The sequence below is a fragment of the Oncorhynchus mykiss genome, chromosome 10 (assembly GCF_013265735.2).
Source record: "Oncorhynchus mykiss isolate Arlee chromosome 10, USDA_OmykA_1.1, whole genome shotgun sequence".
NCBI lineage: Eukaryota > Metazoa > Chordata > Actinopteri > Salmoniformes > Salmonidae > Oncorhynchus > Oncorhynchus mykiss.
In genome coordinates this window covers 43,881,401-43,994,327 of record NC_048574.1, presented here as the reverse complement: position 1 = coordinate 43,994,327, position 112,927 = coordinate 43,881,401, and the positions used below count along the sequence as shown (strand labels likewise).

Genomic DNA, 112,927 nt, shown 5'->3' with positions numbered 1-112,927 from the left:
TGCACAATTCTTATCATTCTCCTTCGACCTCTCATCAACAAGCTGTTTTCGCCCACAGAATTGCCGTTGACTGGATGTTTAAAAAAAAAAAAAAAAATTATAAACCATTCTTGGTAAACCCTAGACACTGTTGTGCGTGAAAAGCTCAGGAGGCCAGGCCCTTTCTGAGATACCTGGCACCAACGATCAATCATACCGCGCTCAAAGTTGCTTAGGTCACCCATTTTGCCCTTTTTAATGCTCAATCGAACAGCAACTGAATATCTGTCTGCCTCCTTTATACAGCAAGCCACGGCCACGTGACTCACTGTCAGTAGGAGCTAACTATTTCTGTGAACGGGATGGTGTACCTAATAAACTGGCCACTGTGTGTAAATCACAACAGACCTTGATTTGAGTTGACCTTTGCCTTGTACCCATAACTGCAGAAAGCAATGCTATTATGTTTTCCGTTTCAATACAAAGCACAGTGCAATAAACACACATAGAAACAACGTGAAAATCAACACAAAAACAAGTGTCTCTGCTAAAATGAAAGGAGACCGGACAGTGAATTAGAACACGGAAGAATGACGCATTCCTGGACTGCAGATCTTGGTGTTGTGTTCTTTAAACCAGGGGATCCTCACAAGACCCAGTAGTGGGGGCAAAACATATTCTGGCCTATATTATAGTATATCTGACCGAATATTTATCACTACACAATTTCACTTTGTTTAATAGGGGTAGCCTGGATGCAAAAAAAAGGGATGAGCCTGTAAACAGACCAGCATGAATGAAATATTCCATGCACTCAATGTGGACTGGAAAATGTTCTGTGGTAGATTTAGGCTACTTCTTGGGCCTTGAGTCCATTTGTCTCTCACTTCTTCTGGACCCAACAGTTTGCCACATAGTTGGCATATTTTTTTCAGACCCTGTCCTCAGGTCTGGAAGGTGGTGTAATCCGAATGGAGCGCAGGAATGACTTGGCATTAGGCACTGAATCAAAGATGTGGGTCTCGCTCTCATGGGTGATGTGTAGCTTTGCAGGGAACAGCAGAGAATATGTGATGTTTTTGGCTGCCAATTCTCTCTTGATCCCGTCTTAATATTTTATTTTCCGCAACAGCTCTGCAGTATAGTAATTAAAGACAGATATGCGCTTGTCCTTAGAATAGTTATCCCTTGGTTCTCAACAGCTGCATCATCTCCTGTTTCCGTTTTAGTTTTGAAGCAGTCTTCACCTGACAAAGTTGTGTTAGTGTATGTCAGTTATCCCGTGAGCACTTTTGTGCCGAACGTTGGGCTTTGGGCCAGTAACCAAAAGGTTGCTAGATCGAATCCCCGAGCTGACAAGGTAAAGATCTGTCGTTCTGCCCCTGAACAAGACAGTTAACCCACTGTTCCTAGGCCGTCATTGAAAATAATAATTTGTTCTTAACTGACTTGCCTAGTTAAATGAAGGTAAAAAAAAAAATGGAAACTGCACCGCAGAAATTGAATGTAATTCATAGAAAAACATACAAATGCATTCGGAAAATATTCAGATCCTTTGACTTTTTCCACATTTTGTTATGTTACAGCCTTATTCTAAAATTGATTAAATCGTTTTTTCCCCACATCAATCTACACACAATACCCCATAATGACAAAGCAAAAACAGGCTTTTAGAAATTTTAGCAAACCCTTTACTCAGTACTTTGTTGAAGCACCTTTGGCAGCGACGACAGCCTAGTGTCTTCTTAGGTATGAAGATACAAGCTTGGCACACCTGTATTTGGGAAGTTTCTCCCATTCTCTGCAGATCCTCTCAAGCTCTGTCAGGTTGGATGTGGAGTATCGCTGCACAGCTATTTTCAAGTCTCTCCAGAGATGTTTGATCGGGTTCAAGTCCGGGCACATGCTGGGCCCTCAAGGACATTCAGAGACTTGTCCCGAAGCCACTCCTGCGTTGTCTTGACTGTGTGCTTAGGGTCGTTGTCCTGTTGGAAGGGGAACCTTCACCCTAGACTGAGGTCCTGATCGCTCTGGAGCAGGTTTTCATCTCTGTACTTTGCTCCGTTCATCTTTCCTTTGATCCGGACCTTATAAGGACAGATGTGTGCCTTTCGAAATCATGTCCAATCAATAGAATTTTTCCACAGGTGGACTTCAAGTTGTAGAAACATCTCAAGGATGATCGACGGAAACAAGAGGCACCTGAGCTCAATTTTGAGTCTCATAGCAAAGGGTCTGAATACTTATGTAAATAATTGTATTTATTTTTTATACATTTGAAAAAAAATCAAAAAACCTGTTTTTGCTATGTCATTATGGGGAGTTGTGTGTAGATTGAGGGAAAATGTATTAAGGCTGTAACGTAACAAAATGTGGAAAAAGTCTAGGGGTCTGAATACTTTCAATATGGCACAGTAGATGTTGTGGTAGCAGCTGCAGAGAAGTACTTGTTGGTATAAGGTTTTACTGCAAAAGACTTACAAGGTGTGTTTAACAAAAGAGTCCCCTCCTCCCAGGCCGTTAGCCTGGTGTAGGATTAGTTCGGCTCAAAGTAGTGGAATGTGGTGTAAAAAGATTAAATAGTGATATATAAGTATAGGGTTAGTTGGTGGTGAAATTATTTTTTGGGGTATCACAAAATGTAACTTGATTGACCACACACTCCCATTACAGTAGGTGGCGGCATGCACAAACAAAATGTGCAAATGCCATGATACCAAAGAAGAAGAATACCACTCATAGGTTTCTGTGTCAAGGAGGACGGAGGAGATAGTGTTGGCCTTGCAGTGGGTGTAGGAAGCCAAACAGAGTAGATATTTGCTCTAATTCATGTGCAGTGTTTATGAGTCTCCAGTCCTTAAGCTCACATAACAGACAAGACCTGCTTTATGAGGTGCTACAAACCCATGGCAGGATTAGACAAATGTGTATACAGAAAGGATTTATTTTGGTCCCCGCCCATGTGAGGGTGGAGGGGAATGAGGCAGTTGATGTACTGGCTAAACAAGCACTTAGTAGTGGGGGTGTTGATGTTGTAGTTTCAATGAGCAAGGAAAAGGAAAAGGGCCTGATATGAACAGTGGTGCAGAGATGGCAGGAGCAGTGGAATAGAGATACTAAGGGCAGGCATTTATTTCAAGTACAGAGGAAAGTCGGGGAGGATGGCAAAATATGTTTTATTTAACTAGGCAAGTCAGTTAAAGAACAAATTCTTATTTACAATGAATGCCTACACCGGCCAAACCCGGATGACGCTGGTCCAACTGCGCCTCCCTATGGGACTCCCAATCACGGCCGGTTGTGATACAGCCTGGAAGGGACAGAAGAGGGGAGGCTATTTTTACAAGATTAAGGGTGGAACACAGCCAGTTGAATAAATGTGATAGGAAAGCATTATTGCTACAGTGTGGGCAGTAACCTGGGGAAAGAGAAAGGATGAGATGTAGTATGAGGGAGAAGGGATACAGGAAATAGTAGATATAGTCTCAAATATGTTATATTTTTAAAGAGCAACAGGGCTGGCAGGTAGGATTTACGTTCTCCATGTCTATGGCCCACACTCCAGTGCAGTAGCTAGCGGTAAGGCACCATAACGTTGGATGCCAACCGCCGATAAACCCCACCAAAGAAGAAAGACGAGGAGAATCTCCTACGGGAAGGAAGCCACTATAGACTGTATTGACACAGATAGAATATACACTGCTCAAAAAAATAAAGGGAACACTAAAATAACACATCCTAGATCTGAACGAATGAAATATTCTTAGTAAATACTTTTTTCTTTACATAGTTGAATGTGCTGACAACAAAATCACACAAAAATGATCAATGGAAATCAAATTTATCAACACATGGAGGTCTGGATTTGGAGTCACACTCAAAATTAAAGTGGAAAACCACACTACAGGCTGACCCAACTTTGATGTAATGTCCTTAATAAAACAAGTCAAAATGAGGCTCAGTAGTGTGTGTGGCCTCCACGTGCCTGTATGACCTCCCTACAATGCCTGGGCATGCTCCTGACGAGGTGGCGGATGGTCTCCTGAGGGATCTCCTCCCAGACCTGGACTAAAGCATCCGCCAACTCCTGGACAGTCTGTGGTGCAACATGGCGTTGGTGGATGGAGCGAGACATGATGTTCCAGATGTGCTCAATTGGATTCAGGTCTGGGGAACGGGCGGGCCAGTCCATAGCATCAATGCCTTCCTCTTGCAGGAACTGCTGACACACTCCAGCCACATGAGGTCTAGCATTGTCTTGCATTAGGAGGAACCCAGGGCCAACCGCACCAGCATATGGTCTCACAAGGGGTCTGAGGATCTCATCTCGGTACCTAATGGCAGTCAGGCTACCTCTGGCGAGCACATGGAGGGCTGTGCGGCCCCCCCAAAGAAATGCCACCCCACACCATGACTGACCCACCCCCAAACTGGTCATGCTGGAGGATGTTGCAGGCAGCAGAACGTTCTCCACGGCGTCCCCAGACTCTGTCACATGTGCTCAGTGTGAACCTGCTTTCATCTGTGAAGAGCACAGGGCGCCAGTGGCGTATTTGCCAATCTTGGTGTTCTCTGGCAAATGCCAAACGTCCTGCACGGTGTTGGGCTGTAAGCACAACCCCCACCTGTGGACGTCGGGCCCTCATACCACCCTCATGGAGTCTGTTTCAGACCGTTTGAGCAGACACATACACATTTGTGGCCTGCTGGAGGTCATTTTGCAGGGCTCTGGCAGTGCTCCTCCTGCTCCTCCTTGCACAAAGGCGGAGGTAGCGGTCCTGCTGCTGGGTTGTTGCCCTCCTACGTCCTCCTCCACGTCTCCTGATGTATTGGCCTGTCTCCTGGTAGCGTCTCCATGCTCTGGACACTACGCTGACAGACACAGCAAACCTTCTTGCCACAGCTCGCATTGATGTGCCATCCTGGATGAGCTGCACTACCTGAGCCACTTGTGTGGGTTGTAGACTCCGTCTCATGCTACCACTAGAGTGAAAGCACCGCCAGCATTCAAAAGTGACCAAAACATCAGCCAGGAAGCATAGGAACTGAGAAGTGGTCTGTGGTCACCACCTGCAGAACCACTCCTTTATTGAGGGTGTCTTGCTAATTGCCTATAATTTCCACCTGTTGTCTATTCCATTTGCACAACATCATGTGAAATTGTTTGTCAATCAGTGTTGCTTCCTAAGTGGACAGTTTGATTTCACAGAAGTGTGATTGACTTGGAGTTACATTGTGATATTTAAGTGTTCCTTTTATTTTTTTTGAGCAGTTTACTTGGTGTTGGTACGCAGCTGCACGACAAAGTCCTCTTCCTTCTTCAGTTAGCCAGCTGGCTTGCTGCCTGGCTCACGCCATTTGCTGTCAGTGAGAAGGTGTAGTCACTAGTTACCACAGCCACAAAGACATAAACCCCGCCTATTTCTACAATTGATTTTATTAAAATCTTATTGGAAACCTAACCCTTACCCCACTGTTAACCTTATGCATAACCTTAAATTAAATTCACAAAATCATGTTTGTAGTTTCAAAAACGTTTTCGATATAGACAATTGGGACTTTGTGGCTGCGTTATCTAGTGGAAACCGATGTGGGGCTGGTGAGAAGCCATCAAAGTACAAGGAAGGTAACGTTACATAGCTAGCTACGTAACCTAACTGGCAAGGTGAGATTAAAGTTAATTTGTACAGAAATAGACTAAACAACCTCAAAAGGTAGCTAGGAAACTTTAGCTTGATGTAGTTAGTTACTAACGGTTAAACATATCTAACATTACTATAACGTTGTTAGCTTGCTAGCTAGCCTACTGCTGGCAGCTTTTCAGTTGGCTAGTTAGCTCGCTCGCTAACCTTACATACACTAGCAAAACTATTTTTCTAGCTACAGTAATCTACATCTACTAAGGTAATTGGTAAGTCCTTTTGTAACTCGCTATCAGTCAGCTAGCTAATGTACTAGCAAATATACTAGTCAGCTCCGACCCTAGCCTGGCTGCAACAAGCTAGCAAATGTTAGCCCCTAAGAGCCAAGAGTGTGCCAGAGAAAACCCCCAGGACTCCAATTTACTATAACGTTTCTAATGAGATCTTAATCGCTATCTAACTCCTCTTAATTTTGGTTTTAGAGACTGAAGAAGCTGCTCTGTCACCGTGTGAGTGCTGAAGAAGAGTCCTCCAGGAATCCTCATTTACACTTGATACACACCTTTCTCTGAAACAGCTAAGTCAAGACTGTGTCTTGTTAGCTACCATACTAAAATGGTGAAGATATTTGTTGGAAACGTGAATTCCTCAACCACAGAACCAGAACTGCGTACTCTTTTTGAGAAATATGGTCAGGTGTCAGACTGTGACATTCTGAAAAACTATGGCTTCGTGCACATGAATGAGGAGGAGGAAGCCCAGAAGGCAGTGGCAGAACTCCATAAGCATGAGCTGAATGGGGCACCCATCACTGTGGAGTTTGCCACTACGAAGGTCCGCAATGCCACCAAGATCTACGTTGGGAATGTCCCTGAGGGGACCACAGCTGCTAAGATAAGAGAGCTTTTCCAACCGTTTGGTAAGGTGGTAGAGTGTGACATTGTTAAGAACTTTGCCTTTGTGCACATGCAGAGAGAAAATGAAGCCTATGAGGCCATTTCCAAGTTAAACCACTCTAAAATGGAGGGCCAAAAGATCTTTGTATCCATCTCCCGCAACAATCAAGCCAGAAATGGCAGAGGGGATGACTACCCTCACCACTATCCACCTCACCCACACGACGCTCCTCACTACCTCCCCCCTCGAGCTCTACACGGTGACTACTACCCACCTCGTGGTCGCTATCCCCCTCCTCCTCCCCTTCCCCCACCCCCTCCTAGGGCCTACTACGAGTGTGACCTCTATGAGAGGCGTGTCCTCCATGACCCATACTCTTCCTCCTCACGTTACTATGAGCAGGATCCTTATGAGCGACGGCTTCCCCCACTCCCTCAGCGGCCACTTTCTCCCCCCCTTACTTCCTGTTATTACCGGGAGCGCAGCCCACTGGCTAGCTGGTCTCCACCCCCACCTTCCTCTGCCAGCTATGCCCGAAGGGGTGCCGGGCGAGATTTTGTTGGTGGCAGCTCTGTGCCCCCTCCTTCCTCTATGTGCTATGCTCTGGGCTCAGGCTTTGATAAGGATGATTACTTTGAGGAGAAGTACTCCAATGGTTTTGGTAGGGGCTACTAAGGGCACTTTTTGGAAAAAAAAATCGGTGGAAGATGTTGTGTATGAGTATGTTGGCAATGAGTGCGCAGTTTTTTAGAAAAACGGGTAATAGGAACAATACCGTTCATTCATAAAGCTTACTTGTCAAGTCAAGCAGCACACTTAATTGATTTTGACCAGTTTTTGTTGATCATGAATAATCACCAGCCATATCAGCAGTCTTTGAATGCGTTTTATATTAGTTTTTCATTGTTGCCAGATTTTTAGACTTGAGGTGGTAAGCTTGTGTCTTTGAATGTTTGTTAATATTAATGTCATATTTTGAATTTTTGAAGGAGTTTAGGATTTTTTAAAATGTAGAATAGGAATGATGTTTTGTGTAGTCGGCCCTACATCAGGGGTCCCCAATTACATTAAGCCGTGGACAGATTTTTCTTTCAGCGGAGGGTTGGAATGCCGGAACATAGTTATAAATAATTTGTACACTGAAAATTGACCTCAAGTATCCAAAACAGATCATATTTGACAAAAACAGAATCATTTCAAACCTTAATTACATAGGAATATGATCACATATACTTGTGAACATATTTCCTAAATCGGCAAATAAAATCATTACGGGCCACCTATTGGGGAATCCCGCCCTACATTGAGTGGATGACATTGACTAAAACTATTTCTGCTTTTTTGGAGACAGTTTGAAGGGAAATTGATATGTAATTATCAGTGGTAAGTTATTTATATCATACTTGTCTATCACATTTATTTTGTTGTCAAGTCCTGATACACTTTTCTCAAATACGTTTTTATTTTCTTCCTGAGGATTTTAGTCCCCTAAAATCCTTCTCACTCAGGTTTTTGTCATTCACCACAATTCAAAGGTTGGGGTGTTTGTTGTGTGCAAACTAGCTGACTGACTAACCAAGCACACTGCATCAGCTGACCAAGCTCATCTCATCTGAAGGCCTGGCCACATTCGGTGCAGCATCGTAGGATAAAGCATTGTCTCCGAAACGAAACCCGATACGACCGATTCATCGACTTGACGACTAAATAAAAAGATAACCACCGAAAAATTGTTGCACCTCCGGAGTCACAGCCTGTATATCTATTTGACATTATGCATATGAATCACTCGCTGTCCGTAGAGTAACAAGTCCTTTTTGTTTTTGTATAAAATGGATGTAATCCAAGATAAAAATAATTGAGAAATCTACGCCTATAAGGACAAATCTGACTTGTTTTTATTAGAAGAAATACATGAACAAATGTCTTGATCAACCGCTGTTGTCATTTGGCCGCTTAAATAAATGTTCGACCTCTGATCCCGTCGATTTTTCATTTCATTTATTTTTTAGTTGACTATATCTTTACGAATTGATAGTGGAATAATTCTTGCTCAAATACATGATTGACAGTTACAAATTGTTTAATTGAAATGGTTTTTGTCCTTTTACAACCAGATATGAATTGGAAGGGGGGGAAAACATCCTCACCGGTGGTCAATCGAGTAGCTTAGAACAATGTCAATGGTGTTGAGGTGTTTGGAGGTCAAACATCTGCAGAAGGTAAGATGTCGGGTGTATACAGGAACTTTCATATAACCTACCCCCACAAACAACCCCCCACAGGGGGCTAAACTGTGACTAAACTCACTTTTGTGTAAGACCTTACACATGGCTTTCCCTTTTATTTAGTCACTTCCTTTCTCCAAATAGAGGAGTAGGACCGGTATATGTAACCCTTACCTGTTGCTATTTAATTGATCTTGTACATAAGCTATTCTATGGAAGCTTTCATTCATCTGAAAAAGGTAAGTGACAAGTTGTGTCATGAGCTTGACAGGAAAACTGAAAGTACTGAAATTGAATGTAAGGATGCACAGGGCCTCCTGCATGGTCTCTGATAAATGTTTTAGTATTTATTTATTTTGATGGTGTGCAACATTGCAACCTCTCCATGGTGTACTTCCCCAGTCTAATCCATGGTCCCACAATGGTGCACATTTTCAGTTATGTCCAAAAAATCTAATCTGAAATGTCTTAATTCTCTGTCCTTGCTGGTCTGGTCTTGAAGGACTTGATTGACACGTGAGAATGAGGACAAAGAACTCTGGAAAGTAATTAGGATTTGGCCCATGATCCCTTTTCAAGCACATGGATTAGAATCGGATACTGTCCTCTTTCGACCCTCTTTCCTCTTCCATTCTGTCTAAAGCACGTCACTGTGTACGGTTCCTTATGGTATATTTAAGGATTTGTAAGTATTTAAGCATAACGATTAGTCATTCATTTATCATTAAGTGAATTTTTTAACAGCCGCCATTTTGAAGACTTATTTTACTATCTGCTGTGCAATAAATTATATTGATTTCCAATGCTGGGCATGACTTGTGTTCTTCATCGCGTGTGTCTGTGTGTTAAGAGGGAACACCTAATTCTCTTATGTAAAATAGCATACCAGTATGCTGCATTACCTGAATATTTAATAGACAGTTTTGAACTTCTGATATCTGATGGAAGGATCTGGGTAGTAAGAGTAAAAGCCAGGAGAGATGAGATCCAGGAGATGAGCAAAGGAGACAATTTAATCATAAAATATGGCCACTCGATCATCTGCAGTAAAGTGAAATAACTAATGAATTAATTTGATCTTAGCCTGTGTTTGTTATTTTTATACCAGTCTAGATTTTTAGATCAGAAGTAGTTGAAGGAAGCCACTGTTGACTATTGAAATGTGTGTCCCCAGTGCATGTGATGAAGTGCGTGAAGCAAATGACTGGAAAATGTGAAATATTTTTGGAATGTAGCCAACATTCAGATACTACAACATGTTTGTGTACCCTGTGTTAAACATATACAGTTGAAGTCTGAAGTTTACATACACCTTAGCCAAATATATTTAAACTAAGTTTTTCACGATTTCTAACATTTAATTCTAGTACAAATTCCCTGTCCGTTAGGATCACCACTTTATTTTAAGAATGTGAAATGTCAGAATAATAGTAGAGAGAATTGTTTATTTCAGCTTTTATTTCTTTCATCACATTCCCAGTTGGTCAGAAGTTTACATACACTCAATTAGTATTTGATAGCATTGCTTTTAAATTGTTTAACTTGGGTCAAACGTTTCGGGTATCCTTCCACAAGCTTCCCACAATAAGTTGGGTGAATTTTGGCCTATTCCTCCTGACAGAGCTGGTGTAACTGAGTCAGGTTTGTAGGCCTCCTTGCTCGCACACGCATTTTCAGTTCTGACCACAAATGCTCTATACCATTTGCCATATTCTAATAATTCTCATGTGAGTATTTATTGCCAGGGTCTAATGTAAAGCAATTCAGTCATTCTTGAAAGACAAGACAATCCTTGTCATGGAAAGAAACATTATTTTTATAGTTAAATACATGGATTTTGTAAGCTGTTAGAATTAAATTGGGAATGGAACTTTATAGTTAGGCTTCGTGATAATATCACACCCAGCGTACCTTCAAAATTAGTCTGTTCGGCAACCATAAGTTATTCGAAAGGCAAAGTTTTCATAATTTGTTGCAAAAAATAAACTTTGAAAAAAGAACCCACATGGGCCTCCCAAAAGTGGCACAGTGGTGTAAGGCGCTGCATCGCAGTGCTAGAGGCGTCACTACAGACCCGGACTGTATCACAACCGGCCGTGATCGGGACTCCCATAGGGCGGCGCACAATTGGCCCAGCGTCGTCCAGGTTAGTGGAAGGTTTGGCCGGGGGGTCTTTACTTGGCTCATCGCGCTCTAGCAACTCCTTGTGGGGGGATGGGCGCCTGCAGGCTGACCCCGGTCATCAGTTGAACGGTGTTTCCTCCGACACATTGATGCGGTTGGCTTCCAGGTTAAGCGGGCAGGTGTTAAGAAGCGCGGTTTGGCGGGTCATGTTTCAGGGGGGACGCATGACATAGCTTCAACTTCCCTCCCGAGTCCGTTGGGAAGTTGCAGCGATGAGACAAGATCGAAATTGGGGAGAAAAAGGGAGTAAAATACAAAACAAAAAAATCTAAATCCACCAGTTTTTGTTGTTGCAACATTGCTTTTGTCGAACGAACCTGGGTCAATAGAAACCTACCTATTGGCTGATTGCTCCCAACTCATAGGAATCCCCACCCAGTTGACAACTTTAAAATGGTGGAAGCACTCAATGGCAATGTCCATGTAAAAACAGCTTATATCAATGATGAGTCCTCTATCTTTCTTTATGTCAACAGGGCAAGTTAGGCAGGTAGCTTAGTGGTTAGAGCTTTGGACTAGTAACCGAAAATCGAATCCCCGAGCTGACAAGGTAAAAATCGGCCCCTGAACAAGACAGTTATCCCACTGTTCGTAGGCCGTCATTGAAAATAAGAATTTGTTCTTAACTGACTTGCCTAGTTAAATAAAGGTTAAAAAAAGTTGTTTTGGGGTAAATTGCCGAAATGCCACGTGTCCATTTACATCAGTGCATTTGTAACAACCTAAGCATTACAAAACGTTTATTAGATCAAATAAGCCTCACGTAGCAATTTAGCAATTACATTTTTTGTTGACCAAATTTGACACTCATTGACCTCCATACAAAAATTCCTCACTTCGTTGGCTTATTTTCGTGGACAAATTTTGGCCTGAATAAAGAGAATCTCTCTCTTCGCCTTTTCATCTCTAGTATGGCTTATATCCACAATGTCCCCCCCCCCCCAAAAAAAAATCTTAAAGCACAGTCCTCCCCAGCCCCTTCATCTGGCAGTGATGTCTTCTTCACTGCCCTCTTTTAGACTGAACACGGGCTCAGATGCCCCCCCTGGGCCTAGTAACATACAAGCTGCAGGGTAAGCAAATGCACCTGAGTGTTGAAGCTGCTGTCGGGGCTGGAAATCGTGCCTTTTAAAACTCCTACAGTGTAAGGCAATGAAGCAGACTTGGGCTGTGCCTAATTGGACCTGATGCCCAAGCACAAACTGACATCTTCCTCATCATTAAGCTGTACCCAGCGGACATGGGCCCAATGGTCAGAGAGGGCTGTGCTTGTAGACTGGAGAAGCTGGGGATAGGGGGGACCTGTACCTGATCCATGGGCCTGAGACTGAGGGTCTGGAATCAGAGGACGAGAGGAATAAACAGCATTGAGCCCACAGTTGGACTGTCATGGAGGAGCTCCATGCCAATGAGATGCTCGGAGCAATTGGGGTCTCAAACTACTCTCCAAGACACCTGACAGAGCTGCTGGAGACCTGCAGGGTACATTGATACCCTCAAGATTTGTTGGATACAACAAGGGCACAGTTTTTAAGTTATGTCACAGCTGTTCATTGACTAAAGTTCAGCCTTCAACACCATAGTGCCCTCCAAGCACATTACTAAGTTCAGGGCCCTGGGTCTGAACCCCTCCCTGTGCAACTGGGTCCTGGACTTCCTGACAGGCCGACTCCAAGTGAAGGAAGGCAGCAACACCTACGCCACACTGATCCTCAACACGGGTGCCCCACAGCCCCATCCTATACTCCCTGTTCACCCAGGACTGTGCGGCCATGCACGTCTACAACTCAATCATCACGTTTGCTGGCACAACAGTGATAGGCCTGATTACCAACAGTGATGAGACAGCCTACAGGGAGATGAGAGCCCTAACTGAGTAGTGCCAGGAAAATAACCTCTCCCTCAACATCAACAAATAAAAGGAGCTGATCGTGGACATCAGCAGACAGCAGAGGGAGCACGCCCCCATCCACATCGACTGGGCCGCAATGAGGCCATCACTGACAATGTGGTGAAGAATGCACAACAGCGCCTTTTCAACCTAAGGATGCTGAAGAAATGTGGCTTTGCCATCAAGACCCTCACAAACTTCTACAGATGCACCATTGAAAGCATCCTGCCGGGCTGTATTAATGCTTGGTACAGGAATTGCACAGTATACAACTGCAGGACTCTCCAGAGGGTGGTGCGGTCAGCCCAACACATCACCGGGTGCACACTGCCTCCCCTCCAGGACAACTACAGCAACCGGTGTCACAGGAAGGCCAAGAAGATCATCAAGGACCTCAGCCACCCGAGCCACAGCCTGTTCACCCCACTACCATCTAAAAGGTGGAGACAGTAATGGTGCTTTAAACACCACTAGCCTGAGTCACTGTTCTAGCCGGCTACCACACTCTACTCTGCCCTGCACCTTACAGACTGCTGCCCTATGTACATAGTCATTGAACAATGGTCACTTCTATTCATATATTGTCCATACTGTCTTTACACACCATTATTTATATATACAGTACCAGTAACACATATGGAATAATGTAGTAACCAAAAAAGTGTTAAAAAAATCAGAATATATTTTATATTTGAGATACTTCAAAGTAGCCACCCTTTGCCTTGATGACAGCTTTGCACACTTGGCATTCTCTCAACCAGCTTCATGAGGTAGTCACCTGGAATGCATTTCAATTAACAGGTGTGCCTTGTTAAACGTTTATTTGTGGAATTTCTTTCCTTCTTAATGCATTAATTTAACTGGCCTGGGATTTGAACTCTGATTGCCTTCTATTTCTTTGTTGCCATTCTGCAGGTGGAGTTCCATCCCAGACTGGCACAGAGGGAACTGAGGACGATTTACAGGCACTCAGGAGTCTGCTTCCAGGCGTATTCCTCCCTGGGGAAAGGTACCCTGTTGCCGAACCATAAGTTGTGGTTATGGCGGAGGGGCATGGCAGAACTGCCTCCCAGGTGCTCTTGCGGTGGGCCACTCAGTAGGGTGTGGCTATGTTACCCAGGTCTTCACGGCTCGAGAGGGTGAGAGAAAATGGTGTTTGACTTTGACCTGGATGGAGAGACTGTCTGACATGGACAGTGGAACAAGGTTTTGCAATAGAGATCCCACTAGTGTGGTCTAGAGGCGAGAGCCCCACAACAATATATTTGATTGGTCGTAGAACATTATGTGTTAAGTGTAATTCTGAACTACAAACGACCTATAATGAAATGTTTAATTTACCATATTATGTTTAGAACATAGTTCATTGATTCTTGAACAAATGTTTGGCCAATAGGTTAGTTAACATAGTTGTATCCTATTACATGTTAAAATGTTTATTATGAATGAGTTCAACAAAGATTTGCAAATAACAATTGTTATGTTTTAGTTAATCATTGACAGTAAGGCAAATTAATACAAATATAATTATGCCATACCTTTATTTCTTTACTCTTTCTTTTTTTTCTACTGTGTTATTGACTTGTTTATTGTTTGCTCCATGTGTAACTCTGTGTTGATGTCTGTTCACACTGCTATGCTTTATCTTGGCAAGGTCGCAGTTGTAAATGAGAACTTGTTCTCAACTAGCCTACCTGGTTAAATAAAGGTGAAATAAATCAAATAAAATCAATTCTGAAGGCTAACCGCAAAGTCCTCTAGTGTAGCTAATCCTTATTGTGGCTAGCTTCACATAGATGGGTCTGACCACCATTCATCAAATAAGAACCGTCTTATAAATTAGGGTTATTTTAGATGATGACACCTAGCTATGTAGTTAGCTTGCTAACTATAGCTACTGAAACATTGTTTTGCTATGTTTTTGGGGAAGAACATTGTTTGCATCCGTGAGCCAGCTAGCTTTTTTTATGAACAGCACTGTGGGTGCGTGAGACAACTTCACCAGCATCATAGCATACGTATCGATGAATCGTTGCGACATGAAATACTAGTGATAGTGTAATCACAGTGTAATAACTACGTAAAAAAATGTATGAACGCATTATTATGTGACACGTCAAATATTGTTAAATAGTATATTTTTTGACACGCAAAGACCCAAACGGCGTTCCATAGAAATCCTGGTTGAGAATGAAACGGCTGAACAAATGGACAACAAAACAGCACAGCAAGGGACTGTAGTGACACTTCTTGCACTGAGATGCAGTGCCTTAGACCGCTGCATCCTTGGGTGTGTTAACTATTTAACTGTACAAGAATGCTTAGAAGGACTCTAAAAAATGTTATCAGGTTTTTTGGCAAGGAAAATATTGGGATATTGGTTTCAGCCAAAAATGTTATATCGGTGCAGCACTAGTTTTAATAAGACATTTTCAAACATTTCATCTGTTACTTGCTAAAAAGATGTAAAAACAGTTAACAGTTATTAATGAAAAGGAGAAATATCAAACTGTTAAGACACAAAAAGTTTCAAGTAGAATATCAGTTATAACTGAAGGCAGTGACCATAGTTGTTCTACACCAGACTGCCCTATCTATACACTCATATTTCTTCAACCGAAGACTTAACAGGATTCAGAATATTTGCTTATAAGGCAGTTGAGAAGGGTGTATATGGCCTGGATTGTAATTATGTCTTCATTTTTGTTTTAAATATTGGTATGCATAATATACAATTGAAAAAAATATACATATTAAATTAAAGATGATTGCAAATGAAAGAACATTATGAAATGTACAGTCTCTTAAGTTTAAGATAAATACCAAAATAAACTGAGTGTATCAGTCAAAGTATGTATGAGGATAATTGTTGAATGTCAAAACCCTGAATTGAAGAGTTGTAAGAGCATATGTGAAGTCAGAATTTGTTTTTGCAGAATAAAGCATTCAATAGACTAGCATAGCTAACGATTGAAATCGGGACAAAAATATGTATAATAGGAAATTGTGTTCAACATACAACATATCTGTCTAATAATTATTGTCCTCACAGATCAGTTCTTTCACACGTTTCATATTTTAAGAATCTCGAAAGTATATTTACATTTTGTGAACTTCAAACCATTGATTATTAGGTCTTGAAATTCATACCTACAAATGTAAAACATTTTCAATAAAACAATTTATGAAATTTCTCTGGAAATATTTGTTATACGTATTTATACATATGTTAAAAATATGTCAGTAGCACAAGAGATTGTCGCTTAGAAAATGCATCTATTATGCACTGAATAAGTTATTGTTAATTATTGCAACATATTTTCAATTATGCAGTGAATTTTTACATAATGTTTGATTTGATTGTACAAAAAGGTCACATTTGAACTGGTGATATTTTCCATAAAAATACTGTAATTTCCACAAAAGTATGCACACGGGACGTGAATATTTCAGCTGTGGTCCAGTCGTTATGGAAATGAGTATGAGCTCCTTCTTGCCTTGGCTGGGTCTTTGAAAGAGGTGTGAACTTTTTCACTCCCTGCCTTCGGCCTCGTTTGGACTCCAGAGGAAAGAGAACCATCCTCGGGAGACCTCCTGCTTGACCCCTCCTGGGCTAATCCCTCTCTTGGGCTCCTAGGGAGGGAAATGGATAGAAAGGTCAACTCTATACATTTTTATGTAAAGCAGTATGGATGTGCATCTTTCCCTTCAAAATGATTCGGTATTGGGAAAGGGGGAATGTGTCTTCCGCGTTTAACCCAACCCCTCTGAATCAGAGAGCGATTAACCAAAATGTTTTGTTTGTCGTTTTTAAACAACTAATTGACCGACATCGATAATTTGAATTCCATTTCATAATATTTTTTTCTATGAGCTCAATGCACACAAAGGTGACAGGCGGAGCAGTTTGAGTGTGTCAAGAACTTCAAAGCTGCTGGGTTTTTCATAATCAACAGTTTCCCGTGTGTATCAAGAATGGTCCACCAACTAAAGGACATCCAGCCAATTGGACACAACTGTGGGAAGCAATGGAGTCAACATGGGCCAGCATCCCTGTGGAATGCTTTCAACACCTTGCCCCAACGAATTAAGGCTGTTCGGAGGGTAAAAGGGGGGGGGAGGAAACTCAATATTAGGAAGGTGTTCATAATGTTTTGTATACTCAATGAACAAAACAACAGAAATATTTTCATAAAGTGAATAAATGATAGTGATTGCAGTAATGGGAAGCCACTACCATCATGGGACTTTTGTTTTATTCTGTGTTACAGAATTTAACCCGCGTTTCATTTTTTTTTATTTTATCGAAACCGAAAAACCTTGATTATTTTTTAATAATCAAACCGAAACCAAACCGACCTCCAGCACTACTGGATACATGGGCTCCAAAACAATACAGGAACAATACAATTTAGTTTGAAAAGATTTGTGCGATTCAGTTTGATTAGATGCGATAAGATGAAGAAATTTGTTTATACAATGGGGCAAAAAAGTATTTAGTCAGCCACCAATTGTGCAAGTTCTCCTACTTAAAAATATGAGAGAGGCCTGTAATTTTCATCATAGGTACACTTCAACTATGACAAACAAAATGAGATTTTTTTTCCAGAAAATCACATTGTAGGATTTTATATGAATTTATTTGCAAATTATGGTGGAAAATAAACTTTTGTTATTGACCAAATACTTATCTCAATACTTTGTTATATACCCTTTGTTGGCAATGACAGAGGTCAAACGTTTTCTGTAAGTCTTCACAAGGTTTCACACACTGTTGCTGGTATTTTGGCCCATTCCTCCATGCAGATCTCCTCTAGAGCAGTGATGTTTTGGGGCTGTTGCTGGGCAACACGGACTTTCAACTCCCTCCAAAGATTTTCTATGGGGTTGAGATCTGGAGACTGGCTAGGCCACTCAAGGACCTTGAAATGCTTCTTACGAAGCCACTTCTTCGTTGCCCGGGCGGTGTGTTTGGGATCATTGTCATGCTGAAAGACCCAGCCACTTTTCATCTTCAGTAGGTATGGTGTTCTTTGGATGCAACTCAGCATTCTTTGTCCTCCAAACACGACAAGATGAGTTTTTACCAAAACGTTATATTTTGGTTTCATCTGACCATATGACATTCTCCCAATCTTCTTCTGGATCATCCAAATGCTCTCTAGCAAACTTCAGACGGGCCTGGACATGTACTGGCTTAAGCAGGGGGACACGTCTGGCACTGCAGGATTTGAGTCCCTGGCGGCGTAGTGTGTTACTGATGGTAGGCTTTGTTACTTTGGTCCCAGCTCTCTGCAGGTCATTCACTAGGTCCCCCCGTGTGGTTCTGGGATTTTTGCTCACCGCTCTTGTGATCATTTTGACCCCACGGGGTGAGATCTTGCGTGGAGCCCCAGATCGAGGGAGATTATCAGTGGTCTTGTATGTCTTCCATTTCCTAATAATTGCTCCCACAGTTGATTTCTTCAAACCAAGCTGCTTACCTATTGCAGATTCAGTCTTCCCAGCCTGGTGCAGGTCTACAATTTTGTTTCTGGTGTCCTTTGACAGCTCTTTGGTCTTGGCCATAGTGGAGTTTGGAGTGTGACTGTTTGAGGTTGTGGACAGGTGTCTTTTCTACTGATAATAAGTTCAAACAGGTGCCATTAATACAGGTAACGAGTGGAGGACAGAGGAGCCTCTTAAAGAAGGAGTTACAGGTCTGTGAGAGCCAGAAATCTTGCTTGTTTGTAGGTGACCAAATACTTATTTTCCACCATAATTTTCAAATAAATTCATTAAAAATCCTACGATGTGATTTTCTGGATTTTTTTCCTCATTTTGTCTGTCATAGTTGAAGTGTACCTATGATGACAATTACAGGCCTCTCATCTTTTTAAGTGGGAGAACTTGCACAATTGGTGGCTGACTAAATACTTTTTTGCATTACTGTATCTCTGTGAGCATTTCTGCTTTACTAAGACAATCCATCCACCTGACAGGTGTGGCATACCAAGAAGCTGATTAAACAGCATGATCATTACACAGATGCACCTTGTGCTGGGGTCAATAAAAGGCCACTCTAAAATGCACAGTTTTGTCACACAACACAATACCACAGATGTCTCAAGTTGAGGGAGCATGTAATTGGCATGCTGATGGCAGGAATGTCCACCAGAGCTGTTGCCAGAGAATTTAAAGCCGCCTCCGTCATTTTAGAGAATTTGGCAGTACGTCCAACCGGCCTCACTACCGCAGACCTGTGTAACCACGCCAGCCCAGGACTTCCATGTCTGGCTTCTTCACCTGTGGGAGTTTACTGAAGAGCATTTCTGTCTGTAATAAAGACATTTCTGATCGTCTGGGCCTGGCTCCCTGTCATTTTTGCAGATTAAGTGTTTGAGCTAGTAATGTATCAATATTTATCAGTATACACTGATTATTTAAAGCAAAACTACCAAACGCATTGCTAATGGTGAATCTCCTGTAAGGCCCGTTCAGCAGGTATAGCCAGATGACAGTGGTCTCCGATAGCTTACTACCGGTAAAAACACCATTTTAAACAGTGCATAGATAACAATAACCTAGCAAATTACATAGGTTGTCACCAATGTTCCCTCTAATTTCTTTCGGAACTGAGAAAATTTCAGGTCTGCTGAGCACAAACTTGAACGTTTACTGTGAACTGAGGCTCTACCAGCTTTAAATTAGTTTTAACAGTGTTCAATTGGGCTATTGTGGCTATTTGATCATAATGTAGGCCTAACATCAAAAACAATTGAGAAAATACATCCCATAACATTTTAACATGGAAATAGCTGTTCAATCAGCCCACTGTAGCAGCCAATGTGTGGTGTTCAATGTAGGCCTACATTCCATGAGACATTTGGAAAAAACATGCAGGGCTTGACATTAACCTGTTTATCCACTTGTCCTTCAGACAAGGAGGTGACTGAAAATGCTGTTGTTTAATGCAAGAAACCACTTTCCAAAATAAAATACATCACCATACCATTATTACAGAGAATCAAACAAATAATGCTACTCTCTGCCTATTGGCTACTTAGCTTATTCAAGCCTGTCTCAAAATACAAGATTCTTTACCTGACTCGCTTTTCAGATGTCTAGAAATGTTTTGTGCTCTTGTTGGAAGCAACCATTACCCCATTGCGGACTACAAATGAGCTATAACTCACTAACCAGCAACGGATATGAACAAATGTGCACACGTTGCTAGGGTTGTTCGGCATGCAACACGACTTGTGGATCAATGACTGTCAACACAGTTACATACTTAGTTCAACACGGAAGGAGAGGACGCATCAGTTGTCACAATAGAGGTATTTTTGAAAGGTAGAAAGAAAGTAGTATGAGCAAAACATGTTGGTGAATCGGCAATTCTTAATGTTTGACTCAATTTTCTGACCGATGCATGCTACATTTGGATCCTTTGGGGCCTGCGGAACGATCAAGTTCTATTTTAAACATTTGAATCGGGGACAGATGGTGAATCATTACATCCATATTAAGCAGTCTTTACTGCAATCACTGTCAAGTAGTGATACTCTGGTAAAATTAGCTCCCTAAAGTACATAAATGCACTACGCCTAGACTTTTGGAGTCCATTCATGTAGCGAAGGATGATGTCAAATTGATTACACGTTTACTGTATAGTAAACTCTGTCCCCCACGCTTTCAATTGTACACTCCTCTGTCAGACCTCATATCTTACCCCTTTGTCAAGCCAGATGTCAAATTCATCACTCATCCTCCTCAGCTGGCGGCCATATTTCTTTGCAGCCCACAGTGTAGGAGGAGCAGACTGTGATCGGCTTCGGAAAGGAGCCCCATCGCCCCCGCCCTCCTCAGTAGGAGTTATTGCATCCTGAAACTCTGTGTCATCCCTTCTGCCAACCTGGGAGCACACCTGGGACTCGGAGTAGAGCCGAGCTCGCCCACCTGTGTCAGTGAGTGGAAAGGGATGGGGGGGGATTGAGATATGGTTAGATATATTTAAATATAACTTAAGAGGTTCACACATGTATCCAAACTGAGTATTAATGCATTTTCATATTCTTTTACATTTCCAGGCTTGATAAGTTTGAGGGTAAATTCTAGTTTAATTCTGACCTGGTCGTGGTCTGATGCTCGTCGTAGTGGAGACATTATGGAGCTGAAATTCTGGGTAGTGTGTGGTTCCTGAGTGGTCAGACTCATCTTGTTCATTCATGGTTTCTGGATTGTCATCCACACAATCATGTGTGTGGTTCATTGTAAATATCTGAAGAGAAAATGGACATCCACAGTGAATGATAGTGTTGATTATAGCCATGTATCCGATTCCTGAGTATACAAAACATTAAAAACAGCTGCTCTTTCCATTGCATAGACGGACCAGGTGAATCCAGGTGAAAGCTATGATCCCTTATAGGTGCCAGGTTCACCGGTTTGTGTCAAGAACTGCAACTCTGCTGGGGGGGCAACTCAATGTTAGGAAGGTGTTCCTAATGTTTGGTATACTCAGTGTATATCTACTGTAAGGATATACTATCACCACAGGGTGTTGGTAAAATCACTATAAATGTATTTTATTGACAAATATAAATTGAACTTTTTAGAAAATATCTGCAACATATTTTTGTCAAGTAACTTAACCAGTTAGCTAGCTAGAACTTACCCAAGGACCTGTCTCGAGTCCTGATGACTTGCAAAAGGGTTGATTACATTTTGGTTATCCTCTTCTTCTGTCAATGTTAAACTGGAGGTGATATGATATTTCTGTCTTTTCCACGAACCGGTCGGTGATGATTTCCTCGCATTGCATGTGGCACACCCGAATACAAAAATATAGTAACGGGCTAGCTACCTTTAGCTAACGTTAGCTGATTGGTCGTTGAATTGTTTTGTGTGCCACGGGGAGCCGGATCAAATGTTCAAAATGAACTTGTATAACTAGCTACCTGACATGTTATTTTCTTCACGATTGTCTTCGCAAAATTCTATTTCAGTTGGACGACTTTCTCAAATTCTTATCGAAATGTCTTCACGTGATTACCTACTTTCACAGTCTATGCTATCACAGGCGACGCACCCAATGTTTTTGTTGTCTTCCGTCGTCTTGTACGCCACTGTAGTAGTTACCTCTTTACCCAATCGATTGCCACTGGCATTCAGAAAGAGCCAATAAGGGCACGCTGCTAGGGTTTACTGAGTGACTATCTTGTCAAAACGTCACTGTTGCGAAAGGGCAATGGAAAGCCAAACGACTCGTGACTTGTTATCCATTTCGCCCTGCCGTAGTGGATCATAGATGTGTTGTCGTGGAGATTTAGATTAGCTGATGAATAAACACACTTTTACATTAGGTAGACACATTTACCAATGGCCTGTATATTTGTTCTTCGGTAATTTAGAGCAATTTTCACTGTTGAATTTGAGAAGGTGGATTTATCTGAGATATCACCCCTAATTATTTTTCATTTGTTTGAAGCAGAACAGTATTCTGGCCATGATGATGGACCTGTAATGATGGGCATCACGTCAACCTATGTCTGCTTTTGTTCCCCAGATCCCTTCCCTCAAAAGCACCCGTACATAAAACCACCGGTTATGTCTCCAATCCAATGATTGCATTCATCAAGTTAAGGTTGGAAAACTACTGGTAATTTACCGAAGTTACTGGAACATTCAGTCATTTTGGTAATAAACAGGTATTCAATGGAAATCTATAGTAACTTGTGTAATTTGTACTTGAATAACTTTTTAAAAAATATACTCGTATATAGTATTAATTTGTGTATATGAGTTTTTAGTGGATATACCATATGGTTCAAGAGAAAATAGCTGAAAAAAGCATCTAATCAGCAATGGCATTATTTTCAATTAACTCTGTAACTCTTCCAATTATTGTTTTTTTTTTCACAACTGCACTTGCACATCATCATCTGCACATATATCACTCCAGTGTTAATGCTACATTGTAATTTTTTCACCTCTATGGCCTATTTATTGCCTTTACCTCCCTACTCCCTACATTTGCACACACTGTACATACATTTTTCTATTGTGTTATTGACTGTGCGTTTGTTTATGTGTAACTCTGTTGTTGTTTTTGTCACACTGCTTTGCTTTATCTTGGCCAGGTCTCAGTTGTAAATGAGAACTTGTTCTCAACTGGCCTACCTGGTTAAATAAAGGTGAGAAAAAAATAAAACTTCCACCAGTTTGGCACCAAAACATTTACAACAAATATTGACATGGTTAAATAAAAGTGTGTAAAAAAATATAAATTATATTTCATGCTGAAACCCTCATGTTAAACACCAAATGGCATTCACTAAGTTGATGGTTTATATTTAGGATAATGTCATTCTAGTTCTATTTTAAGATCATCTTATTTGATTATTTTATATCTTTTTACACTTGATAAGGCCATACAGATGGCCAGATACAGACCCCTGTAATAATCTGAAGTACCAAAAAAAGAAATTTTAAAATTCCCCCCCAAAAATGTAAAGTCACCAGAATTCTGGTAATTTACTGGTAAACCTAGAAAATGTCCAGTTATAGAACCTCCCTTTGCAACACTATATCAAGTCGTCTGAGATGAGAAGGTGGCCGGAAAGGCAACGAGGAAAGGAAGCCATAAAAAACATTGAGATACAGACTCTATCTTGCCTCTATGTTGTTTTATTTACTATATGGTGTTTTATTTACTATAGTTATCTAGTTGTAGTTTCGTTTTATGGCCACTAGATGGCGGGAAACTCTTATACATCAAAGATGTGCTGTAAATTATTTGACTGTAGCATGCTATAAAATGGGCCAATCAAAATCCATGATTGTAATTTAGTATGTTGAGTCCATATCAACCACTACAAGTGCATTTATATTAATTCATAATAAGGGAGGGTCATTCCTGCTAACATTTCTGGAAAGGGAGGTATTAGGCTTGCTGGAATTATTTGTTGTTTGGACTGTTTTACTTTATCTAGCACTTCATGGGTATAAGTTTAGATCACAGTCTCTACCAGAGACAACTCAACATGTCAAGGCAACATGCAATGATAGGAAAGAAATTAAATATTCTTTACTAGAGTGCCTGTGTGCTCACTGAAAGTCTCACCATCAAAGCTGGGACCGAGAGACTGAAAAACAGCTTCTATCTCAAGGCCATCAGACTGTTAAACAGCCACCACTAACATTGAGTGGCTGCTGCCAACACACTGACACTGACTCAACTCCAGCCACTTTAATAATGGGAATTGATGGGAAATGATGTAAATATATCACTAGCCACTTTAAACAATGCTACCTTATATAATGTTACTTACCCTACATTATTCATCTCATATGCATACGTAAATACTGTACTCTATATCATCGACTGTATCCTTATGTAATACATGTATCACTAGCCACTTTAACTATGCCACTTTGTTTACATACTCATCTCATATGTATATACTGTACTCGATACCATCTACTGTATCCTGCCTATGCTGCTCTGTACCATCACTCATTCATATATCCTTATGTACATATTCTTTATCCCCTTACACTGTGTACAAGACAGTAGTTTTGGAATTGTTAGTTAGATTACTTGTTATTACTGCATTGTCGGAACTAGAAGCACAAGCATTTCGCTACACTCGCATTAACATCTGCTAACCATGAGTATGTGACAAATAACATTTGATTTGATTTGATTTGATTTGATTACCAGTAGTCAAAGGGATGAATACACACACACACACACACACACACACACACTGTTTGGGATATATTTTCTGTTTTCTTAGAAAATGAGCAGTGTCAAGGCTGCCTATAGTTAATATTTCTGATGGTATCAACCTAAATCCTTAAGTGCTTGTTTTCTATTTATAATTTCTTGAGCTTGGATTCTTTATTTAAGTATTTTATTGTACAGTATATCTTACTGCTGCTGTTTCTCATCCGGGATTAGTTTATGAACTCAGACCAGATTACTGGACCCTTTGTGCACATTAGTATGGGGTGATCATTTGTAACTAAATTTAATCGAAGATGTAATCGACGTAATCTGGTCTGAGTGATAAAGTAATAATCTATCATGACAGGGCCACAAACAATAACTAGCAATGCTGCACACTCCAAGAAAGGTTCAAATCTCACCTTTCTGGTAAAAAATAGTTATAAATTGCTGAAGTGTAGTCACTTTTGAGGACACAAGCTCAAGTACACAGTACAAATGTGTTGAAAATATGAAATATTTTACATTATGTATTTCCTATTCAACAAAACTGTAGGAATAAGGCTTAACATTACTTATATTTGTTTATAAATATAGTATAATCAATTGATAAAATGACCTCACCTTCCTTATAACTGTAAAATACATATTTGCATATTTAGTGTGCATATTTTCTAAAGGTGTTCTCTTGATCAAATTATATATTTTTTTACCTTTATTTAACTAGGCGAGAGATTTGTACCTTGTCAGCTCAGGGGTTAGCCTCCTGGACTCGTTAGGAGCTGACTTTTCATCTCATATTAATATTGACTGTCTATGACAAACAGAAAGTGTTTTTAGTTTAAAATCTATTCATTATTTTAGATTACTGGCTATAAATGAGCTCTGAATGTGCTACAGCAACAAAACCACTCTCTCCTGTGGCATTACAATGTAAGGATTTCAGACATGAGTTGTTAGTGACTGTGACATAGAGTTCAGCCAGGCGTTGATGGACAGTCGAAAGAGCTAATTAAATGGTAGGACCGACATCCCAGCTTCAAGTGGTGTCAGATTTCACATCCTGCTTCACACAGACAGAAGATACATACTCCTGTGTCTGTGAGAATCAGGGTTATTGCTCAATGCAAGCCATCTCGATCTATGCTGTCCACATATACATTTTTAAGGGAAAATGTCGGTTGGAACTGGTACCAGAACCACGCAGCTGAGGTCTCAACATACAGTTTGTTCTAAGTTAGAATAGTAGAATATACAAGGTGCAATTTCGAAATTTGGTTGTGCATCAGCAGTTTTTCTCTTGCTATGTCAGTCAATGATAGTCACTCAATTAACCCATGTCAGCAAAACATTTTTAGATTGGTAAGTTAGTCTGCAGCCAGCTATCTAAACTTGATCATCATAGTCAAATTACTGGCTGGGGGGCCCCCATTGATTTTGTTTGTCAGTCTCACTCAGATATCATATTAAAACCAGCAAACGTTTCTTTCCACCCTATGGAAAAATGTGTAGAATCGCATACAATTAGTTATAAATTGCTAAATCTACTCTCCGCCCATGGCAAAATGTGTAGAATTGCAGCAGACTTGCTTTAAAACGGCAACATTTTCTCTACACCCCATTGGCAAAATGTGTAGAAATGCAGCAGACTTGCTTTAAAACGGCAACATTTTCTCTACACCCCATGGCAAAATGTGTAGAATTGCACAAAATGGAGGGGGGGTATGCTCATGTGGGTACACAGACTGCGGTCCCTCATGATGAGTTCAGATTTTTTGTGGCCCCCACCCTATCAAAGTTGCCCATCCCTGGTTTAAACTGAGTCGATGTCCACAGGGGCTTGGGGAATTGGATTACTCACCTGCCCTGGCCCTGAGCAACTAACCTGAATGGCTTTGTTACTGTAGATGCCTTGGTGGCTCAAATCTGTAGCTGTGAGCAAGTAGGCTAATGGTGCATTCCGTGAGAGGCAAAACAAAGAAAACATGATTACTTGATATTACATGAATATATATCCATTGTTTAGTAGCCTAAGGTTGTGCAGGGAGGCCCTGCTGTCAGGGGAAACTCTGTGAAAATTTGTGGAGGCCAGGTCTGCTGTCACTCACTGGGCTGGGGCTCATCCAGAATGATGTGATTATAAGTGGCTTTCGATTATGCAACCATAGACACAATGCCAGTCTGTGGGCAGTCCATTAATCCAAAACCAGCAGAGTGACAACGATTTAATTTGTTTATCAGTTCCCCTGTCCAGGAAGACCATAACCCTCTTCAAAATGTCTGAAACATTGCTCTCATAGGGAGTTACAACCATGGGTTCCATCCAAAGGTTATTTGGTTACATTTAGGTTTTGAAAGCTGTGAAATTATTCCCCAAATTAGTTGCTTTACCATTATACTTTATTTCAACCTAAATAAATCTATTCAATTTCATATTCTACAGTATGCCGTGGAGCCCCATTCTTTATTTACCCAAATGTAACCTCTGGTTATAACAGTAAGATTTATGGAGATTGCAATGTTTCAATAGACTGGATAAATGCTAACAAGTAGTGTTGTTAATTGACATGAAGCAAAGACTCATTATTAATGTAAATAGGAAGAGAAAAGATCAGTAACCACTGGTTTTATAATTTTTTTTGGTGGAGAAAATCCAATAATTTAAATTATTTATGTCGGCGGTTAATGGGCAGGCAATGGGGAGGACGAGACGCGCGTATCGAGCTGTTTCCAAACGCCCCCCCCCCCCCCCCCCCCCCTGCTCTGCAGTCCACGCTTCTATAAACTGCTGTACCCTCTCGCGCACTCTCGCGCACTGTTTCTGCATGGTGCCTAACCCTGTCCACTGATAGACGAAATTAGAGAGGGCTGCATTTGCAGATATCCCCGTGTCTGCCTATCCATCCTGTTCTCCCCCATTTCCATCACCTTTGCTTCTATGCTAAACTGATGCTGATGTGAGCGTTGGGTTTAAGTCCGTTTCCATCACTCATTCGCGCCTACACCCATGTGCATCTCTCTATCGTAGGCTATTCTTCGAATGGACTCTGAGAAACAGCATTTTCCAATTCATTTTTGGTTAATTGTGAAACATTATGCTAAACCTGTTAATTATTTGTTTAATTTAGTGCAGACAAACAGTAGTTTGGTATTCTGGTTGCTGTGGAGAATAAATGGCCGATCCAAAAAGGAGCGAGGTTCTTTAAACGATCCAGCACGGTGTCAATCATTTAACTCAATAATTCAGCATCAACAACCGCTCATTGCCTGGCTAACAGAGACGAGTGCCAAATTAGATTTTAAATAAAATAAAACATAAACAAAAGATTCTGAATACCAGACATTATTTATTAAGAATAAAATGACCGAGAATAGCATATCAATTCAATCCATGTTCGCAAGGAAACCTGCCTGAGAAGCCTAGAAGAAGCGCCTAGGCAAGCTGAACGACGTCTCCAAGATCCAGCGCATCAACGCGAGGAGCACCATTGATAGGCTAGTGTTCTTTGGAGGCAACATACAGTGAGTTTTGCTGTGCCACATTGTATACGGAGAAGGAGTCGAAGGACAGGAGGCAGCTGATATTGGGCAGCAGCAAGTGAGTATTATTGCTATACAATGCATTGACCAGCACCGAACCAAATGGATGAATCATTACTTTACCTTGCACATATGAATTCCGCAAATAAGCTACCACTTTAATGGTAAACAAGGTTGTTTAACAATAAGCTAACCAACACGTTGTCTCATTGGGAGGAGGTGCGTTGGGATTGGATACAGGCAGCTTCATGTAGGATATTGTGTGCACCTTTAAAAAAACATATGGATTCTGAACGCTAGTGTAATTTTGTGTCTCTTATCTACCAAGTTTTAAGAATTGATGTCATTGTCCTGTCTTGCAACAGTACCACATAGGAAGAAAGCCTGCTTGTCCCCTGCCATTCGGAAGAGGTAAGGGTGATGATCTGTTAAGACAAGTTTTTTTAGTTCCTGTTGGCAGAGCGCTGTTCAGGTGAGTGATAATACTGTTCTTTCTACAGCGAGTTTGACCTATTCAAGAGACTATGGAATACTGTGTGTTTTTTATTAAAACTATGGAAGTAATAATGTTGGCAAATAACTCATTTGTCATAACCTCAGTCAATCGCTTTGTTTGTACCCTAGAAGTTTACTTGTTAACGTTTGTAGTACCTTAGCTACAGTATTGTGTCCAATTGTTGATGCTGTCGTTAGCACACCTGTTTATTGTCAACCTGTGTGTTAGTGTAATGTTCTAAATCCTCTTCCTGATTGTGTCATGGTAATGCTACAAAGTCTACAGGAGTTGCATACTTGTCTTATTAAGATGTGTCAATATGGTTTACATAACACATTGAGATTAGGTTATACCTGAGTCCAGAGTGTTATTGTACCGCAGCAACACTGTAACTACAAATTGCACATCCAAAGTAGTGTTTTTCCACCAAACAAATGACATTAAATGACAATGTGAATTGCTGGTATGACATGTTGTTTCCTGGATGAAACACATGCATTGGTGTGAGAAGAGAACCTCTGTGTATGTGTTTTTTTCATTAGTGCAATGCATCAGCGTGCGTGTTGTGCTGCATCGGTGATGTAGATTCCCTTAATGATACTTATGAAGGATGAAAAAAAGAGGATGGAGGCCTGAGATGTTTAGACCATATATTACATAATCCTGTGGATGCCTTCGCTCTTCACCTGAATAATCTAATGTTGAGTTAGTGGTTCTATTTTTATTTACCACATGTTAAGGGAATCCAGTTCCTGTTTTATCTGCTCTCGTAGGGCTTGGCTCTGGACAAACGTTGAATGCTGAGAGATAGGGGGTTTTGAGCTTTCTTTGATGCACAGCCGCTTGTATTTTTGCATTTTGAATATCTCTGATCTCATTTTCTGCGTTGGAGGATGGTAAATGCGATTAGTGGTGTTTTAGTGCGATACATTAACTACCCATCCTAGAGGTTTCAGTTGTTATTATTATTATTATTATTAAGGAGCTGGTGTGAAAAAGAACAATGGCAGACAGCAACTCATTGAACAAATCCATAGTCATTTAACCTCTGTGCTCCTATGAGTTCAGTAGCTACTGTGGGACTTGGCCAAAAAGGCCTGTAAGAACAAGTACGTTCAGTGTTATATAGTGTTAGAAATGCCATTTTTAGGATGCAACAGTTCAATTATGTTCAGAAACATGACACAAACATGAATCCATCAAAATGACATAATGACTTAATCTTTGTCATTTTAGTGCCTATTTAGTTTATTTATTAAACGCATTAGTCCTATTTTATTATCCTTTATGTTATATCAGATTTAAAATAGTTTCCTCTCTTAAGATACAAGTATCAACATGTCGGTTTTTACATGTACAGTAGGGTTATTTTGTCAAGTTGAGACATTCTGTCCATCGCCAACATCCTCATTGAGCTGGATTGGCTCTAGTACCATTCTTTGCTGTTTTTTGAGGTTTGGTTAGAGACATGAACTTTGACTGCTGGCGCATTCCACCAATATTTGTTCTGCTTCTGCAATCCTGCAATCTGATTGGTTGTGAGTAGTGGATTCACTGTCTTTCTCAGTTCATAAGTCACAACCACAGAGATAACTGTCCGGTTCGGCTCACCAGGATGTGGGTGGGTAATAGTACTGCCAGGGTTCAGGGATGTCTCGCAGAGAAAAATGTGCATTGAAAAGAAAGATCACATGTTGGGTCAAAAATAGATTAGTTTGTCACACTTAAAAAAAAAAACATCAATATCACAACAATGATCCGGCATGTGGATTTATTGAAAACAGTGGACATATCTCCTCTGAAATCTGAAAATGTACCATCTGCTGGTGTGTTAGGTCATGTCGGCTGCGTTTCCAAGGCAGCCCAATTCAGATTTTTTTTGACGAATCACACCAGATATTTTCACATCAGCTCTTTTTTCAGAGCTGATCTGATTGGTCAAAATACTAATTAGTGAAAAAAAGATTAGAACTGGGCTGCCTGTGTAAATCCAGGGGTCTTGTATTCTCATGTACTTAGGTCAGGTCTGTTGTCAGCATTGTGTTGTCGAACCCTGTGTACTTTTTCAAGCAAGGGGTCTTGGTGACAGAAGTTGCATGTCTATCCCCTGCTACTGCTGATGAACTCACTAAAAGTTTGAGTTCATCTTAATGCAGGTTGTGGATAGATACAATTCATGTGATCCATGCTCCAGATATTGGGAAGCCAAAAGAAAGCACATACACATTCTTACCATGATTATGGATTTCCCAGCTCCACCCAGAACCTGGGGTTCTAGAGAGGGTTAAACACATGTGCTATGTGGAAGAAGCTTTTTGTGTGCTTCAGTGAGGCATTTTGTTAAATGTCTCCCAAATGTCATTCCAGTCTTACAAATTGCAAAAATGAATAGGTCAATGTGTTCTGTTTTGTGTGCACAGAGACTGTGTTGTGTGTTTTGTGTTCATCAAATCCCAAAGTTATTGAGCTTTCCAGGACCCCAATCAGGCGATTGAATAGAAGAACATGTGCCCCAGTCCCTAGACCATTACAATTTAACATTGCAAACTTACCCCGTCTGCACAGTGAATCCTGGGATGCTTTACTGAATGCACAAACATGGTTGTGGATCCTTTCTTCTTTAGTCCTGAAGGAATGTTAATTTCAGATTTAATGTCTGTTTCCTGTTTAGTGTTTGGCTTTGTGACGCACTAAAGGAAGTTGCAGAGGCGTTGTAATCTCTCAACAGAAACTGATGAACGGTCCTCAGGGTCTTGGTTAATTATTCACATTTTGTTGACTGGTGTGTGTGTGTGTGTGTCACAATGACTGAGAAAATCAAATGTCTTTTGCAATGTTTATGCAATCGTTTTTTATGTTGACACAGCCCCTTACCACTAAACATCTTGAAGTGACTAATTGGAACCAAGCTACCAACCTGTTATATTGTTATGATATAATGGCACATTAGGGTCTCATACCCTCTTAAAATATAAGGGTGCTTGACAAATTAAATCTGGCAAACATTGACTGTCCACTCAAACATGAAATTCTGTACTGCAAAACACTTTCACAGTACTGCTATAAATCATTGTCGAGCAGCATAACTGTTATGGTGTTTCCAGATGCTGTCCATGGTTCTGATTCTGCGTGTTAGAAACAGCTACACCAGTTTGATGAAATCTTGCTGATTAACACAAACCACTGAAGACAGGAGGAGTAGGAGAGCTAGGAAGTGCTATCGATTATTTTCCTGAAATTAAAAGCACACTATGTTGTATGTCCCTCAGCTCCACCCCGGTGAAGAGAATCCATATGGAGAATGTTAAATTCCCTACTCTCTCTGCCCCTCTTTCTCTCACTCTCTCTCCCCCTCTTTCTCTCACTCTCTCTCCCCCTCTTTCTCCCACTCTCTCTCCCCCTCTTTCTCCCACTCTCTCTCCCCCTCTTTCTCTCACTCTCTCTCCCTCTCTTTCTCTCACTCTCTCTCCCTCCCTCGTAAAAATTAACTTTTTTAAAAACGTTCTGAGAATGGAAGAGAACATTTTGCCTGCATTTTTAGGTTGCAGGGAGGTTCTGAGAACGTTTTACTATGGTTTCCTGAACGTTTTCCTGGGAGGTTTTATTAATGTTCTGAGAACGGAAATGATTGGTTATTTGAAGGTAAATAAATAATGTTTTGAGAACATGTTGCAATAAGATTTTTAATAACACTGCTAGCTTAATTTGATTAAACTGTTTTAAACTCCAAGCACTGATAGGACACAAGGAAATGAATTTGCTTAAGCATTAATCATGCAAACACGTTTATTTTTTACTGTGGCACGGCGTCAGTGAGATTTGAAACCTATGATCTTCTGTTCTCTATCCATGGAATTAGCCCGCTGCGCCACCAGGATTGAGCTACTGTAGCATGCCATGTTTCTTTTTTTACTCATACAAAGCTGTTCATTTTAGTGTATTCAAACAGACCCCATTTCAAAAGAAACAAGCACTTATTAAGATCAGGCGTGGCCAATTAGCTGGCGCGGCCAACACACCTGAACACACTTAACAAGATAGTGTATAGAACCATGAGGAAACTTGCAGAAAACATTCTGCTGAAGTACTGAAATTATTCCCACCTGGGAAGCATATGGTTCTCAGAACATTATGTGTTAGCTGGGTATCCTGCACCATTCTCAGAATGTTGTGGGAAGGTTATATTCAAAATAACCATAGGAAAACCACGCTCTCACCAAGCGCAAAGAAACATATTGTTCTTAGAACGTTATGTGCCAGCCGGTACTCTACCTCCCGCTCTCTGGAGATGTGTTAAAGGTTAGGATGGAAAACTCAACTTTTTTCTCTCCTCCCTGCATGGAAATGAATGTTTTGTATGTAGAGTCAATTCTATTTTGAATTGGACATGACATTTTAATGATGAAATGCTCATGATGCAAACATACAGTCAGGTCCATAATTATTGGCACTCTTTATAAAGACGAGCAAAAAAGTAGAAATCCGCCACTGGTGTACATGGCCAAAGAGCTCTATTTTCATGTCATCCAACAAATGTAAACGCCTGGAGTTTTCTAAACGGCACTGGCACATGGGTTGGAACTGGTGCTTTGGTCAGATGACATGAAAATAGAGCTGTTTGGCCAGGTACACCAGCAGTGGATTTGGTGTTGAAAAACAGAAGCAAATGCAGAAAATAACCAAATAACTAGGGTCAAATATTATGGTGGTGTATATTTCATGTCATGAGGCTATTTTGCTTCCACTGGTTCTGGGGCCCTTTGTTAAGGTCAACGGCATCATGAACTTTACAGAGTACTAGGACATTTGAGCCAAAAACCTGGTTGCCTCTGCCAGGAGGCGGAAGTGAATCTTCCAGCAAGACAATAATCCCAAGCACTAATCAAAATCCACAAAGAAATGGTTAATTGACCACAAAATCAACATTTTGCAATGGCCATCTGTCTCTGCAGTTTGAATTGAAGAGGGCAGTCCATAAGCGCAGTCAAAGGAAAGATTCTGTATGGAGGAATGGTCTGAAATTGCTCCCAACGTGTTCTCCAATCTCATAAAATATTTGTGTGTCGTTATCTTTGCAAGGGGAGGGTGCTAGAGTATTGAAGACAGTGGTGAAAAAAACAATACAATTCCCCAATTATTTGGGGCATACAATATACAGGTAACTGCCAAAAATAAAGGAAACACTTGAGTAAATGAGGGATACAAAGTATATTGAAAGGATGTGCTTCCACAATCCACACAGGTGTGGTTCATAAATTAATGAAGCAATTAACATCCCATCATGTTATTTTGGCTATCATGAAGCTCTTCCAGTGGCTCGTTGTGGTCCAACGCCCTATTAAGACACTTTATGTTGCCGTTTCCTTTCTTTTGGCAATTACCTGTAGCTCATAATTTGTATTATTTATTTTGTAGTCTTTTTTTTATCATCTTTATCAAAGGTGCCAATCATTTGGAACCGGATTGCACTCCATTCCAGCCATTATTATGAGCCGTTCTCCCCTCAGCAGCCTCCACTGCTGTCTATATCACTTTCTCTCTCTCCTCTTTCCCTCCCTCTCTCTCTCTCTCTCTCTCAACATGAGTGGGCAGTGTGAATGTCTCTGCCCAGCATAATGCCAGGCTACACACTTCTCACCAGATAAAGTAAAAACACAAAGTCACACCTGAAGACACCCAGAGGATATATACCTTTTTCAGCCAGCTGTGCATGACACTGATTATAAGGAAAGTTGTTTCTGCTGCTAGAAATGTCTGGTGTTTTTGCTTAATGATACTTGAAAGGAGAAAATGCTGTAGCCATAGTAAGAAGGCATACTACCAATGTTAATACTTCCCTTCATATAAATGCATTTCTATGGTATCTGGTTTTGTTCAGCTATTTGGGGATGTGCCCACACCGGCTTCATCTCTATGTAATTATGCAATTATATAATTACTGATTCAAGAAATGAAATGGGCCTGGAAAGCTGAGTGAATGTCAATGACTCTTGAATGGAAATTTGACTGCCAACAGAAGGGGGGGAGGAGGAGGAGGAGGGGGTAGCAGTGAAGAGTAAAGAGTAAAGGAGAAGGGCTGTGCAAGACGTGTGGATATAGGTTGGCAAAGTACAGAGAAGTTTTAAGACCAAGAAGAGAACATATGGGGGTTATTTGGCAACACAAGTAGTGGAACAGAAAACTTGAAGCGGAGATGGGGAACGGGTGCAACAAGACTGCCAGCTGCTACTTGAGACATAGAGAGGAGAGGAATGGAGAATCTTGCTGTGTCTGCCCCTGGGCAAATGTCACCAATTGAAAGTTTAAAAAAGAGTAGCGTTATTTTTGGCTGCCAAATGCTGCAGATGCTGTCTTCCAGGCAACTACCTGTGGCCTTTTGCATTGTGGTCTCTCCCAGGCAACTACTTGTGGCCTTTTGCATTGTGGTCTCTCCCAGGCAACTAACTACCTGTGGCCTTTTGCTGGGTGGCCTCACTTGACCTTATATTCATCAGAGGCAGAGGCAGAAGAGCACATGGGGTTATGTGCAAACAGAAGACATGCAGCACTGACAGGTGAACATCAACAGTTGTGAATTTGAACTCATCTTGCTGGTTTGCTTCATTAACAACTGCTATGGTATTTTGGTGGGTGCGTATATATGTACTATAGTGTGTTTTATACACGTGTGAAGTGGAAATGTGTTTTTTGCATATCTCATCTCCCCCTGAGACACCCTCGGAGAGTGCTGTCACCGCCAGTGTGGGGTCGCAAGCATTTCGCTGCACCTGCTTTAACATCTGCTAATCTGTTTACTCAACAAATAAATGTTGATTTGATTGCTGATCTTGTTGAGGTCGGGGTCAAAAATATTATTTTTCTTCGTGCTGCAAAAATATGTGCTTTGGATTCATTATCACGGAAACCTGATAACCGGTTGATTGAACAGGGTTTTAGATAAGAGGATGGAGGTTAGTAGACAAGCATAGTTCCATTGCTTGTTACACATTTACTTACCTGAACATCTCTCTGAGGATAAAGAGGTTGAGTAATTGTTGGATTTTGTTTGTTCAGACTATTGAGTGGAGCAGGCGATGAAATGAAAAGCACATTCACCTCAGAAGAAATTAGTGTGGAACCATTTCATTCTGTTCCTCAAGTCCTGTTTGGGATGATTTAGGATGGTCTGAATGGTAATGTGTCGCATGTGCTGTGAATATGAATCTGTGTGTGGACGAGTGTGCAGCATATTGAAACAGAGGGACTTGACAGCACTGAATATGCAAGGAGCTGGGCTAGCATAGACTTCAGGTTTCACAACTCAAGGGGAATGCCGTTGACCTATTTAAAATGTCATTTTCTATCACGTTTGATGCCTTACAAATGATGTTTGTCTCAACTCAATTAAATATGATTACGGTTAAGACCTTATGCCTATGTGATTGTGTAATGTGACTGTCGTGGCAGTCTTCAAATTGGAACACATTGAATATTGTATCACAGTGTTGAGATCCCACTCCAGTAGTATTTATTTATGAGTTGTCATCTCGGTGTCTGTCTGTCAGTTTGTGTCCTGGTATGCAAAAATATGTTTTTTTCAATTTGCGTGCAACATGTGTGTGTTTAGGCATGTACAGTTGAAGTCAGAAGTTTACATACACTTAGGTTGGAGTCATTAAAACTCGTTTTTCAACCACTCCACAAATTTCTTGTTAACAAACTATAGTTTTGGCAAGTCGGTTAGGACATCTACTTTGTGCATGACACAAGTAATTTTTTCCAACAATTGCTTACAGACAGATTATTTCACTTATAATTCACTGTATCACAATTCCAGTGGGTCAGAAGTTTACATACACTAAGTTAACTGTCTCTTTAAACAGCTTGGAAAATTCCAGACAATGATGTCATGGCTTTAGAAGCTTCTGATAGGCTAATTGACATCATTTGAGTCAATTGGCGGTGTACCTGTGGATGCTTGTCATCATGGGAAAATCAAAAGAAATCAGCCAATTTCCAAACGCCTGAAGGTACCACGTTCATCTGTACAAACAATAGTACGCAAGTATAAACATCATGGGACCATGCAGCAGTCACACCACTCAGGAAGGAGACGGGTTCTGTCTCCTAGAGATGAACGTACTTTGGTGCGAAAAGTGCAAATCAATCCCAGAACAACAGCAAAGGACCTTGTGAAGATGCTGAAGGAAACAGGTACAAAAGTATCTATATCCACAGTAAAATGAGTCCTATATCGACATAACCTGAAAAGGCCGCTGAGCAAGGAAGAAGCCACTGCTCCAAAACTGCCATAAAAAAGCCAGACTACTATTTGCAACTGCACATGGTGACAAAGATCGTGCTTTTTGGAGAAATGTCCTCTGGTCTGATGAAACAAAAATAGAACTGTTTGACCATAATGACCATTGTTATGTTTGGAGGGAAAAGGGGGAGGCTTGCAAGCCGAAGAACACCATCCCAAACGTGCATAGGGGGATGCAGCATCATGTTGTGGGGGTGCTTTGCTGCAGGGACTGATGCACTTCACAAAATAGATGGCATCATCTAAGTAAAATTATGTGGATTTATTGAAGCAACATCTCAAGACATCAGTCAGGAAGTTAAAGTTTGGTTGCAAATGGGTCTTCCAAATGGACAATGACCCCAAGCATACTTCCAAAGTTGTGGCAAAATGGCTTGGAGTATTGGATCACAAAGCCCTGACCTCAATCCTATAGAAAATCTGTGGGCAGAACGGAAAAAGCATGTGCGAGCAAGGAGGCCTACAAACCTGACTCAGTTATACCAGCTCTGTTAGGAGGAATGGGCCAAAATTCACCCAACTTATTGTAAAGGCTACCTGAAACGTTTGACCCAAGTTAAACAATTTAAAAGCAATGCTACCAAATACTAATTGAGTGTATGTAATCTTCTGACCCAGTATGAATGTGATGAAAGAAATAAAAGCTGAAATAAATCATTCTCTCTACTATTATTCTGACATTTCACATTCTTAAAATAAAGTGGTGATCCTAACTGACCTAAGACAAGGACTTTTTACTCGGATTAAATGTCAGGAATTGTGAAAAACTGAGTTTAAATGTATTTGGCTAAGGTGTCTGTAAACTTCCGACTTCAACGGTATGTACACTGAACAAAAATATAAACGCAACATGTAAAATGTTGGTCCCATGTTTCATAAGCTGAAATAAAAGATCACAGAAATGTTTCATTCATTCAAAAAGTTTATTTCTCTCAAATTTTGTGCACAGATTTGTTTACATCCCATCCCTTAATAATTTCTCATTTGCCAAGATAATCCATCCACCTGACAGGTGTGGAATATCAAGAAGCTGATTAAACAGCATGATCATTACACAGGTTCACCTTGTGCTCGGGACAATAAAATGCCACTCTAAAGTGTGCAGTATTGTCACACAACACAATGCTACAGATACCTCAAGTTTTGAGGGATCATGCAATTGGCATGCTGACTGCAACATTGTCCACCAGAGCTGTTGCCAGATAATTGAATGCTAATTTCTCTACCATAAGTCGCCTCCAACGTTGTTTTAGAGAATTTGGCAATATGTCCAACCGGCCTCACGACCACAGACTACGTGTAACCACGCCTGCCCAGGACCTCCACATCCGTGTTCTTCACCAGCAGGATCATCTGAGTCCAGCCACCCGGACAGCTGATTAAACTGTTGGTTTGCACAACCAAAGTATTTCTGCACAAACTGTCAGAAACCTTCTCAGGGAAACTCATCTGCGTGCTCGTCGTCCTCACCAGGTTCTTGACCTGACTGCAGTTCAGCATCGTAAACAACTTCAGTTGGCAAATGCTCACTTTGATGACCACTGGCATGCTGGAGAAGTGTGCTCTTCGCGGATGAATCCTGGTTTCAACTGTACCGGGCGTCGTGTGGGTGAGCGGTTTGCTGATGTCACCATTGTGAACAGAGTGCCCCCGGGTGGTGGTGGGGTTATGATATGGGCAGGCATTAGCTACAGACAACGAACACAATTGCGTTTTTATTGATACCAATTTGAATGCACAGAGATACGGTGACAAGATCCTGAGGCTCATTATCTTTCCATTCATCAGCCGCCATCACCTCATGTTTAAGCAGGATAATGCACGGACCCATGTCGCGAAGATCTGTACACAATTCCTGGAAGCTGAAAATGTCCCAGTTCTTCTGTTTCTTGCCTACTCACCAGGCATGTCACCTCATTGAGCATGTTTTGGATGCTCTGGATCGACATGTTTGACAGCATGTTCCAGTTCCCGCCAATATCCAGCAACTTCTCACAGCTATTGAAGAGGAGTGGGACAACATTCCACAGGCCACAATCAACCGTCTGATCAACTCTATGCGAAGGAGATGTGTCGTGCTGCATGAGGCAAATGGTGGTCATATCAGATATATGACTGGTTTTCTGATATACCTTTTCTTTAAGGTATTTGTGACCAACAGATGCATATTTGTATTCCCAGTCATGTGAAATCCATAGATAAGGGCTTAATGAATGTATTTCAATTGACTGATTTCCTTTTATGAACCCAGTAAAATCTTTGCAATTGTTGCATGTTGCGTTTATATTTTTTGTTCAGTGTAATTCTCCACTTTACTGCTGCCGTGCATGTGATGTCGGTTCCCTGCCCCTCCCCTTCCCCATCCACGACTTCAAAGTCAAGTCTTCAACCCCCCACTTCCCTCAGGAAGGGGTTTAAAAAATATTCTCTCACTCTCTGCCATTTCACTGTTCTCTCTTTCTTCTTTTGTCCCTCCCTCTGTGTTATCCGAATGTGCATGTTGTAGATAATAGGAAACCATTTTAAATGAGCTGAATGAAGAAGGGAAGATTTAAACCTCAGCTCTGTCACTTCCATGAAGCAAAGCCTCATATATTTGAAATAAACTGCCTTGCCTGCCTTGGTTATCTCTGTGTTTTGTATTTACAGAAATTATGCCAAACAGTGAAAGGAAACATGAATCACTGGCTAGTGCTGAGCGATTAACCGAAATGTATTTTATTTTTATTTTTTTAAACAAGTAAATTGACTGATGTCAGTTAAATTATTTGAATTCCATTTCGTTCCGTTTTTTTTCTGTGAGCTCAACGCGCACATCGCACAGTTTCTCTAGAGAGAAATCCGATCCAGCTTGAACTGTGCGATGTAGTAGGGAGTTGTAGTTTTAAAAAGGCCAATATATCTACATAGGTTAGTGCTTAAAACGTGGTAATTAACTACAAATGAACACAATTACGTGTCTACTTGTCCGGTCTGTGTTTCATTAGCCTGCTATGGAAGAGAGTACACTGCGCGATCGTGAGGTGATATAGAGAGCAGATGTTGCTTCGCATCTCCACCTGAAAATACATGATATAACACCTTACCCAAACCTGCTGTGCGCAAATTGATTTTGTCACCCCACACCAAACGCGATCATGACACACAGGTTGAAATATCGAAACAAACTCTGAACCAATTATATTAATTTGTGGACAGGTCGAAAATCATTAAACATTTATGGCAATTTAGCTAGCTTGCAGTTGCTCACTAACCAGGTCGCCAGGTGCACGGTGTTTCCTCCGATACATTGGTGCGGCTGGCTTCCGGGTTGGATGCGCGCTGTGTTAAGGTTGGGTTGTGTTTCGGAGGACGCATGGCTTTTGACCTTTGTCTCTCCCGAGCCCGTACGGGAATTTTAGCGATGAGACAAGATTTGGGGAGAAAAGGGGGTAAAATACAAATGTTTAAAAATGCACTTCTGGCTGAAGAATTATCTTGGAATAATAGTGATTATTTCATATTATATACAATGGGGAGAACAAGTATTTGATACACTGCCGATTTTGCAGGTTTTCCTACTTACAAAGCATGTAGAGGTCTGTCATTTTTATCATAGGTACACTTCAACTGTGAGAGACGGAATCTAAAACAAAAATCCAGAAAATCATATTGTATGATTTTTAAGTAATTAATTTGCATTTAATTTGCATTACATAAGTATTTGATACATCAGAAAAGCAGAACTTAATATTTGGTACAGAAACCTTTGTTTGCAATTACAGAGATCATATGTTTCCTGTAGTTCTTGACCAGGTTTGCACACACTGTAGCAGGGATTTTGGCCCCCTCCTCCATACAGACCTTCTCCAGATCCTTTAGGTTTCGGGGCTGTCGCTGGGCAATATGGACTTTCAGCTCCCTCCAAAGATTTTCTATTGGGTTCAGGTCTGGAGACTGGCTAGGCCACTCCAGGACCTTGAGATGCTTCTTACGGAGCCACTCCTTAGTTGCCCTGGCTGTGTGTTTCGGGTCATTGTCATGCTGGAAGACCCAGCCACGACCGATCTTCAATGTTCTTACTGAGGGAAGGAGGTTGTTGGCCAAGATCTCGTGATACATGGCCCCATCCATCCTCCCCTCAATACGATGCAGTCGTCCTGTCCCCTTTGCAGAAAAGCATCCCCAAAGAATGATGTTTCCACCTCCATGCTACACGGTTGGGATGGTGTTGTTGGGGTTGTACTCATCCTTCTTCCTCCAAACATGGCGAGTAGGGGTTTAGACCAAAAAGCTCTATTTTTGTCTCATCGGACCACATGACCTTCTCCCATTCCTCCTCTGGATCATCCAGATGGTCATTGGCAAACTTCAGACGGGCCTGGACATGGGCTGGCTTGAGCCCATGGGCTGGCTTGCAGGATTTTAATCCATGACGGCGTAGTGTGTTACTAATGGTTTTCTTTGAGACTGTGATCCCAGCTCTCTTCAGGTCATTGACCAGGTCCTGCTGTGTAGTTCTGGGCTGATCCCTCACCTTTCTCATGATCATTGATGCCCCATGAGGTGAGATCTTGCATGGAGCCCCAGACCGTCATCTTGAACTTCTTCCATTTTCTAATAATTGAGCCAACAGTTGAGCCAACAGTTGTTGCCTTCTCACCAAGCTGCTTGCCCATTGTCCTGTAGCCCATCCCAGCCTTGTGCAGGTCTACAATTTTATCCCTGATGTCCTTACACGGCCCTCTGGTCTTGGCCATTGTGGAGAGGTAGGAGTCTGTTTGATTGAGTGTGGGGACAGGTGTCTTTTATACAGGTAACGAGTTCAAACAGGTGCAGTTAATACAGGTAATGAGTGGAGAACAGGAGGGATTCTTAAAGAAAAACTAACAGGTCTGTGAGAGCCGGAATTCTTACTGGTTGGTAGGTGATCAAATACTTATTTCATGTAATAAAATGCTAATTAAATACTTTAAAATCATACAATGTGATTTTCTGGATTTTTGTTTTAGATTCCGTCTCTCACAGTTGAAGTGTACATATGATACAAATTACAGACCTCTACATGTTTTGTAAGTAGGAAAACCTGCAAAATCGGCAGTGTATCAAATACTTGTTCTCCCCACTGTATATAGAGAGAGACTTATTTACAATGACGGCCCTTTATGGTTGTGAGGGCTGGAGTCCGCTCACCAACCAATAATTCACAAAATGGGACAAACACCAAATTTGAGACACACAATAATGTATGCAGAGCAGAAGGCCAATACCCGCTAATTATCAAAATCCAGAAAAGAGCTGTTAAATTCTACAACCACCTAAAAGGAAATGTTTCCCAAACATTCCATAACAAAGCCATCACCTACAGAGAAAAGAACCTGGAGAAGAGCCCCCTAAGCAAGCTGGTCCTGGGGCTCTGTTCACAAACACAAACAGACCCCACAGAGCCCCAGTACAGCAACACAATTAGACTCAACCAAATCACGAGAAAACAAAAGCACAATTACTTGACACATTGGAAATAATTTACAAAAAAACAGAGCAAACTAGAATGCTATTTGGCCCTAAACAGAGAGTACACAGTGGCAGAATATCTGATCACTGTGACTGACCCATATTTAAGGAAATCTTTGACTATGTACAGACTCAGTGAGCATAGCCTTTTTATTGAGAATGGCCGCCAAAGACAGACCTGGCTCTCAAGAGAAGACAGCCTATGTGCACACTGCCCATAAAATGAGGTGGAAACTAAGCTACACTTCCTAACCTCCTACTAAATGTATGACCATATTAGAGACACGTATTTCCCTCAGATTACACAGACCCACAAAGAATTTGAAAACAAATCCAATTTTGATAAACTCCTATGTCTATTGGGTGAAATACCACAGTGTGCAATCATAGCAGCAAGATTTGTGACCTGTTGCCACAAGAAAAGGTAAACCAGCAGAAACACCATTGTAAATACAACCCACATTTATGTTTATTTTCCCTTTTGTACTATTTTTCTGTAAAAAAGACATAACTGTAAAAAGACATAATATGACATTTCAAATGTCTTTATTCTTTTGGAACTTTTTGAGTGTAGTGTTTTTTTTTTTTTTTTGTTTATTTCACTTTTGTTTATTATCTATAGGTGAAGTCGGAAATGTACATACACCTTAGCCAACTACATTTAAACTCAGTTTTTCACAATTCCTGACATTTAATCCTAGTAAAAATTCCCTGTTTTAGGTCAGTTAGGAACACCACTTTATTTCGAGGATGTGAAATGCCAGAATAAAAGTAGCGAGAATGAAATTATTTCAGCTTTTATTTCTTTCATCACATTCCCACTGGGTCAGAAGTTTACATACACTCAATTAGTATTTGGTAGCATTGCCTTTAAATTGTTTAACTTGGGTCAAATGTTTCAGGTAGCCTTCCACAAGCTTCCCACAATAGTTGGGTGAATTTTGGCCTATTCCTCTTGACAGAGCTGGTACAACTGAGTCAGGTTTGTAGGCCTCCTTGCTCGCACACGTTTTTCAGTTCTGCCCACAAATTTTCTATAGGATTGAGGTCAGGGCTTTGTGATGGCCACTCCAGTACCTTTACTTTTTTGTCCTTAAACAATTTCCCACAACTTTGGAAGTATGCTTGTCCATTTGGAAGACCCATTTGCCACCAAGCTTTAACTTCCTGACTGATGTCTTGAGATGTTGCTTCAATATATCCACATAATTGTCCTCCCTCATGATGCCATCTATTTTGTGAAGTGCACCAGTCCTTCCTGCAGCAAAGCACCCCCACAACATGATGCTGTCACCCCCATGCTTCACGGTTGGGATGGTGTTCTTTGGCTTTGCAAGCCTCCCCCTTTTTCCTGCAAACATAACGGTGGCCAAACAGTTTTTTGTTTCATCAGACCATAGGACATTTCTCCAAAAAGTACGATCTTTGTTCCCATGTGCAGTTGCAAACCATAGTTTGTCTTTTTTTATGTCAGTTTTGGAGCAGTGGCTTCTTCCTTGCTAAGTGGCCTTTCAGGTTATGTTGATATAGGACTAATTTTACTGTGGATATAGATACTTTTGTTCTTGTTTCCCCCAGCATCTTTACAAGGTCCTTTTCTGTTGTTCTGGGATTGATTTGCACTTTTTGCACCAAAGTACGTTCATCTCTAGGAGACAGAACGCGTCTCCTTCCTGAGCGGTATGACGGCTGCGTGGTCCCATGGTGTTTATACTTGCGTACTATTGTTTGCACAGATGAACGTGGTACCTTCAGGCATTTGGAAATTTCTCCCAAGGATGAACCAGACTTGTGGAGGTCTACAATATTTTTTCTGAGGTCTTGGCTGATTTCTTTTAATTTTCCCATGATGTAAAGCAAAGAGGCACTGAGTTTGAAGGTAGGCCTTGAAATACATCCACAGGTACACCTCCAATTGACTTAAATTATGTCAATTAGCCTATCAGAAGCTTCTAAAGCCATGATGTCATTTTCTGTAATTTTCCAAGCTGTTTAAAGGCACAGTCAACTTAGTGTATGTAAACTTCTGACCCACTGGAATTGTGATACAGTAAATTATATGTGAAATAATCTGTCTGTAAACAATTGTTGGAAAAATTACTTGTGTCATGCACAAAGTAGATGTTCTAACCGACTTGCCAAAACTATAGTTTGTGGAGTGGTTGAAAAACGAGTTTTAATGACTCCAACCTAAGTGTATGTAAACTTCCAACTTCATCTGTATTTTCACCCACATGTCTATCACTGTGCTTTCAACCATTTTAAAAGCACAGCAAAGTTAAAATGCGAATACAATGTCAGATATTTTGTTTATTTATATATCAGACTAATGTGTTATCACTGTGCGACATGTAATAGCAGAACCAAATGGCCTGGATTGTAGTTGAGATTACATTAAAAGTACATGTTACAAATAATCAATGCCGTTCGATATTCTGCACAGATTATTACAGCAACTGTGAAGATCTCCACAGACCTGTGATGACAAGTATAGTTACAGTACACTAGGAATGTGGCCATGGATGTGTTAGTCATTTGAAGGTTGAATGTTACATTATTTTGTAAGAAAGCTTCAGGCTATTTACTGTATTGCAAAAGTAATATTGAACTGTGTTTGGTTGACAATGCAACCAAATATCAACCTATAAAAGAGATGTACAGTGCCTTGCGAAAGTATTCGGCCCCCTTGAACTTTGCGACCTTTTGCCACATTTCAGGCTTCAAACATAAAGATATAAAACTGTATTTTTTTGTGAAGAATCAACAACAAGTGGGACACAATCATGAAGTGGAACGACATTTAATGAATATTTCAAACTTTTTTAACAAATCAAAAACTGAAAAATTGGGCGTGCAAAATTATTCAGCCCCTTTACTTTCGGTGCAGCAAACTCTCTCCAGAAGTTCAGTGAGGATCTCTGAATGATCCAATGTTGACCTAAATTACTAATGATGATAAATACAATCCACCTGTGTGTAATCAAGTCTCCGTATAAATGCACCTGCACTGTGATAGTCTCAGAGGTCCGTTAAAAGCGCAGAGAGCATAATGAAGAACAAGGAACACACCAGGCAGGTCCGAGATACTGTTGTGAAGAAGTTTAAAGCCGGATTTGGATACAAAAAGATTTTCCCAAGCTTTAAACATCCCAAGGAGCACTGTGCAAGCGATAATATTGAAATGGAAGGAGTATCAATCCAATCGAGAATCTGTGGAAAGAACTGAAAACTGCTGTTCACAAATGCTCTCCATCCAACCTCACTGAGCTCGAGCTGTTTTGCAAGGAGGAATGGGAAAAAAATTCAGTCTCTCGATGTGCAAAACTGATAGAGACATACCCCAAGCGACTTACAGCTGTAATCGCAGCAAAAGGTGGTGCTACAAAGTATTAACTTAAGGGGGCTGAATAATTTTGCACGCCCAATTTTTCAGTTTTTGATTTGTTAAAAAAGTTTGAAATATCCAATAAATGTCGTTCCACTTCATGATTGTGTCCCACTTGTTGTTGATTCTTCACAAAAAAATACAGTTTTATATCTTTATGTTTGAAGCCTGAAATGTGGTTCAATGTTCAATGGGGCCGAATACTTTCGCAAGGCACTGTATCTACTGTTGGGATAGTTTCACCTGTGCCACTGGCGTAATCCCATTCTTTAACTTTTATATTTGGTTAAATTGGAGATTTGAATCCAACATATAATCTGTTAGCTTGTCCATAAATTAATAGAGGCTATGTTTTCTATTTAAAATATTTACTGTATCTTCTGCTTCAATAGTTCCATCTGTGCCACTGACTTTAATTCCAGCTGATGTCAACAAATTAATCATTGATATGTTGGATTCATGTCTCCATCTCAATCAAACGTCAAAGTTAAATCAAATCAAACTTTAAATGTGGATTAAGTTTGATTTGATTTTATCCTATACTTTAACTTTGATGTTTGGTTGAGATGGAGACTTGAATCCAACATATCAATTCATTTGTAGACACTACAAATCTGTGTAACATCAAAGATCCTGGAGAGAATTGTACATGAGCAAATGTATGAATATGTTTACAAACAGGGTCTAATGTATGATTTTCAGTTGGGTTTTAGAAAAACATACTCCACTGATTCATGTCTAATTTACTTGACTGACTTCATCAGGAAAGAGATTGATGAGGGAAATATGTGTGGAATGGTACTGCTTGACCTACAGAAGGCCTTTGATACAGTTAACCACTGTCTCCTAATCTCCAAACTTTAGGCACTGGGGTTAATCAGTATGCCTCTAGGCTGGGTAAAGTCCTATTTATCAGGAAGGGAGCAAGTAGTAGAGGTTAATGGTTCACTGTCTCAGGCACAACTAATGAGTTGTGGCGTTCCACATGGGAGCGTGCTTGGGCCTCGGCTGTTTTTATTGTATATTCATGATATGAAAGATGCTTGTTCTTGCCGTCGTTGTCTTTATGCGGATGACTCTACACTTCTGGTGTCTCACAAAAGTAAAACTATGTTGGAGAGCATACTTAGCACAGAGCTTGCTAACATTAGCAAATGGCTTGGAGATAATAAGCTATCTCTGTGTAACAGTATAAGTTTAGACCGTCCCCTCGCCCATACCCGGGCGCGAACCAGGGACCCTCTGCACACATCAACAACAGTCACCCACGAAGCATCGTTACCCATCGCTCCACAAAAGCCACAGCCCTTGCAGAGCAAGGGGAACCACTACTTCAAGGTCTCAGAGCAAGTGACGTCACCGATTGAAACGCTATTTAGCGCGCACCGCTAACTAAGCTAGCCGTTTCACATCCGTTACATCTGCACTTTGGGAAAACTGTTATTATTATTTTTGGATCCAGACCTAAATTGTGTAGGTTGTCTGAAATCAGAGTGGAGTTAGGGGGTGAGGTGCTGACTACTAAAACCTCTGTTAGCTACTTGGAATGTATCCTTGATGGAATCTTGGGAGGTGTGAGCATGGCCAATAAGGTGCTAGGGAAGGTTAATGCTAGGATTAAGTTTTTGTCTAGAAAGTCTAAGCTGCTTGATAAGGACTCCATGAAAGTGCTAGCTACTGCCCTCATTCAATGACATTTTGACTATGCTAGTATTTCCTGGTTTGGGGGCTTATCTAAACTTATGAAGGGGAATCTCCAGATAGCCCAGAATAAGTTGATCAGGGTAGTATTGAAGGTGAGTCCACATACTCACATAGGCAGGAGCTGCTTTCAGGAACTAAACTGGCTGCCTGTTGAGGCTAGGGTGTCCCAGATTAGACTAGGTTTGGTTTACAGGAGTATTTATGGTCCTGCGCCCAGATATCTAAGTGATTACTTTCCTCGTGTTACGAATGCACACAATCACAGCACCAGATCAGGTGTTGCTGATGTGTGCTTATACAGGTTCAGGAGTAATGCTAGTAAAGGTACTTTCTTGTATACTGGAGCCTCAGAATGGAATGAGTTGCCTCTGCCTATAAAAACAATGTCCTCTCTGGGCAGCTTTAAAAATAAATTAAAAATATTTTGATGTCTTCTGTGCCAATATGAATAACCCCTATGATGTAACTGGAATGATGAGATAGATGTTCTTCTTCTCTGTTGTTGTTTTATTATTTCACTGCCGTACTGTGTTCGATCTTGTAATAGCCATCTTGTCTCAAGAGGAACACAATGGAAATAAGTCCCAGACTTTATTGTGTGTTATCCTCAATGATTTTATTAATGTGCATGTATGGCTTTTAGGTTTTATGTGTGCTTGTTTTTTAAAATGGTCGAATTAATAAACTAAACAAAACTAAACTGTATTTAAAAACACTAAACTGGAATTAAAGCCAGACTAAGTCAGTGGCACAGATGGAACTATCCAAGCAGAAGATTTAATTTCCTTCAAATGTTGATATTTGGTTGTTTTGACAACCAAACACAATTCAATATCACTAAATGTCATTACTTTTTTAATCAGCCAGAGCTTGAAACCCTAGGCTATTGATTCATCTAGTATTAGTTGAATTCTGGGTTGAATTGAAACAATAGCTGTTGATTGTTGAAGGCCTAAATATAATCATGTCATATGAGTGATAAAGTATGGTCACATATAATTTGCTCTGTTAAACCTACCCTTTGGAATGGCTTTTGATAGCAACAGTGAATATATCTAATTTTTAATTGGAGATCTCTCAACAATCATTCTCACGACAGCACATTGGTGATAGTCAGTGGCAAATATTATAGCTAAGCAGGGCTTGGTTAAAACCCTGGATGGGAGACCAAAGGGTAGGTAGTTTGATCAATTCTCCAGTAGGAGGTGCTGCTGTGGTCATTGCTTTTTGTCTGATATAGTGGATTTAATGTTGAAGATCGGACGTTGTTTTAAAGGTACAAATTCACATATTTTAAGGTTTGTCTATGTTAAAATGTTTTTACCATGATGACATAATCCGTGGTTGAAAATTCACCCTTAAAACAAACAGTTTAAATGTATAACTTTTTTTCAAATCCAATGTATTTTCCACGTAGATTCCACGTCACAATACGTTGACTAATTACGTTGAAACAACGTTGATTCAACCAGTTTGTGCTCAGTGGGATTCTCTAGTGTAAGAACCTCAGGGGTGATCTGCAGGTGTTCTGTAACTTCTCTCTAATGCTCCCTTCATTAGTATGCTGCTCCACTCTCATTCCTCCTGCTATCTGCTGGCGGTGAGCAGCCCCACCATCTAACCTGGACAAATAACAATGCTATTATATTACATTTTTAGCTGACGTCAATGAGACCGCTACCATACTTGACCTTAAAGAGATCGTCTTCGTGGTAAGTCTCAGTATTAGAATGTTTGCACTGAATCGATTTTCCGGTCTGGGGGCCATTATGAAAACTGCAAACATAAGAGTATATCAACGATCAGTTACTGTGTTGTATGATTTACATGATCTGTGTAGCATTGCTGGGGATAGCTGTCATGAGGTAAATGAAGACAGAGGGGAGGTGTGCTAAATATTGACTTGGATGGACTGAAGAGGCAGAGAGAGGATACAGTGTCAATACAGTATTGACTGCTTTTGGTGCCCAAACCTAAACCCCCTATCACACATCTGTTAATGTAGGTGGTTTGGTATGGTTTTGCAGTGTTCCATAGACTCATACAAAACAACAATGACAAATAAATATATTGGGTTTGAATTACCTTTGTGCTATTTCTACAGCTCTTTGCATCAATGCTAACTGAAATCTGTGGGTATGCCAGCAAGTCTATGTGACAACAATAAAACTGCTTTTGCACAGTTATCCTAAAAATGTCAGATAGTAATTGAGTTGAAGGAATGAGGTACCCCAGTCTAGACACAGTTTAACATGGAGGGAAATTGAATCAATTTGTACGAGCATATTCTGCTCAAGAAAAATCAGAAATGGCACCACAACATTCATGGTTTGTGTGGTGTGCTCATGTTGTTTCAAACTCTATTTGTTGTTTCTGGCCTGTCACCGTGGCAAATTCTGAGTGGAGGCAGAGAGAGACGATGGCTGGCTGGACTACTGATTAAACTTCTACCAGACACACAGCTGATGTCCAGTTCCGCGCCTGCTCTGAGTCTCTTAACCTAATATTCATGCAGTCGTCTTCTTCTTGGCATCTTCTTGGAATGTTATACAATTCTTTCCTCTTTGCTCTGAATGTCTGAATGTTTTTGAGATGCAACAATTTCATCTTTGGCCCCTCGACAGTGTGCCACATTTGCCAAAGTGTCTGACGATAGGGAATAGTGATCTGAATAACAGTGAGCATCCCTATCCACAGTCACTGGCAGTCAAATGGTCAGGTAGGGACAAGATCTCGGCGTGACATCTTAATCCCCTGTGCCCCTTTCCATTGATTTGCACCCTTAACAAGGAAATCTATCTGCTTGAGGATGCTTTCCTTGTTAAGGGTGCAAAAAAAACCAACCTGACCATTTGACTGCCAGTGACGCTCACTGTTATTCAGATCACTATTCCCTATTGTCCTGTCTCCTTTTTTTTAACCTTTATTTAACTAGGCAAGTCAGTTAAGAACAAATTCTTATTTTCAATGACGGCCTAGGAACAGTGGGTTAACTGCCTGTTCAGGGGCAGAACGACAGACCTTGTCAGCTCAGGGATTTGAACTTGCAACCTTCCTAGCCCAGCGCTCTAACCACTAGGCTACCCTGCCGCCCCGGGAGTCAGTCGTGGCATGTGCCATGTCCACAGAATGTTTTCACCTGTCAATCATTAGTGAACTCTAGCTAGTCTCACTCTACGTGGGCTATGTTGCATGGTAAGTAAAGAATAGAAGGGAAGGAAAAACACTATAATCCAAGTAGTTGGAAGTACCAGGGAGTGCACAGGAAGGCTGATGAAAACATCAGTGCTCTGTGAATACAGGGCTGGATCCTTTCCGTTCACCTGCCTTTGAGTGATCTCCTCTTTAGTGTGTAAACCGCCTTGGCCATATGCCCACTTACCCAGAGAGGCTGTTTCTGTTGTTATTGGTGGTACAATAGCTGTCGGTGGTCTCATTGTTTGGAAACATAGCAGCCCTGTAGTGCTGCTGATAGGGTTAGGGATAGGGTTAAGGTTAGGATTAGGGTGATCATCGAAAGAGGTGGGCGACTGGTTAGGAGGGAGTGCACGTGGAAAGGTGGGGAATGGGGGAGGCTGGCACTAGGAGGTGAAAGGCTGTGGACCACTGTACGGCTTGGAAAGACAGGAGCTGCTAATGTTAGTGTACTGTACTGTTTGTGGAGAGAGAGAGAGAGAGAGAGAGAGAGAGAGAGAGAGAGGCTAAGGAAGCAGAGGCGTCATTGGTCATCCATGCGTGATACAGGCTCTTATATAAAACACGCCTCAGCCAGGACTTTTCAGGGATGAGAAAGAAAAAACACTTTCTCTTCCTGTGAACATTACTCATTACGCTGTTATTGTTACCACTGACTCTGGGCCACGGTTTAACACATTTGTTAAGCACCATAGACCGAGGCATTAAAAGGAACAAGGGTTAGTGTTTTCAAAAAGTGTATTTCAAAGAGAACACCGTGCTCGGTATATTACAGAGTTAACATTGACAATACAGCACAATGGGTAGTCAGTCACAGAGAAGGGGTGAACCAGGAGCTGTTGGATAGGATATTCAGAGAATAAAGTGCTAGTTGACAGCATCAGCTATTGTAACAGCAGCTGCAATGGCTTTTATACCACCAATAACACCATAAACAGGGTTACAGTAAGTGCAAATAGGAGATTACTCAGGTGGGTAAACAATGGTGGTGCTCATCTGTAAAAATCGATAATTCGGCTTCTGGAGAGCTACTTACGTGGTCTGCTGGTTTTAATTGTTGTCCAGGCTTTAATTGATTAACCAGATATGTGGGTTGTAATGAACTCTATCACTGTAACTCCCCCATCACATTCTGATTGACCACTGGAACACCTAGCCTTAGGGAAAGACAAGGACTACTCTGTGGCTCCAGGACCAGGGATGCATTGCAGACCCTTCACTGATCTGCAGCTACTAAATCAAAATCAAATCAAATTGTATTGGTCATATACATGTGGTTAGTAGCTGTTATTGCGAGTGTAGTGAAATACTTATGCTTCTAGATCTGATCGTGCAGCAGTATCTAACAGGTAATATCAACAATTCCACAACATAACCTAATACACACAATATAGTAAAGGAATGGGAAAATAATATATAATATTAATATATAGAAGAGCAGTGACAGAGCGGCTAAGATGCAATAGATAGTATAAGAATAGATAGTGTAGGATACAGTATATACATATGAGATGAGTAATGCGAGCTATGTAAACATTCTTAAAGTGACTAGTGTTCCATTTATTAAGTGGCCAATGATATCAAGTCTGTAAGTAGGCAGTAGCCTCTCTGTGCTAGTGATGGCTATTTAACAGTCTGATGGCCTTGAGAGATAAGTTGTTTTTCAATCTCTCGGTCCCAGCTTTGATGCATCTGTACTGACCTTGCCTTCTGGATGGAAGTGGGGTGAACAGGCAGTGGCTAGGGTGGTTATTGTCCTTGATTATCTTTTTGGCCTTCCTGTGACATCGGGTGGTGTAGGTGTCCTGGCGGGCAGGTAGTTTGCCCCCGGTGATGTGTTGTGCAGACCGTTCCACCCTCTGGAGAGCCCTGCGGTTGTGGGCGGTGCAGTTGCTGTACCAGGCGGTGATACAGCCCGACAGGATGCTCTCAATTGTGCACCTGTAAAAGTTAGTGAGGGTTTTCGATGACAAGCCACATTTTTTCAGCCTCCTGAGGTTGAAGAGGTGCTGCTGCGCCTTCTTCACCACACTATCTGTGTGGGTGGACCATTTCAGTTTTTCAGTAATTTGTACACAGAGGAACTTAAAACATTCCATCTTCTCCACTGCTGTCCCATCGATGTAGATAAGGGGGGGGGGGGGGGGGGGGGGGGGGGGGGGGGGGGGGGGGGGTGGTACACGATCAACTCTTTTGTTTTGCTGACATTGAGTGATAGGTTATTTTCCTGACAGCACACTCTGAGAGCCCTCACCTCCTCCCTGTAGGCCTTCTCGTCAATTGATGGTAATCAAGCCTACCACTGTTGTGTCATCTGCAAACTTGATGATTGAGTTGGAGGCGTGCATGGCCACACAGTCGTGGGTGAACAGGGAGTACAGAAGAGGCGGAAGTACAGGACCAAATTTCACAGGGCGGGGTCGAGACCCAGGGTCTCAAGCTTAATGATGAGTTTGGAGGGTACTATGGTGTTGAATGCTGAGCTGTAGTCAATGAACAGCATTCTTACATTCCTCTTGTCCAGATGGGATAGGGCAGTGTGATGGCGATTGCATCATCTGTGGATCTATTGGGGCAGTAAGCAAATTGGAGTGGGTCTAGGGTGGCAGGTAAGGTAGAGGTGATATGATCCTTGACTAGTCTCTCAAAGCACTTCATGATGACAGAAGTGACTGCTACGGGGCGATAGTCATTTAGTTCAGTTATCTTTGCTTTCTTGGAAATAGGAACAATTGTGGTCATCTTGAAGCATGTGGGGACAGCAGACTGGGATAGGGATTGATTGAATATGTCCGTAAACACACCAGCCAGCTGGTCTGCGCATGTTCTGAGGACACGGCTAGGGATGCCGTCTGGGCTGGCAGCCTTGCGAGGGTTAACACGTTTAAATGTTTTACTCACATTGGCCACAGAGAAGGAGAGCCCACAGTCATTGGTAGCGGGCCGTGTCGGTGGCATTGTATTGTCGGGCAAAGAAGATGTTTAGTTTGTCTGGAATTAAGACGTCGATTTTTGCGACGGGATGTTTTTCTGTTCGTAATCCATGTAATACTAATGATCAATATTGTGTTTGCTCTAGTGTTGTCTGTAAGTCACTACACTTCTTCCCTTGTGTCTTTCAGAGGTGTCTGTTGAGACGTTAGACGTGAAGTGGATTGATCTCTGGAGCCAGCTGACTCGAATGTCCAGACGCCGGCATGTTACACACCCACATTCTGAGCCTTGCCCAACTCTCCTCTACCTCCTCCAGCCTCTCCACCTCCCTCTTCCTCCTCTTCCTCCTGGGGCTTACCCACCTCTCCCAGGCTGGCTCAGACCATGCAGCACTCAGCAGCCCGCCCAGCAACTGCTCTGATGGAGATCCCTGCTCTGAGGGCGTGGTCCTGCCCATGTGGAACCCTCAGAACCCGTCAGTGGGCGACAAGGTGGCACGGGCCATCGTCTACTTCGTGGCCCTCATCTACATGTTCCTGGGCATGTCCATCATTGCTGACCGCTTCATGTCTTCTATTGAGGTCATCACCTCTCAGGAGAAAGAGATCACCATCAAGAAGCCCAACGGAGAGACCACCACAGCCACTGTACGCATCTGGAATGAGACCGTATCCAACCTGACCTTGATGGCCCTAGGCTCGTCTGCCCCAGAGATCCTGCTGTCTGTCATCGAGGTGTGTGGCCACTCGTTTGAGGCAGGCTCCCTGGGCCCCAGCACCATCGTGGGCAGCGCAGCATTCAACATGTTTGTCATCATTGCCCTCTGTGTGCACGTGGTGCCAGAGAACGAGACACGCAGGATCAAGCACCTGAGGGTGTTCTTCGTCACGGCAACCTGGAGCATCTTCGCCTACATCTGGCTCTACCTGATCCTGGCTGTCATCTCCCCGGGGGAGGTGGAGGTGTGGGAGGCCGTACTTACCTTCATGTTCTTCCCCATCTGTGTGGTGCAGGCCTGGGTCGCGGACCGACGCCTGCTCTTCTACAAGTACATCCACAAGCGTTACCGTGTCGACAAGGCCCGCGGCATCATCATCGAGACAGAGGGGGACAGCATGTTCACCAAGATGGATGTGGAGATGGACGGCCAGGGGGGCAACTCCCACCCCCACCCCAAGGATGTGCTGGACCACATGCTGGAGGGGGTGGAGGAGGGTGGAGGGCTGAACTCAGAAGAGGATGAGGCTCGGAGGGACATGGCCCGCACCCTGAAGGAGCTGAAACAGAGGCACCCAGAGAAAGACACAGAGCAGCTGATTGAGATGGCCAACTACCAGGTTCTGGTCCAGCAGCAGAAGAGCAGGGCCTTCTACCGCATCCAGGCCACACGCATGATGATCGGTGCTGGGAACATCCTGAAGAAGCATGCTGCCGACCAGGCCAGGAAGGTGGTGAGCTGCCATGAGGCCAGCGGACAGGAGGAGGACCCCCACACCATCTACCTGCAGTTTGAACCCTCCCACTACCAGTGCTTCGAGAACTGTAGCTCGCTCAAGCTGTCTGTTGGGCGCCATGGGGGCGAAAGCGGCTGCACAGTCAAGGTCAGTGGGGACAAGCTACTCATATTTGTCTTTGTGATTTATTTTACTGTATAATGGAAAGATTATTATGTTGAAAATCACTCAAGCTAAATGTAATAATGGGAAAGGTTTTTAGATGAGATAAGGGTCGAGCCAGGGGGCCATTTTCTCCAGTAATTACTCCTGTCTAGTGAATTAATTTAATCGTCATTGAGTTGGTTTTGTTCCTGGGTCACCTCAGGTGGACTACCGGACAGAGGACGGAACGGCCAATGCCGGCTCAGACTATGAATTTGCTGAGGGCACGCTGGTCTTCAAACCTGGTGAGACACTGAAGGAGCTGACCGTGGGGGTTATTGATGACGACATCTTTGAAGAGGACGAGCACTTCTACGTGCACCTCAGCAACCCTCGCATTGTCCACCGTGCCGAGGTGGCCATCCTGGAGCCCAGCACCATCACCACCACCAGCAGTATGAGGAACCTCTCCCCCCACGTATCCCCCAAGGCCGCCCTGGGCAACGCCCACACTGCCACGGTAACCATCTATGACGACGACCACGCAGGCATCTTCACGTTTGAAGTAGAGTCAATGAGGGTGAGCGAGAGCGTGGGCACCATGCAGGTAAAGGTGCACCGGATGTCCGGGGCCAGGGGTAAAGTGGCCATCCCCTACCACACCCTGGAGGGCACCGCCAAGGCTGGGGAGGACTACGAGGAGGTGGCTGGGAAACTGGAGTTCCAGAACGACGAGACCATGTGAGTAACACCACTTCCTGTCGTGTTCGCTGCTCTGCTGCTGATGGCTCGTGTGTTGCGTTACAGTATGATATTAGATGGCCCATTTGTATGGTATAGAACATGGGGTATTCCACTCTTACCCAAGAGGACCAGAGCCTGCTGGTTTTCTGTTCTACCTGATCATTAATTGCACCCACCTGGTGTACCAGGTCTAAATCAGTCCCTGATTGGAGGGGAACAATGAAAAAATGAGTGAAACTGGCTTCTGGGTCCAGAGTTGAGTTTTGAGGGGTATAGCATTTTTTGGAGAATTGGAGAGGAAGAAGAGAGAGCCGTAGAGAGGGGACAAACAGCAGGAGATCTGTCAGTGGGGCTGCGGTGTGGGGGACAGAGAGAGAGAGGAATGGGTAGTGATGAAAGGGAAGAAAACATGTAGCTATATTAGAACACTGCCGTTTCTATGGGAGTTAATTCATTGTAATGGATAGGCAATGTGTGGCATTTGGGATTTCGCCATTTTCATAGAGAAGGCAATATAGTGAAATGAAAGAGAGGCCATAAAAATAAACTAAATGAATATTGCTGAAAAAGGTGTCGTCAAATATGTAAATGATGTAAAATAAAGAATAGTGGACTGATTGAAGGAAGGGCAGTGGCTTTAGAAAATGAAAAGGGTTTGTGTGATGGTGATGATTTGAGTGATCATTTAGACTAGAGAAAAATTAGATAGATTTCGAGGTAGAGAGGCAGGTAAGAGGGCGGAAGGAGAGTTAGAGAGAGGATGAGAGTGCAAAGCAGTGTGTTTTAGCATTCATCTCTCACTGTAGGCAGGGTTGGCTGACTGATGAGGAAGAGAGCTCAGAGAGTGGTGTGTGGGCGGGTGCTTCATGGAATGTGTGACGAGAAAAGCGATGGTAATCATGGCTGGAAAAAAGTGGAGTGCGTATACGTGTGTTAGATGGGTGGGTGGAAGGACAGGTGCATGTGTTGTCTATTCTTCTGAGGTGTGTGTGTGTGTGTGTGTGTGTGTGTGTGTGTGTGTGTGTGTGTGTGTGTGTGTGTGTGTGTGTGTGTGTGTGTGTGTGTGGGTTGGTTGGTCGAGTAGCTGAGTGGGCAGGAGTATACGTTTCTGCAGATTTTGTGTAGTACAGTAAGTGAGAATTGACATTATTGTGTGTATGTGTTTGTGTGTGCTAGCACAGCTATCTGTCAGTGTTTTCTGCTGACCAGACAGATGAACCCTCTCTTCTAAACAGCGTAACAGACTCTAACTGTCTCTCCCTGGACAGTCACAACTCAAGTGGCCTGGCACCAGCCAGCACGAGTCCAGGGGGCTTTGTGTGTGTGTGTGTGTGTGTGAGTGTGAGTGTGAGTGTGTGTGTGTGTGTGTGTGTGTGTGTGTGTGTGTGTGTGTGTGTGTGTGTGTGTGTGTGTGTGTGTGTGTGTGTGTGTGTGTGTGTGTGTGTGAGGGGTGGGGAGTGAGGGGTGAGGGGAGAGTGAGGGGAGTGAGGGGAGTGAGTGAGTGAGTGAGTGAGTGAGTGAGTGAGTGAGTGAGTGAGTGAGTGAGCGAGAGAGAGAGAGAGAGAGAGAGGGAGAGGGAGAGAGAGGACGCCAACTTTAACAGGCAAACTAAGAGGAGCCAGGATGAATGAGTTTAAAATTGAAGCACGAAGTATAATGTGTGTTTGCCCTGCAGTTCTGAGCTCCAATCGATGCACCAGGATTTATACAGACAAACCTCCGATCCTAGAAAACAAATACAGAGAGATGTCACATTCCCTAGTTTTGTGGATGAGTGTGTCTGCTCTTCTCCTATTGGAGGTTGGAGAGGGAAAACAAGCATAAAACAATCCCATGAAAAAGGAAAGGAAACGGGGAAAGGGGACAGTTATATAAGCAGAGATCTAACGGCTGGGAGAGAGAGAGATTCTACATGGGGGATCAATACAGCCATATTCCTCACTACTCTGGCTCTACGGCTACACTAACTACTGGATCGATAACCACCTGAGCATTCTGATACACGCACGCACGCACACACATACACACGCACACACACTCTCCACAGTGGCAGGGTCAGGGGTTAGTAGTGCTTTGAATGCAAATGAGTCTGTTTGAAATTCACCAGAGTGAACCAGAAGCTCTGAACTTATGGGCACACTGAAGATATTGAAAGAACACACCGGTTTTGTTCTATTTAAGTAATACAGATCTTTAGGAGAGGTGAAAAGCATAGAGTTTTCACAGTAGATGTCAAAGGTTTCTTTCTCTCTTCTCATCTCTCTCTGTTCCTCTGTTCCCTGTCCTTATTTCTTATTCTGTACTGCCTCATATCTCCCCATGCCTCTTGTCTGGCAGTCATTTGGAATAGCAATTACACTCTGTTACCTAGCTACATAAATGAGTTAGGACACTCACAGTATGGGGAAAAACCACAGATACTGCAGCTATAGTGTTTAATACATTCAAATCCTAATCCACATAATCATATTCCCTCATTATAGCTGGTCTTTTTGATGTGTTAACCAAATCCTCTACCCTGGATTCAGCCAAAAGACTGATACTGTATACACTCTCACGCATGAATATACCTATTCAGTACCGCAAGTACACACACTCGTTCGTACACACCGCATTGTGTTAATTGGACGGATGATATTATCTCACCAGAGGGAGGGGACATCTGAAAAGAAACAGGTAATATTCTGCCACCTCCAATAAAGACACTTGTATTACTTTTCTTAATGAAGGGAATTACAGATTGACTGGGGAATTCCCCCCCCCCCCCCCCATGATAGTGACAGCTTTGATTAGTATTTGCAGTCTGTTTGATTTTGTTTTCATCCGTTTGCTCACTCTCACAGCCTAGATCAAACGGCGGCTCAGATCACACGCTGTCTTTTGCCAAAGCACTGAAACCTAATCGCCTCTAATCCCTACGCCATCAGGTGCAGCTGCAGTGATGAGCAACTCGATACCTCTGCCAAAACCAAACGTGTCATTACATTGGCGATGTATTGGATGTCACAAATCAGGAAGAGGTGTCAGACCATTTTGATTGATTCATCTGTTTTATTTTCCTTGTATTTACATTGTGAACGTTTTGGGCTTATGGCGAGATGTTAAAGGGTGTGTCCAATGTCACAGCCTCCTGTGCAAGTGGAGCAGGAAGCAACTGCATAACAATAAATATACAGTATCTGAGTTACCATGGACTAGCTGTCAAAAAACTTGGTCATGTTCACAAGTCTCCGTCTCCCTGCACCCCTGTGTCTCTGTGGTTAATGAGGACTGGACCTGGCTAGACTTAGCAGGCAGTGTTGGGTGACCCGCGCCCCCCACTTCCTCACCCACTACCTCCCCCCCAGCCCTCCAGGGTCCTCTATGACACACAGTAGCAGCTGCTCCATGCCTCACTCAATCACTTCAGCCTTCAGCGCCGTGTGGAGAAATCTGATGTGGGTCTGTAGACTGTATCTCTGCCTGTCTTTGTCCTGCTCTTTTTTTTTTCTCGCGCATTTATTTGAGGAGAAAATGTTGGCATGCTCTGCTCAGTCATTACACAGAGGGTGTGCGTGACGTCTCACTGACTTTTCGGTAAAAGCCTCTTCTCCCCCCCCCCCCCCCCCCCCCCTCTCGCTCGCCAAACCACTGCCTGTGTGTGTCCAAGCTTGTGTTCTTTGTGTGTGGACACAAATAGACAGCCGCCCACATATCGTTAGGGAGATGGAGGAAGAGAGAGAAACAGACTTAATGTGAGAGTACAGGGGAGTGTGGACGGCTGATGCAAACACATGGGCTCCCACTGAGACCTACAATAGAGTACAGCACAGCAGACACACATTTACATATTCAGACCCATTTACTGTGTGTCTGGCTCTGACTGGGTGCTTCCATGCCTTTTGTACGCCAGTGAACGTAATGTGAGACAACACGGCCAGGTATCTGGTATCTGTTACCACACACACCAGTGGAAATATTGCCAGTGCAGCAGTAAGGTGGTGGCAGTGTTCCACACTGCGACTATGTTTTGCTGCATAAAACGGAACTTCCCCCGTCTACAGCACATTTCAAACCCCTGTTATTTCTTTCTGGTTTATTTACGTTCCCCCCTGTGGCCATTAAAACTGCGTACACAAACATGTGGCGTGGATATCAAGCACAACGTTGGATGCTCTGTCGCAGTTCATGGGAGCTTGTAAGTAGGGACTAGGGACTTCATCTCCGTCACAGATTCATGCTGCCAAAGCTACCGTTACCATGCTACTGTGCCATGGTGATTGCTGCTAATGTACCATGGCTATGCTGCTACCACAATACTATCAGCAGTATCTGCTGTCTGCTGTTAGGACTCATGAACACAACTGCATTTACAGAACTATGTACTGTAGGTCTTTCAACTGTGGTCAAAGAGAGGTCTGTGTGTTGTTGCCACTAAATCAGTTTGGCATTGAGCTGCAATGTTACAGGGGAAATCACACAGATAATCTTCACTGAGCTTACTCTAACTCAACATCACTTTCACTGAGCTTACTTTAACTCAACAGATTACATGTCTTTCTACCTGTCTCTCTCTCTATATACTGTATACTTCTGTCTTTATCACCCCCTCAGATTCAGAGTAGAGCATTTATAGTTTAGCATCAGATGTATATGATTAGAGAAGTATTTCACTGTGGGAAGAGAGAAGACAGGCTGATGATATATGGAGAGATAGCGCCCTGCGTGCTGGATTAGCCATTAACACTATCACCTTTTGTTTAGCCTTTCTACCTCTTTCTCTCCCTCGCTCGCTACTCGTCTCTCGCTCAGTCTCCCCCAGCCACTCACCCCCACAGTATAAGTTAAACAATTAGGGACTACAAAGGTGTATGATTCCTATGCCAGGGAAGAGAACTGTGAACATTTGGAAAAATTATATCATAGCTCAGATCTCTCTTTCTTCTCTCTCTCTGTCTCTCTCTCTGTCTCTCTCTCTGTCTCTTTCTCTCTCTCTGTCTCTTTCTCTCTCTCTCTCTCTCGCTCTCTTTCTCTCTGTCTCTCTGTCTCTCTCTCTCTCTCTCTGTCTCTCTCTCTGTCTCTCTCTCTGTCTCTCTCTCTGTCTCTTTCTCTCTCTCTGTCTCTTTCTCTCTCTCTCTCTCTCGCTCTCTTTCTCTCTGTCTCTCTGTCTCTCTCTCTCTCTCTCTCTCTCTCTCTCTCTCTCTCTCTCTCTCTGTCTCTCTCTCTGTCTCTCTCTCTGTCTCTTTCTCTCTCTCTGTCTCTTTCTCTCTCTCTCTCTCTCGCTCTCTTTCTCTCTGTCTCTCTGTCTCTCTCTCTCTCTCTCTGTCTCTCTCTCTGTCTCTTTCTCTCTCTCTCTCTCTCTCTCTCTCTCTCTCTCTCTCTCTCCGTCTCTCTCTCTCTCTCTCTCTCTCTCTCTCTCTCTGTCTCTCTCTCTCTCTCTCTCTCTCTCTCTCTCTCTCTCTCTCAGTAATTATGATGAGGAGGCTCTGCTTCAGAGTTGTTCCCCAAAGCCCTCTTCTCATCTCTTTCGTGAGATGCATTCTCTCTGCCTCAGCAGCTCCTTCTTGCTTGCTTTATCCTTCTGGCTTACTCTATGAAAAATAAAGAAGTATCGATAAAACAGGGCTTATGATGTATGACTTTAACATTTTAGAGTGGTTTAGGTATATATAAATAGTAATTTATTGGAAGAAAAGCAATTGTATTTACTCCATTCGTATCAGACAAACCAGACAGACAATGTGGGAGAGAATATAGAGGAAAGATGTTTCCAGAGAAAGAAGAGACCGCAGAGAGATGTCATTCATCTTGGCTGTCACATGTGCGCCCTCTCCGGCCTCTAGGTCACCAGGCTGCTCGTTATGGCACATGCCTACCACCATCGTTACGTGTGCCTGCTCGTCATCAGACTCACCTGGACTCCATCACCTCCTTGATTACCTGTCCTATGTATGTCACTCCCTTTGGTTTCTTCCTCAGGCGTCATTGTATCTGTTTTAGTTTCCTGTCTGTGCGTTTTTATTGTTTTGTTAATTTGTTTATTAAATGTTTCACTCCCTGAACATCCTTCCTGACTTTCAGCGCACCCGTTACAGAATGACGCCTCACCAAAGGGACACACCAGGGAGTGTTTTTATTTGTATTTTTTTGTGTTGGAGGTGATGTCGGGTCCGGGTGTCCGAACCGGAGCTACTTGGGAGGCCTCTTGCTGAGCTTACTTTAACTAAACATCACTTTCACTGAGCTTACTCTAACTAAACATCACTTTCACTGAGTTTACTTTAACTAAACATCACTTTCACTGAGCTTACTCTAACTAAACATCACTTTCACTGAGTTTACTTTAACTAAACATCACTTTCACTGAGCTTACTTTAACTAAACATCACTTTCACTGAGCTTACTCTAACTAAACATCACTTTCACTGAGCTTACTCTAACTAAACATCACTTTCACTGAGCTTACTCTAACTAAACATCACTTTCACTGAGCTTACTCTAACTAAACATCACTTTCACTGAGCTTACTCTAACTAAACATCACTTTCACTGAGCTTACTCTAACTAAACATCACTTTCACTGAGCTTACTCTAACTAAACATCACTTTCACTGAGCTTACTCTAACTAAACATCACTTTCACTGAGCTTACTCTAACTAAACATCACTTTCACTGAGCTTACTCTAACTAAACATCACTTTCACTGAGCTTACTCTAACTAAACATCACTTTCACTGAGCTTACTCTAACTAAACATCACTTTCACTGAGCTTACTCTAACGAAACATCACTTTCACTGAGCTTACTCTAACTAAACATCACTTTCACTGAGCTTACTCTAACTAAACATCACTTTCACTGAGCTTACTTTAACTAAACATCACTTTCACTGAGCTTACTCTAACTCAACATCACTTTCACTGAGCTTACTCTAACTCAACATCACTTTCACTGAGCTTACTCTAACTCAACATCACTTTCACTGAGCTTACTCTAACTAAACATCACTTTCACTGAGCTTACTCTAACTAAACATCACTTTCACTGAGCTTACTCTAACTAAACATCACTTTCACTGAGCTTACTTTAACTAAACATCACTTTCACTGAGCTTACTCTAACTAAACATCACTTTCACTGAGCTTACTCTAACTAAACATCACTTTCACTGAGCTTACTCTAACTAAACATCACTTTCACTGAGCTTACTTTAACTCAACATCACTTTCACTGAGCTTACTCTAACTAAACATCACTTTCACTGAGCTTACTCTAACTAAACATCACTTTCACTGAGCTTACTCTAACTCAACATCACTTTCACTGAGCTTACTCTAACTAAACATCACTTTCACTGAGCTTACTCTAACTAAACATCACTTTCACTGAGCTTACTCTAACGAAACATCACTTTCACTGAGCTTACTCTAACTAAACATCACTTTCACTGAGCTTACTCTAACGAAACATCACTTTCACTGAGCTTACTCTAACTCAATATCACTTTCACTGAGCTTACTCTAACTAAACATCACTTTCACTGAGCTTACTCTAACTAAACATCACTTTCACTGAGCTTACTCTAACTAAACATCACTTTCACTGAGCTTACTCTAACGAAACATCACTTTCACTGAGCTTACTCTAACTAAACATCACTTTCACTGAGCTTACTTTAACTAAACATCACTTTCACTGAGCTTACTTTAACTAAACATCACTTTCACTGAGCTTACTTTAACTAAACATCACTTTCACTGAGCTTACTCTAACTCAACATCACTTTCACTGAGCTTACTTTAACTCAACATCACTTTCACTGAGCTTACTCTAACTAAACATCACTTTCACTGAGCTTACTCTAACTAAACATCACTTTCACTGAGCTTACTCTAACTCAACATCACTTTCACTGAGCTTACTCTAACTCAACATCACTTTCACTGAGCTTACTTTAACTAAACATCACTTTCACTGAGCTTACTCTAACTAAACATCACTTTCACTGAGCTTACTCTAACTAAACATCACTTTCACTGAGCTTACTCTAACTAAACATCACTTTCACTGAGCTTACTCTAACTCAACATCACTTTCACTGAGCTTACTCTAACTAAACATCACTTTCACTGAGCTTACTCTAACTAAACATCACTTTCACTGAGCTTACTCTAACTCAACATCACTTTCACTGAGCTTACTCTAACTCAACATCACTTTCACTGAGCTTACTTTAACTAAACATCACTTTCACTGAGCTTACTCTAACTAAACATCACTTTCACTGAGCTTACTCTAACTAAACATCACTTTCACTGAGCTTACTCTAACTAAACATCACTTTCACTGAGCTTACTCTAACTCAACATCACTTTCACGCACACCTATCACCATCAATACGCGCACCTTCGCGTCATCAGATTCTCCTGGACTCCATCACCTCCTTGATTACCTGCCCTATATACGGTTGAAGTCGGAAGTTTACATACACTTAGGTTGGAGTCATTAAAACTTGTTTTTCAACCACTCCACAAATTTCTTGTTGACAAACTATAGTTTTGGCAAGTCAGTTAGGACATCTACTTTGTGCATGACCCAAGTCATTTTTCCAACAATTGTTTACAAACAGATTATTTAACTTATAATTCACTGTATCACAATTCCAGTGGGTCAGAAGTTTACATACACTAAGTTGACTGTGCCTTTAAACAGCTTGGAAAATTCCAGAAAATTATGTCATGGCTTTAGAAACTTCTGATAGGCTAATTGACATAATTTGAGTCAATTGGAGTTGTACCCATGGATATATTTCAAGGCCTACCTTCAAACTCAATGCGTCTTTGCTTGACATCATGGGAAAATCAAAAGAAATCAGCCAAGACCTCAGAAAAAATATTGTAGACCTCCACAAGTCGGGTTCATCCTTGGGTGCAATTTCCAAATGCCTGAAGGTACCACGTTCATCTGTACAAACAATAGTGCGCAAGTATAAACACCATGAGACCATGCAGCCAGAACAACAGCAAAGGACCTTGTGAAGATGCTGGAGGAAACCGGTACAAAAGTGTCTATGTCCACAGTAAAACGAGTCCTATATCGACATAACCTGAAAGGCTGCTCAACAAGGAAGAATCCACTGCTCCAAAACCGCCATAAAAAATCCAGACTATGGTTTGCAACTGCACATGGGGACAAAGATCGTACTTTTTGGAGAAATGTCCACTGGTCTGATGAAACAAAAATGAAACTGTTTGGCCGTAATGACCATCGTAATGTTTGGAGGAAAAAGGGGGAGGCTTGCAAGCCTAAGAACACCGTCCCAACCTTGAAGCATGGGGGTGACAGCATCATGTTGTGGGGGTGCTTTGCTGCAGCAGGGACTGGTGCACTTCACAAAATAGATGGCATCATGAGGGAGGACAATTATGTGGATATATTGAAGCAACATCTCAAGACATCAGTTAAAGCTTGGTCGCAAATGGGTCTTCCAAATGGACAATGACCCCAAGCATACTTCCAAAGTTGTGGCGCAATGGCTTAAGGACAACAACAGTCAAGGTATTGTAGTGGCCATCACAAAGCCCTGACCTCAATCCTATAGACAATTTGTGGTCAGAACTGAAACAGCGTGTGCGAGCGAGGAGGCCTACAAACCTGACTCAGTTACAGCAGCTCTGTCAGGAGGAATGGGCCAGAATTCACCCAACTTATTGTGGGAAGCTTGTGGAAGGCTACCCGAAACATTTGACCCAAGGTAAACTATTTAAAGGCAATGCTACTAAATACTAATTGAGTGTATGTAATCTTCTGACCCAGTGGGAATGTGATGAAAGACATAAAAGCTTAAATAAATCATTCTCTCTACCATTATTCTAACATTTCACATTCTTAAAATAAAGTGGTGATCCTAACTGGCCTAAAACAGGGAATTTTTACTAGGATTAAATGTCAGGAATTGTGAAAAACTGACTTTAAATGTCTTTGGTTAAGGTGTATGTAAACTTCTGACTTCTTAAGGTGTATGTAAACTTCTGACTTCAACTGTATGTCACTTCCTTTGGTTCCTTCCCCAGGGGTCATTGTTTCTGTTTCAGTTTCCTGTCTGTGCATTGTTAATTTTTATTGTTTTGTTCATTTGTTTATTAAAATATGCACTCCCTGAACTTGCTTCCCGACTCCCAGCACACACGTTACATTGGCCATTGAGAATGGCTGACACAGACAAAATTGCCGGCCTATTGGGAACAAGCGCCGTTCATACTGGGCTATGCAAGAATACTAAATCAATTTTAGTAATGGAGAAGTACAGAGATAAAAAAAAAATAATAATATATTGCCTAATATACACTTTCTCCAGAGTCTCTCTCCCAGTGCCAGAGCAGCCTCCTCCTGGGAGAGGTATGTTTTTCAGCCCTGCACCTACAATGCATTAGCCTCAGGCCCACAAAGCAGTAGAATGACCTCACCGCTGTCTCAAGCCGCATTACTACAGTATAAACCCAGATGTGAGGCGTCACTAACTCTACGTTAATGCAATAGAAGCAAAATAACCAAGAAGAATATTTCACAGAGACACGGAGGCACATCACAAGTCAGTTGGGCTTCTTTAGAGAAGCCATCCAGTAGTTGTGCGACAACAACAAGCTCACGCAGCTTGAGCCAGAGAAAAGGCTCTAATCTGGGAAGAGGGAAGCAGTTTGAGCCAGAGAAAAGGCTCTAATCTGGGAAGAAGGAAGCAGTTTGAGCCAGAGAAAAGGCTCTAATCTGGGAAGAAGGAAGCAGTTTGAGCCAGAGAAAAGGCTCTAATCTGGGAAGAAGGAAGCAGCTTGAGCCAGAGAAAAGGCTCTAATCTGGGAAGAGGGAAGCAGCTTGAGCCAGAGAAAAGGCTCTAAACTGGGAAGAAGGAAGCAGCTGGAATCAATAGTTGATGAGTGGTGACCAAAGAAGAATTGTTAATAGACATGCAGGGTATTGCAGAAGAACGAGGTGAAGAAGAAGAGGGGGAACAAGACAGTAGACATAAAGAGGGCCAGCGTTTATTTCATTCTCTCTAATCGCCTGTCCTCAGGGATTCGCCAGCTCCTTTTCATCAGCCACCCAGAAGCACATTGAGTCAGGAACATAGATGCCGTGGTAGAACAATGACCGAGAGCTGCAGGTGAACCCGTACTGCAGCTCGTCACTAGCAACCCCTCAGGGACACAAATCCACAGACACAATGAGAGAAGGATTCCTCCAGCATAAATGTGAAGGTGAAAAAACAAAGTCCGTTTTGATCGGTCTCACCCCAAAATGCTTGTTGTTTGTCATCAGTCTTTGGCATGGTGTCTTTCAAAGCACTCATATAATTACAATACCACTAATAGATATGAGATGGTTTACAACAGAAACACGAAGAGCCTCTACCTCTTCCACGCTCAGACTAGAGATATCTTACCGAAGGCCGTGACTTTTTAACAGAACATACATTATTGCTACCTGTTGCCATGCCAACCCCCTGAATGTGTGTTTCGTACACTTCTCTCACAGTTGCGCATGAAACATCGTCATTTGACGGTGCTTGTACAGGCTCACCTTTGGCACAGCAGGCGGTTTTACTCAACACATTTATGTTTGCCTGATATTTTATCTCTCCATGTTCTCCCACCAGAGAGAAAGGCACGCTGGTCAGTCTATAAATCCTTTTTGGTGAATTGCCCTCCTATTGACTGGCGTACTGGAGGCCATCTGCAACCCCCGCAAAGCTGGAGGGCCCCAAGTAATTTAAGCCCCCCACTCACACACTCAACTATAATGTATTGAATATTTGGAAATGTCTATTCAACAAATGTTGTGATCCCACCCAATCCTTGCTCTGGTGTTTTAGGGCATTTCTACAGAAAACGTGAAGTTCGTAGGAGCATATCAAATTGGGTGTCAGATGAAAGCTAAGGGTCTATATTTTCCATCTTAAAAATGAGGAATAATGAAAGGCTTTGATTTCTGGATAAAAAGGGGTCTTAGAAAACATCTAGCAGAAAAAGTCTTAGAAGGGATAAAAAATATATCAAACACAATGATGTTGAAGTAAAGTCCCCTGACAACTAATATCAACACTTTTATATTTCGTTTTGGAGAAATTGTTTACCTTCTGTAACTTTAAGAAACACTGTGTGCCTTGTAATTCCGTTACCAAAAACCCACAAAATGATAAAAAATAAAAACATATTTTCAATTTTTTTTCGCTCATGAGGAGGATAATGACTGTTCACAGAAGTAAGAGGTGATGGTAGACTTACCAATTCGTTATAGTGATTTTACTGATATCAATTTTGTTTATGAATTAATACGTGATTAAAACTCATAATTCCATTACCTATTTGGTCATTATTCAAAAAATCTGTAACGGAATTACTGCAACTAACTTGGCTACAATGGGAAATCATGATAGTCACAAACCACAGTTGGGTCTGCTACTGTCTGCCCTTTCACTGACATACTGTTATGTTCAGCTCATAGTGTCTCCTGTTACTGTCCTCCCTTCCACTGACTGTTATGTTCAGCTCATAGTGTCTCCTGCTACTGTCTGCCCTTTCACTGGCATACTGTTATGTTCAGCTCATAGTGTCTCCTGCTACTGTCTGCCCTTCCACTGGCATACTGTTATGTTCAGCTCATAGTTTCTCCTGCTACTGTCCTCTCTTCCACTGACTGTTATGTTCAGCTCATAGTGTCTCCTGTTACTGTCCTCTCTTCCACTGACTGTTATGTTCAGCTCATAGTGTCTCCTGCTACTGTCCTCTCTTCCACTGACTGTTATGTTCAGCTCATAGTGTCTCCTGCTACTGTCTGCCCTTTCACTGGCATACTGTTATGTTCAGCTCATAGTGTCTCCTGCTACTGTCCTCTCTTCCACTGGCATACTGTTATGTTCAGCTCATAGTGTCTCCTGTTACTGTCCTCTCTTCCACTGACTGTTATGTTCAGCTCATAGTGTCTCCTGTTACTGTCCTCTCTTCCACTGACATACTGTTATGTTCAGCTCATAGTGTCTCCTGTTACTGTCTGCCCTTTCACTGGCATACTGTTATGTTCAGCTCATAGTGTCTCCTGCTACTGTCCTCCCTTCCACTGGTATACTGTTATGTTCAGCTCATAGTGTCTCCTGCTACTGTCCTCCCTTCCACTGACTGTTATGTTCAGCTCATAGTGTCTCCTGCTACTGTCCTCTCTTCCACTGACATACTGTTATGTTCAGCTCATAGTGTCTCCTGTTACTGTCCTCCCTTCCACTGACTGTTATGTTCAGCTCATAGTGTCTCCTGTTACTGTCCTCTCTTCCACTGACTGTTATGTTCAGCTCATAGTGTCTCCTGCTACTGTCCTCCCTTCCACTGACTGTTATGTTCAGCTCATAGTGTCTCCTGCTACTGTCCTCTCTTCCACTGGCTGTTATGTTCAGCTCATAGTGTCTCCTGCTACTGTCCTCCCTTCCACTGGCTGTTATGTTCAGCTCATAGTGTCTCCTGTTACTGTCCTCTCTTCCACTGACTGTTATGTTCAGCTCATAGTGTCTCCTGTTACTGTCCTCTCTTCCACTGGCATACTGTTATGTTCAGCTCATAGTGTCTCCTGTTACTGTCCTCTCTTCCACTGGCTGTTATGTTCAGCTCATAGTGTCTCCTGTTACTGTCCTCTCTTCCACTGACATACTGTTATGTTCAGGTCATAGTGTCTCCTGCTACTGTCCTCTCTTCCACTGGCTGTTATGTTCAGCTCATAGTGTCTCCTGTTACTGTCCTCTCTTCCACTGACTGTTATGTTCAGCTCATAGTGTCTCCTGTTACTGTCCTCTCTTCCACTGGCATACTGTTATGTTCAGCTCATAGTGTCTCCTGTTACTGTCCTCTCTTCCACTGGCTGTTATGTTCAGCTCATAGTGTCTCCTGTTACTGTCCTCTCTTCCACTGACATACTGTTATGTTCAGCTCATAGTGTCTCCTGCTACTGTCCTCCCTTCCACTGACTGTTATGTTCAGCTCATAGTGTCTCCTGCTACTGTCCTCCCTTCCACTGACTGTTATGTTCAGCTCATAGTGTCTCCTGCTACTGTCCTCTCTTCCACTGACTGTTATGTTCAGCTCATAGTGTCTCCTGTTACTGTCCTCTCTTCCACTGACTGTTATGTTCATGTTCAGCTCATAGTGTCTCCTGCTACTGTCCTCTCTTCCACTGGCTGTTATGTTCAGCTCATAGTGTCTCCTGCTACTGTCCTCTCTTCCACTGGCTGTTATGTTCAGCTCATAGTGTCTCCTGCTACTGTCCTCTCTTCCACTGACTGTTACGTTCAGCTCATAGTGTCTCCTGTTACTGTCCTCTCTTCCACTGACTGTTATGTTCAGCTCATAGTGTCTCCTGTTACTGTCCTCCCTTCCACTGACTGTTATGTTCAGCTCATAGTGTCTCCTGCTACTGTCCTCTCTTCCACTGACTGTTATGTTCAGCTCATAGTGTCTCCTGCTACTGTCCTCTCTTCCACTGGCTGTTATGTTCAGCTCATAGTGTCTCCTGCTACTGTCCTCTCTTCCACTGACTGTTATGTTCAGCTCATAGTGTCTCCTGCTACTGTCCTCTCTTCCACTGGCTGTTATGTTCAGCTCATAGTGTCTCCTGCTACTGTCCTCTCTTCCACTGACTGTTATGTTCAGCTCATAGTGTCTCCTGTTACTGTCCTCTCTTCCACTGGCATACTGTTATGTTCAGCTCATAGTGTCTCCTGCTACTGTCCTCTCTTCCACTGGCATACTGTTATGTTCAGCTCATAGTGTCTCCTGTTACTGTCCTCTCTTCTACTGACATACTGTTATGTTCAGCTCATAGTGTCTCCTGTTACTGTCCTCTCTTCCACTGACTGTTATGTTCAGCTCATAGTGTCTCCTGTTACTGTCCTCTCTTCCACTGACTGTTATGTTCAGCTCATAGTGTCTCCTGCTACTGTCCTCTCTTCCACTGACTGTTATGTTCAGCTCATAGTGTCTCCTGTTACTGTCCTCTCTTCCACTGGCATACTGTTATGTTCAGCTCATAGTGTCTCCTGTTACTGTCTGCCCTTTCACTGACTGTTATGTTCAGCTCATAGTGTCTCCTGCTACTGTCCTCTCTTCCACTGACTGTTATGTTCAGCTCATAGTGTCTCCTGTTACTGTCCTCTCTTCCACTGGCATACTGTTATGTTCAGCTCATAGTGTCTCCTGTTACTGTCTGCCCTTTCACTGACTGTTATGTTCAGCTCATAGTGTCTCCTGTTACTGTCCTCTCTTCCACTGACTGTTATGTTCAGCTCATAGTGTCTCCTGTTACTGTCCTCTCTTCCACTGACTGTTATGTTCAGCTCATAGTGTCTCCTGTTACTGTCCTCTCTTCCACTGGCATACTGTTATGTTCAGCTCATAGTGTCTCCTGTTACTGTCTGCCCTTTCACTGGCTGTTATGTTCAGCTCATAGTGTCTCCTGCTACTGTCCTCTCTTCCACTGGCTGTTATGTTCAGCTCATAGTGTCTCCTGCTACTGTCCTCCCTTCCACTGGCTGTTATGTTCAGCTCATAGTGTCTCCTGCTACTGTCCTCTCTTCCACTGACTGTTATGTTCAGCTCATAGTGTCTCCTGTTACTGTCCTCCCTTTCACTGACATACTGTTATGTTCAGCTCATAGTGTCTCCTGCTACTGTCCTCTCTTCCACTGACTGTTATGTTCAGCTCATAGTGTCTCCTGTTACTGTCCTCTCTTCCACTGACTGTTATGTTCAGCTCATAGTGTCTCCTGTTACTGTCCTCCCTTCCACTGACTGTTATGTTCAGCTCATAGTGTCTCCTGTTACTGTCCTCTCTTCCACTGACTGTTATGTTCAGCTCATAGTGTCTCCTGCTACTGTCCTCCCTTCCACTGACTGTTATGTTCAGCTCATAGTGTCTCCTGCTACTGTCCTCTCTTCCACTGGCTGTTATGTTCAGCTCATAGTGTCTCCTGCTACTGTCCTCCCTTCCACTGGCTGTTATGTTCAGCTCATAGTGTCTCCTGTTACTGTCCTCCCTTCCACTGACTGTTATGTTCAGCTCATAGTGTCTCCTGCTACTGTCCTCTCTTCCACTGGCTGTTATGTTCAGCTCATAGTGTCTCCTGTTACTGTCCTCTCTTCCACTGACATACTGTTATGTTCAGCTCATAGTGTCTCCTGCTACTGTCCTCCCTTCCACTGACTGTTATGTTCAGCTCATAGTGTCTCCTGCTACTGTCCTCCCTTCCACTGACTGTTATGTTCAGCTCATAGTGTCTCCTGCTACTGTCCTCTCTTCCACTGACTGTTATGTTCAGCTCATAGTGTCTCCTGTTACTGTCCTCTCTTCCACTGACTGTTATGTTCATGTTCAGCTCATAGTGTCTCCTGCTACTGTCCTCTCTTCCACTGGCTGTTATGTTCAGCTCATAGTGTCTCCTGCTACTGTCCTCCCTTCCACTGGCTGTTATGTTCAGCTCATAGTGTCTCCTGCTACTGTCCTCTCTTCCACTGACTGTTATGTTCAGCTCATAGTGTCTCCTGCTACTGTCCTCTCTTCCACTGGCTGTTATGTTCAGCTCATAGTGTCTCCTGCTACTGTCCTCTCTTCCACTGACTGTTATGTTCAGCTCATAGTGTCTCCTGCTACTGTCCTCTCTTCCACTGGCTGTTATGTTCAGCTCATAGTGTCTCCTGCTACTGTCCTCTCTTCCACTGACTGTTATGTTCAGCTCATAGTGTCTCCTGTTACTGTCCTCTCTTCCACTGGCATACTGTTATGTTCAGCTCATAGTGTCTCCTGCTACTGTCCTCTCTTCCACTGGCATACTGTTATGTTCAGCTCATAGTGTCTCCTGTTACTGTCCTCTCTTCTACTGACATACTGTTATGTTCAGCTCATAGTGTCTCCTGTTACTGTCCTCTCTTCCACTGACTGTTATGTTCAGCTCATAGTGTCTCCTGTTACTGTCCTCTCTTCCACTGGCTGTTATGTTCAGCTCATAGTGTCTCCTGTTACTGTCCTCTCTTCCACTGACTGTTATGTTCAGCTCATAGTGTCTCCTGCTACTGTCCTCTCTTCCACTGACTGTTATGTTCAGCTCATAGTGTCTCCTGTTACTGTCCTCTCTTCCACTGGCATACTGTTATGTTCAGCTCATAGTGTCTCCTGTTACTGTCTGCCCTTTCACTGACTGTTATGTTCAGCTCATAGTGTCTCCTGCTACTGTCCTCTCTTCCACTGACTGTTATGTTCAGCTCATAGTGTCTCCTGTTACTGTCCTCTCTTCCACTGGCATACTGTTATGTTCAGCTCATAGTGTCTCCTGTTACTGTCTGCCCTTTCACTGACTGTTATGTTCAGCTCATAGTGTCTCCTGTTACTGTCCTCTCTTCCACTGACTGTTATGTTCAGCTCATAGTGTCTCCTGTTACTGTCCTCTCTTCCACTGACTGTTATGTTCAGCTCATAGTGTCTCCTGTTACTGTCCTCTCTTCCACTGGCATACTGTTATGTTCAGCTCATAGTGTCTCCTGTTACTGTCTGCCCTTTCACTGGCTGTTATGTTCAGCTCATAGTGTCTCCTGCTACTGTCCTCTCTTCCACTGGCTGTTATGTTCAGCTCATAGTGTCTCCTGCTACTGTCCTCCCTTCCACTGGCTGTTATGTTCAGCTCATAGTGTCTCCTGCTACTGTCCTCTCTTCCACTGACTGTTATGTTCAGCTCATAGTGTCTCCTGTTACTGTCCTCCCTTTCACTGGCTGTTATGTTCAGCTCATAGTGTCTCCTGTTACTGTCCTCTCTTCCACTGACTGTTATGTTCAGCTCATAGTGTCTCCTGCTACTGTCCTCTCTTCCACTGACTGTTATGTTCAGCTCATAGTGTCTCCTGTTACTGTCCTCTCTTCCACTGGCATACTGTTATGTTCAGCTCATAGTGTCTCCTGTTACTGTCTGCCCTTTCACTGACTGTTATGTTCAGCTCATAGTGTCTCCTGCTACTGTCCTCTCTTCCACTGACTGTTATGTTCAGCTCATAGTGTCTCCTGTTACTGTCCTCCCTTTCACTGACATACTGTTATGTTCAGCTCATAGTGTCTCCTGTTACTGTCCTCTCTTCCACTGACTGTTATGTTCAGCTCATAGTGTCTCCTGCTACTGTCCTCCCTTCCACTGACATACTGTTATGTTCAGCTCATAGTGTCTCCTGTTACTGTCCTCCCTTCCACTGACTGTTATGTTCAGCTCATAGTGTCTCCTGCTACTGTCCTCCCTTCCACTGACATACTGTTATGTTCAGCTCATAGTGTCTCCTGTTACTGTCCTCTCTTCCACTGACTGTTATGTTCAGCTCATAGTGTCTCCTGCTACTGTCCTCCCTTCCACTGACATACTGTTATGTTCAGCTCATAGTGTCTCCTGTTACTGTCCTCTCTTCCACTGACTGTTATGTTCAGCTCATAGTGTCTCCTGTTACTGTCCTCTCTTCTACTGACTGTTATGTTCAGCTCATAGTGTCTCCTGCTACTGTCCTCTCTTCCACTGACTGTTATGTTCAGCTCATAGTGTCTCCTGCTACTGTCCTCTCTTCTACTGACTGTTATGTTCAGCTCATAGTGTCTCCTGCTACTGTCCTCTCTTCCACTGACAAACTGTTATGTTCAGCTCATAGTGTCTCCTGCTACTGTCCTCCCTTCCACTGACTGTTATGTTCAGCTCATAGTGTCTCCTGCTACTGTCCTCTCTTCCACTGACTGTTATGTTCAGCTCATAGTGTCTCCTGTTACTGTCCTCTCTTCCACTGACTGTTACGTTCAGCTCATAGTGTCTCCTGTTACTGTCCTCTCTTCCACTGACTGTTACGTTCAGCTCATAGTGTCTCCTGCTACTGTCCTCTCTTCCACTGACTTTTATGTTCAGCTCATAGTGTCTCCTGTTACTGTCCTCCCTTCCACTGGCTGTTATGTTCAGCTCATAGTGTCTCCTGTTACTGTCCTCTCTTCCACTGACTGTTATGTTCAGCTCATAGTGTCTCCTGTTACTGTCCTCCCTTCCACTGGCTGTTATGTTCAGCTCATAGTGTCTCCTGTTACTGTCCTCCCTTCCACTGACTGTTATGTTCAGCTCATAATGTCTCCTGCTACTGTCCTCCCTTCCACTGACATACTGTTATGTTCAGCTCATAGTGTCTCCTGTTACTGTCCTCCCTTCCACTGGCTGTTATGTTCAGCTCATAGTGTCTCCTGCTACTGTCCTCTCTTCCACTGGCTGTTATGTTCAGCTCATAGTGTCTCCTGCTACTGTCCTCTCTTCCACTGACTGTTATGTTCAGCTCATAGTGTCTCCTGTTACTGTCCTCCCTTCCACTGGCTGTTATGTTCAGCTCATAGTGTCTCCTGTTACTGTCCTCTCTTCCACTGACTGTTATGTTCAGCTCATAGTGTCTCCTGTTACTGTCCTCCCTTCCACTGGCTGTTATGTTCAGCTCATAGTGTCTCCTGTTACTGTCCTCCCTTCCACTGACTGTTATGTTCAGCTCATAATGTCTCCTGCTACTGTCCTCCCGTCCACTGACATACTGTTATGTTCAGCTCATAGTGTCTCCTGTTACTGTCCTCCCTTCCACTGGCTGTTATGTTCAGCTCATAGTGTCTCCTGCTACTGTCCTCTCTTCCACTGGCTGTTATGTTCAGCTCATAGTGTCTCCTGCTACTGTCCTCTCTTCCACTGACTGTTATGTTCAGCTCATAGTGTCTCCTGCTACTGTCCTCTCTTCCACTGGCTGTTATGTTCAGCTCATAGTGTCTCCTGCTACTGTCCTCCCTTCCACTGACATACTGTTATGTTCAGCTCATAATGTCTCCTGCTACTGTCCTCCCGTCCACTGACATACTGTTATGTTCAGCTCATAGTGTCTCCTGTTACTGTCCTCTCTTCCACTGACTGTTATGTTCAGCTCATAGTGTCTCCTGCTACTGTCCTCCCTTCCACTGACATACTGTTATGTTCAGCTCATAGTGTCTCCTGCTACTGTCCTCTCTTCCACTGGCTGTTATGTTCAGCTCATAGTGTCTCCTGCTACTGTCCTCCCTTCCACTGACTGTTATGTTCAGCTCATAGTGTCTCCTGCTACTGTCCTCTCTTCCACTGACTGTTATGTTCAGCTCATAGTGTCTCCTGTTACTGTCCTCTCTTCCACTGACTGTTATGTTCAGCTCATAGTGTCTCCTGTTACTGTCCTCTCTTCCACTGGCATACTGTTATGTTCAGCTCATAGTGTCTCCTGTTACTGTCCTCCCTTCCACTGACTGTTATGTTCAGCTCATAGTGTCTCCTGTTACTGTCCTCTCTTCCACTGACATACTGTTATGTTCAGCTCATAGTGTCTCCTGTTACTGTCCTCTCTTCTACTGACATACTGTTATGTTCAGCTCATAGTGTCTCCTGTTACTGTCCTCTCTTCCACTGACTGTTATGTTCAGCTCATAGTGTCTCCTGCTACTGTCCTCTCTTCCACTGCCATACTGTTATGTTCAGCTCATAGTGTCTCCTGTTACTGTCCTCTCTTCCACTGACTGTTTTGTTCAGCTCATAGTGTCTCCTGCTACTGTCCTCTCTTCCACTGACATACTGTTATGTTCAGCTCATAGTGTCTCCTGCTACTGTCCTCTCTTCCACTGACATACTGTTATGTTCAGCTCATAGTGTCTCCTGTTACTGTCCTCTCTTCCACTGACTGTTATGTTCAGCTTATAGTGTCTCCTGTTACTGTCCTCTCTTCCACTGACTGTTATGTTCAGCTCATAGTGTCTCCTGTTACTGTCCTCCCTTCCACTGGCTGTTATGTTCATGTTCAGCTCATAGCTGTTTTTTTTCTCTCTTTCTGTTGTCTGAAGGTCAAACCAAGTGTTATAATAGTCTGAGTCTGGAAAACCCATCCCCCTCTCTCTCTACTCTCTCCCTCCAGTATTACCTCTCCCAGCTCTTTCTGACACCTACCCATGATCCCCCTCTCTTTCCATTTACTTTAACCAGCATTCTCACCCCCTGCGCACCGGCCAACACGGGATGTCCATGGACGTTGAGAAGTAGTTGAACTTTGCTCAGTCCACCCTGGCCTTGATGTTAAGGCCCACTGAAGGGCCGGACTGGACCAAATCGCCACCTGACATAGATGTATGATTCACATTTGGATAGCACAGTACAATACAATACTGTACCATAGAGTGCAGTACAGAAAGGTAGAGGTTAGTACAATAGAGTAGAGTATACTCTACTTTACTCTTCTCTACTGTGCTCTGATGTGCTGTACTGTGATGTCCAAACTTGTGAAATGACATTCATATCCATAGTTATGCATTTTTTGTGTAGTACAGATCTGGGACCCATGATGTAACTCAAACTCAAGGTGCCATGTCATAGCTGACACCCCAGTTTTTACGTTATTGCATAAAAACCTGAGGGAGATTTTACCGCTATTACGTTACCAAAGTTTGCATTCTGCACAGTTAAATTCATTTTTGTCAATTTTTCAGTGGAAATTGTTAAACGTATGCCTTGATTTGTATGTTTTGTTCGACTTTTAAGGCCGTGGTTTTTGTTTGGCATACATTTTAACACGAAGACGCTGAGTCAAAGCGTAATTCTGTTTCTGTGGAATTGCCATTTAATATTCGGAGTGGTGCAATTCTATTTATTCAGAACAGGATCTTGTAACTAATTCAGTCGTGATGGCTGCAATCAAATGCAACGGGAGAGTTTGTTCTCTAATTGGTTGATTTATCGCAGGCGTAACCGGAAAGAGGCCAAACTCTAAATCACCACAAATGTAATTGAAGTTTTATAAAAACAAACAGTGGCTCTGATGAAAAAAAAAAAAAAAAAACAGAATTCAATCTGTAGCTGTACTTTTTAAAAAAAATGTAAGATTTTTAAAAAAACATTTTACCCCTTTTTTCTCCCCAATTTCATGGTATCCAATTGTTGTAGTAGCTACTATCTTGTCTCATCACTACAACTCCCGTATGGGCTTGGGAGAGACGAAGGTCGAATGTCATGCGTCCTCCGATACACAACCCAACCAGCCGCACTGCTTCTTAACACAGGGCGCATCCAACCCGGAAGCCAGCCGCACCAATGTGTCAGAGGCTACACCGTGCACCTGATAACCTTGGTTAGCGCGCACTGCACCCAGCCTGCCACAGGAGTCGCTGGTGCGCGATGAGACAAGGACACCCCTACTGACCAAGCCCTCCCTAACCCAGACGACGCTAGGCCAATTGTGCGTCGCCCCACAGACCTCCCGGTCGCGGCCGGTTACGACAGAGCCTGGGCGCGAACCCAGGGACTCTGATGGCACAGAGCCCCTTAACCACTGCGCCACCCGGGAGGCCTAGCTGTACTTTTTCACACAGTCTAGCCTAGGCTACTATCTGTGTTAGAATTCACCTCGACGTTTATTATCTGCTCACTGCGAGCGTGCTGTTGCAGTGTACTCAGGGGAGTAAGTCAAGTTGCATGCGTGTGGAGTGGTTCATTACCTATATATATTTATATTTACCTGTTTATTTACCTATTTACAGTGTGCGTGTGTCTTTGCTCACGTGCTTGTTAAGAGTTTTTGCTCCAGTGAATAACAGCGCCATTCAATACCTGAAGGCCGTAGTGTTAATACACTTTGTGCTTAATACACTTAATATGCTTAATACTGCACAAATTCAGTTTTCCTGCTCGCTCATCCGTCTCCATCAGGCTGTCCTGCACCTCTACCGGTCTTCTGGGAGGGCCCGTCAGTCTGTGTGTGGACTGTGTCGACAGGAGGAGTTGTCACCCGGGACCTCTGCTCTCCTTTGTGTGTACCCGAGTTCTGCTGGGCCTAGGATCACAATGGATCCAGGTCTATTCTTATCTCTACGCTGTGTGGCTTGGCCCATCTGCTGGAGCCAGCCCTGCAGTCTTAACATGGGCTGATAGGCCTCTCTGATAGCTGTCCACCACTATCAGCTTGGCTCTGAAGTGTTTGGCTGGCATGCAGAGGGAGAGGAGCTCAGAGCTCAGCCACCCATGGGAATAGTCCAGTGAGCGACAAGGCTGCATTAGACACATTTACACTGATATGAGTCACCACACCGACAGGCTTTTTGGGTCACTGGAATCTAATCAAGAAAACAGAGAGATAGGGAGAGAGAGAGAGAGCAGTGAGGGGTGGAGGGGTGGGGGGGGAAATCATGTGATAAATACTGTGCCAATCAATACAGAAGATTTCTTATTAAATGTAGTTAAGGTGAACTCTTGTGAGGGCTTAAGCAACGGGTCTGGGTTGGAGGGCGAGATAGAAAGGACGATAGTGAATTACATTTACGCGATAAGGCTGAGAACACGTGAGTTTAAACGGTAGCTAGTGGTAAAGGTTGGAGGAAAATTAGGGGTGGTGTGTGTGTGTGTTTGTGCATCGTGGCCATAATGTGAATGGCTTAACTGCTTAATTGTTTGTTCCCAGCAGTGTCTCTGTCCCTGTCTGCCTTAGTGGCTTTCTTCATTATTAATGAACCCTAATTACCAGCATCCTGGACATCTGTGCAGCCCACCCTGCTCTCCTCTTTCTATCACTCTCACTTTCTCCTCCAGTCAAAGGAAGGAGAAAAAAAACAGGATGGCAAGCTGTTTTCTCTCCATCGCTCCACGCTGCTATTCGTCACCCCTTATCTGTTTCTCTGCCCTTCCTCACCTCTGTCCCTTCCTCACCTCTGTCCCTTCCTCACCTCTGTCCCTTCCCCCTTCTCTGTTCCCATATTTTTCTCCTTCGAAAAAGAGCTATCTGGTTCTTACCCAACATGCTTTTCTCTGTCTGTCCCCGTCTGCAGGAAGCTGTTGGAGGTGAAGGTCATTGATGATGAGGAGTATGAGAAGAACAAGACCTTCATCATCCAGCTGGGGGAGCCTGTGCTGCTGGAGATTGGACGGAAACACGGTCAGTGCAGAGCAAAAAAGGAGCAGCCCTGTGTTATCTCTGTCAGTTGCAAATGGTCTGTTTCACACGATCAGTCATTGGAAAAACACACCGGCTGTATATAAAGGATAGAATGGTTGTTGTGGAAGTGCTGTAGGTTTTATTTGACCTCGGCAGTTCCGTGTTGTAAGTGATACGGTTGTGGCACATAGAATCACAACACATGACATCCTTAACCAGTAATTTTTTTTATTCCAAATATAGTTATGTTGCTTTCTTACTTTCAAACATTATATTTTTAACGTTTTCTATACAGATGAAAGCCTCAGTAACACACAAAAATATATATTTACACACACACACTCATTTAATGTTCTCAGTGCCTTTGTCCTGCAACGTGATACCCACGAGAAAAAATGTTTTACCCCCCCCCCCCCCCCCCCCCCCCTCACGGAACTCTGTGTATCGATGCATCGGTATACTATTTATTCTCAGAGCATTCATTTGATAAGTCAATTACATAGCATTTTTGTATACCGGTACATATTATATATCAATAGGTTGATATTGAATTGTTCCTTTGCTTTCACAGGCGACTCCAATGACAACAAGCCAGCAGGAACTGATGAGGAAGAGGTGTCCAAGATGGGCTGTCCCAGCCTAGGAGAACACACCAAGCTGGAGGTGGTGATCGAGGAGTCCTACGAGTTCAAGGTAACCCACAAAAACAAACACCCACATACGTATGCGTCCTTTCTACTCTGTTCCCCTCTGTCCTCATCTGCCCCCCCCCCCCCCCCCCCCCCCCCCCCCCCCCCCGTCGTCCCCCCCCCGTCCCGTCCCATCCCGTCTCAGCAGCATACTATTTATTAAAAGCATGTCTTCTGCCAGTTAGAGATCACTGTCTCATTACTCCTGTCGAGCCCCCACTCCCGCCTCCCAAGGGGAGACAGTGGGGACAGAAAGGCCAGTCAGGTCATCTGCACTGAAACCAACAGATGCGTCCTTGCCCTCTGTTAAAGATTACTAAACAAACAAATGTAGTAAACAAACAGGGCAAGATGACATTGCACACAGCATTAACATTAGACCAACCCTGACCTCATCCACCCCATACAACACTTCTCTATCCATTCTATGAATTGATAACTCTATTTTACGATAGCTGAAATCTGATTGTCGTTATTTTCTTGCTTTTTTGTTTGTTTGTGCATGTATTCTTGTGTGTTTGTTGGTGTGTGTGTGTGTTTGTTGGTGTGTGTGTGTGTGTTTGTGTGTTTGTTCATGTGTGTGTGTGTTTGTTGGTGTGTGTGTGTGTTTGTTGGTGTGTGTGTGTGTGTGTGTGTGTGTTTGTGTGTTTGTTCATGTGTGTGTGTGTGTTTGTTCATGTGTGTGTGTGTCTGTTTGTGTGTGTGTGTAGAACACAGTGGATAAGCTGATCAAGAAGACTAACCTTGCTCTGGTGGTGGGCAGCAGTAGCTGGAGAGAGCAGTTTGTCAATGCTGTCACTGTCAGTGCAGGTGAGTGCCTCTCTCCTTCACTCCTACCATCTCTGGGGCTGACTCATTAAAGCTGCATGCTCTTGCATTAATGGAGAGTCAGAGGTGTGTTGTTCAGGGCAGAGAAGTCACATTCTACTTTAGGAGCAGTAATGAAGTCACAGACATGCAAGTTGCTGTTCGAGAATTTATAGATACAAGTTGAAGCAACAAAAGGATCATGGATTTTGAAACGGTGTAAACACCTATCTCTTTCTCTCTCCCAGGTGATGATGATGAGGAGGAGAGTGGGGAGGAGCGCCTGCCGTCCTGTTTCGACTACATCATGCACTTCCTCACAGTGTTCTGGAAGGTTCTGTTCGCCTTTGTCCCGCCCACAGAGTACTGGAACGGCTGGGCCTGCTTCTTTGTGTCCATCTCCCTGATTGGTGTTCTGACGGCTGTGACTGGGGACCTGGCCTCTCATTTTGGCTGCACAGTGGGGCTCAAGGACTCTGTCACTGCCGTAGTATTTGTGGCCCTGGGTACTTCCGTTCCAGGTGGGCGCCTGTCTATCTCTGTGTAGTCTCTCTCTGTCAGACTTTCTCTGGGCTGTATCTGTCTCCGTTGTCCCAATTTTAAACCGTGCCAGAATCACTAACTGTTTTCTAACCAGCTATTTCTGCTTCCTGCATGTTCTCTCAGACACCTTTGCCAGTAAAGTGGCGGCCATCCAAGACCAGTACGCTGACGCCTCCATCGGCAATGTAACAGGCAGTAATGCAGTGAATGTGTTCCTGGGCATCGGTGTGGCGTGGACCATCGCGGCCGTCTACTGGAAGACCAAGGGCAAGAAGTTCCTTGTGCAGCCAGGCTCGCTGGCCTTCTCCGTCACCCTGTTCACAATCATGGCGTTCGTGTGCGTCCTGGTGCTGATGTACCGCCGCCGGGCCGGGGTGGCAGGGGGCGAACTGGGGGGCCCGCGGACCGCGAAACTCCTCACCTCCCTCTTCTTCTTCTCCCTCTGGCTCCTCTACATCATGCTGGCCTCCCTGGAGGCCTACTGCCACGTGCCAGGCTTCTGAGAGACAGAGAGAGAGACAGAGAGAGAGAGACAGAGAGAGATTGAAGGAGAAAGCTTGTCTCCAATTGTTTACATGTCTATCCCGCTCATTTCTGTGTACTTTTCTGAGTGTTATGAAGTATTTCTATTGTTATTATTATTGCTACAGTGGTTACTTGACTCTGAAGACTTCTATCCCATTTAGAATGACGTGGATGGCAGCCTTAGTCATTCTGTTGGAAGCATACTGGGACCAGCTAATGACTTGATGTATATCTTGGGAGGACTCATGCCTTGAGGCGTAGCTTTGTCTAACCAGGCTGTCTGCACAAATGAGGGGGAAAAAATGACCCTTGACTCTTCTGAGTATGCTCCCGTTTTGTTTATAGCCTATCCTGAACCCTTAGCTATTTCAGCCCCACTGCCTCTCTCCTGCATCTCTGCATTCAGATAGAGTACGGCCCTAGTAAATCAGTCTGAATGTCTTGGAGATGACGCACACTGACTCAGAGATCAGAGCCGGATCAGATCTTCCCTCTCCCCGTGTCTTAACGTTGGTTCCTGGTTGGCCAACTCTCGAACCCCTGATGCCCACCAAGCACAATCATTCCCATGAAGATTCTCAGCCTCTGCCCTGAACATTGACTACTTCCCCCACCCCCATCCTAACCCTCTCTCTTATTTTTCAACAACGTCATGTGGTTGTCTTGTGGATTTTTTGGGGGGAAATGATGCCAAGATAGTAAAGATGTTTGAAAAATCGAAGTGTTTGTAGATAAAACATTGCCATATATTATCTTGGAACACGGTCTGAAAAGCGAACTTGTGATGGGGGTTGTGAAGTGGAAGAACAACAGTTTGTATGGTACTGCATTAGAATTAGTAGCCACTGAGAGCAAAAAATAATGTCAGATGCCATTCAGGAAATGGAGATCAGTTGAACCAAGCTGTTGCTGTTTGTTAATAAGATTAATGTTCATATTTATTATCTCAAACTATTTATTGTATATCATGTAAAAGATAATACTCCTGCTAGTTGTGTACATCTGGGAGAGTGAGATTGTGAGTGTGTTTTTTTGCATGTATTGAGTGAAGAATTGAATGATAGAAACATTTGGAAGTATTGTATGTAACATTTTAATATGGCTATCATCATGAGTGAAAGTCTAGATGTGATTCCAAGCTAAGCACAGTAAAATATGAGTATCACTGCCTGGTTCCCTGACCAAGACTCTGTCTGGGGACAACCTCTTAGTCTTGTGAGGACTTCTTCCAATAGCCTTTTTTTTTTACAGGACACTAATCAATGTGAGACAAGACCTGCCAGAGTTTTCCTGCTTCTTGAAAAGTGTGCTTTGAAGTATACATTTGGGACCATGTTGAAGCAAATTTTTTTCCTAAGGTTTTGTATGAGTGTGTGAGCGTGTTGATGTGGATAATTCAAGGTATTTGTACTTCTTGTCTTCAGAGTTTGATGGAAGGCATGCCTTTATACCATCAAAAAATGTTTACTCAAGGGGGTATGGATTTCAATGATGAAATGTCTACACTTCTGAGTTATGTTCCCAGGAATCCTCTCCCCAAAATGTTTTCTTAGTCTCCGTCCCGTTCAGGCTTTGAACATATTTCTGCTCCATGTCAAAGCCCTGCATAGGAGTAGAAACAGCGTTTCTAAAGCCTAAAGCGTTTGTTTATTTCCTGAACATAGCACACACATTCCAATATACAGGTTTGAAAATGGTAACAAAATAACTATGACAATACTGTACTGTTATGAAAAAAAAAGACCAAACAAACAAATGATTGCCAAACCTTCCTATAATTTGCATAAGGACCGTGTGTAGACCTCATGTTTGAAATCTAGGATCCTCCGATCCATTCTTTTCATTTCTAGATGTGTTCCTAGTTACATGATCATTGCTGCTTTTATTTGGATTCATATGCACGCTAAATGTATGATCAATGGAAATAAAAGTTGTTTATTTATCATTTATCAAAATTGAGTTTGGTTTATTCCTTAATCGGGACTCGGATCCCTTTTCAATCATAACTGGTGGTTGAGCTTACAGGACACGTCAAAAATGCAGTCCCCTGCAGAGAGAAACGTGTGTTTGAATCAGGAAGGTAAACATTGTTTTGTTGAATTTGAACTGCATTTGGCAGTGTAAAAAAATGTGCTTGACTGGGTACCACTGTATGACTGATTGAGTAGGTTCAACAACCCAGTTACTGTACAATCTTAGAAAAACACATGGACACATGGAACCCAAACGGGTTCTACCTGCAACCAAACAGGGTTCTTCAAAGGGTTCAAAGAGTATGCCACACCTGACCCATCTCTGCGCATGAATCAGCTCTGAAATCTTCCACTGTTCACTTTTTATTCACCATAAGAGAGTCCATAAATAACTTTTCTTACACAACATAATCATTAAGCGTAGTCTCTGCGCCCTCATTTCCTCACCCTCCTCCATCTGCTCTGATCAACCTGGAACATATGCTTCAGGAAGTTTTCACGTCGCTTGTTGTGGTTAGGCATCCCATTGGATTACACACCACAAGCAGGGAATTAAACCTTGTACTCTAACCATCTCAGTGGAGTCCCCGTTTCCCCACAGACAAGACGTTTTCCAGGTCTGTAACAAGGAGGGATGTCTTTGACGTTAACCACTTTTCTTTAATGTAGATCCTTGTGCTGCGACATCAGCTTCAAGTAGAGTGAGCATTCTACAGGAATCCTACAGAAATCTTACAGGAATCCTACAGAAATCTTACAGGAATCCTGCAGGAAAAAAATCTACAAGAATTCCTGCAGTTGATTAGTTACATGTAGTTAGCTAACCTTAGCTGGTCTTTGGATTTCATTCACTGAACAGTATTAGAACACATTTTAAAACAGTCTCAGAGTTTTCAAGCACAAATCGGAGTCAGCTCTGAAGTCATAGTCTGACTCAAGTCACAAATCTGAGTCAGCTCTGAAGTCATAGTCTGAGTCAAGTCACAAATCGGAGTCAGCTCTGAAGTCATAGTCCGACTCAAGTCACAAATCTGTATTTTTGCGCCTTAGGTGTAACTCAAGTCTGAGACGCAAGTCCCCAACTCTGGCAGCGTGTAACTGAAATCAACTGTGGGGATAGTAAATCTGCCTCGACTGAATGCCTGTGTCTCTCAAATAAGATCCTGGAGGCCACGACCAAAGTCAAGGTTATGCTAATTAAGCCACAGAACGCCTCAATTTGGGCAACTGTGACTCTGTTGGAGTGAAACCATGGCACCTGTGTACCCTGCAGCACCTGGCACGATTCCCTCTTCCCTCCAATCCCCTCTTTATCAGTTGGTCTTTCCCCTATTACCCATTCGATGCTGGTTACTATGGTGTCTCATCAGTGGAATGCTATTTAATGATCTCGCTCTTATCTATGAGAGTAGCAATGCATTTCAGTCATTTAGATGCTGGGCCCGCTGCAGCCGGATGTCAAATGTCACAGCTCAATTGTTATTCCAGACAGTTTTCAGTATCAAGAGTTGGTTTGACACCAAGCACAGCACAGGAGGGTAAAAATCACAATTAAATTTCAAGAGAATGTATAGTCGATAGGAACAATCAATCGACTACTAGCTAGCACAGCAATGCATATATTATTCATTACGGTCTATTGGATACGACACATAAATCACAGAAAAACACAACGTCACAGTGCATCCTTCATATTCATGTTGCTGATATTGTCTTTAATCAGATTTGTTTTGGGACATCACCAGGAATACTGTAGGAAAAGGATATTTGTCATACAGAGACATGAGTAGCCTATTGGTTCCCTCAGGTATGGGGCACCCCTGGGAGGGAGGTTTCCTGCTCTGGAGCTTCAAAAGGATTTCTCTGGTCACTAGGCAACAACAAAAGTTTATGTGCTTATATTTCAAAGTGTGTATAATACATTTATTCATATACTTGTAGCAAATACAGGCAATATAAAGTGCGCACCTCTGCATGTATTTTTAGTACTTCTTGTTGCTAGGCGACCTCTCAAAGAGTCATTGTCTTTCTGTCATTGCGTTGTCTGATGTCAGTGCAGTGAGGTGGGCGTGTTGGTTGTAATTTCCATTTAAGGTCATTCTCCTCGTCTCTCTCTCACTCTGACTCACAGCATATAGAGTAAATTAGCTATTGTGAAGCAGTTCTTATTCAAACCAAAATAGCTATCTCTTCATTTTTGATTAGGAATGTCATATTGTTGGAATGCAGAGAGAGGGACCCCAGGAATAGACTTGGAGAGCCTGAACGCAGAGAGAGAGCGAGAGAGCGAGAGGGTGAGAGAGAGAGAGCTCAGAAATAGACTCGGGGAGCCTGAATGCAGAGAGAGAACTAGAGAGAGCGAGAGCGTGAGAGAGAGAGCTCAGGAATAGACTCGGAGAGCCTGAACGCAGAGAGAGAGCTCCGGAATAGACTCGGAGAGTCTGAACACAGAGAGAGAGTGAGAGAGAGTGTGAGATAGAGCTCAGGAATAGACTCTGAGAGCCTGAACGCAGAGAGAGAAAGAAAGAGAGCGAGAGAGAGCGAGAGCGAGAGCATGAGAGAGAGAGCTCAGGAATAGACTCGGAGAGCCTGAACGCAGAGAGAGAGCGAGAGAGAGCGAGGGAACGAGAGCTTGAGAGAGAGAGAGAGCTCATGAATAGACTCGGAGAGCCTGAACACAGAGAGCGAGGGAGAGAGCGCGTGAGAGAACGAGAGCTCAGGAATAGACTGGGAGAGCCTGAACCCAGAAAGAGAAAGAGGGAGCTCAAGAATGGACTTGGAGAGCCTGAACCCAGAGAGAGAGCAAGAACTCAGGAATAGAGTAGGAGAGACTGAACCCAGGGGCGGATGCCCTAGGATAGAGTCATGATAGAGCCCCCATGAGGAAAGTTTAGCAGCACAACAACTGTATGATATAATGGCATATTTATTTTTATGATGAAGTGCAACTTCCTATGTAAAGAGTCTTTTGAGAGATGCACTGTTTGTGTCGTGCTCTGTATTATATTAGTATGGTGCTATGCCCTGAACTCTCTCAGTTGATATTGCTATATTTGGCTGTCCGGTTTGTCTTTTCAGCAATGCTGCGATAATCTGGCCTTGGTTTTATGAAATACTATTTGACATAAATACATATTCAACACCAAGTGGTCGACTCAACTGAAACGTTCAGTAATTGTCATGTAGTTTGTGGAAGTTCAACCAGGAAGGGTTGTCTGAATGCTCGTTTAACATCATCCAGTAAACATAACATAATTCACTTTGTTTCCTTTTCTACGGGTTTAGTGGGAAGGCATACAAATGGTCATCTTGTTTATTCTCCTCCTTCCTGTTAGCCATGTGCGGAACGTCATTCGCCTATTTACTATAGCCTATAAGCACGGCACAATTATGCACATTCCGCACGCTTGCTGTTTAACATATGGGATCACTCTTGCAATTATCACCTTCCTCTCGCTCAACCAATGGGCATAATTCTTGGGATGTATTTATATGTCAATTTACCCTCGTTCTTTCACTTACTGTTTTTCAGCAAATGTTTTTGACAACCGTCCTCCTCCCCACCACTCCCAGCTATAATAACCTTAAGGTTCGTCATTGGAACTCCTTTCCCGCTGCGGGGGTGTTTTGATACCAGCAGCCCCCCATAGTGCTGTATTCTGTATTCTGATCTATGGGGGCCTATTAACTAGCGTCTGGATTCAATCAGTATTGCGGAAGAGCCGCGCAAAGATTTCAAGGTAACCCGATTGAGAAGACATATGCAGCGTTCAACGTGTCCGCGAACGCAGGAATGTTGCCTTTACATTTCTAATGAGCTATAAATCAAATCACATTTGATTGGTCACTGATGTTATTGTTATTGCGGGTGTAGCGAAATGCTTGTGTTCCCAGCTCCGACAGTGCAGTAGTATCTAACAATTCACAACAATACACACACATCTAAAAGTAAAATAATGTAATTAAGAAATATATAAATATTAGGACGAGCAATATCGGAGTGGCATTGACTAAAATAAAATAGAATATACATATGAAATTAGTAAAGCAGTATGTAAACATTATTAAAGTGACTTGTATTTATATTACTATACCATCCCTTTAGATTTGTGTGTATTAGGTAGTTGTTGTGGAATTGTTAGATTACTTGTTAGATATTACTGCACTGTCGGAACTAGAAGCACAAGCATTTTGCTATACTCGCATTAACATCTGTTAACCATGTGTATGTGACCAAAACATTTTGATTTTATTTAGTGTTCCATTATTAAAGTGACCAGTAATTCCATGTCTATGTATATTGGGGCAGCAGCCTCTAAGGTGCAGAGTTGAGTAACCGGGTGGTAGTCGGCTATTGTTGGCTATTTAGCCAATCAAATCAAATCAAATCAAATGTATTTATATAGCCCTTCGTACATCAGCTGATATCTCAAAGTGCTGTACAGAAACCCAGCCTAAAACCCCAAACAGCAAGCAATGCAGGTGTAGAAGCACGGTGGCTAGGAAAAACTCCCTAGAAAGGCCAAAACCTAGGAAGAAACCTAGAGAGGAACCAGGCTATGTGGGGTGGCCAGTCCTCTTCTGGCTGTGCCGGGTGGAGATTATAACAGAACATGGCCAAGATGTTCAAATGTTCATAAATGACCAGCATGGTCGAATAATAATAAGGCAGAACAGTTGAAACTGGAGCAGCAGCACAGCCAGGTGGACTGGGGACAGCAAGGAGTCATCATGTCAGGTAGTCCTGAGGCATGGTCCTAGGGCTCAGGTCCTCCGAGAGAGAGAAAGAGAGAAAGAGAGAATTAGAGAGAGCACACTTAAATTCACACAGGACACCGAATAGGACAGGAGAAGTACTCCAGATATAACAAACTGACCCTAGCCCCCCGACACATAAACTACTGCAGCATAAATACTGGAGGCTGAGACAGGAGGTAACAGTCTGATAGCCTTGAGATAGAATCTGTTTTTCAATCTCTCGGTCCCAGCTTTGATGCACCTGTACTGGCCTCGCCTTCTGGATGGTAGCGGGCTGAACAGGCAATGGCTCGGTTGGTTGATGTCCTTAATTATCTTTTTGGCCTTCCTGTGACATTGTGTGCTGTAGGTGTCCTGGAGTACAGGCAGTGTGCCCCCGGTGATGCGTTGGGCAGACCGCACCACCCTCTGGAGAGCCCTGTGGTTGCGGGAGGTGCAGTTGCCGTACCAGGCAAGGATACATAGCCTATAAAGCGGATCTTCCCTGATACTGAAGGCCCTAAGTCGATGTTTTATTGACTTAATTAAGTCCATGTTAAGTCTACTTATCTTAAGTCTGAATCGGGCTCTGGGTGCATATACTTCCCAACAAAGAGTGAGTGATGAGAGAGTTAGTGTGTGTTATGCAACTCCAATATTCATGAATATTTATTACTAACATTTATCTCAGTCCTGCTAATTGGACACAATAAAACACATTTACGGAGGGTTAGCTAAATTAATACAAAAAAAAAGGGATTTAGTCCTGACTCTAGATGCGATCTAAAAAGGTCCAAGAAAGCAGCAACGATGTTTTAATGAAAAGAAAATGCATGCATGGGGAGAGACATGATTTTGCTTTCTAAGATCCGGTGTTACCAGAATGTCTGACAGATGGTTTCCAACCCAGACTTATTCCCCCAAAGACAAGAGAAGTGCACAGCAGTGCAAAACAGTCATTAGAGAGAGGAAGGGAGAGAAAGGGAAAGAAAGAAGAGGGAAATGTCTGAATTGCAGAAAGAAATGAAAACAGAGAATTGAAGCCTCCCAGGGCCGTAAATACCCCTATTAATTCAATTACTTCAGAACACTGCAGCAGAGACTTGTCAAAACATGACTATAAAGAGATACGACTGGGCCAGGGTGATAGGGGAATAGTAGCAAAATAATTGTAGATGATATTAGTGGCGATACTGTAACTACTCTAATAGTGACTGAGGTACAAGACCACCCGGGTAGGACCCCCCTTTGCCACCAGAACAGCCTGAATTCTTCTGGGCATAGAAATGTTGTTCAATTGGTATTAAGAGACATAATGTGTGCCAGGAAAACATTCCCCACACCAGTACACCACTGCCGCCAGCATCTACCATTGACAGTAGGCAGGATGGAGTCATGGACTCATGCTGCTTACACTAAATCCTGACTCTGCCATCAGCATGACGCAACAGGAACCCAGATTTGTAGGACCAGGCAATGTTTTTCCACACCTCGGTTGTCCAGTGTTGGTGATGGCGGGCCCACTGGAGTCGCTTCTTCTTTTTTTTAGCTGATAGGAGTGGAACCTGGTGTGGTCGTCTGCTGCAATAGCCCATCCATGACAACGAACCGACTAGTTGTACGTTCTGGGATGTCGTTTTGCACATCACTGTTGTACTGCACCGTTATTTGCCTGTTTGTGGCCCACTGACAATACTGCCACAACCACCAGTTCAGTGGGAGTATTGCATCTCTTGTCTATCTGGATCTTTTCTGATCTTTTCATCTATTGTTGTGTGGAAACTGTGTGTGTGTCAGTCCCAGACTCAAAGATATATTCATATTGCTGCGATGATGGAGAGCTCTGGCACATCAGCTACCAGAGCTGGACAAGAGCTTGAACTCAGACAGTATGGCTGCTAGTTAATAAATTCTCTGCATATTAATGTGCGGCTTCACCCATAGGAAAAGCAGCTTTTTCTCAGTGATGGCTAAGCGCCTTTGGACTGTCAAGTGAGCCTTCTCATGGCTGCCTTTGCATGGGAGATCCCCCATCCTCCTTCCCTCCCTCTCTGAGCGTGCAGTGTACCCATCCCCAACACTGGCGTATCCAATCCACATAGATCCTCACCACCCAAGTGGATTCATGTCTCCCAGCATTTGTGTTTAGGATTAGTATTGTTATGCAACCCTGTTTCTTTTAGCCTTTGAAAGAAGTCTGGAAAAGCCCCCTCATCAACACCAGCAACAAGTATTTCATCCTGAGAAAAGGATTCTGCCTCAAATGAAACTTCCTGGTTTTTACAGTGGACTCTGTAAGGATTAGCTACCAAAATCTGTTTTTAGTTGTACTGTTTAATGTACAGTATGTGTCTGCTTTGTTGAGCTCCTTCAGTTACGTTGCCCATGTATGCTGATGATTCAACCATATACGCATCAGCAAACACAGCTAATGAAGTCACTGAAACCCTTAACAAAGAGTTGCACTTTGTTTTGGAATGGGTGGCCAGTAATAAACTGGTCCTGAACATCTCGAAAACTAAGAGCATTGTACTTGGTACAAATCATTCCTTAAGTTCTAGACCTCAGCTGAATCTGGTAATGAATGGCGTGGCTGTTGGACAAGTTGCGGAGACTAAATGACTTGGTGTTACTTTAGATTGTAAACAGTCATGGTGAAAACATAATAGATTCAATGGTTGTGAAGATGGGGAGAGGTTTGTCCGTAATAAAGAGATGCTCTGCTTTTTTAACACCACACTCCAAAAAGCAAGTTCTGCCATCTCTAGTTTTGTCTAATCTTGATTATTGTCCAGTCGTGTGGTCCAGTGTTGCAAGGAAAGACCTAGTTAAGCTGCAGCTGGCCCAGAACCGAGCGGCACGTTCTGCTCTTCATTGTAATCAAAGGGCTGATATAAATACTATGCATGCCAGTCTCTCTTGGCTAAGAGTTGAGGAGAGACTGACTGCAATCACTTATTTTTTATAAGAAACATGAATCTGTTGAAAATCCCAAATTGTTTGCATAGTCAACTTAGACACAGCTCTGACACACACACACTTATCCCACCAGACATGCCACCGGGGGTCTTATCACAGTCCCCAAATCCAGTACAAATTCAAGAAAGTGTACAGTTTTATTTAGAGGCCTTATTGCATGGAACTTCCATCTTATATTGCTCAAATGAACAGCAAACCTGGTTTCAAAAAACAGATAAAGCAACACCTCACGGCACAACGCCTCTCCCCTATTTGACCTAGATAGTTTGTGTGTATGTATTGATATGTAGGCAACGTGTGCCTTTAAAAAAATGGATGTAGTTCTGTCCTTGAGCTGTTCTTGTCTATTGATGTTCTGTATTATGTCGTTCTATATTATGTTTCATGTTTTGTGTGGATCCCAGGAAGAGTAGCTGCTGCTTTTGCAACAGCCAATGGGGATCCTAATAAAATACCCAACAAATTGACAGAAGCTAACAGACGGAGCTAAATATGATGAAAACATTATGATACGGTGACCTGAGCTAAGCTCTGTTATTGCCAGCTGTATTTTCACCTGCACGGCAGTGACAACCACATCCACTGTAAATTCACTGTCATCCATCACAGTTGCCACAGCAGCAATTCATGCACGACTCAAGGGTCAGCGGATCACTTGCACATGGTGGTTATTGGAAATTGATTCCGTTCTGTACAACTACGCTTGTCATGTTCCATATAGCTACCCTGTAGGTGTTAGTCATCTGACACACGAAGGGCACACGTTTTGCTACACTGACACGATCATTTTGTTCAGTGTCAAGAATATGAAAACACTTTCATATAATTACTTCTGTAATTGGATCATGGATATTGCAGTGGGGGCATGAGTCTGTTTTGTTTAGTACAAATAGCGTGTACCTGCAACATATACAGTAATATCAAAATCAAGAGTACAGTAATATACTGTAATATCAAAATCAAGAGTACAGTAATACAGTAATGTCTAAATCAAGAGTACAGTAATATACAGCAATACAGTAATATCAAAATCAAAAGTACAGTAATATACTGTAATATCAAAATCAAGAGTACAGTAATATACAGCAATACAGTAATATCAAAATCAAGAGTACAGTAATATACTGTAATATCAAAATCAAGATTACAGTAATATACAGTAATAGAGTAATATCTAAATCAAGAGTACAGTAATATACAGTAATACAGTAATATCAAAATCAAGAGTAATATACGATAATATCTGTCTGTTCCTCATCAACACAGATGATTATTTTTCAAAAGTAGATGCAGAGCTTTTGAATGATCTTCAGAACCATGACAAATACATTATAATTTCCATATGAGCAAAAGTGTGATTTATTCTCTCTAACATCCCACAGAGAGGACATGGCAGAGTTTCAGAGGGTATAGATATAAATATATTAGAATTGATCAGAACTAACTTGGTTGTTTTGGACAATGAGTCACATGGTGAATCTTGTTAGTCATCATCATAGTGCCACCTCCAAGAGTGAGGATGAATCAGACACAGAGAAAACCAACCTAAATACATGGCTAAAGTAATCCCACTTGGTTAACCATGATACACAGCAATACTATGTTTCACCACTTGAGCCAATGTTTTCCATTTCAGTAATCATTTGAATACTGGTGAGTTGGTTGCCATAGAGCACACATCATTCAGCTAAGATGAGAATCAATGTCTAGTTCTCCCAAACGTCCCAAACGTCAAGTGGAAACGCCCTGCTAGAGTTCCCACATACTTTATGATCATCATACACTATATATACAAAAGTATGTGGACACCCCTTTAAATTTGTGGATGTGGCTATTTCAACCACACCTGTTGCTGACAGGTGTATAAAAATTGTGCACAAAGCCATGCAATCGCCATAGACAAACATTGGCATTAGAATGGTCTTACTGAAGAGCTCAGTGACTTTCAACGTGGCACCATCATTGGACTCTGGAGCAGTGGAAACACGTTCTCTGGAGTGATGAATCACGCTTCACCATCTGGCAGTCCGACAGACTAATCTGGGTTTGGCGGATGCTACCTGCCCGAATACACTGTAAACTGTAAAGTTTGGTGGAGGAGGAATAATGGTCTGGGGATGTTTTTCATCATTTGGGCTAGGCCCCTTAGTTCCAGTAAAGGGAAATCTTAACGCTATAGCATACAATTACATTCTAGACGATTCTGTGCTTCCAACTTTGTGGCAACAGTTTGGGGAAGGCCCTTTCCTGTTTCAGCATGACCAATTACCCCCGTTCACAAAGCGAGCTCCATACAGAAACGGTTTGTCAAGATCGGTGTGGAAAAACTTGACTGGCCTGCTTAGAGCCCTGACCTCAACCCCATTAAACACTTTTGGGATTAATTGTAACGCTGACTGCGAGGCCAACCTCACTAATGCTCTTGTGGCTGAATGGAAGCAAGTCCCCGCAGCAAGATTTCAACATCTAGTGGAAAGCCTTTCCCATAAGAGTGGAGGCTGATATAGCAGCAAAGGGGGGACCAACTCCATATTAATGCCCATGATTTTGGAATGAGATGTTTGATGAGCAGGTGTCCACATACTTAGGTCATGTAGTGTCACAGTAGCAGCCCTTGAACAGTAAGGCACCACAGCTCCTTACGCTTGTCAGATTGTTGGGAACGAAATGTATATTCTGCTTAGAGAGTAAATGTTTGTCTGGCTTTTTGGGACAAGAGTGAAAAGAGAAAAGCTAAAAGCCTTTCTGTCCTGGTAGATTTACTCTCAATCGCCTTCCACCAACTTAAGGAAGAGTTAATAGAGTCAAAGAAGTTTATTTTTAATTTTTACACTTTGCTACATTTTGCTGATTAACTTTTAAACAACTGAGCCACTCCTGTGAACACCTCATGTATTTTGTATAGGCTTTTCATAGGACAGTGCAATCTTCACTTCACAAAGATTATTCACATCAAATGGGTAGGGAGGAGGAGGGTTTCCCAAACTGCACTGGGTGCACGTGGTGGGGGGTGGGGGGGACCCAGCCCTAGAGAACCATGCAGCTCTGGGATCACTGATACAAAAGGCCACTGAGCCAATGACACGCTGCATTAAGAGGAGGGATGAAGGGATGAGGCACACTCAAAATCTGAACCCCCCCCAGACTGCAATAAACTTACAGGTTCTGCTCAGGCACATTCTCAGCTAGGATACTGTCTGTAGGCTCCACTGTCAAGCATGAGCCTGGCTGGAGAGAAGAGATGAAATCTTAACGCTCAACACAGCAGGTGTGCCTTGACCAGACTGTATCTCAGTAATCTTTCGAGCATGTTTTATTGATATGGCATGATGACAGAGGACATGGCTTGGAACCACATTTACAAAGAAGTGTTTTAATCTTATCCAACACTACACAGTTGACCAAAGCCTATGCAGATGAGGTTTTGCTTCCCAGGAAGATAGGATTAATGGTTGCCTTCTGCCCCCTGGTGGTAAAATCTGCTTTTTCCACAGTTGGCATTCTCATTTATAATGTATTGTCTGTCTTCTTTATTAATTTGACACTGGAATTGTTAATTATCCTGTATTTTTATTTTATTTTTATGCAAGTATCAAGGTATATCCAATGCATTAAATTTGGATTTTGTCGGCTATAGCCCTTTAAACTCCATCCAGTCTGCATGTTGCAATTATTATGTTTTAATCTCGGAGGGAATTACAAACCACTGTTCAGTTACAGGCCTATATGTCATTCATATTGCGTGGATTATCCATGAAAAGGTGGGGTAAAGGTGCATAGTCATTGACATTTGGTACTTGGGATAGTCCAAAATAGAAATATGGGGTATGGAAGTCTGCAACAATGAATTATATAACAGTTATTAAAATGTGTTTTATCTATACGAATTGTGTAGGATACACTGTACAATGAAATGCACAAAGTATTTAACTTGGTGTGTAACGACGTGTTAGAATGTACCAAGTTACAAGGCCTAAAACCGGATTTGGACTGTGCAACTACCTTGCCTACACGGGTATAGGACTGTACATCTGAAGGAGGGTGAATGCTCAGTATCCACAAAATGCTTACTTATTTTTCACCAGCCTGTAATCTTTTGTCATCGATAATTGCATATTAGTGTGAAGCATTTGCGTGAATATTCTAGCCTGCGTTATTTTAATGAGTAGTTCAGTAATTGGTGCAATACCATGCAAATTCGGTCAGAGAGAACAATAGCGTCACCCGGTATTTAAACTGCAGATAAGAAAGACCAAATAACCCCATCTAAAATCGAACCAGTCTTATCTAGACGGACATAGGAGGACTATGGCAACATTAACAAGCCAGGACTCAACCGCTCAAGCGCGGGTTTATTTCCAAACGCCTCCCGGTACCGAGGACACAGAAGTCGTCCAGAAGCAAGGGCGGGTAACCGTGAAATACGATAGAAAAGAGCTGAGGAAGCGACTCAATTTGGAGGAGTGGATAATTGAGCAGTTAACGGATTTATATGACTGTGAGGTAAGCAATGACACATTCTATGATTCATTGTGTACTCCATGTTTTGTTGTTGTACAACATTCAATGATCTCTACTTTGATTGGGGTTTATGTATGCTATAGAATTGCAGTAATATTAAAACCTAGGGCAATACAATAATTCAATAATATAACAAATATGAGTAGGAATTACAGACAAAATGTAGGGTGTGGCCACATCATTGAAATACTGTACTGAACAATTGAAGAGATGAGGTATCTGCCCAATTAGTGATGGACAGAATGTGCTGTTCCAATAAAAGGTGTGCATCATTCATTCATTGATAAGTAGGCCTTGGCACAGAGCACTATGGCCACCGTACCTGCAAAGCTGTTACAGTACAGCCTCTACTCTGTAGGATTATGGTACATGCCCACTTTAACGTTACATAATGGAAATGCCTGGTTTTCTTTAACAAAGGAAATATACATGACTATGGATAAATATCCCACCCCCCTCTGCTGATCCATGGAAATGCAGGAGGCACATACTGCGTGACATGTTTGTGATGTGTTCAACATGAGCAAGTATGACTTAATCCCGTTCATTTAAAGACCCCTGTAAACAACCGTTTTGGGGGGGGGGGGGGGGGGGGGGGGGGGGGCAACACCCCTCAGACCACTGGAGAGATATAGGTGTTTTGACATGGTTAACGTTTGAACTATTCACATAAAAGGGTCCCAGTAGCACCTAACTAAGACAAGTTAGTGGGAACCAAGTGGTCAACATTGTAGACTGAGTAGTAACATAGAGCACCTGCACATGACACATTATTGACCATTACCTATGTCAAATGGTCCTCAAAGAGACCATCTGGGCAGGTAAAGAGCTAATTGGACTAATCATGACCCTGGCAGGAGCAGTGGGTGGCATATGGTGGGAGATATTGTAATTTATCAGCCTTTGATTTAGGCAACAGACTCTGGGCCTCAGGCTTGTGCCAGAGTATGGGGTCTTGCAACTACTCCTTGACCTCGTGAATAAGCTCCTGTGCTGTAGATTATAGTTAGTTAAACATCAATACAATGAACTGGAAACCAGATTGTATTTCTATAGTGATGGCTTCTCCTACTGTCATGTTCAATTGAGTAGACAGCAAAGCAGTGGTCAGGAAGTCACTGCATTGTTTTCAGTACACACCACATAGGGAGGTTCAGCACATCCTGTTGTGTTAAGCAGAGGGGGGAAGCCAGGGACATTGGGGACCTGTGGAGGATGGTCAGGGGGTGAGACTGTGGTGCAGGAATATTTAGTTTGATCCTAAGCCTGTCTGATCTAATCGCCACTGTTTTTTCCTCCTGTCCCCTCCCTCTCTGTTGTTTTCTAAATTTTCTCTGCTTTTCTGTCTATCACCATCACTCTCTCCCTTTGCCTCTCGCAGGAGGAGGAGATTCCAGAGTTGGAGATTGACGTGGATGAGCTGTTGGATATGCCCACTGATGGAGACCGGGCCTCCAGGGTCAAGGTGACCATTAAACCTTAATCATTGCTGACTACACATCTGTTATTGTCCTTTTCTATTGAAGGATTGAATCCGAACTTGAGGCTGATCGCAATTCTCCCGTTGATATCGTTACATGATTTACGCAGAAGTTACCCACATGGATCTGAAGTTAGGATCTGGCCTTGAATGGGGTTCATTTCCTCTTTCACTTCCTATTGTTTTGCAGGTTTTGCTGGTTGACTGTTACAAACCTACAGATGTAAGTTCGAAATTCTATCAGTTAATTCTCTGCTACTGTTCAGCTTTTGTATACGCCCGGCATTGGGTCAACTGATCCACTGAAACAATAACTGTCTGAAATCAACTTCCCATACATTGTTTTGACCAGGTTTCTAGAAACACAATGTAATACAGTAACATGCATAATAACAATTGTTCAGTGTCTCACAAAATGTCCCATTGTTCATTTACTGCAGGCCTTTGTCACGGCTCTCCTAGAGAAGGTTAGAGGTCTGCAGAAACTCAGCACTCCGCCCAAAAAGAATGAAAAATCTCCCCCTTAGCCTCAGAACGACCCCAACCTATTACAACTCAGTTCTACACAGGGACACCCAGCTAGAATCCCTCAGCACCTAGAATCCCTCGGAGTCGGCAGGATTGATAGAGGGAAGAGGATCGACCAATCACTTACTGTCTCTTTCTTTGTTTAAACAACTTCTTGTCGATATATAATCATGTTATACATTAACAGTAGTAAGTGATGAGTGTTATAACACAATAATAAAGTATAGCATTGATAAACAGATTTGTTGACACGGAGGAAGAACATGCTAACGTTTAACTTGAGCTATACAAGTCACAAGCAGAGCATGACAAGTACACAAACCTAATGATAGCTTATAGAGACATTATACAGTCAAACAAATCTAACTTGTTGATTAATCAACTTACATTACTGTATGTATAATGACAGCTTGAAATAGTGAACTGTCACTGGTTGGTATTAGTTCGAACCATGTCATTTTTACAATGCCATTTTAACGACGAGATTTATAGATCAAGCAAAGTGTTACCGAGAATGGTTTATGTGGGATACGGTAGTTAAGTCTGTGTAATGATTTCAAGCCGAGCACACTCAACTGTCAAATCGTTTTTTTTTTGAGGTAGCACGAAGGGCTATTTAACATTTTACACTGGACTAATTGGAGTGTGATCATTATACTTTGTGTTATACGTTTGACATGAGCAAGTGTGGACAGTATTCAAATACAAACACCAGCATGTCACACATGGGTTCCTGTAATGACATCAGTAGCCTACGGGTTTTCATGGCGCAAATACTGTTATTTCATTTAAAGAGTAGTGCATGACTGACTCTATAAAACACAGGAAAACATGGCCAAATAATGGTTAGGCCCCATTGAAATTCATTACATGAACGACCACAACAGTAAATGCTTCTGATCCCTACCATAACATATGGTTCAACTGTTTCCCCCTCCATATCCTCCAGCCTGGTGCCTAAGACTGGGAGGGGTGGGGGGGGGGGGGGGGGGGTCTGTTTCTCTCAGACCTGATCTGAGAGTGTAGACAGGCCTTTGCTTTGTATAGCTTTTTATTTGTTTCTCAAACCAAATATACCTATATCATTAACCACTGCAAAAAGGGATTGGAAAGGCCTTAGAATACAACAGCGATGATTGTATTGACTATTGTGTCTGAAGCGATGTCTTTTGAGATGTATGACAGTTGGCCCTGGAGTGTAGCCATGTACAATATTCTGGTTTCCATTGTATACCAGAAGGTTCCTTGATAGGTCAATCAACCTTGAATACCATGACTATCATAACCATCTGTATACCTTACCAACTTTGCTCCTTATTCTTTTGGACCCCATTGTGATGTTATCTTGGGCAGACTTTTAACTACCATATTCAGTGTACCACCTTGAATACTGAATCAAACCACAAACTGAGTATCTGCTGGAGGTCGGGACTGTATTATCTGTGGTGTGTGTGTTCAAAATGATTGCAAGACTGTAGTCATGTAATGTAGCAATACTTACTGGTGCGGTTGGCCAATTTGTTACATTTGTATTAAAATTCAATGTTTTACCTACTCAGACTTTTGTGTGCACTTCAGATGTTACTGTAAGGGGGGGGGCAGGTAGCCGAGCGGTTGAGAGCGTTGGGCCAGTAACCGAAAGGCCGTTGTTTTGAATCCATGAGCCGACTAAGTGAAAACTGTCGACGTAAAAGGCACTTAACCCTAATTGCTCCTGTAAGTTGTTCTGGATAAGAGAGTCTGCTAAATGTAAAAGGTACTGTAGCTAGATATCTGCCGGGGGAAAAAAGTCACACTTTCAAAATCCAAATCTTTAATCTTTTACTGAAACAAGACCATTGGTCAAGTCTTGTATACCAATGTAGTGAAATTGGAAATCTGTTACAAATAAATCCTTTCAATAGAGCCCAAAAACCTACTGAATAGTGCACCATCGCTTATCTTGTGCTACCATATAGCATGTGTGTTTTATGCCGCGGCAGGGTAGCCTAGTGGTTAGAGCGTTGGACTAGTAACTGGAAGGTTGCAAGTTCAAACCCCCGAGCTGACAAGGTACAAATCTGTCGTTCTGCCCCTGAACAGGCAGTTAACCCACTGTTCCTAGGCCGTCATTGAAAATAAGAATTTGTTCTTAACTGACTTGCCTAGTTAAATAAAGGTAAAATAAATAAAATAAAAAATGCCCTGTTCTCTCAGCATGATATACGTACCCTGTAGGTTTCACTTATCAGGCTGGTAAATTACTCCAGAATGAGAATGATGATACATTTAAGTCAAAGAGCAAGAGCTGGTCATGGCATAACGTTCAGGAAAACATAACACAGGAATGAGGTAAGGGGCAACTGAATGCTGAACTAAAAATGGTGACATTTTTAAGGCATTGGATTCACCAGAGAGTACCAGTTACATATGATGTTAGTTATAGTTGAATAGTATGTATATTATGCAGGTTCTTCAATGGCTTATAAGTGGTAGAGCACACTGACTTAAAACCAGCACTAACAGGCCGCTGATGTTGCTTGAAGTTAACGTTCACTATAAATCAGACCTCCTCTCGATGCTGAGCAGTTCAACTTCAAAAATGAGAGTGGCACCACCTGTTGGAGAGACGTGGTAGTTACGAGAACAAAGAGAGAAGAAAGCGCTTCACAATGAAGACATGATTACCTCAGAGGCTGACTTGTAGAGAAAGCCCGTGGGAGATGTAGAGAAATATCTGAAATACCTGGGATCTTAGGAGGCGCTCCTCTGTCTCCATATCCTACAAAAGGAATAATATAAATGGAGAAGTCAGAACAGTGGCTGGCAATATGGACCTCAAGGTTTAGGGCCTTTTATCTTTCATGATAATTGATTGGGTTTATATAATCTACGTGGATAATGCATGCTAGATTTAGTCATCAGTATAGGAAATATATAGGTGACCATTGGAACAGTGTGAAGTATCAGTGTGCAACCTCACCAAGCTCAGAGGGGATGACCAGTTTCCTCTTCTCTCCCTCACACATTCTAATGAGAGTAAGTGGGATTGGTGAATTAAGAACTTCACATGCAAGAGTCAAAAATCAATGTGTTGTTACAGCTTATATCCAAAAGCACATAATTCTATAGTTTTTACACTGTCTGCAAATGTAATACCTTCACAAGTCATCCAGTCACATGCATGAGCACACAAGTCCATAGGGGCAAAGAAAAAATGTCAATAAAATCAGGCACCAACCCGAGCAGGCCCTGGTCCCAGCCTTTGATGACTTGTCCGGTTCCCAGAGTAAATGTGAAGGGCTGGTTCCTTGGAATGCTGCTGTCAAACTCTGTTCCATCCTCCAGCTTTCCCTGCAAACAAACACAGTTATTGACTAAACACACTGTCATTTGTTCAAACGAGTCCATTTCTGGATCTCCATTATATTGGGATGACATTAATTGAATGAGCATTAGATGGAAATAGATATATTGCTTTTCATTCAATGTCCAAAAGCAGACGCATCCTCCTTATTACTCACAGTGTAGTGCATGTTCAGCACATCCCCTTTACGGGACTTGATGGGGCAATTGTCAACTCTTTTCTTGATGCCAATTTGGAGCTTCTTTTTGTCGCCACCGCGAACTGCCGGGGCCAAGGACAACAGAGTGACCACAAACAGCAGACACAGCCTCATATCTGGGGAACACGTGAAAGACTTAATGGACGACAAAAGTAAGCACAAATCTCATAGGTCGCGTTCCCCTAGCCTTGTTCGGAACATCCTGATCTCGTAAGCTTCCATTGTTTCGCTGTATCCGTGTAGCGAAACAAAATGTAAGCTTGCGATATCAGGATGGTTCATACGAGGCTAGCATTACCCTGCTCAGACCTTCCCTGCATCAACCAATGGTTGCGTGCCACGTCAAACTGTGCCGTCGGGCATCAGACTGCTATAATGGTGCTTTCAAGACTGGGAACTTGGAGAAAAAATAAAACTAGGTCAAATCATGAGCCAGTGATCTTCTGGTCAGAAAGTCAGAGCTCTATAAAGATGCCAGAGTTTCCGTCATGGAACTCCGAGTTCAAAACCGTTTTTTCTAGTTATAATTTCCTAGTTATTTTGAGCGAGGCGTAACATGTGGGTCACGTATGGAACGCAGTTTGGGTCTTTGCTTGTCAAAAAGGATGCACGTCAAATAACACTATTTGATGCGTCAAATATCACAGTTCTATTATATAATGTGTGTTCTGAATTTGCACGTGTAAGCCAGGCGCCACCACTGCTATCAGTAGCCCTGTCAAAGCGGCACAAAAAAGTCTGCAAACAAGCAAACACCAGCCACGAACAATGTGTTTACAATACCGCGTTGGTAATAAAGCTTTACTTGTTCGACCGCAACTTCTGGGGTACCTAGCTAGCACCAATACAACCAACCTGAAAACAATGATCAGTAAAACCTGCAGTCATTTTCATTATTCTTAGCAATGATTTAGGACTCATTGTGAGTAAGTATTAGCTAGGTAGCCACTTGTTTGTCGCCTATTCAAATTGAACTTCAGTTCATGAAAATAAATAGCCAGCCCGCTACTTAACCCTGTTGCCCAAAGGTAACGTTATTAGCAGCCAGCTAGCTTCATCTGGCTGGTTGAAGCTAGCCACAATAAGGATTAGGCACAATGGTGGAATTTGCGGTTTGCCTTCAAAATAAAAGTACCTCTTTGAAAGTGATGCAGAAGGTTACAATTGGTGGAATCATGCCATATTTAGACTAGATAATGTTAAGCAAGGTTGGAATGTGAAGCAATGAAATGGGGTATCAGTCTACTTGGCAAATTTTAGTGGTGTAGCTCTTATCACGTGACTGTGTGAAATCACCTCCTCAGTCAGCCTATTGTGTGTATTGACATTCATATTGCACTGTACAGATTTACCTAAGTATTGGTGATCAACAAAATTAGGTATCAGTCTACTCAATACCCAAGATTTTTTTTCTCCCAACGTCCTCCTCAGAGTTATCAGACTCCAAAACATCCAAGCAGTATTGTTTTTCCTCTGGAATAGTGTTCAATACACATAGGTTGACAATAAATGTGGCTCAATTCACAGTTGTTTCAGAGTCCCGCAATGTTCTATGGGTATCACTGAGTAGACTGATACCCCATGTCATTGATCCACAATCCATAGGTAAGGCTGTACAGTGAAATAAGTACGCCTCCAATGCAATTCTAAAGTATAATATATCCAGTGTGATTTCAACATATTTTTGTCAAATTAACAAATTGTCTTTTGTTGATTTTAAATAACATTCCAACCTTAGATGGGTCTGACCACCATTAAACAAATAAGAACTGTCCTATAAATTAGGGTTATTTTAGATCATGTTAGCTAGCCATCTATAGCTACGGAAACAGATTATGTCGTTTTGTACAGTTTTTGGGGAAGAACATTTTTGCATCTGTGAGCTAGCCAGCTTTTTTTATGAACAGTACTGTAGGTGCGCGAGACAACTTTGCCAGCATCATAGCATACGTATCGATGAATCGTTGTGACAAATGACATACTAGTGATAGTGTAATCACAGTGTAATAACTACGTAAAAAAAATGTATGAATAGGTTAAATTATTATGTGACATGCAGTCATATTCTGGTCCTAACACGTCACATAGTGTGATTTGACATGTATATTTTTTGACACGCAATGACCCAAACGGCGTTCCATAGTCACGTCCCCTACTCAGACGTTGTGTGCTTAGACCAATGGGTGCCTAACACCCAATCGACAGTGTCATCGACTGACAGATTTCTAGAATATGTGGTTCGTTGATACATACATATCCATGCGTTGTAAGATCTGGCAGGTGTTTCTAGACCTCCAACTTTACGAGAAGATCACGTCATGATTTGACGTTTTTTTTTCTCGATACCTCTGTTGTCTTGAAAGTACCATAGGATTGTTACACTTCATCATCAATGGGCACATGCTTATAGCAATAATACAATGGAAGCTTTTTGATAGGCCTATAGCTCCAACAAGTTGGACAAGTTGTATTACTTGTCATTATCAAAACACAAAAATCTTTAATACAGCAAACTATGGCCCACAATTGTGCCGAGTTAACAGATAAGTTAGCAAGATAACTAGCTAACGTTATCGGTTGTGGCAATTGCTTTAGCTACCCTAATACATGTATTTAGCCATGCGTTTCACTCATAAATATTCCTAACCAATTTCAGATCAAAAAGCTAGTTACGTATCAGTAATGTCTCCAAGAAGCTTACCCGCGTTTTAACGGAATTACACAAAGAAGATAGTCGGTGTGCTTCAAAAATTTCGGAAGAGGAAATGGAACGATTGAAAGGAATGTCGCGATATGTCTACGCATTGATTTTCTCTCCTGCTATTGGTTCGTTCTCATAGAGCCTGCTGGCAGAGAAAATAGTAGATTCTGAACGTTCCCCCAGGTGGTGCCAAAGTGCCGTTAAAGTTGGAATGGAAAGCAGACTGCCACATATATTGTATCTACAGTGTATTAATAAAGACAGGTACCCAAATGAATGATCATTTCACACACACACTTCTCGCACACGCAAACACCAACACAGGCAATGTAGCTATGCAGGAATGTTTATGATCTAAAGCAACATATTGATTGAAAGTCCTCTTGCACACTTTTCCCCTTAGAGATGAGCCCTCAGTTACACTGTAATTACTGCATTCGTTTCCAATAAGGTTTTCCATTAGGGTTCATATGACTCAGACGTGTGTGAGAGAAAGAGAGAGAGAGAAGAGAGCAAGAGATGAAAGGAACAGAGAGGTGAAGAAACCATTATAAAAGGTTGTTGTTGCCATGCATACCAAAGATATACAGCCTGCCTCATTCTCTCTTCCTACATTCTGACTCCATTCCTCCTCTTGTTACCAACGTACTGTCTTTGCGTTAGTCTCCTCCTCTCGCTTCTCAATGATTTCTTATGTCTATGATTACTTATTAGCAAATAAAGACATTAGGCTTCCTATATGAGCACTGAAGAAGAACTGACTGATTAAACATATTTGATATATTGTATATGCATGTCCACACTGCCATTCTTAATGTGCAGCAGATTGCTTTCATTAAGAAAAGACAGTTTGTGGATAGCCTCACCGATACTTTAAATCAAATTAGCCCTCTCCACCACCAAAACAAATACAGTCCTCCCTTAGATATAATCAGAAAATCCATGTTTTGACTGTTGGGCTATTAGCATTATTAATATTGTTGTGTATGTGGCCTCCTTTTTTGCATGAGAGCAGAGAACTGACATGAGAGATGAGCATTTAATAGACTTGGCTTCGGGCTTCCCCCAGGGTAATCCATTAAGTAACGTCTTCATTTCTAAATCAGAGGGATGAAAGGGGTAATATCCAGGAAACAGACATACCTCTGTTGTAAACACAGACTTATTGAACTATGTTTAATGCTGTCACAGAGTATTGTACGGCACAGTGGCAAGACAAATCCCATCAAAACAGGTCAAGCAATATGACAGCTGCAAGTATCCCACAGACCACGGATTACAGTGCTCTTGTAAAGTATTCAGACCCCTTGACTTAGCATCCCGGAGTAGCCTCTTCACTGTTGACGTTGAGACTGGTGTTTTGCGGGGACAATTTAATGAAGCTACCAGTTGAGGACTTGTGAGGCGTCTGTTTCTCAAACTAGACACTCCAATGTACTTGTCCTCTTGCTCAGTTGTGCACCGGGGCCTCCCATTCCTATTTCTATTCTGGTTAGAGCCAGTTTGCGCTGTTCTGTAAAGGGAGTAGTACACAAGATCTTCAGTTCCTTGGCAATTTCTCGCATGGAATAGCCTTAATTTCTCAGAACAAGAATAGATTGACGAGTTTCAGAAGAAGGTACTTTGTTTCTGGCCATTATGAGCCTGTAATCAAACCTACAAATGCTGATGCTCCAGATACTCAACTAGTCTAAAGAAGGCCAGTTTTATTGCTTCTTTAATCATACAACAGTTTTCAGCTGTGCTAACATAATTGCAAAAGGGTTTTCTAATGATCAATTAGCCTTTTAAAATGATAAACTTGGATTAGCTAACACAACGTACCATTGGAACACAGGAGTAATGGTTGCTGATAATGGGCCTCTGTATGTCTATGTAGATATTCCATTTTAAAAATCTGCCGTTTCCAGCTACAATAGTCATTTACAACGTTAACAATGTCTACACTGTATTTCTGATCAATTTGATGTTATATAAAAAAAGGGCTTTTCTTTAAAAAACAAGGACATTTACAAGTAACCCCAAACTTTTGAATGGTAGTATTATATATATATATATATATATATATATATATATATATATATATATATAACCATTGATTATATATCCATTGATTATTGAAGAATATAATTTAGAAATACCTCATGAGCTTTAGTCCAACTGTCATAATCCATGAGAACCCAAAATACAGTGCCTTGCGAAAGTATTCAGCCCCCTTGAACTTTGCGACCTTTTGCCACATTTCAGGCTTCAAACATAAAGATATAAAACTGTATTTTTTTGTGAAGAATCAACAACAAGTGGGACACAATCATGAAGTGGAACGACATTTATTGGATATTTCAAACTTTTTTAACAAATCAAAAACTGAAAAATTGGGCGTGCAAAATTATTCAGCCCCCGTAAGTTAATACTTTGTAGCGCCACCTTTTGCTGCGATTACAGCTGTAAGTCGCTTGGGGTATGTCTCTATCAGTTTTGCACATCGAGAGACTGAATTTTTTTCCCATTCCTCCTTGCAAAACAGCTCGAGCTCAGTGAGGTTGGATGGAGAGCATTTGTGAACAGCAGTTTTCAGTTCTTTCCACAGATTCTCGATTGGATTCAGGTCTGGACTTTGACTTGGCCATTCTAACACCTGGATATGTTTATTTTTGAACCATTCCATTGTAGATTTTGCTTTATGTTTTGGATCATTGTCTTGTTGGAAGACAAATCTCCGTCCCAGTCTCAGGTCTTTTGCAGACTCCATCAGGTTTTCTTCCAGAATGGTCCTGTATTTGGCTCCATCCATCTTCCCATCAATTTTAACCATCTTCCCTGTCCCTGCTGAAGAAAAGCAGGCCCAAACCATGATACTGCCACCACCATGTTTGACAGTGGGGATGGTGTGTTCAGGGTGATGAGCTGTGTTGCTTTTATGCCAAACATAACGTTTTGCATTGTTGCAAAAAAGTTCAATTTTGGTTTCATCTGACCAGAGCACCTTCTTCCACATGTTTGGTGTGTCTCCCAGGTGGCTTGTGGCAAACTTTAAACAACACTTTTTATGGATATCTTTAAGAAATGGCTTTCTTCTTGCCACTCTTCTATAAAGGCCAGATTTGTGCAATATACGACTGATTGTTGTCCTATGGACAGAGTCTCCCACCTCAGCTGTAGATCTCTGCAGTTCATCCAGAGTGATCATGGGCCTCTTGGCTGCATCTCTGATCAGTCTTCTCCTTGTATGAGCTGAAAGTTTAGAGGAACAGCCAGGTCTTGGTAGATTTGCAGTAGTCTGATACTCCTTCCATTTCAATATTATCGCTTGCACAGTGCTCCTTGGGATGTTTAAAGCTTGGGAAATATTTTTGTATCCAAATCCAGCTTTAAACTTCTTCACAACAGTATCTCGGACCTGCCTGGTGTGTTCCTTGTTCTTCATGATGCTCTCTGCGCTTTTAACGGACCTCTGAGACTATCACAGTGCAGGTGCATTTATACGGAGACTTGATTACAGACAGGTGGATTGTATTTATCATCATTAGTCATTTAGGTCAACATTGGATCATTCAGCGATCCTCACTGAACTTCCGGAGAGAGTTTGCTGCACTGAAAGTAAAGGGGCTGAATAATTTTGCACGCCCAATTTTTCAGTTTTTTGATTTGTTAAAAAAGTTTGAAATATCCAATAAATGTCGTTCCACTTCATGATTGTGTCCCACTTGTTGTTGATTCTTCACAAAAAAATACAGTTTTATATCTTTATGTTTGAAGCCTGAAATGTGGCAAAAGGTCGCAAAGTTCAAGGGGGACGAATACTTTCGCAAGGCACTGTATAAGCTTATTTTTCTCCAATGTTTGTAAACAATGTAAATGTAAACAAACGCTGTGTAGCCTCATAACATTGTCAAAACAATCATTTTGATACCATGGATGGTCAATCCTTGCATCCATAGCTCTGTCTATTAATCTGAGAGGGGTTACATTTCTCCAGGCCCATCCCTCAGCTTTTTACCAAAACAGAGGCAGGGCGAACGTTTGGTTGTTGTTTGATCTGTGGAGTGCCCTTTAAACAGCTGCATATTATCAAGATATCAAAGTGTCACCAACAAAAAGGTAAACAATAGGCCTATAGGAAATGCAGCATATGGCATTCATTTTTCACATGTAAATAGCTCAAAGCATGCCATTCGATGAGCGCAGGACATCTACAGCATGTCGGTGTCACAGGAAGGCCAAGAAGATCGAGGACCTCAGTCCCCCGAGCCAAGGCCTGTTCACCCTGCTACCATTTAGCAGGCAGAGATGGTAAAAGTGCATCAAAGCTGTTTGAGAGACTGAAAAACAGCTTCTATCTCCAGGTCATCAGACTGTTAAACAGTTATCACTAGCCGGCCTCCGCCTGGTACCCTGCCTTGTACCTTAGTCACCGTCACAAGCCGGCTTCCACCCCATACTCTACCCTGCACTTTAATGACTGCTACCCTATGTAGATTGAACACTGGTCACTTGAATTTTTTTTACATCATGTTTATTGTTCTGAAATAGTTTATGTAGTTAGAAACAGGTACGATTAGCATACTTGCAACATCATTCTGTTGAAATGTAATTTGATCTCGGACATTATGCAAATTGATATCTCACTTTATATGTATAGTGGGGCAAAAAAATATTTAGTCAGCCACCAATTGTGCAAGTTCTCCCACTTAAAAAATATGAGAGGCCTGTAATTTTCATCATAGGTACACTTCAACTATGACAGACAAAATGAGAAAAAAATTCCAGAAAATCACATTGTAGGATTTTTTAACGAATTTATTTGCAAATGATGGTGGAAAATAGATAGACACCTGTCCACAACCTCAAACAGTCACACTCCAAACTCCACTATGGCCAAGACCAAAGAGCTGTCAAAGGACACCAGAAACAAAATTGTAGACCTGCACCAGGCTGGGAAGACTGAATCTGCAATAGGTAAGCAGCTTGGTTTGAAGAAATCAACTGTGGAAGCAATTATTAGGAAATGAAAGACATACAAGACCACTGATAATCTTCCTTGATCTGGGGCTCCACGCAAGATCTCACCCCGTGGGGTCAAAATGATCACAAGAACGGTGAGCAAAAATCCCAGAACCACACGGGGGGACCTAGTGAATGACCTGCAGAGAGTTGGGACCAAAGTAACAAAGCCTACCATCAGCAAGGGCATTGAAGATGAAACGTGGCTGGGTCTTTCAGCATGACAATGATCCCAAACACACCGCCCGGGCAACGAAGGAGTAGCTTCGTAAGAAGCATTTCAAGGTCCTGGAGTGGCCTAGCCAGTCTCCAGATCTCAACCCCATAGAAAATCTTTGGAGGGAGTTGAAAGTCCGTGTTGCCCAGCAACAGCCCCAAAACATCAGTGCTCTAGAGGAGATCTGCATGGAGGAATGGGCCAAAATACCAGCAACAGTGTGTGAAAACCTTGTGAAGACTTACAGAAAACGTTTGACCTCTGTCATTGCCAACAAAGGGTATATAACAAAGTAGTGAGATAAACTTTTGTTATTGACCAAATACTTATTTTCCACCATAATTTGCAAATAAATTAATTTAAAAATCCTACAATGTGGTTTTCTGGATTTTTTTTCTCATTTTGTCTGTAATAGTTGAAGTGTACCTATTTAGTACTTGACCTCATTCTGTGGGAAGACAACCCTTCACTGTGTCCTTCCCCGCCAGTGTCCTGTCACACTGGTAGTGTACACTAGCCCACGGTTAGCCCCATTGTCACAGCAAGCTCACACGCTACTAATTAGCACAAACTAAGGGGATAACGACCAAACAAAACAGAAAAGAGAGGACCACCTATATCATAGTAGCTTTGTTACTTGGACAGAGAGCCCGAGCCGCACCTATATAAATGAATTCTGTCGCTGAGATGTTCTGCAAAAGTGGCTGCTGCACCGTTTACTTGTGGGAGGATGGCAGAGTGAGCCAAGCTAACAGAGAGGAGCCAGGGGGAGAAGGAGCAGACTGAAAGATGAGATGTCAGATACATTAGGACTGAATGGGAGGAAGGTGGTGGGGGCACTGGATCAAACATCTATGACAGACTGCAACAAAGGCATATTTCTAATATCGAAGAAGCACCAACTCTCATGATGAGGTATAATTATCTGGGGTTAACTCCCTCCTCAAAAATATAACATTTGAAACACATCCATTTAGCATGCACTTTGCAACCCATCTACATCTAAGCGAGCAATAAGGACTCCGTGCCTCTTCTGTCTAGTCATTCAGCCTCCTACATCGCCTCAGTCCCTCCACATCAAACCATCACATGGTCATGTTCAGCACCCACAGGTACCCTGGTGCAGACGGAGCCATCAATCAACGCCTGCAAACGACACCACCACTTCTCCAAAGGAGCATATGGCAGCTCTCAGGCCCATCATCCATCACTGCAGTAATATCATATAATAGTACGCTACTCAGTTTTGAAACTGAGGCTGTGTAAACGCGTGGATTTGAGGCTTCAGAAAAGATGAAGTGTAACCGGGTGTAACTATTGACTCAATGTCAACATCACGAGTTGTCCTCATTTCCATCAATTTGGATCCATTAAGAGATTACTCTATTAGCAATCAATCGATATGCTCCATTTGAGGTGGCAGGTAGCCTAGTGGTTAGAGCATTTGGCCAGTAACCGAAAAGTTGCCAGATCAAATCCCTGAGCTGACAAGGTAGAAATCTGTCGTTCTTCCCCTGAACAAGGCAGTTAACCCACTGTTCCTAAGCAGTCATTGTAAATAAGAATTTGTTCTTAACTGACTTGCCTAGTTAAAATAAAACATTTGGGCTGTTCCTGTACGTTTCCATTAGTGGGGGCATTATCAACTATCAATCACCTGTTCTTTTCCCCCCTATCATTGAATCTGCAAATGAATTATACCTGTCGACTCACAAATGGTCACAATTATTGAATCGTTTTCATAGGTGATTATTTGTCTGCCATGTTGATTATTTCACGCTACTCTTACTTGAACTGAGCCTCACACTGTAGGTTTCAGATGCACCATTACACACAAGCTCGATTATCAAAACATTCAAATGACAAAGAGCGAGGCAAACTGTGTTGTGTATGACCTTTTAATTTCTTTCAAAGTTGTCACATTGAAAAGAACATGGTTACACTGAATTAGTGTTTGCATATCTTAAAACGGATGTTATCAAAACAGACAAAAATGCCATGGAAGGATGAGATAACAAATGCCACATAAATCCACATCCCCAGAAAGAGACTAGAATACAAATGACATTTGCTATTCCATATAAAACGGTAGCAACGGTAACGCTTACAAACACAGGTAACTGCCAAAATAAGGAGTAAAATGAGGGATACAAAGTAGACACCGAGGTGTGGTTCTGGAGTAAAATGAGGGATACAAAGTAGACACCGAGGTGTGGTTCTGGAGTAAAATGAGGGATACAAAGTAGACACCGAGGTGTGGTTCTGGAGTAAAATGAGGGATACAAAGTAGACACCGAGGTGTGGTTCTGGAGTAAAATGAGGGATACAAAGTAGACACCGAGGTGTGGTTCTGGAGTAAAATGAGGGATACAAAGTAGACACCGAGGTGTGGTTCTGGAGTAAAATGAGGGATACAAAGTAGACACCGAGGTGTGGTTCTGGAGTAAAATGAGGGATACAAAGTAGACACCGAGGTGTGGTTCTGGAATAAAATGAGGGATACAAAGTAGACACCGAGGTGTGGTTCTGGAGTAAAATGAGGGATACAAAGTAAACACCGAGGTGTGGTTCTGGAGTAAAATGAGGGATACAAAGTAGACACCGAGGTGTGGTTCTGGAGTAAAATGAGGGATACAAAGTAGACACCGAGGTGTGGTTCTGGAGTAAAATGAGGGACACAAAGTAGACACCGAGGTGTGGTTCTTGAGTTAATTAAGCAATTAACATTCCATCATGCTTAGGGTCATGTATATAAATGCTGGGCAGGTCAT

General features: G+C 42.4%; 5 protein-coding genes and 1 pseudogene across 13 annotated transcripts; 4 read left to right on the top strand and 2 right to left on the bottom strand.

The window, feature by feature from the left end:
- Positions 1-5,376: 5,376 nt before the first annotated feature.
- On the top strand, positions 5,377-8,497 carry zgc:77262 (RRM1_2_CoAA_like domain-containing protein). Of its 3 annotated transcripts, none has more exons than XM_021618576.2 (2): positions 5,377-5,605; positions 6,104-8,497. In XM_021618576.2, the coding sequence occupies exon 2, from the start codon at positions 6,237-6,239 to the stop codon at positions 7,191-7,193; it is 957 nt and encodes a 318-aa protein (XP_021474251.1). In that variant the 5' UTR covers positions 5,377-5,605; positions 6,104-6,236; the 3' UTR covers positions 7,194-8,497. The 3 variants fall into 3 exon arrangements, with proteins under 3 accessions (XP_021474251.1, XP_021474252.1, XP_021474250.1); XM_021618577.2 differs by having other exon boundaries at positions 5,377-5,890; XM_021618575.2 differs by having other exon boundaries at positions 5,386-5,644.
- Positions 8,498-11,945: 3,448 nt separating this feature from the next.
- On the top strand, positions 11,946-14,494 carry LOC118966632 (annotated as a pseudogene).
- A 721-nt stretch (positions 14,495-15,215) lies between these two features.
- Positions 15,216-31,248, bottom strand: LOC110533975 (bcl2-associated agonist of cell death). Of its 4 annotated transcripts, none has more exons than XM_021618572.2 (5): positions 21,478-22,031; positions 21,196-21,271; positions 20,931-21,081; positions 20,533-20,759; positions 15,216-16,454 (listed from the first exon to the last, which is right to left on the bottom strand). In XM_021618572.2, the coding sequence occupies exons 3-5, from the start codon at positions 21,070-21,072 to the stop codon at positions 16,353-16,355; spliced, it is 471 nt and encodes a 156-aa protein (XP_021474247.2). In that variant the 5' UTR covers positions 21,073-21,081; positions 21,196-21,271; positions 21,478-22,031; the 3' UTR covers positions 15,216-16,352. The 4 variants fall into 4 exon arrangements, with proteins under 4 accessions (XP_021474247.2, XP_021474248.2, XP_021474246.2 ...); XM_021618573.2 differs by having other exon boundaries at positions 21,196-21,268; XM_021618571.2 differs by lacking the exons at positions 21,196-21,271; positions 21,478-22,031 and adding an exon at positions 31,120-31,248.
- Positions 27,479-84,426, top strand: LOC110533974 (sodium/calcium exchanger 1). 4 transcript variants are annotated; one of them, XM_036990385.1, is made up of 9 exons: positions 27,479-28,129; positions 28,437-28,482; positions 53,769-55,181; positions 55,402-55,919; positions 79,801-79,907; positions 80,479-80,600; positions 81,307-81,406; positions 81,652-81,924; positions 82,070-84,426. In XM_036990385.1, exons 3-9 carry the CDS (start codon positions 53,844-53,846, stop codon positions 82,447-82,449), a joined length of 2,838 nt encoding a protein of 945 aa, XP_036846280.1. In that variant the 5' UTR covers positions 27,479-28,129; positions 28,437-28,482; positions 53,769-53,843; the 3' UTR covers positions 82,450-84,426. The 4 variants fall into 4 exon arrangements, with proteins under 4 accessions (XP_036846280.1, XP_036846279.1, XP_036846281.1 ...); XM_036990384.1 differs by having other exon boundaries at positions 28,437-28,543; XM_036990386.1 differs by lacking the exon at positions 28,437-28,482.
- An 11,713-nt stretch (positions 84,427-96,139) lies between these two features.
- LOC110533973 (protein phosphatase 1 regulatory subunit 14B) lies at positions 96,140-100,243 on the top strand. The gene is made up of 4 exons (XM_021618569.2): positions 96,140-96,663; positions 98,063-98,146; positions 98,352-98,384; positions 98,602-100,243. Exons 1-4 carry the CDS (start codon positions 96,469-96,471, stop codon positions 98,686-98,688), a joined length of 399 nt encoding a protein of 132 aa, XP_021474244.1. The 5' UTR covers positions 96,140-96,468; the 3' UTR covers positions 98,689-100,243.
- Positions 100,244-100,490: 247 nt separating this feature from the next.
- Positions 100,491-104,980, bottom strand: fkbp2 (FK506 binding protein 2). Its single transcript, NM_001165227.1, is given in 7 exon segments — positions 100,491-100,664; positions 100,874-101,286; positions 101,415-101,450; positions 101,652-101,698; positions 101,910-102,022; positions 102,193-102,350; positions 104,936-104,980. Coding segments are annotated over 5 exon segments (414 nt in total). The 5' UTR covers positions 102,349-102,350; positions 104,936-104,980; the 3' UTR covers positions 100,491-100,664; positions 100,874-101,224.
- Positions 104,981-112,927: the final 7,947 nt, after the last annotated feature.

Excerpts from the sequence above, each read along its gene's own strand:
- LOC110533974 (XM_036990386.1), top strand. The coding sequence starts at position 53,844 with ATGTTACACACCCACATTCTGAGCCTTGCCCAACTCTCCTCTACCTCC. Across the intron at positions 81,407-81,651 it reads TGCTGTCACTGTCAGTGCAG|GTGATGATGATGAGGAGGAG; the intron begins GTGAGTGCCTCT and ends TCTCTCTCCCAG. Across the intron at positions 81,925-82,069 it reads CCTGGGTACTTCCGTTCCAG|ACACCTTTGCCAGTAAAGTG; the intron begins GTGGGCGCCTGT and ends ATGTTCTCTCAG.
- zgc:77262 (XM_021618576.2), top strand. The coding sequence starts at position 6,237 with ATGGTGAAGATATTTGTTGGAAACGTGAATTCCTCAACCACAGAACCA.
- LOC110533973 (XM_021618569.2), top strand. The coding sequence starts at position 96,469 with ATGGCAACATTAACAAGCCAGGACTCAACCGCTCAAGCGCGGGTTTAT. Across the intron at positions 96,664-98,062 it reads CGGATTTATATGACTGTGAG|GAGGAGGAGATTCCAGAGTT; the intron begins GTAAGCAATGAC and ends TGCCTCTCGCAG. Across the intron at positions 98,147-98,351 it reads ACCGGGCCTCCAGGGTCAAG|GTTTTGCTGGTTGACTGTTA; the intron begins GTGACCATTAAA and ends ATTGTTTTGCAG.
- LOC110533975 (XM_021618571.2), bottom strand. The coding sequence starts at position 31,167 with ATGTTTGTGCATTCAGTAAAGCATCCCAGGATTCACTGTGCAGACGGG. Across the intron at positions 20,760-20,930 it reads GAGCATCAGACCACGACCAG|GTGGGCGAGCTCGGCTCTAC; the intron begins GTCAGAATTAAA and ends TCACTGACACAG. Across the intron at positions 16,455-20,532 it reads ACATCTGGCTTGACAAAGGG|GAGCCCAAGAGAGGGATTAG; the intron begins GTAAGATATGAG and ends TTCCCTCCCTAG.